This window comes from Fundulus heteroclitus, unplaced genomic scaffold (genome assembly GCF_011125445.2).
Source record: "Fundulus heteroclitus isolate FHET01 unplaced genomic scaffold, MU-UCD_Fhet_4.1 scaffold_80, whole genome shotgun sequence".
Classification (NCBI taxonomy): domain Eukaryota; kingdom Metazoa; phylum Chordata; class Actinopteri; order Cyprinodontiformes; family Fundulidae; genus Fundulus; species Fundulus heteroclitus.
The window spans coordinates 1,050,183-1,156,894 of record NW_023397252.1 but is presented as its reverse complement, the minus strand read 5'-3'; the positions used below and the strand labels follow the sequence as shown (position 1 = coordinate 1,156,894).

General features: G+C 39.1%; 3 protein-coding genes across 7 annotated transcripts; 2 read left to right on the top strand and 1 right to left on the bottom strand.

Annotated features, from left to right (window-relative positions):
• Window positions 1–17,049: 17,049 nt before the first annotated feature.
• brd2a (bromodomain containing 2a) lies at window positions 17,050–25,396 on the top strand. 2 transcript variants are annotated; one of them, XM_012855499.3, is made up of 12 exons: window positions 17,050–18,939; window positions 20,668–20,971; window positions 21,123–21,260; window positions 21,638–21,788; window positions 21,867–22,060; window positions 22,156–22,629; window positions 22,708–22,836; window positions 22,991–23,185; window positions 23,494–23,750; window positions 23,837–24,156; window positions 24,233–24,364; window positions 24,452–25,396. In XM_012855499.3, the coding sequence occupies exons 1-12, from the start codon at window positions 18,908–18,910 to the stop codon at window positions 24,577–24,579; spliced, it is 2,454 nt and encodes an 817-aa protein (XP_012710953.2). In that variant the 5' UTR covers window positions 17,050–18,907; the 3' UTR covers window positions 24,580–25,396. The 2 variants fall into 2 exon arrangements, with proteins under 2 accessions (XP_012710953.2, XP_012710954.2); XM_012855500.3 differs by having other exon boundaries at window positions 24,236–24,364; window positions 24,452–24,579.
• A 3,965-nt stretch (window positions 25,397–29,361) lies between these two features.
• hsd17b8 (hydroxysteroid (17-beta) dehydrogenase 8) lies at window positions 29,362–33,674 on the top strand. The gene is made up of 9 exons (XM_012855506.3): window positions 29,362–29,460; window positions 30,491–30,693; window positions 31,033–31,149; window positions 31,355–31,450; window positions 31,610–31,695; window positions 32,056–32,140; window positions 33,129–33,171; window positions 33,339–33,413; window positions 33,498–33,674. The coding sequence occupies exons 1-9, from the start codon at window positions 29,415–29,417 to the stop codon at window positions 33,515–33,517; spliced, it is 771 nt and encodes a 256-aa protein (XP_012710960.2). The 5' UTR covers window positions 29,362–29,414; the 3' UTR covers window positions 33,518–33,674.
• A 1,650-nt stretch (window positions 33,675–35,324) lies between these two features.
• col11a2 (collagen, type XI, alpha 2) lies at window positions 35,325–87,908 on the bottom strand. 4 transcript variants are annotated; one of them, XM_036134365.1, is made up of 65 exons: window positions 87,434–87,908; window positions 75,747–75,908; window positions 73,680–73,890; window positions 73,318–73,480; window positions 72,701–72,823; window positions 68,211–69,149; window positions 66,919–67,038; window positions 65,354–65,569; window positions 64,527–64,580; window positions 64,029–64,070; window positions 63,826–63,888; window positions 63,631–63,705; window positions 63,235–63,321; window positions 62,788–62,844; window positions 62,552–62,605; window positions 62,423–62,476; window positions 61,710–61,763; window positions 61,508–61,561; window positions 61,291–61,344; window positions 61,161–61,205; window positions 60,497–60,550; window positions 60,060–60,104; window positions 59,827–59,880; window positions 58,528–58,572; window positions 55,464–55,517; window positions 55,337–55,381; window positions 55,134–55,187; window positions 54,863–54,907; window positions 54,708–54,761; window positions 54,436–54,543; window positions 52,468–52,521; window positions 52,340–52,393; window positions 52,102–52,146; window positions 51,720–51,773; window positions 51,462–51,506; window positions 51,256–51,309; window positions 51,114–51,167; window positions 50,576–50,629; window positions 50,188–50,385; window positions 48,218–48,271; window positions 47,934–48,041; window positions 47,740–47,847; window positions 47,395–47,448; window positions 47,205–47,258; window positions 47,005–47,112; window positions 46,782–46,835; window positions 46,648–46,701; window positions 46,454–46,507; window positions 46,316–46,369; window positions 46,096–46,203; window positions 45,953–46,006; window positions 45,750–45,803; window positions 43,496–43,549; window positions 43,236–43,289; window positions 42,448–42,555; window positions 42,310–42,363; window positions 42,031–42,192; window positions 41,889–41,942; window positions 41,742–41,777; window positions 41,562–41,615; window positions 41,183–41,468; window positions 40,972–41,081; window positions 39,729–39,797; window positions 39,365–39,601; window positions 35,325–37,532 (listed from the first exon to the last, which is right to left on the bottom strand). In XM_036134365.1, the coding sequence occupies exons 1-65, from the start codon at window positions 87,549–87,551 to the stop codon at window positions 37,386–37,388; spliced, it is 6,258 nt and encodes a 2,085-aa protein (XP_035990258.1). In that variant the 5' UTR covers window positions 87,552–87,908; the 3' UTR covers window positions 35,325–37,385. The 4 variants fall into 4 exon arrangements, with proteins under 4 accessions (XP_035990258.1, XP_035990259.1, XP_035990260.1 ...); XM_036134366.1 differs by lacking the exon at window positions 66,919–67,038; XM_036134367.1 differs by lacking the exon at window positions 68,211–69,149 and having other exon boundaries at window positions 87,434–87,907.
• Between the last annotated feature and the right edge of the window lie 18,804 nt (window positions 87,909–106,712).

Genomic DNA, 106,712 nt, shown 5'->3' with positions numbered 1-106,712 from the left:
AAACTGGGAAGCTGAAATTTCATTATCTGAGAAAAGATTTCATGAAGTGTTTGTATAGCCCAATCCTATCTAAATGTTTTAAATGAAGCATAATATGTCACCTTTGACTTAGGTCGTCTATTTCTATGCCTGTGTCGCCCTGTAATATTCTGTAAGCCTTGCACTTTCCCAGGTACTAATTTGCTTCCACTTTACATGTGCATTTCTGTACAAGAAGCAAAAGCACTGTTGCCTTGTAGCAGCCTGTCCTAGGGTCAATTCCCAGTATGGGGTCTTTACATGATCTCCTGTGCATCCGTTGGTTCTCTCAGGTACTCAGGCTTCGTCCCACAGTCCAAAAACACTGAAAACAGAGACATTTAGGTTAAATAGTCACAAATTGCACATATTTCCCTCTGTGATTAATAAAGTATTTATTATTCTGATTCTGATTCTGATATGTGTGACTGTGTGTTGGTCACTGTGTTGCCCTGTGATGGACTAGCAACCTCTCCAGGGTACACTCTGTCTCTCGCCAATACCCCTGAAGGCCCCACGGGACCCTGCATGATAAACAGGAGAACAATAGATGGATTTTCATATGTGCTTTTTGAGATATTTTAGTCTACTTCATGTTGTCAGAGAGGTTATATTTAAGTGATTTCTGGATTGTACACGTTGGCAGTAATCAGGGTGGGTGCAGTAAAACAGAAGTTAGATATTTTAAATAATGTTGTTAATTACAGTTAGTTTAACAAAAAGAGGATCACAGGGGGATTTGATATGTTTCCCCTGTTTGTAATTGAAGGGAGGAAGAGAGACTGTGTTTCCTCATACATGTTGTGCATAAGCTACAGGGAAAGAGTTGGGTGTGGCAGAATGGCTCATAATGCCACAGCTGTCTCTAAAACAATCGGGTTTATATTGTCTTTTCAGTTCCTTATAAATACATCAGTTTAATAGAACAAGCGTCAGCGAGGATCTCTGAATCCTGCTGAGTAATCTTCAGACTGGAAGAAGCCTGACTGTCACTTGTTAAATTGGCTTCTGTGTTACATGATACTTGCTTCTTTGTGTCTGCCTAAATCGAAAGTAATAAAAGAACCGATGCGGCGCCAGGCACAACAAAAATGACACCAAAGTAGCACGATTTCTACACCTCAGCTACTTTTGTTTGACTAATGATTTAAACATTAGGTTTGCAGGACTAAAGAGTCGTGTGGAAAAGGGCCCACTAAAGTCCAAATAGATAATCTTGGATTGATTCTGGTAAACCAGGTGATAATACTTTGCCTGTGGTAAAATCAAACCATATTAATTGTCTTTTATATAACGTAAATGAGAGGTAAACTCCCACAGCCTCTTTGTGAATCCCCCAAAGTTCCCTGGGGAGTGTGAGAACAATGAAATTTACAGTAGCGCAACTCAATAAATTTACTTTTGGTCTAAGATTTCCTTATTTGGTACGATAAAAAAAAAACAGCCAATCAAATTGTTGAGTCATGGTGGGGCGTCCCTGTCAGCGAACAAAGCTCGTCTGATAAAGAACAACACTGTGGCAAAACAGAAAGTAATCTCTGCCTGATAGATGGAGTCACAGCGCCAGCCCTGGCTGTTCCTGTTTTTTTGTTTTTTTACCACAACCATGTGATTTCTTAGAAACCATAAGCTAGGCAGACTGGTGAAAGTTAGGGGATTCTCAAGGGGATCAGGTTGAGCATAAAATGTTGCTCTTGACTGACATCTAGTGAGAATCAAGTTTATTAGGGTATGGGTTTCCTCTAGAAGTGGGTTCTGGTTGTGCTGATATTCAGCAGTATTTTCAAACCTTTTTTAAAATCACAAGGTTGGTGTAGGAAGGTGAGTATCCACAGGAAACCAGATTCACATAAATACACAGAAGTGAGAGCAACATGTGATGCCACAAGGCCGCATGTGAGCCAACACAAACCCACTGAAACCAAGGGCCAATCAGGGCACACAGTACAACACAGTTGATCAGATACTTTTTTTATATATATAGTTCACCTCATCTCCATGCAAATGAATGGTGCTACACAAATAAATCTGCCTTGCCTTTGAGCTTGCAAGCTCTCTGAACTCTCAGTCAGTGCGTATGTAACCTGAAAAGTTAACCTTATTCAGGTCTGAATATTTCACCAAAAGGTTTAATACATAACGTTTTTTCCACTCACTATGCCGACTGAAAACAGGTCGGGTGAGGACACTGAAGCTGTCTCACTGCCAAACCACCACACTGCTCTATAAATAGCTCAGAGGCTCAGTAATGCCTGTGTAATGAGAATTGGGTGAAGGAATGACGGTTAAAACAACAGAAAGCAAAACACAACGAAGACCAACAGCAATCCAAGCGGTTATGTTTGTCTTTTCCACCATGAATCCGGGTATCCACGTGATTTCCTGTAAATGCTCAATGCTGCAAATCAGCAGGTTCTTTTCTCTCTGCAAAAGATCTGGAGGATAGATCTCGAGTGCCCCCAAGTGGGATCAAACGATAACTGAAAAGATGTAATGAGACAGAATGTGACAGGATCTTGTTTTTAACGCAGTTTTTGACGATTAGTTTGTGAAACTCATCAAAAATGTTGAACAAACTGACTGGCATTGTTCACATTAACTGCTGTTTTGAGATTCTGGCAGCCGTAGCTCATACATCTCAAATCAAACACAATGAGAAAGGCCCATGACTTTAGAGAAAGAGCAACATAATTTGACATTTGAAAATCTAAAAACATTTCTGTAGAGTTGGGTTTTTAAAAGTGTAGGTTTTCTCCACACAGTCTTGTTTCCTGCTGCTGTTGCAAAAATATACATTTTAGGTTTACTGAATCCATCCAAGGTATATGTCGCTACTAATTTCTTGCTTGCCTGGAAAATCTCCTCCCACAATATGGGAAATAGAAAATACTAATGAAAAAAAACACGTTTACCCCAAAGATTCCATTAAAATGCTCCTTTTTGTGTGTCTCTTTATGCAAACTTTTCAATACCTTTAATCTGATATGGTGTGTACACTCACAGTACACTTTATTTGTTATGTCTGTTAAATTTCTTTTTCAGTGAATAAAGGAATCATTAATCAGAAGGCAGCAACTCAGCATTAAGGCATCAAGATAAAAGACAGTTCAACGCTATGGTAGCTCAGAAGGTCCCTCATTACAAGCAGGGAAAATACCAAACTGAATAAATGTTGTCTGGTTCGATAAAACTTAATTTCTGTTGCAACATTTAAATTATGGTACAAAGTGTAACAAGTCGAATTCACTGATCTGATGGCCGAAGTGTGGGAGATATTTTCTCTGAATGCTTTGGGCCCTTTGGTCCCAATGGAGCATTATTATAACCCATTTCTATGGGCTCTACTGACAGTATTCATTGGACCCATATTCTAATTGCTGTTTCCAGCAGGATACTTTACCATGTCACAAAGTTCACATCTCAAACACGTTCCCTGAACATGACGACGGGTTCACTGTGTTCCAATGGCCTCCACAGTCTGCAGATCTCCAATCTAATAGAGCACATTTGGTTGTGATGGAACAGGAGATTTGCATTAAACAAATCAGGAGCAGCAGCAGCAGCTTGATGTTATCATGTCACTATGGATCAAACTTTTTAAAAAGACATGTTTCCAAGTCTATGGAATGAAGGAGTTTCTGAAGGCAACAGGTGGTCTAACCTATTAATAAGATGTTTTCAATAAAATGACTGATGAGTGATAACTGTCTTCAGTTGTTTGGATGCGAAGCTAAATTGTTAGCTATAGATTAATTTTAATTCAATTCAAAAATACTTTATTAATCCCAAAGGGAAATTAAATGCTTGTGTAACTCATGTTGCAGGGGTTTCTTCATGGAGTTGTTGTAGATACTGATAGCTGCAGGCAGGAAAGCTCTACTGTAGCGGTCTGTTTTACAGCAGATCTGGAGAAGCCTCTACCTGAAGACACACTGTTGTTGTCCAACAGTACAACGAAGAGGATGCTCAGAGGGGTCTATAATGTTCTTAATTTTATTAGTTCTTTACACAATCGTCTCCAGAGGTTCTAAAGGAGTCTCCAGAACAGAGCCTGCCTTCTTTATCACCAAGCGGTCCGTCAGCTATCTGTACTCAGCTTCCTGTTCCTATCTGATCTGTTCAGCGACTGCAGAATCATCTAAGTATTTCTGCAGATGACAGGAGTCTGACTCATGTTGGAAGTCTCATGTGTAAAGAGTGAAAATGACTGATACAGTACAGTACCCTGTGATGCTCCTGTGCTGCTGACCACCCAGTTAGACACACAACCCTTCAGTCACAAACTGTGGTCTGTTTGTCTGGTAGCCTCTGATCCAGCCAAATGTTGAGTCCTCTGAAGATCCTGACAAAGCAAATCAGGTTGAATTGTGTTAAATACTCTGGAGAAATCAAAGAACATGATCCTCACAGTACTGCTTGCCTTGTCTAAATGACAGTGGGTTTGTTGATGGCGTCCTCAACACCAGCTCCATGGCAATAAGCAAACTGCAGGGGGTCATGATAGCTGAGAAATGCAGACTGCCAGAGCTAATCAACATTTTATTCAACTGGAATTAACTTATTATTTTATTTTTAACAAAACAAATTCGTGGTTTTCCAATATTTTAGTGGTCTAGCTCAGTCTTAAAGCCTGGGTGAGTTGCAAACAACGTCCCACTAGGAGACCCCAGGTTTTACACAGGACTTGCTGGAGGAACTATACATCTGTTCTGACCTGGGAACTTGAGGTGAAGACTTAACTTAAAACAGCTTTGTGACTAAAAGTGCAGGAAAAAAACATTTATTTTTCAGAAAAGGAGCACGGACAGGATGATGCTCTTCAGCAAGTAAAACGATGGACAACAGAAAAAATCTGTTGTTTTCGATGATAAATCCTTTTTTCCAGGTATCAAACAAAATGTGAGAGCAATAATAAATCTTGTGTCGAGCCAAAAATAAAGCATTCTTTTTTAGATATCACCAAAGGCCTTTAGTGAAACATATCAGACAGCAAACTGGAAGAGAAAGAATGGGGGAAGACATGCAGCATAGGACCAAATGTCAGGAAGTGAACCCAGGGTGGCTGCATTAAGGACTCTTTGAATATGTGGTACCTGCTGTACCGCTACGCCATGCAACACCTCAAAATTAAGCATTTTTTAAGCGGCCTTACAGCCCATTCTCCTCAGTAACACTCCCAGGAATAGAGTGGGTTCAAACATCTTTCAAACATAACTTTCCAGCAATCTGTGCACAATCTAGCCAGCATGATGTGTTAGGAACCACTACGTTCCTCCCTAGCTACTTTACTGTGGTTACTAAATGTTCTAATATTAAACTACTATAACTATTGTGCACCCATGGACTGAGAACATTTTTGATTGTTGTATTTAAGTCACTCCAGTCCAAACATCTCCATGTGAGTGTGTCTTATGTGGTAGCCATCTTGTATTGCATGTAAAGAGGCGTCCACCTCAAATGTAGCTCTTTTAAAGGATACGAGCTAGCAAAAGCAAAATGCAATGTGATAATTTATTACACTGAGTGGTGTCTCACCAGATATTACTGGATTACTTTGAGTTTGAGGACTCCAACGCTCAATCAATCAATCAATCAATCAATCAATCAATCAATCAAAATTAAAGTTCCGGTACAACCGTCACCTGAGCACTGTTATGTAAAAATCAGTTAGGTTTATTAAAGAATCTTAAAGAAGACATATCATGCTTTTCAGTTTTTCCTTTTTCCATTGAAATCATTCAGTTTTTGGTCTATAGAAAGTTGAACTGCACGGCTCTGGTCTGAATTTCTCGTCATAGTTGCCCATCCACCCTTCTATTACTCCTGTTCAGAGGTGCGTCTGGGAGCAACTTGTTTTGGTGCTGTCTCTTTAAATCTAATCACCCTCCCCCTACAGGGCACAGAGAGTTCCACTCCACCCCATTCAGACCTTTTTGCAGGATAAAGGGGGAGGTGTAATGAGCAATCTGTGACTTTTTAACTAGTAGTGTCATCCTTCAGCTTGAACAACAAATTCCCTCAAAGAAATATAAATGGTGGTTTTGTGAGACACCTTCAGTGTTTCCCCTAGAAATGTTGTTGGGAGTGGGGGGTTGCAAAGATTTTCCTCCCACTTAACTTTATATAGGGCTTGGGATCCGCGTTGCATTGTGGGACGTGGCGGCCATGTTGATGGCAACGCAAACGTTAAAATACCTCTGACATAACGTTGTTGAACGAAGAGAGACGTAGAAGTGGAGTTGAGAAAGAATAGATAGAAAAAAGATGTTAAAATCCCGAAAAGGATCTGAAATTTACCGGGACACATTAAATAGCCAGGGACCGGTATGTTGACAAAATCAGCATTATTAATAATTTGGATCCATATGAAGTTCCAAACAATGAGTGGGGCACCGACGGCGATTTTTTTGCATATCAGACGTCTTCGGCTACCTAGTTTGTGGTGTGAGCGCTTATACTTCATAAAAGTTCCAAAGCTACAAGTCCTTGGAGTCTCATGTGCAGTTTACGAATGGATGGGTTCAGGAGCTGCAGATCATAAAGCCAGCAAACAGTGGGAACACAGCAATTCGTACAAAGGTAAGCTGTGCTCAGACGGGCTCTAGCACATGCTAACCGTTAGTGCTAACAACCACTCACGCATGTAATGTACTTTTAACTAGCTGCTATGTGTTTCAAAGGTGTAGTTAGTAACATTAACTGCCAACCCTCCCTAAATCCTCCGGGTTTCTCACGTATTTGAGCCTTTTCCCGCTGCCGTTTTAGTATTTATGTGCATGTATGTAGTGTGCGGCTGAAGGAAAGAAACAATGTAGGCTATAAAATAAAACCGTGCATCTTTAACTTACCAAAATGAAAATGCAGGGAACACACTCTCATTGACATCGGGATACTGTGGAAAGTTATGATCGGTAGTCTTAAAGCCGCGATCCAAGCAAGCCGACGACTCCGTGGTTGCGCCTCCAGGCAGGAAAGCGGTGGAAAGTTAACCTATTTTCTATGTTTTTCCCATGGCGATCATGTGTTGCGCTGTTACAGCCCACAACACAGCAACGGTTTACCATGGTTGAAATCAAGTTAAGGTCAAATTAATCAAATTAAAACACGGCTGAGAGAGGGAGTACAGTACGCGGTAGTCATAGCCAGTAGTCTGAGTAGCGGCGGCGGAGGCATTCAACAAGGCGGCCACACAAATATTACGTCATGACGCCCAAGCCCTATTGATAGCCCCGAATACAGCTTTATATGAGCATCCAGCTTCTGTCTCATCGCTGCCACGTCTCGTCTCGCTTCATTGCTTCCTGTGGTCCAGTGTGATGTGCCCTGTCTCTACCGGATCCTGAGTGCTCAGCCAGCTGGACTCTTTTGCTAAGGTTGCCTCTGTCTGCCAGCTGCACTTCTGCACATTTCTCCGTGAGTTCCAGCCATTTTCTCTGCCCGTTCTGGTGGTTATACATCGCCTGCTCTGGGTATGCAGAGTAAGGCTGGGTGGAGGAATGATAACTGGCCGCAGTACCTTTTAGACCCTGGAACAGGTTCTTTTCAAACCTATTTATTTTGTTTACTTTTGTCCAAATCAGTTGTTGAGTTTAACTTGTACCTTTTTCCAGTGCTTTGGTTTCTTTCCAGACAGAGAAAACTCTGGATGAACCAGAACCTGTTACTACAGACCAGGCTAGAACGTTCAGTCTGTTACCTGGTGAGATGTGTCTATGGAGAGATTACAAAGTTTAAATACAGGAAGCAGATACATTAAGATAGTCAAAAACATGGAGAACATAATCATATTACGTTGTTACTATTTCATGCAGAATCATATGAGTAGCAAACTTCAGGGCCGGCCTGAGCCAAAGCGAACTAAGAGGCTGCTTGGGGCCCCCTGGCCACCAATCTTTTTTTTTTTTTTTACAATTAAATAACTTAAACAAGTGATATAAATGAATGAATGATGATGAAATATTTTATTTTATTTGTTTTGTGACTGTTTGTATTCCGAAGTTTTAATAAAATAGTTTACTTTTATTTTTTGTATTTATACATGACCTCACTGTTTTCGTTTATAATATTCGCTATAACATTATAGTGTGACATTTGTGTCAATAACCTTCTAGCATATGTGATTCTGCATGGTGGGAGGCCCCCCCCCCCAAATCAAATTCTGCTTAGGGCCCCCATCAAGGCCCCCAAACTTGATGATTTTCAGAAGATGTCTTGAAAGTTCAGTGAAGCTTTACGCTACATGAAAAAGACACGTGGCCATTGTTAGTTGGTTTCTTTACCCCAACCCACAATGGTATGCAAAGCCGGCTACAGGAAGATGTTTGGCTCATAATCTGCAGCATACACTTGGTTTGCAAACTGCTGGATTATATTCACACCGTAGAAAAACAGCTCTAGAATTGGTTCGGAACCATACCGAGCAGAGCTGGCTGGTCCATTAGGCAGTATCTGCAAATGCTAAGGGAATTGTGTCCTCCAGAAGAGGGCGCCACAAAATTGACCTGAATATGACTATACTCTTAAACCAGAGGGTCTGTTTTTTAAAAAAATCCATACTTATACTTTATTCCTAAACTGCTAATCCTGTTATCCTGGAGGATAATGCAGATGTGAAAATATGAGAGGAAATTATTCTGGGCCTTAGTAAATGAGATCTAAATGCCCAAAATATAAATTACACCTAAGTAAACCCGGATGTTTACATACAAAACTTCTTACTTTTGCTGTAAAGAAGGAAAAAAACTGTTAGAATTATTTTTACTATTCCCTATATGTTTTTATTTCCCATATTCATCGTATTTATCATGTATTTACTCATTGCTATTAAAAGGGTTTTTATGTTTGAGTTTGTTCAGATATTAAAGTGTGTTTCAGATGACTGATCTTTCTCTCCTGTGTGACAGAGGAAGGTTTTGTGAGGAGAAAAAGTCTCATGATATAAAGTTGTTTTGCAGCACTATCTGCAACTGTGAGGAATTGCACCTCACCATCTGTGGCAACTCCTTTCCATGAGAGCTGAATGCTCAATTATTCTGTGTAACTGAACTGATGTTGAAGGTCATCATTGTAGTTTGCTTCCCTGGTAAAATAAAAAGTAAGGGGAGGCACAGATGCACTTCAGAGCGAGCAGGAGAATTTTAATGAACGTTTCTCCGTGCGCACTCCTTGCAAGATTTAAAACTGACTTCTCTGTTGTTTCTCTTCCTTGTGTTGTTAAATTAATGTTTTAGGTGTTTGAACCTGACATAAACGCATTCAATTGTAACTACAGCTTAGTTAAATCTGTAGGAAGCGAATTGTTGTATGATGATGTCAGAGATACATTTTTGGGAGAAAATCTAGAAAAGTAAAGCGTAGCAGTGGAGGTGAAGTTGATTAGTTACAGGTTTTCACTCTAGCTGAAGTGGTAATACATAAAAAGCACCACTAGATGTCTGTAAAATGCCTTTTTTGTACATAGTTTTGCATTTATCCGTATATAGGTATTTTATACAGCTTTTGTATATAATACAGCAAACAGGCTTAAATCTGGCAACCAAAATTTTGTTCAGTTCTTTCTGAAAAAGTTTCTGCACCTATCCAGGAGTCTTTGTCAATTCTGGTGGCTCACAGTTGAGCTTTCCCTGACACTTGAGAATTTGCACAGGCACTTTGTAAATAGAAATGTATATAACTTTTGTATATCATTATTGCATGGTACAAATGTAGCTTATGTATAGAGTTATTGTGTGCAAAATGTGTGGTTATTTAATTTGAATGTTTGACGTTGTTGCATTTATAATGTATTACCAGTATTCACTCAGTATGGTAAATAATATATTTTTTCAGATTTTTTTCATTTATTTGAAAGATTTAAGTATGCAAATTATTATCTTATAAATTGAAGACAGTAGCGTTTGTAAATCCCTGATGGAAGAAGGGCACCATTTAAAATACTAGGGTGCCACATTGGGTAGGGCTGGCTCCAGTACTGAGATCACTTGCTCCAAATGGTCTTAGTAAAGTAATTTTGCTCCACACCCTGTAGCGCAATAGTTGTGTTCACATCTACAGTGTGAAACTTGATCAAGAGCAATAAAACAGAACACGGTACACTCCAAGTGGACAAGAACACAGAACGGAGAAAGATGGAAAATAAAAGAAAAAGATGCAACTTGAGGCAGCTATTCCATAAATTAAAAAATGCCAGGAGTTTCACAATGTTCTAAAAAGCATACAATCAAAGAAGTATATTAAAATAGTTTAAAAAGATGAGACATTTTAAAGGCTTTTTTATTCTTGTTGTCCATATATTGAGAAAATATAACGCTTCATATACAAAAGTAATTTTGTGAAAATTGGTTATGATTGGATCACTTGTATTTATGACGGTATGGACATTATCAGTAACTGGTAAATGGCATAAAATAGAAAACATACGTCAATGGGTGTAACCTAAAAAGTTGTTCTTCTAACATAAGGAAAGATAGAGGAAAATGTGATCAGGAACAAATCGGGAAAGTTTGCTCCACAGACGTTTTATAAAGCACCAGAATAAATTAATCATTGTTTATCATCCTGTCTCGCAAAAAGTTATATTTACATTAACGTCATCTGAAGGTAGTGGTTAGTTTGATAGAACCTATGTAGCATTTTAGAAGAAACTTCCTTTACTCTGTTGGTCAAAATTAACCTGTGGTGAAAGCCAGACTTTTTCCCTGCAGATATTTTTTTTACAAAGCTGGACCAGTATGATGGAGAAGAAGGTGAAGAGGTTGAAATTTAAAGAGACAGGTCCTAAGTTGTCCATTTCGTCATTACAGAGGTTGATAGGAAACAAATCGTATCAATTTCTGGAGGGAATAGCATAAAAACAACAGAGAATACCTCCAGAGAAACAAGATAGTGTAAAAATTCTGCACCAGTAAACAGAAGCCCTCTTCAATAAATAGTTGGCTTCCTGTAAGAATTATAATAAAACCCATTCTGAAAAATATTTATTTGAGTTTGTAAAAAAACTGTTATGTATTCAAATAATTTATGTGGACTACAGTTATGTTTATTGAATGACCAAGCTATGAGCATATGTTTGTGAAATAAAGATAACTGTTGGGAAACTTTGTTAATTTTGTCATTTCAAAGCAGACACAAATCAAAATCATTTACCAAGGAAAATACATAATATGGAGTAAAATTTACCTTTAAATAAGTTTTCCCCAGTTAATTTTGAAAGTGTAATTTATTGTGGTAAAGTGAAGAAAATTGTGTCCACCTATACAGAAATCATTCAACTCTTCCTTTTTCAGTAAATGAGTTGTTCCGTACAAAATAAAATAAACTAGTGCAACTCAACTAATCTGACTCACCATGGATCAGTTCAGGTGTGCCTGAAAACAGGAAGAGTAAAAATAAAATTATCTAACTGTATGCGATCATTTATTTACTTACCATGCGGAACAGATGGCAAATTTCCAATGATTGATGTTCTGTCATTTGAGTCAGACGCCACAAGGTGGCGGTATAACACAACTTCTGTTAACAGACTGAACCGTATTGAACCAATGTGGTCAATAGATGGCACCACGAATTACTAATTTATCTTGGTGCTACGCTCAGTTGTTGCCTAATCATAAAATGTATATGTTTTTCTTCACATTGTCATTAATCAAAATCAGACAAAATACAATTTCTCGGGCACTTTCAGGATCAGGAGTAGAGACCAGCCACAATAGCCATCCCAAAAATAGTTTCATTACAAAATATAGCTAAAAACATATATTTTACCCCATGAAGAAGTGGCTTCTTGTACTAAACCAATCGGCAGCTAGTTCTTTAAGGTAGAGGCAGTACAGTAAAGCCAAAAAGACGTTTCATTCTGTGATTTTCATCTCTCACCGTCTGATTAAGTGCCGATCCAGACTTTCAGATTAAGTTAAACACCAGAAGCTCAAATGTGAACCTAAAGCTAAAAGATGATCATATATGTTCTGGAAATTAATCATGAGTTATCAAAAACAGCTCATAGTACAGCTCTAGGTCTTACATTTTCATCTTCATGTGCTAAATATTAGAAAACTCAATCATTTGACTAAATGGAGGATGATCATCAAATCCAAAGGTTATATTAGAGTTAGACTTGAAGACACAAAGCTCAACTGGGCAGATTTTTATGTGAAATGACGGAGAATTTACATGATAAACATTACTGAGTGATAAAGAAAAATGAAAGCAAATGAAATGTAACAGAAAGTGAATAAACCGCATTTAAGTTTCATTTTCTGGACACTGTCGACCACTTAGCATATTTTACACTTGAAACAACGTTGACCCATATCTATACACATTCAGTAAGTTTTCTTTCCAATTTTAAATTGTCCAGGTTTTATCAGGTTATAACCTCAGACTTAATTGATTTTTTAATCTATATTTTAGTCGATAAAACTAAGCAAGGTTGGATAATTCAATTCAGCAGTTAAAGGAAAATGTTACGTTAATTTCAAACATTTTTAAAACATACAGTTTTGAAAATCTGACTTTACTTTTGTATCACTAGAAAATTTTTGGGCTATAATCTTTGTTGCAAGTCTTTTTGGGCACGTTTCTGCCAGCTTTGCACAACTACAGATGGAAATGTTTGCCCATTCTTCTTTGTAAAATGCTCAAACTTAGATTGGATGGAGAGCTTCTAAACAACAGTCAGGTCTTGCTACTGATTCTCAATTGGATTTAGATCTGGATCAGGGTCTAACAGATAAATTAGCTCTGATTGAAACCAGGGGTCTGCAACCTGTGGCTCGGTAGCCTCGAGTGGCTCTTTGGACATTCAACAATGGTTCTTATTACCTTTGGACAAAAATTATACCTGGTGTTTGAAAACATACATATAATAACAAATACAAGTTCTAACAGTTTTTCTCTATTAATGGAACATTTTCATTGATTTTCTACAATATATATGTATATATAGATATATATAGATATAGAGATATATAAAAAATAGATATATAATTGTTTTGTTTGCTCCATCAATCTTTGGTCTGACCAGCGTCCCTGTGTCACAAATGAATGCCAATCTTTTCCAATTCTTATTTGCAAAAACTGAAAAGGATCATGCATAATTCTTCATCCGCTTCACAGCTCTGCTACTTTATGTTGGATTATCACATAAAATCTCAACATTGAAGGTATGGTTGTAAATTACAAAATGTGAAAAGTTCAGGGGGTTTTAATATTTTTATAAAAACTTAATAAAATCTGATTATTAAAGGTGAGGTGGTTAAAGATTCATATTTCTAACACGAGGGTGTCTTCATCCTCCTGAAGCAGCAACCCAGCCCTCCTTCTTTGGATTTTATTTCATTCACTTCAGTGTCAAATGTCTTGCAGGACCTATGGAACCATCTGGTTATCAGAAACTTCCCCATCAGAGGTTAAAAGAGGGTGGAGTAGGATAGACAAAACAGACTTCTACACAGTCTTGTGTGACTGTTATCTGACAACAGATCCCAAATGCAATCCTTGTGATTTACTGTAAGTTATTACCTTGTTTGTCTACGTCATGCAACTCAAAAAAGTAGATGACACCATAGCTAAAGCCGTCTCACAAAAGATTCAGAGACATATGCTAGAAAACAGATTTACTTTTATAGGATTAGAGCGTGTTAATCTTAATCGCATTTCTCGGCAGTGATCATCTTCCTGATTCTATCTGTGCTCAGCTTTTACTGGTCAGCTTTGTGAAGTTCCCACATGGTGTCTAAAGCAAACCCGAAATCATTCTAGTTTTAAATTAACCCAACATAGAAACTCTGATCTCTGTTTACCTCCCCCCTGATAACCTTCTGAGAGAGAAAGTCTATTCTTATTCAAATGGAAATTAAACAACTCCCAGTTTCAGTTGCATCTTTTCAGAGCTTGATTAAGTGTCCTCTCTGGGGATCACACCTTCACATGTCAATGTACATTTCTGCATAATCAAGCAGCAGTTGCCCTTATGTGAAAGTAACCTAAAAGTGTTGTAGTGTTATCGATTATCTATGGAGGAAGCAGTTTTTCTTTTGCAATGATCGCCCTGTTCAAAAGCTGCTGTTTGAAAGAAAGAAATGGAAAATGCACGCAGTTGTTTTTTAATTAAAACAGAAATGGAGTGATCTTATATTCTGAATTATTGCATATCATAACAGCACCTCGGGCCACTTTTGACATCAGAAGCAGGTCATGTTGGTACTGTAACCAGAGACAATTCTTATAAATGTTGTATCAGAAACTCTTTAGACTAAAAGCTCAAAATAGTTCAATAAGGAGCATATCTGTGCCGCACTGTTGACTTTAGGTTTAGATGGTGTAAAAGTGTGCATTAACGAGGCAGTTTTCAGACAGAATGACTCTAAAGAAACAACAGAACAAAGTGTTGAATGGGAGACTTCAGACACACACAGTGTCCTCCTGTGTCCACACGCCGGCGCTTACAGCTGCTATCAAAGGAGCTGTTGTTGGCCAGGAAGACTTCAGCAACCTTAATGAAGGAAACTGAAAGCACTGAAGCAGTCCTGTGCGACTTATGCAAACATGACCACACAAATTCACTGTGAAAATATTTACTTTTCTGAAGTCTAACAAAGAACAGCATGACAGAGTCCGTGGCGCTGGCTTCATTACTGAATCCGTTTACTGTGGATTTGTAAACAAATGAGTCAGGACTGAGGCGTTGTGAAGGAGAGAGCTTCCTTGGCAACCGTTTGTGGACCGATTGTCATCATGTGATCTGGCTATGATGCATCCAGACGCTGAGAAAAACAGAGATGGGAGAAGGGACTGGTGGTGTGAGGAAAAGAGCAGGGAGAGAGAGAGAGAGAGAAGCACTGATGAGTCAGAAGAAGAAGATTCTGATGTAATCCTGCAGCTCCTCCCTTCAGCAGCTCCTCTGCCTGCATGGCTGCTTCTCAGAACCCGACAAACTGCCAGTCACTGTTACGCGTTCTCCAAAACATACAGGAACGTTGTGGAAAACATCTCTTTTTAACTGAACCAAACACTAAACAGATATTTCATTCATAATACAAATCATTTATATATGTAAAAAAACATTATTACTGGTCAGAAGAATCCCAATAATTACAAGTACAGAAAGTGATTTATGGCTCGCCTGCATATGAGATAAAACTTTAAATGATATAAAGGTAAGCAAAGCTTTTTCAGAATGTATTTGTTTCTGTTACTTTAAATAGTCCTTCAATGTAACATTACTGTTATTTTCTCAGGAACGACTGATATCACTTTTAGTATGAATGCATTAAGTGTTTTCACTTTCAGGTATCCTCGGTTTCATTTTCAGAATGAGCCCCCTGCAAATCATAAAACAGCGAGCCTGGAGCCAACAGACTGTTCTCTGGTCAGTCAACAACGAGGAGACCTTGAATAAAAAAAAGTATATTATCTTAAAAGATTGACGCTGCTCAGTGACACTCCTGGCCTTGAAAATGGGCACATATTATATGGGATATCAAAACCTAGATATAATAACTACACTTTTCCCCAAAATATATCACAGTAGTTGAACATAGTATTTTTTTTCCTGCATGTTTCTGCTGACTGGAAAAGATTTATAGGAGTTGCTCTTCAAGATTGTTGGACTGCATCTAATAGAAAATCTATAGAGAAAGCAAAACCATTTCTACCTAAAAGACCTGAAATAAATCATCAAAATACCTGCAAACATAAACAATAAAAAGAATAAGAATAACTTTAATGCTAATAAAGACTTCTCTGAAGCGTGCAGATAATTTTGACATTCATTTTTCTTGTTAAAAAAAGATAAATACCCCCCCCCCAGATTTTAACTTCTTCTATCTTATCTTATGATATCTGTGTCCTTCTCACCTCCCATCAGAAACTAACTTCTTAAATAAATTAGATTAATTTAATTTTTAACCTCCTCCTAGGACTAATGCAAATGGTCTTTTCACTAGTAATTAATGATTATTTTATTTCAGTAAAAAAAGTTTGAATTCCAAACACATTTCTGAAATAAACAACTTGAGCAAGAGAAATACAATTTAGATGGCAATTTCAATGAGCTGCTTAATGAAGCATAGAAATCTAATTAGGGTCTTTAATGGTATTTATCAAGATTTAAGTCACTAGAGCAGGGACCACCAACCTTTTTGAAACTGAGAGCAACTTCATCAGTACTGTGTCATACAAAGGGCTACCTGTACTGACATTTGAATTACAAGAGTCCAAGATCACCTTAACTTTACGTAAGATAAAAATGTTTTCAATGCTTTTGTCATTTTTAAATCTATGTAAGTACAAGTATGATTAAAAAGGAAGAGCAACTGAATAAAATACCATTTAAATACAGCTCACAGGAGGGTTGTGCTATTTCTTTGAACAGGCTTTGAGGGCACCACAGGTGCAAGCGGGCACCATGTTGGTGACCCCTGCACTAGAGGAACTACATTTCCCTCCAGACCTGGGAACATTTGGGAATACCCCTTACTAGACCTGTTACCTCAATCCTAATCTCTGATGGGTGAGATCAATCTCAGATTTTCCTGTTATACCTCGAAAATGTGCATACACAATCTGTAGAACCTGATATGTGTGTAATTTGTTGTCATACCTGTTAATCTTTCAGTTTGGTGGTTTTACGCTTTTAGTTTCTTGTGTGTTACTGAAGTATTTATTAAAGTACGGCATAATTATCTGTTATTTATAGTCAAAACTCTCAAAGCTATTGTTGAAAAGTGCAGGTTATTTCTGTAGCATGTTGCATAAAGAAAAGCCACCCCAACCCAGGTGTAGACAGAAATCTTTAATGAAAAAAAAAACATGGCTTAAACTAAATTAAGATAAATAAACTTCATCTACAAACGCATGCGCAGAGCTTCATATTTAAAATACGTTCATATTACAGCAACAGTCTTCCGGATTTTTTTTTTTCTGACATTATTATGCTTGGATAGGTTGAGGATGGATTAATAATGACAGACAAAAGCTGAAAACGGAAATCACAAATACGCGTCTGCGTCACGTGATCAACCGCGACCAATCAGAGCGAGCCAAGTACCAACGGAAAAGTACGTTCATTGTTCGGATGTTTTGGCAACTTTACCTTTACAATCTCGGAAAAATACCATCAAAACATGGCGGGATATGGATGTAGACGTGCTTCTCTGGCGGAATAGACGTGCCGCGCAGTCGTTTATTGTGTTTTTAGGGCATTGCCACGTGTTCAGGTTTGACGAAATGTGCGGATCGGTATCGTTTCATCACATGACTCCCCTCCCCCACCCAGCCCGGGGAATGGGGGAAGAAGGCGGACATGTTTGAGGGGGAAATGTGCTGGTTAAAAAGTATCCAAGTGGAAGACAAAGAAGATTTTTGGAAGACAGGTTTCGCTCTTTTTTTGGGATTTACCACTCCACATATGTTTTTGTTTTGAACTAAAGACTTTCGAATCTATTTTTGATTTTTTTTAAATTATATATGACTTTAATTTCAGGGACTGCTCAGTTTTTTTCTTAATATTCTTGACCAAGTGTTAAAGCTACAGTAATGTTTATTTCCGGATTATTTGAAAATTATCTTTCTGTCGGTTATTTGAGTGACATTGCAGGGACTCTGTAACCTTGGTATGGGGGATGGGCGCCTATGGTTAAGTAACGTCCTGTGTGCGTTTAATTTCGATTTAATCAGTTTAGACGGATGCAGATTCGTCTCTCAGTTGTAATAACCGTTATAAATGTTTTCTTAGAGTTCGAAGCTATTTTCCAATCCATTTTTTTCAACTTGCATCTAAACCACACTAAATTTGTGGCTTAGATTAAAGTGTTCTGCTTCTACGTACACATTTAACGCCTATCTAATGATGTAACAGTTTTAGTTATTCGTTTTAGGTAGGGGTCGGTTAGACAAATTGCTGTGTCATCCTGTTGATTGTTGCTGCTGTGGCCTTGTCAGGGTAGTATATTTTTAAATGTATTCACTTTTTATTGTCTGGTCGTTTTTGAGTTATTTTGCCCGAGAGCTAAACCGTTATCAACTGAATCCGACTTGTTAAACTGTATTTACTACATTAGTGCTTCTGTGGTGAATGAAGGCCTCATTGAGGCCTTGTTTTATGGCAGTTCTTACCAACTGTTGCCTTATGCGATCACGCTTAATGGTTTCCTGAACTGATTTTTGTTTTTAAAACATAAACGAGTGTTTTTAGGGATTTTGCTTGCTGTTTAAGGGTAAATCTAGCGAGCATTATTATAAAATGCTTTGTGTTTCACTGCTCAAAGATGGCGCCCGCCTACATGTTCTAGAAGAAACTGATGAGTTCACGAGGGAGAGGCTTTCTTCGGGCGGTACGCGTGACTGAGCCGACGAACCAATAAGACTGCCGGTGTTCAGACTACAAGCCCGCGTTTTGGCCGTTTTAGCCAATCCCCATCGTCGCTGTGAACACGTTGACGTAATATAATATGATAAAGAACAGGACGTCTCCGCTGCTCTCGGTTTCCGTGAAGGATTGTTTTTCGCGAGCCAGTCACAGACGACACATCGGCAAGACGGACGGGTTGGACCAATGGTATTGGGTAATATCTATGAAGGACAGGGTAAACACGCGAAAAGGTTGGCCTTAACCGTTGCTTGCGCATCTCCAACGACCAGCGGGTGTGGCGATTTTGACAGACATCGCGAGCAGCGAATGAGAAGCCAGTGGGCGGGGAAATACAGAGGGGGTTTATCCAATGAGACGTACCGTTGGTCTATAAAGGAGCGGGTGTAGTCGCATCATCGCCATTTCAACGAAGCAGTTCGCAGGGATTTCGTCGTGGCGGGGCAGCGGAGCGAACCGACGAGCCGAGACGAATCCTGCTTTTGAGTGTTTCCCAAAGCAGAATCCGGATCCATCCTGATGGATATGGCTGTTAACCCGCCATTTGACAGGTATCTATCGGTAGAACTGACTCTCACCTTTCCAACAAAAGGATTATTTTAACAGATTTTTGTTTTCTTTTTATATCTACCGGCTCCCCGTCGGTACCGATAAACGCGCAGGGGTGAGAGATGGACACTGGACAAAGCACCGGAATTAATTGATATTTTGAAGCAAATATCAATTAATTAAAAATATACTGGAATACATATATTTTTGTCAAAAGAAGCTGCGAGTACACCGGCGCCATCTTCGGGTCTTTACGGCAGTTGGCCGCTCAGCAGTTGGTGTTAGCATAGTTAGCATTAGCTTCACAGACTAGATTCCTGTTTTATTGAGATGCGGAGGGCCAAATATAGCTACCATAGAATATAGATATGTTGGCGATATGTTTAACTGGATATAGGGTTCTGCAAGACGAGTGGGATACCAAATTAGGTATTTATTGGTTATTTCTGCATCGCTAACAGTTGTACTGTAAATGCCGTCTGATGCGCCGCTACATCCAAACAATCTGTAGGGTCGCGCCGGTTTGTTGTGGTAGCCATGCGGTCAGGTTGTTGTGATGGGCGGCGCAAGGATGTACTGTCCCACCTAAAGCCAAATGTTTTAATCTTCTAAACTAATACTATAAACTAAACAGTTTAAATCGGCCACGAGAACAACCAAATAGGGTTCCTGGTCTCGGTTAGTTACTGGCCGTTGCCCTGGTTACAGCTCAGTGTCACTCAAATCGCCATGTTAAAACTGCCATTTTTTTCCCTGTTTAGTTTCATTTAGCAATGTTTCTTGTGTGTAAATGATTCTTTTGCCCTTTTTTTTTATTAATAAAGTACACTAACTGTCAAATGAGTTTTGAGAACTTTATTTAAGGTTTGCATATTACCCCAACAGGAGAACCATATGTGTTGTTGTTGTTGTTCAGGGTGTAAACAAACACCTTGTTGAAGAAAAAGTTGCCCTGGGTAACTAAGGTAACATATTAGCCAAATGTGTCCCAGCAAATGACCAAAGTTGGTGGAGTTCCTGTTCTTCATGCGCAACAATTTTCTAATTTCCCTTCAATTTAAGAGAAATTACCTGTGAAGAGGAAGTGGAGGTCCATCTCAGTTTTTCAGTTAATGTAAATTATTTTTAGTGATATTTTATATAAATGTGCAATTTTTGTATATAGACATTTATTTTTCTAAGCAGCCTGAAAGCCTGACCAGGCAGACGCTGCAGATCTTGCATCAAGTTTTAGTCTCTGCTCTATGAACACATTAAGCAGAGCAATAAACTAAGAGTAAATTGTTAGCGTGTTCAGCTGTGGGGCTCTGAACTGCTGTAGCATGGTAATAACCCCACCCACCGCTTTCAGAGCTTTTTTTGTTCCACATGGAAGTGCGGGGGTGGAGCCAGCCAGCGTTACTGACAGGACTGGGTGTAGATGAGGAAGTGGTAATCATGACTGATCTGGTGCCGGCCGGCGTTTGTACGTTCCCAGGCTGACGGACGGCTTTTATGTTCTGTAGGCGTTCTGATCGAGGTTAGAGAACCAGAACTTTTCTTGTAGGTTCTACTGGCACACATGACCACAGGGGAATAAGAATTACAGTCAGACTAGTTGGATATTTCATGTTAACGTTGCAGGTTTTCATTAAATCGTTTTAGATTCCATTTTCTCTAATGGTTATCATTAAATTATAATTTTTTTTTTTAAATTGTGAAGTTCATCGGCTCTTAATTCCTCTTGACAGCAGTCATTCTGGGATGGACCCCGGCTTTACCAGCATGATGATGGACCAGAGCTCTGGTACGGCTGGGAAACGCATCCGGAAACCCTCACAGCTCTACGAGGGCTTTGAGTCTCCTGGGATGCCCCCCATCAGTCAGATGGTCCCTTCTGGGCCCCCGCAGCCCCCGGTGAAGGACCCCAGCAGGCAGGGCAGGATGACGAACCAACTCCAGTTCCTGCAGAAAGTCGTGCTAAAGTCGCTGTGGCGACACCACTTCGCCTGGCCTTTCCATGAACCTGTGGACGCAGTCAAGCTCAACCTACCCGTAAGTACAAGTGTAATCAGTAACGGTCTAGTTCAAGTAAATTATTCCTTAAGGGGTAGTTTTACTGGTATATGAAACGTTGTCCCATCTATTTAGTTTGACATGTTTTCTATTAAGAACTCTGATAGAAATTCATACCTGTCGTTCCCAGGACTATCATAAGATCATAAAGTATCCCATGGACATGGGCAGCATCAAGAAGAGGCTGGAGAATAATTACTACCGCAGTGCCAACGAGTGCATGCAGGACTTCAACACCATGTTTACAAACTGCTACATTTACAACAAGGTACGCACGGCTCTGTTTAGTGGTTAGAATAAATTCTGCTTCTATAGAACAGGTTTATGTTTGGAGAGAGAATACCCTGATAAAAAAATAATGTGGATTAATTTAACAGTTAATAAGCAGCAAAAGTTTGACTTCTAAATAGTAAATAAATACTGCTGTTGGGCACATTTATCTCAAATGAAGTAGTCAAGTTATTATTCCATGTAAATAATTATATTTAATTGTAAGGACTGCAGAGGTACAATCATTTATAATCAGTGCTTCATTAATTCATTCATAAATCAAATACAACTAAGAGAAATCTTTACCGTACAAATAGTGTCTACTGGTTTTCAGACATTACTGCATATTCACACTTTTTTCCTCCGTCTTTGCAGCCGACTGATGACATCGTGCTCATGGCTCAGTCTCTGGAGAAAGCCTTCCTGCAGAAAGTGGCTCAGATGCCCCAGGAGGAGATAGAGCTGGCCCCCCCACCACCCCGCAGCAAATCTGCAAAATCTTCCAAAAAAAGCAAAAACAATTCAGGTGAGGGTCGAGTCAGAGTCTGCATGGAGGAACGTTTACTGACCCTGGATCAGCGTTAACTCTTTTCTCCTTCTTCAGTTTCAGGCGGCATAACGACGGCTCACCAAGTTCCCGCCGTCTCCCAGTCTGCGTACTCTCCTCCCACTCCAGAAACTCCAGACTCTATCCTGTCCACCCCCCCACAGACTATCTTAGCTAAGAGCCACAGCTTTGCTCCTGAGCACAGCATCCCCTCTATCACGAGCATGCCCCCCACACAGCCCACTGCAAAGGTAACGCCCGCTGTATCTTTGTCTTTACTGTGTGTCGTCTGAACCGAGGGGTGGCGCTCTGACCCGACCTGTCGCCATCTTCTCTTCCACCACAGAAAAAGGGTGTGAAGAGGAAAGCCGACACGACCACCCCCACCACCATGGCCATGCCCCTCATGGGCGTGAGCGGCATCGGCCTGGGGATGGGCGGCGGGCTGGACTCGCCGCTGACGCTCACCTCTCTGGGCATGGACCAGGGCCTGGGTCAGGGCATGGTGATGAGCATGGAGCTGGCTCACGGGGGGCTGATGATGGGGAGCAAAGGGAACGCGGGGAGCCGGAGGGGAGTGAGCGGGCGGCCCATCAAGCCGCCGAAGAAGGACTTGCCGGATTCCATCCTGCCGACGCCGGTGCGCCGCAGCAAGCTGACGCCTCAGCTGCGCTACTGCAGCGGCGTGCTGAAGGAGCTGCTGTCCAAGAAGCACGCGGCGTACGCCTGGCCCTTCTACAAGCCCGTGGACGCCTCCTCGCTGGGTCTCCATGACTACCACGACATCATCAAGCAGCCCATGGACCTGAGCACCATCAAGGTACGGACGGCGCCGCCTCCCGTCTGCAGCGGCGGCCATTAGAACCCGACGCCGAGCTAAACCTGTTTGTCTCTGCAGAGGAAGATGGACAGCAGGGAGTACAGAGACGCCCAGCAGTTCTCCGCCGACGTCAGGCTGATGTTCTCCAACTGCTACAAGTACAACCCCCCCGACCACGACGTGGTCGGCATGGCCAGGAAACTGCAGGTAACCGGACTTAGTCAGGAATTTAATCATAGAAATGTCTTTAGTCCGATGGTAGATTTCTGAGGCAGAACTCTGTGATTTAGCCACAGCTAACAAGTTAAAGGATCTAAACGTTTGTTCTTAAAAGGATCTGAAATGAATCTTCTTCTTCCAGGACGTGTTTGAGTTCTGCTTTGCTAAGATGCCCGATGAGCCTCCAGCACCCCCCACCTCCTCCTCTTCATCATCATCCTCCTCGTCTTCCTCATCTGAGAGCGAGTTCAGCAGCGACAGCGAGGAGAGCGACAGCAGCCTGAGCAGCGACAGCGAGGAGGAGCGGGCCAACCGGCTGGCTGAGCTGCAGGAGCAGGTTGGTTCTGATCAGGTTCTGCTGGTCCTAAAAACCAAAACTCTTCAGTTTAGACATTAAAGGAATAAAATGTTAATTTATTTAGCTTTTGGATTGGAAGTAGCTTTTAGTTACATCTCTAAATTCATACATCAACTCAGAATTTAGAGAGAAATAGAGAAACTTGTTCTGTTTGTTTTCATTCTCTGGTGTTTTTGTGCCTATAAAACTACACGGCTTTTTTTCAGTGCAATTTAAATGTAAATATACTTAAATATACATTCTATTAGAAGCTGTTCCAGATGCTGATGTTGAATTATGTCTTTCAGCTGAAGGCCGTCCATGAGCAGCTCACTGCTCTCTCCCAGGGTCCCATCGTCAAACCCAAGAAAAAGAAAGAGAAGAAGGACAAGAAGAAGAAGAAGAAAACGGAGAAACACCGGAGGATAGAGGAGGAGATCGTCGCTGTGAGGCCGCCCAAAGCCCCCAAAGTGTCCAAGTCTTCCAAACCAAAGAGCAACAAAGGGATCAGTTGTCCCGTCATGCCAGCGAAGAAGACTCAAAGCAAGAAAAACAACAAAAATAAGTGAGTTCTGCCCCCTGCTGGACAGACTGTGAACTGAATGCTTTATTGTTCCTAATGAACCGCCGTCTGTGTTTCTGCTCCATCAGGTCCAAAAAGACCAACGTGATGTTCAACGTGTCGCAGCCGATGCACGACCCTCTGGTCAGCCATTTTGACTCCGATGAAGAGGAGGAGACGGTGCCCATGTCGTACGACGAGAAGCGCCAGCTGAGCCTGGACATCAACAAGCTGCCCGGCGAGAAGCTGGGCCGCGTCGTCTACATCATCCAGTCCAGAGAGCCGTCGCTGAGAGACACGAACCCCGAGGAGATCGAGATCGACTTCGAGACGCTGAAGCCGTCGACGCTGAGGGAGCTGGAGAGATACGTGATGACGTGTCTGAGGAAGAAGCCCCGTAAGCCGTACGGTGAGTGCAGCTCCTCACGCTCCTGCTCCTCACTGCAACTCATCAGATGTTCTGACAGAAATGTTCAATATGTCAGCAGCGAGTAAGAAGAACAGCGCTGGTAAGACCAGGGAGGAGCTGGCCATGGAGAAGCAGATGGAGCTGGAGAGGCGGCTGATGGACGTCAGCGGACAGCTGAACTCTGGGAAGAAGCCGTCAAAGACTAAAAGTTCGTCCTCCGTTCTCTAACAGAGAAATTATTTTATAACAAACAACTTTTCTTCTGAGTTTAACTTTAATCCTCTCTTTCCTCCAGATGATAAACCTCCATCAGACGTCCACACCCAGCCGTCACGCCTCAGCGCCAGCAGCTCCTCCTCTGACTCCTCCTCATCCTCCTCCTCTTCATCATCCTCCGACACCAGCGAATCAGACTCTGGCTGAATCAGTCAGACCGTTTCTACGTAAAAGGCTGAAGGAGCCCCGGCGTTCTCCTCCTCCTCCTCCCCCAGCGGACTGAAGCGTCATGGAGGACGGATCAGACGGACACACCTGGTCCAGAGGGAGGCAGGTGGGCTCTCCCTGCGCTCGGCTCCACCCGGCAGCCCTGAAACCTCCCGGCAGAAGAATGTGAGCGACTGGAGCGTCCTGCTGGAGTCGGGCGGAGCGACAGGAAGCTCGTCTAATAAAGATTGATGCAAATGTTGGAGGGATAAGGGTGCTAGAGCCAGAATCTGTGTATTTTCTGGATTTTTCCCTCCCTGACATGCTCCCTGTCTGTATGCTGTATAGATGACTTGTACAGTTGTATAAATATCTATTTTCTTTTATAAAGAAGCCTTTTATGGAGCTTATATATTCCCTCATTGTGGGGAAGCTGGCGTGTACAGAGCTGTGTTTAGTTCTGAGTCATTAGGGGAGTTAGGTTTGTATGAATGTATCGTATGTTTGCACGCGTGTGTTTGTGTGAGAGTTCCTCATAGTTTAGACGCAGATGCTGCTGGCGCTGCACGCAGAAGCACCTTTGGTTCAGTAGAAAACAGACCGCATGCATCTCTGTGTGTCCTCCTGTTAGCTGGTCGCTGTACAGAAACGTGTCATAGTTACACTTTATAATATTTCTGTTCCCATGAGGGCTGTTTGTTTTCTCCATCTATTTCAAATTCTCTGTAAACGTTGCTTTTTTTTTTTTTATTCTTTGTGACCAATCTGCTAATAAATTGTGAGGACGTGTCTTGTTCACTCACCTGTCCCCAAATAACTACCTGAGTGCTTATTGTTTATTCTCTTCTAAAAGAAATTTCATTACAAGAGGCGAGTCAAACATTTAGGTTTGTTGTCGCTGAAAGGAAAAAAAAATAACCAGCTTTTATCCTAAAATTTACTATTTTATTAAAAAAAATTTAAACTAAGGATAAAAATGAGCAGGTAAATGGGTTTAAGGAAGCAATTTATATTCATCTTTACAGTTGGAACTTTAAAAAAAAAGTTAAATAGTGCAGCCATTTAATGGATTACCCAATCCTGCTAGGCTAAATGTGAACTCTATGGTGTGCTTGTAAACATTACTTATTTTTTAGCTACGTTTTCTTTTTACCACAACAATTTAGCGTATTTGTGGTTATGGTGGATTTATTGAAGTTTGACATGTAGCTACTGTACACAGCTTCAAAATAAAAGAAGCTGCGGGCAAAAGTTTCACTTTCCACTTAATGTAATGTCAATTTGATACCACTGATAACGATATTATTAACTGAGAACGAGGAATTTAGAAATCAATTTTTATATTTCAGCTTCATATAAAACAAAAAGGAGCTGCTCTGTCTTTCTAGCGACCGAAACCCTGACAGTTCGCATAGCATTGAAAGCTAAACATAACCTTATATTCCAAAAAAGATATTAAAATGAAATAAAATACGAGTCTCAGCGGCGGAGGGATACTTGCTCTTCGAGCCGACAAACCAGAAAATGTCAAATTTACTATCAGATCATGTTTATTTTATTTTTTTATATTAGCAAGGACAAAAAGTATCAGGTAATATAAGTAGGTTTAAGGAAAATGTAGTTTATTCATCTTCATAGTTGGAACTTTAAATATATAAAAATAGTAATAAGAACAACTGCCCATAATATCATAGGAGAATGCAGCGATGTGTGCAGAGATTACCTAATCCTGCACACATTGACCACATTGATCTGGAGCGATAACAAAGAACAGAAACCGATTCTGTTAACGATTAATCAGAATCCAGACAAAATCATAGAAAATAAAATTTCATAAACTACTGGTAGGAAAAGATTACATCAACATTTTACAATTTTGAAAGTGTTGCTGTGCTAATTTAAACCAGAGTTAACTAAATGAGTTATCATCACCGGAGGGATACTTGTTCTTAGAACCGACAAACCAAAAAATGTCAAATTCACTATTATATGTTGTTTTATTTCTTAAAAATAACCAAGGACAAAAATGAGCAGGTAATATAGGTAAATAGGTTTAAGGAAAATGTCATTTATATTCATCTTTGTAGTTGGAACTTTAAAAAATGTAAAAGAGGAAGAAGTTGCCCTGCCCTCTTGTGGTCATATGGGAGAATTGCAGCTATTTAAGGGATTACCCAATACTGCACTCCCACATTGATCTGGAGCGAAACCGATTCTATTTACGATTAATCAGAATCCAGACAAAATCATAGAAAATTAAATTTCATAATATACTGCTTGTCAAAGAAGATTACATCTGCGTTTTACATTTTTTAAAGTGTTGCTGTGCTAATTTAAAGCAGAGTTAACTAAATGAGTTATCATCAACCAAAGTGTGATAGGTGCAATTAAATGAAATCAGTTTGGTGTTTGGTGCTTACTAAATATTTAGAGCTGGTATTTTTCTCGTTTAGTTTGATAAGGAAAACATATTTTGAATATGTAATATACATAATTTCATGAATTTGAACTCGGGATGTTGCTGCCCTCTGGTGGCCACAAGGCAGAGTTGCACAAATGTGTGAGGTTTGATTTTAAAACCTAGTCTTCCTGTTTCCTGTTTTTAAACTAACTAAATAAATAAATAAAATAAAATACTGGAGAGAGTACAAAAAGGTGAGGTCGTTAAACAGTATTTCCTTTATTAAAAGTCCATAAAGTCAACCTTCAGATTCAATTTATGACACTGACCGTAAATGCTGCATATTTTATGCCCCAAACACATTATAGCATCGGCAACAAAAAGGCACCTTTCAGATGTAAAAGTTGCCTTTAAAATATAGCTGATTACGACAAAAAAGAGAAAAGAAAACACAGCTTTAAACACACTTTACTCAAATGTAAAACATACAATGAAATAATCACCTAATGATCGCCCTCTAGTGGACAAACAGAAGATTACACACACAAAGAAAACCACCCTGGCGGCGGCATTAAGGCTCACATGAACTCAGAAGCTGTTATTTATGACCGGTTTATACTTGATATTTAAATTTATGCTGCAAAAGGTTAGCAATAAACGTTTTATTGTTTTATTGCTAATTTAAGACATTAAGACACTTTAAAAGCTAGACTTAACATGAACTCCCTGGGCTGATTGGAAAGATTAAAAGAAATGTAATAGATGTAAATGTAAACTTATTTTTCAGCTGCGTTTTTATTTTAGCACAACAACAAATTAGCGTATTTGTAATCAGAGGTTTCCTTGACTAGTGGTTATGGTGGATTTATTTAAGATAGACATGTACGCAACTGTAGCTCCTGTAGGCAACTTCAAAATAAAAGAATGGTTGGGCGAAAGTTTATTTTTCATCTTATTTTAATACTATTGAGGTCAATTTGACACCTTAGTAACTAATAACGATAATATTAACCGAGAGCGAGGAATTTAGAAACACATTTTTATATTTTAGCTTGATATAAAACAAAAAGGAGATGCTCTGTCTTTTTTAAATCATTTTCCGTTAACAACCGAAAAAAATGTGAAACTCTGACAGTTCGCATAGCATTGAAAGCTTAACATTACCTTATATTCTAAAAAGATATTAAATTGAAATAAAATACAAGTCTCAGCGGCGGAGGGATACTTGTTCTTAGAGCCGACAAACCAAAAAATGTCAAATTCACTATTATATGTTGTTTTATTTCTTAAAATAACCAAGGACAAAAATGAGCAGGCAATATAGGTAAATAGGTTTAAGGAAAATGTCATTTGTATTCATCTTTATAGTTGAAACTTTAAAATATGTAAAAGAGGAAGAATGTGCCCTGCCCTCTTGTGGTCATATGGGAGAATTGCAGCTATTTAAGGGATTACCCAATACTGCACTCCCACATTGATCTGGAGCGAAACCGATTCTATTTACGATTAATCAGAATCCAGACAAAATCATATAAAAATTCAATTTCATAATATACTGCTTGTCAAAGAAGATTACATCAGCGTTTTACATTTTTTAAAGTGTTGCTGTGCTAATTTAAAGCAGAGTTAACTAAATCACCAAACTTTTTGATGGGTGCAATTAAATGAAATCAGTTTGGTGTTTGGTGCTTACTAAATATTTAGAGCTGATATTGTTCGTGTTCAGTTTGATAAGGAAAACATATTTTGAATATATAATATACATAATTTCATGAATTTGAACTCGGGGTGTTGCTGCCCTCTGGTGGCCACAAGGCAGAGTTGCATAAATGTGTGAGGTTTGATTTTAAAACCTAAGTCTTCCTGTTTGCCGCTTTTAAATACCGTAATAATAATAATAATAAAAAAGGAAAACCACCCTGGCGGCGGCATTAAGGCTCACATGAACTCAGAAGCTGTTATTTATGACCGGTTTATACTTGATATATAATTGTTATACTCCTATTTTTTAGCTGCGTTTTTATTTTTAGCACAACAACAAATTAGCGTATTTGTAATCAGAAGATTTCCTGCTCCTGTGCACAACTTCAAAATAAAAGAAGATGCGGGCGAAAGTCTCACTTTCTACTTATTTTAATGCTACTAAGGTCAATTGTGAACCTTAGAAACTAATAACGATAATATCAACTGAGAACGAGGAATTTAGAATTTTTTTATGTTTTAGCTTGATATAAAACAAAAAGGAGCTGCTCTGTCTTTCCTTGAAAAATTTTCCGTTAACAACTGAAAAACAACTGTGAAACCCTGACAGTCTGACATAACCATAAACTAAAAAATATATTAAAATTAAATAAAATACAAATCATGGCGACGGAGGGATACTTGCTGCCCTCTAGTGGACGGACTAAGAAGTACAACAACACAGAAAACTGTCATGGCGGCCACCTCAAGGCTCATATCAAGGTTGACTCTGGTTACTGGTAAGTTTACAATCCAACAATTTAGCTCTTTTATTAGACAGTTAAACATAAACAGGATTAATTTATGATATTTCTTTTTAAATGTTGCGGTTATTTTTGCATTTGCTAAAAAACAAACGTGAACTGCGGACTCAGCCGGTCAAAGTTAGGATAAATCAGACATTTCCTCCTCGCTAAAATTGATTAGTCACCTGCGGTGTTTAACAGGTGGCAATTTAATTATAGATTTTCTTCTTTTCGCAAAATGCACAAGGACGATTACATTGAGGGATTTAAATTGATAAATATGCTCTTTTTCTTTTCTCCAGAACCTGTCAACTTTAAAATATTTTTCCAGCTTGCAGAAAATGCACATTATAGCCCGAATAAAAAATAATGACCCCATTTAAAGCTGTGCATTTAGAGTAGGTTTACAGAAGAATTCTATTGAATAATGCATAAAGTTGACGTTTGAATGAAAATACATTCAGTTTCGGGTTTTTATTTCTTCTTATTTAACCCCTTATTTATACACGTTATCTCAGCCCAAGATCTCATTTACAAGAAAGACCTGATTTGATAAAACACAAACCAATAAAAAAAAGTTAGTTAGTTTGTTACACTGTGTTATTTGATTTCCTTCTGTGAAATATGTTGTGGATCAGAACACTTTATTTTTCTAAAAGGAGCTTGAGTTGGAACTTCATTTATATCTGAAAAACACCTTTTTTAATGTATTTTGTAAAAAGGATTGTAAATGAGTGACTGAAAAAAGTGAACTAATCTGTGCAATGTAAATTAAATATACATATGTATAACCTTATTACACAAGACAGTAGAAAATGGCTTTAGTTTGTGTGTCTGTTTTTGTTGTGGAGTCTAATCTCTGCATGTAGGAAAGATTACCTGTGACTCTCTGTAGTGCAGAACATGTTAACTTCTTATTAAATATACACTCTTCTCTGAGGTCACTAATTGTAATATATTCAGATAATAATTCCTCCTGATTTTTTCTATTTCCATTCTTGACTTTCTGCCCCTCTGTTCCCAGGTGGAGGCAGCGGGATTGGACGCGCCGTGTCTCAGCGTTTGGCCTCTGAAGGCGCCTCAGTGGTGGTCGCTGACATCAGCGAGGATTCGGCCAATGAGACGCTGGAGCATCTGCAGAACGACCTCAGAGGTCAGAATCACATGGCGGCCGCAGTGGACGTGTCGTCAAAGGAGAGCGTGAAGAAGCTGGTGACGAGTATCCAGGTGAGACGAAGAGCTGCAGTGATGCGCCATGAAGCAGGACCAGTGGCTCATTTATCAGAACAACTTCACATTCAGATGGCTTCTTACCTGGGTCTATTACCACGGTAACCTGCTCACCTTCAGCAGTAGATATGTGTGAGAGATGTCTCAGAAGGACTGGTCTGTATGTACAGTACTGTAAAAATGTTTGCCTCTTCACAGATTAATTCTGTTTTTCTGTTTTGTTATACCTAAACCTTTCAATGCATGAACACATTTTCATGTCGGAGAAAGATAACCTGGGTAAAAAATGCAATTTTCAAATAATTTTTGATATATTGTCTCTCTCTCTCTCTGCAGACTCGTTACTTCCAGCCTCCCTCAGTGTGTGTGAACGCCGCAGGCATCACTCAGGACGACTTCCTGCTCAACATGGAGGAGGAGCACTTTGACAGAGTCATCCAGGTCAACCTGAAGGTAGCAGATCTGGCAGCGAACAAATTAAACACGAAATAAGCTGGAGCACTAAAACATACGGATGGTTTTAACAACAAGATACAGTGAGATGAATGAGATAAGACATAAAACCATGGCAAAAACATTCATTGGTTTATACTGGGTTATTGATTATACATGTAGTAATGGATCAGGAGGAATAGATTTTGTCCTCTTTTCTCCTCAGGGTTCATTCTTGGTCACTCAGGCCGTCGCTCAGGCTCTGGTGGCCTGTGGCGCTCCTAAAGGATCCATCATTACTCTGGGGAGCATCGTTGGAAAGGTGAGGCACCAGCAGGATGTCTGCGATTCCGCCTTCTGTATTTAGCAGGAATAACACAGTAACCAGCATCTAGATAAAATAGATCAGAACTAGACATAAAATCTGACCTCTCATGATCCTAAAGTCTCCATTTATAACCTGATATTCTGATGTCTGCAGGTGGGAAACCTCGGCCAGGCGAACTACGCTGCATCTAAGGCTGGAGTTGAAGGTTTGACCCGGACAGCTGCCAAAGAGCTCAGCAGGTCAGAGGAAACGGATGCTGAAGAAACTTTAGGAGACAAACAGGAACACTACAAATGCTGCCGAACTCTCAGTTTCTAAAATGAATTCTTGCACAAATGCCCTTTGCACAATCATTTCTGCACATACAAATGGTTTTTAAAAATACTCACATGTACACTGTGATTGCACACTGTCTCTTTCTCCTGCATTGTTTACATTTCAATTGTTTACTGTTAAATCACTGCTGCAGCTTTATCCTGTAATTTTCATTTTCAAGCTGTATGCAAACAAAATTTTGTTCTGTATGCACTCTGTGCATACAAAATGACAAATAAAGTTGTCTAAGTCTAAGTCACTCAGTTGTTTTTATCTCACTCCAGGTTTGGGATTCGTTGTAACTGCGTGTTGCCTGGTTTCATATCGACTCCGATGACGGAGAAAGTACCAGAGAAGGTTCTAGTCAAGGTACGGCACAGACGTGTTAAGGACTTTATGAGACAGAAATCCAGGCTTATGATGATTTTTACTATCAATAAATTATTTAATAACATTACACTCCTTGAATTTAGCATACAAAATATTCTAACCTCATTTTTTTCCCAGCAAATATGTGTATTTGTAATATTATTAAAAGAAGATTCCCCCCAGATGTTAGTAATAACCAGAATAATTCCGGTTCACAGAGAAATCAACACAAATTGATTCACAAATTAATGTTTGTGTAATAAACTGGGAATAAATATCAACATTCTACAATATATTTAAAAGTAAAGCTTTGTTGCAGGTCTAAAATGTTTCCTGTATGGAGAAACTGGTCTCTTACATTGCTGAGGTGTATTTGGTTAATTTAAACACAAATCTGGAATTAGTTAATTTTGAAAGCAGTTTGCATTAAATGTTTTGCTTTTGGACGTCTCTTCTAAGCGTCTGATCTTCAGTTCCATAGATTTTCATTTAGATTAATTTCAGATTATTAACCTGGGCCATTCTAGCAGCTTTATTTTCTTTATGTGAGAGTTTCTTTAGGTTTGTGTTTTGGATTATTGTTGTGCTGTAAAATCCAACCTTGTTTTGTCATCAGATTGTCTCAGTAAATTTCTCAATTTATTATTTCTTTAATTACATCAAACCCTCCAGCGTCAAATGATGAGAAACAGGTCCACACCCAGCTGTTCCCAGACATAAATTATTTAACATCTGTAATATGAGCTGGGAACAAATTTAAACTGGTACGACTGAATTATAAGGCTAAAAAATGCTCAGTCTTCTCCTCCTCCATTAAACTCCTCCCAAACACCCTGGTAATTAGTACCTGCCTCCCTACCAGGGCCTGGGGGATTCATTTGGTTTAATCCTGCTAAATCCAGTAAAAAACAAACAGGGGGATAAATAATTCTAAAACACTGACGACCTTTTCCACTTACAGTATTTTTTATTACGTTTTGTGTTTCAGATGAAGTCGCTGGTGCCTCTGGGGAGAATGGGTGAACCTGCAGGTCGGTCCGGACGCGTCCTTCGTTGTGTCTTTTTAATTAAAACCAGTTCAGGAGTTTATTCAAAGCACCTGGTTTCCTGCTGTTCTACTTTTAGCACCAACAACATGTTGAAATGTGACAGTTTGAGATGAATCATTGAGTCTGTTGTGACTTGGTTTTTCCCCCAGAGGTCGCCGATGTTTGCGCCTTCCTGGCTTCAGATGACTCCCGTTACGTCACCGGAGCCAGCATCGAGGTCACAGGTGGGGTGGTTCATTTAACTTAAATTAACAAAAACACCTCACTTCAGAAGGACGTGAGTTAAAACGTGTGTTTTTCTTTGTCAGGTGGACTTTTCATCGGTTAATTAAACACCAACCTGTTGATGAATCCCAGCAAGAAGCCAGTTTCCTCCTAATAACAGCTGATTAATGTAATTTTTACACAAGTATGATTGTAATAAACAATATTTGTAATTATGAAGATACTTTTTCTACCAATAAACATCTTAATGTTGAAAATTATTAATTGTTATTATTAAGAGCTTGATGGTAAGCACATGTTTCCATTTTGAAAGTCCTTCATTTGGGAACAGAAGTGATTCAAACCTGGAGGTTCACATCTATTTCCATTATTTGTTTCTCATATTTTAACACTAACAGCGCAAATTAACCTAATTAAACACCACTTTCCAGTTCCTGTATTCTCTTGGGTTTGATGAGTTCTTCCAGCAGCTGAAGCGTCGATCTCTTCATCTTCACATGTTTGTAGGTGAACCGTTAAACTAAAAATATTAGAAATTTAATGGGTTGCTTCTAAATGCAACAACCTAAAGTTATCTGCAGTTGATTCTTACGCTACCGTATAACAATGTGGAAATAAAACCTAAAATGTTAAAGGTTATACAACAGTTTAACTCCCTCAGAGCCTCTAAAGTAAGATTTTTCATTTCAGATGGATTTCTCTTCCTCAGTTTCTCATTCTGGTCCCTAAAAAGCTAATTCCAAGGTTACATGTTGTATCCATCTGAAAATAATTTACATAATGTTCTTTTATCTATTTGATACTTATTGGTTTTTAATACTTAATACAGCTCTAACTGAAGAGAAACCCAGAGAAGCAGGAGCTCTGTCTGTCCACTAGATGGAGCTCTGACACCGAGCAGCTAATGTAATGCGCAGCTTTAAGTTGGTTACATAAAGTGGGTTAGATTATAAATTATATATATATATATATATATATATATATATATATATATATATATATATATATATATATATATATATATAAAACCAGTGTCAGTGTAATTGATAGAGGACATACCCTCTATCAATTATTTTGTTTAGGGCCATCAAAATTAATCAGTTTAAATTTCAAAAATAGTGTTTAATAGATGGAGAAATTCAATGAACAAGCAGATAAATGCAATAAATAAAAATGGGAAAAGTTTAACAATTTCTTTATATTTTCCTTTAAAAAGATCAGAAATTCATGTAGTCAAATTTCCACTTGATCATTTCATCTCAGGCTTTATGATGGTTTTATAAAATCATTCTTTTGACACTTTTGCTGCTTTTTAACTAAATTTCTGCTCTCCAGGACCACATTCTGTGCAGAGGGTCCTTAAATAAAAAAAAAAAAAGTTCAGTTTATGTAGTTTATGTTAAGATCTGATTTAAAAAAATATATATTTGGGGTCATCTTTTTTGGTGCAACTGTTAGTTTTCCATAGATCCAGCTGAAGAAATGGGAATAAACTGGGTCTTTGTGACAAACTGCAGGAACAATAAATCATGGCTGCAGAGTTAGAAGTGGTTCATCTCTTGATTTTCAAACTTTTGGTGCCCCAATAAATTTGGCTCATTTAACTGCTGGAAAAGCAAACCAAAAATAAATACTAGCATAAAATGATAGACAAAGCAGCCAAAGTGCCCAGAACAATTTTGAAAAAAAAAAAAAAAAATAGAAATCTTGTAACTCAATGAAAACCACTTTTAAAACGTTTATGTCAGGAAAGAAAATCTAAAGAAACGGTGGATTACTCCTATTTAAACCTGATGATTAACGCGTTAAACGAGTCGCCTGAGTAATTGTAAAACAGCGACACCTGGTGGTCATTTGCAGCAAACGCAGCTGCCACCATGAGTTGAAAGAAAAACAAAGAGTCAAACATCTCCTTTTAAAAAGATTATATATTAACCGAACAAACTTTAAAAAAAATTACTTACAGACATTATAAAATCAAAGTTCTCAGCACCATATTTTCATGTTGAATGTCTTGAAAATGATAAAAACAAATAGTTGAGGTTGTCTTTAGGAGGGCAGATTGTTTTGGTTTGAGCTTTTTGACGTTCCCTCCCCGCTTTACCGCTATATTTAAAAAAATAAAAATAAAGACACAAAACCAGAAGTCCAGTCAGAAATCACCCCATAATTTTAGGATTTACGTCTCACTCCATCTTGAATGACCAACACTTATCCACCCCCACTCACCACCTTCCTCTCCCTCGCCATGGTCTCACACAGGAAGTTAAAATAAAAGTAAGGTTTGGGTGTTTTTGTATATTTAGAACCTCTGCTTTGATAACCGCAGGATTGGAAATGCTGCTGCTGTAGTCAAGAAACAGAAATGTGACAGAACTGGAGAGTCACCGTTTAATCTTTATAGTGGAAGCAACATCTGAAGGCACAGTACAGCTGATAACAACATTATAAACGGGATATTACAATAAGACACGGCCACAGATTCTTTGGTTGTTCAGGGTGTGGACAGAAGCACCGCAGCTCCGGCTGACTGACTTTATCACATCAATCCTCCCTCCAGCTGAGCTGCATTAAAATAAATACAACTGAAACACACGGCTGTCTGTAATAATAGTCAGTTCGTATTTTATTCTCATAGCACCCTGTCTGTTTTAAATAAATACAATAAAATATTGCTATTTCTGTACACATGTACTGTAATGCACATTTCCCTCCTAATAGGCTTCGTGAAATAGAAAAGAGACAAAAAAAAAAAAAAAAAGGGAGGACTTTTGTGTAATTAGCACCTTGCCACACAGTTTAATTCAGTAAATCATCCCTAGAAATGTGAGGAAACATCAGGGAACAGGAAGGAGCGTTTAGGTTCCCAGAGAACTGTGAGCCTCTGTAACCATTTATAGGATTTTTGTTGCAACATTCATGTTCCACAGCATGACGTTTAGCACAGCTTATAAAAATGGCTTCAACTTTACTGATGTCGGCTTCGACTCATCGAATGAACAGAAATGCTGAGTTTAAAAGCACCTTAGAAAAGATTTTAATGGTCATTTGTTTTTTAGCTGGGAATCACATGTTGGACAGTAAAAGGTGTCGGTTAAAGCAGCTTTACAGAGCAGAAAGTTCAGGATGGAAATGATCCAGAGCCAGATAAGCAGGAGGTCAGGAGCTGCTGTTTATGTCTGGGTGGAAACTGGCGCCATCGGGTCTTTGGTTCCTTCTGACGGGGAAGGACACGAGGTTACATGCAAGCAACACGATTAACATGCGAGGAGACAAGAAATAAACCGTTTAGACGAGCAACAGCTAAAGCTTTGGTTTGATTTTTGTTTCTGCCGTTCTGACTGATTCCAGATTTAATTTGAGGTAAAATGTGGCACAAGAAAAAAATCACATTTATTCAAGTTGTTGTAAAAAACCCAAAGGATTTAAAGCCGACCGATGTTAAAGCTGCGAACCAAAGGGAATAATCTATTTATAGGAAGACAGGGACATCTTTATTGTTAATCATGTTGCTTGAACATCAAACCTGGAGATAAAGGGATGGACTCGTCTTTTCAGGAGGAGGAAGGAGTCAGAGGGGTGAGATGGGGGGGCTGGAGACGAGGGAGCTGCCGCTTCTCTCTCAGGCCCTTTTGTTGCTCATAAAATCTTGTTTTATTCCAAGGAATGTTCTCTCCTGGTTTTTTCCTCCGTCTACATCGTCTTGCTTCCAGTCGCCGCTCTCCGCTTCACAAGTTTTATTTCACTTCTCTGTTTTTTTTTTTAAGTCCGTTCGCCGCTGGGGAATCGTTTCCCGAGGCACATAATGAATGTGTGGATCTGTGTGGGTTTGTGTGTTTAATATCATTTACAAGTTAATTTACAAATTACCGGCCGTGTTTGGTGATCACGTGTGTGTGTGTTTAAGTGCATGTGTGTGTGTGTATGTGTGAGTGTTTGCATGTTTTCTGTGTGTGTGTGTGTGTGTGTGTTTAGGCCTGGAAACAGACAGGTCCCACTTCAAAGCCAAACTGCTGGTTGCTCTCCCCAAAGTCTGTCACCTTGATGTCCAGCAGGGGGAGATGCTCCAGCTGCGGTGTGTTGATCTCCAGGACTGTCCTGTCGAAGCCTTTACGGTACTGTAGAGGAAGATCGAGGCACACTTTAGTAACATTATCTCAGTTAAACATGAGCTAAACATGTCAATGACACGATCTGGAATGATCTGGATCACGTGTCTAACCCAAGGCCCGCGGGCCGAATCTGGCCCATCAAGGCAATTTATCCGGAACTCAAGAGCCAATAAAGGCATATAATGTAATAAAGTAGAGGGATATATCCTGCTAAATGATATAAAGTGGCTAAAACTATGCTTCCTGTTGCGAATGTTGATTTTTTTAACTGTGTAGTAACAGCATCCTGCCACTAGATGTCAGTTTTCCAACAACCTATTAAAACAACCCAGAAATGTCCAAGAAGAGAAGAAGTGATGCAGAATGATGAGTTTAAAGTATAACTCACCCCAATATTAACTATTTTGCAGATAAACTGTTTAAACTGGGCCTATGGTGCAACTTTTATGTTACTGTGAATTTATTTTACATTTTTGACTGAACTGGAATGAAATTATAAAATCAAAATTGTCGTTTATTCAGGTGCAACCGGCCCTTTTAACGACTACATGATAGAAATAGGTTTGACATCCGTGATCTAGATGGAAGAAAATAATGCAAAATGCTTGTCTGAACACATAGAGAGGGCGGTGTGGGATGCATATTTCTACATTTGTTTTGTAAATGTGAAGAATCATCCTGCAGACCAGGTGAGACTCCACATTAACAGCAGAGTTAAGATGAGTTACAGTCGCCACCACAATCCGATTTTAGGTGGTTAAATGGTTCAGTAATCTACTCCAGTAGTGAACCTACAGTCTTCTGCTTTAAAGCAGTAGTTGCTCATGACCGTAGTTTTAAAACAGCGTTATCTTTATTAAATGATGGTTGGAGAAATAATTACCAGGAGCTAAGTTGGTCTTTATTGTAAGTTAGAGCTAAATGTGTAGCAGTGGACTTTCAGCCAGCTGACCAGCACTGCACAGCAAAAGCTTGATGGAAAATGTTTAGTGGTTTTTAAACGTAAACAATATAATCCCTTAATGTACTTTAGTTTATAGTTCACTATTTATGTTGTCTTGTGACGTGCAACGATAATTCAATCTAAAGGCTGGTGATTTATGAACTTTTGTTACTTTTGTATGTTTATTTATTAGTTTACTGAGACTCCTCTTATTGGTGACTGAATATATAGTGTGATCCAGATGATCCTTGTGTCCAAGGCAAAATTCTCCCATGGGAGACAAATAAAGACACTTTGACTTTGGCTCGGTGGAACGTCAGGACCGCTCAGACGTCAAATCAGGGAGATTCAACATGTTGGATTGACTTGCCTTGATATCTTACTTGATATCTTACCCCCCCCCCCCCCAGACAAATGACCATGCAGCATATTGAATGTGGCATGTAGCCAATCAGAAAGCGAGGTGAGGGATTCCCAGAGAGAGAGAAAAACATTTCATAGTGCAGAAAACATAGAGCCCCCAGTCACGTTGTCTCTTAACCAACCTTTCTTTTTCTTACGTTTTTTTTCTCTATTAAAATTAGACCCTGCCTCTCACCTAATGACCACTGGAGATAGACCCCCCCCCCCCCCCCCCAAGAAGGTATAGACTGTGGATGACTGGATGGAGCTCTGGTTGCTCAATGTTTCTATAGTTTTCTGGAGAAACATCAGCCTGTGTGACGTCAGCCTCGTGTTTGAAGATAGATAAATGATCATGACCAGGTGGACGGGCTTCATAATGCCAGTTCTGAATCAATACTTGGATCGATTCTCTTGGGATTAATCCGATCACCCATCTGAACGGCGCCGCAGCTACAAGGAGAACCTGGACTACAACCAGCGGTGGACTCACAGAGCAGCCGTCGATCAACGCTTTGATGTAAGGGTTGGTCTCGTAGCTCAGCTCCTCGTCGTTGGCGGCTCTCAGGTGCAGCGCCCTCTTGTGGTTGTTCTTGGCACTCCGGTCGGCCCAGGCCACTGAGCGGTGGCAGTGGTATGTTAGGTTCTGACGGGCCTGGACGCTCAGGAGACGCAGGAAGCCCAGCTGGACCACGCCCACGGGCTCGCCGTTGGAATCCACGTAGGAGAACTGAGCGACGGTCAGAGTGGACGAGGAGAGAGAGGAAGGTTGTGGTTAGGTTAGGTTAAGTTAGTGATTAGGTTAGGTTAGTGATCCGTGAGTTTGGCCTCCAGCCTTTAGGTCAAAGGTTACTAACCTTACTGCCAGTGGCAAACTGACTGTACCACGAGCCGGGTGTCTCTTTGGTCCAGGAGCTCATCTTTACCTGCCATCACAAAGGTCAGCGTTATTTAAACTATTTTTTTTATTTATTTACATTTTTTATTTCATTCATTGTGTAAAGACAAACATTTTAAAGTGCTGAATGAAAGGGAGCAGAAAGAAGAATAATCCTATTATATCTGCTTCCCTTACCTAAAGCAATATATTTACAAAGAACTTAAATTACAAAATCATCAACAACAAAACAATAAGCATCAAAATATACATAACAAAAACAAAAGATAATAAAATGAAACATCTGTCCCCCAAAACTGACATACACTTTTTACTTTAGGTTTGTTTTCTGTATATTCAGAAAACATAAAATTCGACATGATTATTAATAATCAGGCATAATGGACATATTTACTCAGCATAGCAGCTTTTATTGTCCTTTTAAATGTGAATATTTATTGTGATTTTTTGGTTGTTTTGTTCATATTGCTCCATAAACTGATTCCTTTCACAGAAATAAAGCTGCTCCATCAGTTTTGTTCTAAATTTGTTTTGTTGTTTAAAGATATCAGTTCCTTTTACATTATAATTGCTTTCTCTTTTTTATCTTTTTTGTCTGTTTATTGGTCATATGTTTTTATGTGCTTTAAACATTGTTTGTAAAATACTGTAGTCTACCAATTTGTTAAATTTTAACAATTTTAACTAAAGAAATAGTGGATTTGTTGCCTCTCTGGTTTCCAGTTATTATTACCATGGCTCTTTTTTTGTAAAATGAAAATTGATTAAATATGTATTTTAACACCCATTTCCCCAAACCTCTACACAATAGGTTAGATATGGAACAATCATAATGTTATATAAAATATTTAATAGTTTCTTATCTAGTAAATCCTTTACTTTGTGTAATATGGTAATTGCCTTAGATAGTTTTACTTTGGTATAAATCTATATGTGTATTAAACCGGTGACCTGAGAAAACAACAGTTTCACACCCAGGTAAAAAAACCTTTTATCAAAACTGCATTTCTATCTTTAAATAAACGTTACAACAAAATATTTTAAGGATTTACACTTTGAAGGCGTCAAATATTAAAAATCTCCTGGTTTAATTTTCCTCCCTGATGTTTTCACCAACAGGAACTATTTCCTGATTGCTGACCTGTGAGTCCTGAGATGATGATTTAAAATATTTAATTGTGTTTGTAGTTCTCTGAACTGACCGTATCGATGTCTTTTCTGGGGTAGAGACACGTTTCTCCGTTAGTGAAGTTACAGAAAACCTTGAAGGAGTCCCTGGAGCAGCCCTGGTTGGGGTCGATCCAGTATTCTCCTGCAGAACGAGAAGAAGACGTAAAAACTCAGGTGAGTCCAGGTGGTTCTTTCTGTCCGGCTCATTGGGAGGCAGGTTAATATTTGGACTTGGTTCTGTACCATCCTTGAGTTCTGGCTGGCTGAGGTGCAGGTCCTGGCAGGTGCGAGCCGGGCTGTCCTGGGTGCCCAGAGGGAAGCGGATGGTGTCGATCTCCTGCCGTAGAGAGTTTAGCGAGCCGAAGATCTCCTCCATGCCATCGCTGCCCATCAGGAACTCGGCGCCGGCGGCGTCAGACGCAGGCATGTCTGGGTCGAACTCAGGCAGGAGCTGGCTGGCGTCGATGGAGCGTTTGGACTTGGGGCTCCTCTGGATGGGGATGGGCTGAATGACCTCGCCTGGAGGACCCTGGGACACAAATTTACCCGTTAATCCACCGACTGAGCAGCAACCAGAGAGAATTTATATTATAGTTAAAACCAAACAGGATGTAGAACTTACCGGAGGCCCTGGAGGTCCTTGTACACCCTTTTCTCCTTTTGGACCAGATCCTCCCTGAATAAATCACCAGATATGATTTAGTTATGCTAAACTTTAATTATGCTCCATGTTTGCACATTTATCGCTCAGAAATATGCCGGCCATCGTTTTAAAATGAATTAGGGAATATGTTTAACTTACGGTTGAACCCTTTGCTCCTTTAACACCTTGGGGACCCTGAAAGTGACACAGAGCTTAAATTTTACTAAAATAACTGTGAATCTAAATTATAGGAGCAAATAAAAAAACATGAGATGTTTGTAGGATGTTGAAGTAACAGAAACTTACAGGGAGACCAGGAGGACCAGCAGGTCCCAGAGGTCCGGTGCCTCCAGACATTCCCTGTTATTAAACACAGGATGAAGTTAAAATTATTAAAGCTTTTTAATTTATTATGGAATAAGCAGCATGATGTGGATATTAAACGTACAGGCTCTCCTTTGGATCCAGAGGATCCCTGAGGCCCGGGTAGACCTCTGTCTCCCTTCTCTCCCTGCTCTCCTGGAGGTCCAATCAGACCAATCAGACCCTGGTGTCCCTTCTCTCCCTTTGCACCAGGATCTCCACGCAGACCAGGCAGACCAGGAGGTCCCTGCAGGAGGACAGGGTGGAAAAGAAGACCAGAGAAGGAAGACAAATGATAAATAACCAAAGATGAATGGGTGAGGGTTAAGTTTCTGAAGGAGCATTAATGATCTTATTGTCTCACCATCGGTCCAGGTGGTCCTTTCTGTCCAGCAGGACCTGGAGATCCTTGCTCGCCCTGAAGCACAAACAGACGATGGCCTCAAACAAACCAGAAACAAATGTATCGTTGCTGAATTTCAAAATAAAGCCCCCAACCCACCACTGATCCTGGGAGGCCTCTGAGTCCCTCGGTTCCTGGTTTTCCTGGCTGACCCTGGGGGCCCACAGGGCCCGTCTTCCCAGGAGGACCAACTGCACCTGGATCTCCCTGTGAGGAACAACGTTAATTAGTAACTTCTATTAAAGTTATACTGACCTAGAGAGGAGATTGTTACATGCCTGACATCAGAGAAAGATAGAAATTTCCTTATATAAAGAAAAAATAATAACATTTAAGTGTGAAAATAGAGAAATTTATCCTCTTCCAGTATAACTTTGTTCTTGGAGACTGTGGATTCTTGGTCTAGCAGCATATTTTAAAAGTGTTTTAGGCTTTTGAAGCATTTCATCTGAGGTTGTTGGACACATTTTTAATATATAGATGATATTGATGCCTGCTGTATTAGATTTGGTTTATGGAAAAACTTTCTTTAAAATAAACAATGTGAATATCATTATTATTGACTATCAGGAACAGGACTTTTTACATTCTTTATTCCTGCAGATTTCTTTGGTTAGAAGTTAAATCTAATTTAGCGATGGAGTTTCTCTTTGCTGTGATGAGGAGCAGAAATCTGATCGATCGTCCACGTCGGCTCCAACCAGGAGGGAAAAATTATGGAGCTGCTGGTGAGTTTGGGTTATTTATTCCGCACAGGTAGAAGAAAATATCAAGGGATTATCTAGAAGTGTAAAATGGTTGTGCTAAAATATCTGACGGGATCATATTTACATTTTTATAGTTTAAAATAAGTTTGACGACAATAAATTCAGCAGCTGTTGACTCACCTTGGTCCCTTTCTCTCCTTGTCGTCCCTCAGCTCCTCTTGTTCCAGCAGGACCCTGGCATAGAAAACACAAGAGATAATGAATACAAAATGTTTAATGTTCTAAAATTGTGAGATTTATTTATAAACGGTTATTTAAACTTAGATCTGTGATATTTTAGTTCAGTGATATTTAAACTGAATAAATCCAGGATGCAAACAGATTTCTGCCGTTTCTCTGCAGCTCATCAGAGGAACAACGAACGATGAAGGCGGTCTTACCCTCTTTCCTGGGGGGCCAGGAGGTCCGTTCTCACCAGGAGGTCCTGGGGAGCCCTGCAGCATGCGGAAACAAAGTGATAACATTAAGGAGACGAAAATATACTGGAACATAAAAAACATTACAATAACTTGAAAAAGTTCAAACATTTTCTGCTACTTATTTCAGAAAGTAAAGCTTATTTATTACTCAGAGTGAAATAATTCAAGTCTTTATTTCTTGTAATTTTGCTGATTGTTGCTTACAGGTAATTAAAACCCAAAATTCAGAATATTACATCAGATCAATAAGAAATATATTTTAAAATGTCAGGCGTTTAAAAAGGTTTATTTTTGTGCTCCCTGTATTTGATGTTAGCTCTGTTAGCATGAATTGCTGCATCAATGGAGCGTGGCATGGAGGCCATCAGCCTGTGGTTCTGCTGAGGTGTTCAGAAAGCCCAGGATGCTTTTATAATTGCCTTCAGGTCATCTGCATTGAACCTGTTTTTGGACCTTTGGCAGCGAGGGCCAATTCCAAGTCCTTCTGGAAGATTAAATGAGCATCTCCATGAAGCTCGTCTGCAGCAGGAAGTATGAAGGGCTCTGAGATTTACTGTTTAGATGGACTAAACAGTAAATTTGACTGTGGACTTCAGAAAACCCAGTGGACCAGAACCAGCAGATGACGTGTCGCCCTGATCATCGCTGACTGTGAAAAGTTCAGTCTGGACTTTAAGCAACGCGGATTCTGAGCCTCTTCGCTCTTCCTCCTGATTCTGGGACCTTGATTTCCAAATAAGATGCAGACTAAGGCTGGACGATAATTAAATAACTACATAGTCGATACATAGTCATCAGTCGATAGACGTATATCTATGATAGGAAAAAAAGGGTCAGTAAAAATGTCAACAGAATAACAGTTTTTCTTCGTTTTGCATTCTAGCCATGTAGGTTAATATTATTATAGTCATTACATCCTCCCAACCAATCAGAAACCGTTACCAAGCTCCGCCCCCTTCAAAGAGTTCAGAGAGCCATGCGTTCTTCTTTCTTTTTTAAAAACTTGCAGTTCCGGTTAAATTGTTGGTTGAATAAAGGGTTGAGTTTATTCAACCAAGCTTTTTTTCTATATGGTCCAGCCCTAATGCAAACTTTACTTTCATCTGAATGTTTTTTCTTCCTCCTCAGCCCAGGTGAGAAGCTTCTGATGTCTGCGGTCCAGGAGTGGCTTGATGCGTAGAGCTCATCTGTGCGTAGTGGCTCATGATGAACTGACTCCAGCCTCAGTCCACTCCTGGTAAAGCTCCCCTAAATTCTTGAATGGTTTTCCTCTCAAGGCTGCAGTTCTCCCTGTTGTAGACGAACCTTCCCTCCCACACTTTTTCCTTCCACTCAACTTTCTATGAATATGCTCGGCTACAACCGTCTGTGAACAACCAGCTTCTTTAGCTATGACCTCTTCAATGACCGTTTCCTGATCTGTCCAGTCAGCAGTTTTCTCTATGAATATTTAGGCTTAATATGGACATTAAATAATATTTACATTAAAAACATTAAAAAATATATTTTTTAAATCAGTGTTATGTAATATTCTAATTTTAACAAGAAACAGCATTTTGGGTTTTCATTATCTCTAAGCCACAATTAAATAAATTACAAGAAATAAAGTCACTCTATGTCAGGGGTGTCAAACTCATTTCTATATTGGGCCACTTTGGCATCATGAAGTCGCTAAAAGGGCCGTTTGCACCTGTATAAATGATACTTTGGGTTTAATAATTTCATTTCAGTTCAAATAGAAATATTGAAAAATGCACAGTAACATAAAAGTAGCACCTTATAAGCCCAGTTCATACAGTTTTCTGCAAAAAAAGGTTGATATTGGGGTGAATTACACTTTAAACTCATCATTCTTCATCACTTTCTCTTTTTGGACATTTCTGGGTTGTTTTAATGTATTGTGGGAAAACTGACATCTAGTGGCAGGATGCTGTTACTACACAGTTAAAAATAATCAACATTTGCTGCAGGAGAAACAGTTTCAGCCACTTTATACAATTTAAAAGGATATACGTCTCTACTTTATGACATGATATGCCTTTTTTGGCTCTTGACGGGCCGGATTCGGCCCCCAGGCCTTGAGTTTGACACGTGCTCTATGTGTTGAATATCTATGAGTTTTACTTTCTGAAATGTGACCCAAAATATTTTACTTTTTAATGATAATCTGATTTATCAGCAGATGAAATTGTTCCATTTCCTGTTTTTTACTGACCGACTCTCCCTGTTCACCGTCCTCTCCTCTCTCACCCTTGGCGCCATCTTGACCCTGAAAACAAAGTCAGGATTAGATGTTATTTCTGTTCAGCAGCGCATCCGAGGCAGGATCCATGGAGTCGTTGTGCTAACAGTTAACAGCTGTATATTTTGAATACAATCAGAACAAAAGATGCATTAAAAATCGTTAAGCTCACTTACTCTGGGTCCGACCTCACCAGCGGGGCCAGGATCACCAGGGAAACCAACAGGACCCTGAAGTCAGAGAAACAGACGTAGTTTTATAAGACGGCAGAGACCAGAACGTCTGAAGTCATTCATCTGGGTGAGAGTTTGTGTCCTACTGGGTTTCCTTTGGGTCCGTCGTCTCCGGGTCGGCCTCTTCCTCCTGCAGGTCCGGCGGTTCCAGGCTGTCCGGCTTCTCCTTTCTCTCCACGCTCTCCACGAGGACCCTGTCGGCAGCAGCACACGCCGCCGTTAATTTACGGCCAACCAATCAGAGAAGACGCAGGGGCTCAGCTGATTAGCACTCTCAGCGTTCTGATTGGACCCTCAGGTCCTCACCTTCTTTCCAGGCTCTCCTCCAACACCAGGAGGTCCGGCTTCACCAGGTTCTCCCTGTGGAGCAGACAGAGAACATGTAAAGTCGTCCCTTTAATGAAATCCTCACGCTTTAACTTAAATACTCTTCTGGTACCGCACCTTTTCTCCAAGAGGTCCAGGATTGCCCACACCACCAGGAGGACCTTGAGGACCCTGAAACACAGACATTGAGCTGAAGATCCGTTTATGCTGTAAAACTTAACCAGAAACAGAAACTTTACGTTTCAGTTCCAGGTTCTAACACAGAACATAGTTTTAGCATTGCGACCAAAAGAGAAACTCTAAACACTCACGTCGGCGCCGCTGGGCCCAGCAGGGCCGCGGGGTCCGGGGGGGCCCGGTGGACCCTGGAACAGGAAGAGGTTTTATTGTAAAGACGAAGTCAGCTCATCTGTTTCTACAGTAGTCATGATTCTGTGAAACTCACCAAAGGTCCAACGTCGCCTGTTTCTCCCTTCTCACCAGGTGGACCAGGAAGTCCCTGCAGAAAAGAACTTAATGTTCAATAAAAACTGTTTAGTGAAGCAGCTTCACTGAAGGACGTTATGAACATGGAGGTGGAGCTGAAATAGAGGATGAACTCTGGGATAAAGAGCTGAGAGGTTCTTCATCTCCAACAAGCAGTTTCACCTTTTAACCGTTTCATTTACCTGAAGTCCGATCGGTCCTGGAGCTCCTGGGAATCCTCGAGTTCCTTCATCTCCTTTAGCCCCAAAAGGCCCCTGCTGGCCCCTCGGTCCCAGCTCTCCATCTGCCCCCTGCAGCCCAGATAAAGACGTGGAGGTGAGAAGATGTTGGTGCCCACAAACTCAACCAGAACCACGATAAATTAAACAAATGTTGGACTCACAGCAGGACCAGGCTGACCAACAGGACCCATCGGGCCGGGTGGACCAGGAGGACCCTAAAAACACAAACATGCAAACCGATTGTTAGCAAAAGGACAATGACAGAGACAGAGAAACAAGTTTCCTGTTAAACATTTTACTCTGATAATCACCATTAACATGAAACAAGAAGGTTTTATTGAAGTCACTCACATGCTCTCCTTTTCCTCCCTTGGCGCCCTTCTGACCGTGTTCTCCAACCTCGCCCTGAAACAACAAAATCACATCCATTTATTTTAAAGACACCAAAAATCGCTGTAATTTGAGGTTAATTTACAACTAATTTCTTCAGAATAAACATAAAGGCGGCTCTTATTAATCAGTTTATCATATCTAAAGCAGGTATTAAATATTGTTCTGGTAATCTGTGTATAAAACCAGATTTAGATAAATATTTCAGAATTAGTTACTGACATAAACCAGTCCCACAACCTAACAAACATGTTTATGGAAGCCAGTGTTAAATAAATGTTTAAAGGTTTATTTAGAGTTGCTGACCTTATCTCCATCCTCTCCTGGTACTCCAGGAGATCCAGCAGGACCAGGCAGACCCACCGGTCCTTGAACTCCGTCTCGACCCGCCGGGCCAATGGGTCCTTTTTCTCCCTTAACGAGAGAAACACAAACGAAGCCGTTAGTTTGTCTTCAGCCACACGGCGTGTAAGATGAGAAAAAAAGTCCAGATCACGCACCGGGACCCCCTTCTCTCCAGCTGGTCCAGGAGGCCCCTGTGGACCTGGTCTGCCAGGAGGTCCCACAGGTCCAGCGGTTCCAGCCGGACCCCTCTCACCAGGAGAGCCCTAGAGAAGAACATCATAACGTTAAGATCACAGCAGATGCTCCTTAAAGTTTACTATCATTGCTGTGAGAGAGAAATCATGTTGCAAAATACAAATGTCCAAAAAGTTTGATGCTAAAAAACAAGATAATTAAATTAATTAATAATTTAACTGAATTAAGATGCTCAGAAACATACAGCAGGTCCAGGAGGTCCGGCAGGTCCTTCACTTCCTTTCAGTCCTCCTCCACCCTGGAAGTAATCACCAGAAGGAGGAAATCCAGCTTTAATCACACATACTATCATTTAAATAACAAGAAAAAAGCCTTAAAATCTAATGTCTTGTAAGCAAGTTATTTTTAAACAAAATTATATCCTTTAAAACTCAACCTTAGCTCAGATGCAACGATGCATTTTTCTCAGCTCAACTTCAACATTTTAAATTTGCTTCATGTTAGCAAATTGTAAAATTAGGACAATTTAATCATGTTTGAACCAGAATTGAAGAAAAACTAAAATTAATTGAGACCTTTAAAAGTTATTGCATCAGATTAGTACTTAAGATGCCTTATTGTCTTATACAGAATTCTGACTGATGATTTTTCAGCCTAAATTATTCTTTTTATAACATTGTTATCCATTTATTAGCTATGAATCAAAATTCGTCATATTTATAATTTATGCAAATACAGACAGGCCCAAAAGCAGAGGACTCTTAATAAACTAAGAATGATTCTGAAAAAAACTAAAACTAGCAACCTGATGCTTTGCTGGGTTATAAAAATCAAAAAAACAAATGTTGCTGAAAGTAAAATTCATTCTTATATTCAGTGATTTGTGCCTAAAATTATTGCAAATACATTTTCCATACAAAATATGTGATATCTTGGGATTGCTGTTTTATACATTTAGAATAAAAACTTCCTTGAGTCTCTGCTCTCTGACTCCAGCAGACAATAAACAGAGCAGAATAATAATATGCACCACTAGTCATCAGTGTTTTGCTTATTTTTAAACCAATAATCCACATCGTTGCCTTTACTGCTGAGTCAGCATTTTTCCTAGAAGGGAGCAGTTAAACTCACAGCTTCACATGTTGATTTAACTTCAGAAAAATATACCAAAAAAGGACTTTGAAAGGCAAAGAAATATAAATTTGTTGAAAGGAAAATATTTTGAAATAAAGTAAGAAAACATGTTTCAGCATGAGAATAATTATGATTAACACACTTGTTCCTGATTGGTCTCTGTCTTTTACTTTCCTTTATTCCTTGTTAGCTTTAGCATCTCAGCCATTAAAAATAGAAAACCTGACGTGGCTTTAATGGGTAGTTAGAGTCCGTCCAACTGGCCCAGTGCTGAGCGTTTTAATAAAGTACAAACTTGCATCCAGGCCATCCACTGAGATCAGGATTTTGAAAACTCTGACGCTGCCATGTCGACTGCGATTCGACCCAAAACAGAAGACTAAATACTTTTGTACATTACTGTCTGTAAAAATGAGGAACATGTTTATGTATATTATTGTGCTAAACTTGTTCACATGTGGGATGTGTTGCCTACATGGATTATACATTTGAGCCAGAATTAGGTCAAGCTGTCTATTTTAACTATTTTAACTCTAGTTTCACAATCAGCTCAGGTTCTGCTGAAAGACACGAAGCCTGTGAGAAAATACACTCAGAAAAACAGGAAACAGTTTCCCCCTAAAGTGTTTCTAATATATCTAGTTATAGAATATCAGTTTTCTGTTAGTTGTGACGTTCCCTGCAGTAAAACCAGAAGATTTCGGGTTAGTATTCAATGTATTTCTACTTTTACAGGAATAGATATAGCAGAGGAAACAATAATGACCAGAGAAACGACACTGATTACAGTATACTAGAAAAACACATTTTATATAATCTAGCTTTTAAAAACAATGCATGTGGGTTTGAGTGGCCTGAGGATCAGCTGGAGGAGTCTGTGCTCCAGTCCTGCTTTGTATTGAGAAACTCTCCAGTTCTTTTTTTATTAATGTTAAATTTACACATAAAAACATTTCAATATCTTAACAGGTAAAATATAAAAATAACTTCCCTTTGAGACCGTCTGGACATGTAATTAAAGAATTAGGAGTTCCTTAAAGCGTTTTCAACACTTCCTGTATTCCTGGTGATTAAACTTACGGGGGTTCCAGGGAGTCCTCTCTCTCCAGGGAAACCTCTCAGACCTGGGGGCCCGTCTTTTCCAGGGCCTCCTGGAGGTCCAGGGTCCCCCTTAGTGCCCTCTTTCCCTGATGGACCAGAAAGTCCCTGCTCTCCAGGTGGACCAGGTGGGCCAGGATGACCCCGCTCACCCATGGGTCCAGTTTCTCCTGATGGACCCTTAAACAATGGAGAGGGAAAGGGAGAAAGGTGTTAGTAGAGAAACAAGACATAAAGATAAGCAAAATATGGGTATAAAGTGTAGAAAGAAAAATCTACGAACAACAAAAACCAGCAGTAAAAGTTGAACAAGAGGAAATTTTTAACACAAGTAATGAAAGAAAGTTAACAGAGAGAACAATGAACTCACCTGAGGTCCGACAACTCCAGGAGGCCCAGGTGGACCCACTTTACCTTGGAAACCCTGCAGAAGAAAAACTGAATGAACAGAAATTCCGCCAAGTATCAAACATGCAACGAGCTGCAGGGAAGCTTCACGTTGTTAAAGATTCATAATATCACCATAAATATCACAGTTTAACTCTGAAGAAAGATATAGATAAAAAAATCCAGTTTTGAAATCATTTCCCTGGTTAATCTGTGTTTAATACTAGAAAACATTCATCCAGCTAAATAGACACTGAAGCATCCAGATGTGTGTGAAGCTAATTTAGGTCGCTGATTGAAGCAACATGATGTGACTTAATACAACATTATCTCAAAATTCATTTGTAATGTAAGGAAATAATTAAACATTTCTCAAATGGTTTATGATACTATAGTAGAAAACCAAATGATGAAAGTTACAGCAACTGCAAATAAAGACGGAGAACTCTCATGAGTCGTTTCCTGTTTGAAGATCTTCATCTGTAAATGCTTTAAGACAAATAAAAATAGACAAAACTTACAACTTCTCCTCTCTGTCCAGGATGTCCAGGCAGTCCATCTTTCCCCGGGGGTCCCTGTAACAGTATTTGGAATTATAAATATTGAACTAATTAGCAGATCAGACAAACTATTTTGAATTATTTTGATAAAGCATCTTCTGACCGGAGGTCCTTTGGGTCCGGGGAAGCCATTGGCTCCCTGTGGTCCAGGCAATCCCTGGTGGGAACACAGAATATGATATTTGTTAAGAAGACAGTATGAGAGAGACTGAAGGTCTTACAGATGTTTGCACTGATAAATGTGTAAAGAGTTAAAAATCAGAGGATGAGTTCCTGTAATGGTTGAAAACAGTAATTAGCACTCCTCACCCTCTCTCCAAGAGGACCTGGAGGTCCATCACTTCCAGACGTTCCCTGATTAATACAACAGATAATTAATTAATATTAATACATCACAAATAACAAAGTGTTGTTATTTTTTTGCACAAGTTTCAGTCTAGCGTTGAGCTAGGATTGTAAGCATTTACATGAATTAAATGTCAAACAAATAAAATTATAATTAACAGAACAACACATGTGGATAAAGTTCTTTTGGACAGTTTGGATCTAATCATCTTTTAGACCAACCTTTGCTCCGGGTTTCCCAGTCGCTCCCCTCGGCCCTCTCTGGCCTCTCGGGCCCTGAAGGGCAGAAGCAAAGATTGTTTGACAAGTTTTAATAAAAACAAACCAACACGCAAAACCCCCTTTTCTTTTAAATGTAAAAACTGTGCAGCAACTATAATGTTATTAAAATAAAGTAATAAAATAAGTAATAAATAATAAATGTGAATGTTGACCAAGACACCCCACATCTTTACTCTGCTGACCCCTGGTGGTTAAACGTCTAACTGCTGCACCATCAAAGCTAAAACAATAATGAAGTTATTTTCTGTCTTCTGTACTCTTTGCAGACAAAATAACAGGAATATGCAGCTTTTATAAATATGATTAAATTAATTTAAATTACCGTCGGCCCTCTTTGTCCTCTTGGTCCCAGTTTTCCAGTAACGCCCTGATTTAACAAACAAAACACAAAAAGTTATTTACACACATTGTAATTAAATACCTAAGTGTTTGTAACATTATTTGAAGTATAAGTGGTGATTTGAGCAGTTTAACAAAGTAGAGAATCACAATATTACCTTTTCAGCTAATAATATCTTCTACAGTCAGACAGTAAATGTTACACAGATCGACCAACTTACCCTTGTTCCCTTCTCTCCATTTGAGCCTGGAAATCCAGGGAATCCAAGAGATCCCTACAAAAAAATAAATATTAATGTCAGCAGTGGTGTAATAAATGATTTAATGGATCATACTGTACGTTGTTTACCTTTGGTCCTTGTCTTCCAGGATATCCAGGAAGTCCAGGTACACCAAGTTTACCCTGAAGGGACAAAATACTTGGAATAATCACATAACTAATCAATCAGTCAATCAATCCATTTACTATAGTTGCTTAAATGACATAAAAACTATTTAAAAAATGTATTACGAAAGATGGTAGTAGGCAAAATTATATATTTGAAATATACTAGACACACAAAAAGGTAACATGTAAATTAAACTGATTTACATTGTTTTAAGTGCAGGTAATGAAACAATTAGAACTAAATTTTGTGTCTGATGTAAAACAACCAAAGGAGGGCGGCATAATGCACCGTGAGTCTTTATTTGTCCTCGGACAAAAACAAAATGTACACTTTAGTGTACATTTACTCAATCCTGGCAGATTTAGATTTAAAATTCAAACAGGTTTGTTTCAGATAGAGAATGGGATGGGTATTAATAGAAAATAAAACAATATAAAAGTATCCATTAAAAAAAAGGATCTATACTTATTTACATTTTATTAAAAAAAGGCATTCCAAAAATTATGTAAACAATTCTCAGTGATCAATGAATAAATCTTTATTGGCATTACAGCGATCAAACCCTTTTTAAACTGACCAGCTATTTTTAGGCTTTCTCTGGTGTTTGGATGATCTATTTCAAGCTTCAGCTCCAAGTCTGTGAGGCTGGAAAGCCTCCATGACATCACCCTAATGTTCAGCTCCCTCCACAGAGTCTCAATCAGATTCATGTCAGGAGTCTGGTTGGGCCGCTACAAATGTTAATATTACTTCCAGTGAAAAGAAACATGTTAGTAAAATAATTTAAAACATTTTTAATCTGGGGCTGTAACAGTCTACAAAAATCAGTTTGGTTCATACTTCAGTGGTAAACTTATGTTTCTGGTACGCATTAAACAAGAGAACCGCATGCTTTTTCAACTTTAGTCAGCAGTGGCTTTTAAATGGGTGAAAATAATTAGATTTGTTTGTGTTTAAGACCTTTAAAAGCGGCAAGTAGATCTGGTTGCATGTTTTTTTCCAATAATAAAAATATTGCCTATGCCTGATTAGATTATAAAACAATAAAAGCATTTGAAAAATACTTTGTTTAGAAATATCTCCAGTGTTCATTTGATGAGAATACAGGTTGCTACTCTCCATCAGAAGGCAACAAACTCTTAACTAACGTTAACGGCAATTTGGAGAGACCAATTAACCTAACAGTCATGTTAGTCATAGGCCCGAGTACATAGGGAGAACCCCTGGAAAATATCTAAAATGGATGGGATTTTAACCCAGGACCTTGTCCCTGCAAGGCTACAGTGCTATCACCTGCCCCGCTGAGCAGCCCCCCCCCCCACCCCCGGTGTACCAGCTGTCCCTAAATGCACCATAAAGATGCGGCTGTTGATGTGCTGGTTGAGGCTGCAGGCTGCAGTATTTGGACGATAGCGGATTTTGCTCCAGTGCCACTACTACATTTATCTTGAAGTTGGTTGAAGGTGAGTAAGTAAAGTGTAGAGAAACGCTGATTTAAAGCTTTGTTTCTGTCCACCTTTTAATTTTCACTGTAGCTGAAAGCGAAACCTTGGTGTTCTCAAACAGTCAACTTCAGTGATAGTTGGCCCCCCTGGTTTGTTGTCACTTCTTTAAAGTTACGTGAATGACTAAAGAGTTGAACACATGCACATACACATTCTGAGTTTGGGTTTAAAGTAGCACTAATCATTCTGTACATGGTGAAAATCAAAAGGGATGTACTTAAACTTTTCGTGTATAGTTCTACTTTAAACCAAAATCTGCCAGGTGTAATTCTGTGTTTAACTTTAACTTGTAAATCTGTAGGTAATATCTGTACTTGAAGCATAGACATTTTTCCTGTAAAATTTCTTTTGAATCAGATTCCAAAGTAGTAAAGAGAATTAACAGCTGAACATTTTGTCTGGTCCTGATTTAAAGCTTCATACCTTCTCCCCAGCAAGACCAAGTGGTCCAAGCTCACCAGGGGGCCCGACACGACCCTTTGGCCCCTCAGGGCCGTCCTCTCCTCTGGGTCCAGGTACACCAATCTCACCCTACCACCAGGACACAAAACAAAGCCATCTGTAAACAACTGTCCATACGTATGGGAAATAACAACATGCAGTGAACCATAAAAATTATCAACATGATGGAAACTTTAGGTTTTCCATTCTGTACATGTTTAATCCAGCCATGTAGGATAATTAATTGATTTTACCCTCTCTCCCTTGACACCAAAATCTCCTTTAATTCCAGGGAAACCATCTTCTCCCTGAAAATTAAAAAACATAAAAATATAAAATGTCGTATTATGTTGTTATTATTAGTAAACCAAATTTTTTCTTTACATAATCTGTGATGTACGCAACATACCTTCTCTCCTTTGTGACCCTTCAGACCACGGATTCCTTGAGCTCCCTGCAATCAGTGGATTAAATTATCAGTGCTGATATATAAAAACAATAACAAATGGGATAAAGACAGTTTTGCATTGACTCAAGTTTATTTTATGCTGAGCCATTTTGGGCATGCAGCATAAAATACTGCAGAATTATAATTAGTTCAACATAGCAGAAATAACTTTACTGTCAGGTAAAAAAACGTCACTTAACAGGTTTATAAATTATGAATAAAATGTGCTGACCTTAATGCCACGGGGGCCAGGATAGCCTATAGCTCCCTGAGGACCGCTGGGACCCTGGAGACGAGGTGGAAGAATGAGGTGAAAGCATATTAAACATTTCAAGTAGCATATTATGAAAGAGACTTTTACCATAGCTTTATGTTTATATTTATATATTTTTTTAAAACCCTGAGTTAGAGAAACTGAAAGACTGGGACACTCACCTGATTTCCTTTAGTGCCAGATGGCCCCTCCTTTCCTGGGTGACCCTGTGAATAAATGATTTGGAGCCCTAGCTTTAGTAATGACATTTATTACAGTTGAAACCAGAATTAATCAAAACTAACTTACAGGAGGGCCATCAGCGCCTGGCATACCAGGCAAACCTGGTTTTCCGGTGGGACCCTAGAGAGAAAGTCAAAACGGTGAAGAACTAAACATATCAGTAAAAATCCACCTAACCACCAATCCGTTGTCTATAGACGCCTCATCCTGTCCAGCCTAGCTGGGGCGGCTGGTGCCTGTCTTCAGCTGCCAGTGGGTGAGGACTTAGGATGGTTGGCGATCCACTTTTAAAAATATCTCATATTTTAAATATATATTACATAAATAAGAGCTAGAATCCAATTAAATTAAATAAAAGTGACAGAATTATTCTCAATCCTCTTGAGATGAACTATAAGTAAGTAGATAAATTTAGAGATTGAATGCATTATGATGCCTTCTGTATGAACTAGAATTTGTTTTGAGAGGAAGACTTTTTCTGTGGGAATTCTTTCCAAAACTGAATTTTAAACTGAGAAAGCGTGAAAAACATCACCACACAACCCCGAGCTTCCTCCTCATCAGACTGTTGTACAACAGCAGAGCATCTCCAGTCAAAGACTTGATCTGCTGTAAGACAGACCGGTACAGGACATCCTTCCTGCCTGCAGCCTTAAGCATCTACAACTCTTTGAAGAAACTCCTGTGAGTTACTCCAGCATTTAATTTCCTTTTGGGATTAATACAGTGGTTCTGCATTTGATTTAATTGTATATCTGTCATCTACAAACAAAATAAAGAACCTCAAGCAGCCTCAACAACAACCGACCAGTTGCTCCGATACCTGTCACAGTGAGGTGACAGTCGTCACATCATGTCCTGCCTTCATCCACATTTGATCCTCTGCAGTTCGTGTACAGAGCTAAACTATCAACTGAAGACGCCGCTGTCACAACGCTTCACACCACCATCAGGAGCCGCTATGCAAGCTTACATTTTGTTGACTAACTCTGCATTTAACACCCATAGTCCCAGACAGACTGACAGCAAAGCTACTGGACATTTGTCTTCCTTCCAACACCAGGTCATCAGGCCATGTGCCGATATCAACTAGATCATCAATGCCTCTAAGACAAATGAGCCTAGATGATTGTTGGCCACAGCAGGGGGAAGTCTGACCTGCAGCCTATCAGAGGGGAGTGTGGGGACATGGTGGCACGCTTTAAGTTCCTGTGTGTGGACATGGATGCAGACCTGCAATGGAGCTCTGATACATCAGGTGATTGTGAAGAAGGTTCAGCTACGGCTCATATTCTAACAACACTCAACCAGAAACGGGAGCAGCCCACCATCATGTACTGCTACATCATTGACTGTGCTGAGTTATTGCATCTATGCATGGTTTGCATCCTCCTAGGAACACAAGAAGGCACTTCACAGCTGCCATGAGATCATCTGTCACCTTCTTCCTTTACTAAAGGACCTCTTCAGTATTTACTTTCACAACGCAGCATTCTGCAGGCCTGCACTAAACCAGGACACTGGGTGTTTGACCTGCTGGTGTTACAGACACAAAGTGCTGAGGTCACGCATTAACAGACTCAGGTACCGGTTTATCTACAGGACAATAACTCTGATCATTGCCTCGCTTCCCTAGAAGTAGTCAATATACATGTGTAATAGAAAAAGCTGCAATTTCTATTTTTCTCTGTTTTATGGCTGCACTATTTATGCACTTTGTTACTCCCTGTCTATTTTATTTTAAATTTTTTAATTAACAGAGAACAGTTTTTGTGTAAATTGTTTAAATTCGGATACACCCAGTCTAGAGTCCGGAATTTCAAATAATCAATTTTTAAGACCACTGCTATTCCAAATAGTTTTGCCAAATGTTTCAATAGCCAAACACCAATACTGTCTGCAGAAGATCAAACTCTTGTACATCAGATAATATCATTGGTTTAACATTTTATGCTACATGGTTTATAGGGAACAAATTATCATTGATTATATAAAAAAATCAGTGTTATTTTTAGTGTAAAAATAGATTCCAAAATCTATCTAAAGTTTTTAATAAATCTATAAAAATAACTCAGGTTTATTCTATAACGTTCCCGAGGATTATCATCTATGAGTATCTGACTGGAAGAAAATCAAATACCGTAAGCTAGCACAAAAAAAATAAATAAATAAACCTGCTGGTATTATAAGACAGGTTCATCATTTTGTTCCTTGAAACAGTCGTTTTACTTTGACAAGGAGGAATAAACTATAATACATAGTGTAACATTCAGTAGTCTGAAAAAGTATTTTGTCTTCATAAACCTTTAATCCACCAAAATGCAAAGATTGCTTCACACTTAAATATGATCAGGTTTTTTACTTCAGAATCTGTAGTTACTTAAAATTTAGGATTTTAATGTAACCCATTTTCATTTATACAATACATTTCCTTATAAGGAATATTCTTGAGCCTCATGACAAATTCTTCTCCATTATTATCATCTTGTATTTTCCAGGCTATATAGAGGTAAACTGTGGTTTTACAGCTTTGCTAAAAACTCTTTCTCTTGAATCTCATAAAGAGTCTTTATTCACATTGCTATGAAACATTTTCTGCACATTGTATTTTATTATAAAAAAACATATTTATACTGATATATTTATTTATTTTCAAAATTTTAATTTTCTATTGTTTAAAGTTATTTTTTTAGATTTAGTTATTCATACATTAGATGTAGAAAGCTTGGAATGACAGCTTTCCAATTTTTTTGTGTGTGTCATTACTAGTATTGATATTCTAATTAAATGAATTCTAATTTTTATTCATATAATTTTATTTGACTTTGTGGAGCCTCTTGGCGCCTTCTGTCTCTCCCCCTGCAATGTGCTAATTGTTTAAAACTGTTATTGTGTATTTCCATGTGCTGAATAAAAACAAAACATAAATAAACACATTTTGTGTTGTGAACGTGGCAAATAAAAAACCCTTAGGAGTACAGAACGGCTTCATTGTCATCTGTTATATTTGAGGCTTGGTGTATTTTTACCTTAATTATTCTATGATGACTAAAATAATGGCTAAATCTGGTTAAAGGTAGGTCAGCGCTTTTAAAAATAGATTTAAATTGCTGTGTTTCTGGGTTCTTACTTTCTCTCCTGGAGGTCCAATAGCTCCCTGAGGTCCTGGCATTCCCTGCAAGGAAAAAAATAAACAACAAAATAATTGCTAATTTTGCTGCAATTACGAAAGACTTTGTACAAAAAACTCCTCTGAGCATATTCACAAGTAACAGAAATCCAGAGATCATAATCTCAGGAGGCATCCTGATGCAGACATGAATAAATCTGCATTTAAGCACAACAAAACCGATTAACATTTTTTGTCTTTTATAATAAAATGTGCAACACGTTTGCTAACCACTGATCTTAATGGGTGCATCACACAATACAGTTACACAGTAAGGCTGCACAAAATGTTTAATAGCTGTACAGCTCAGACCAGATAATGTGTAGCATCAATGTTGTGTTAATGTTATCGGTAGGAGATATTTCCACACAGGCTGTATTTGTAGAGTGAAAAGTTAATTGTTATCCCATCCACAGAGTCTCTTAAGTTTTGGCTCTCTGCTGCTTCTCTCATCAAAGCTCTCATTCGCTGTCACTACAGGTGGATGGTCATGTCTTAGTAGGTTTGCAGTCGTCCTAATACACTTTTAATTATCAGATGATGACCTGAACAAAGCTCTGAGACGTTCAAAGCGTGGAAGATTGGTTTATTACCTAATTCTGCCTTAACGTCAACAGAGGTTTCTCCCTGATGTGTTTGCTGTGCTCCTTGAATTTCATTATGCTGTTTATTCTCTGATGTTCTGCAACCAACCTCTGGGGCCTTCGCAGAACTGCTCGATCTTTATTGAGATTAAACTAAACACAGATTGCCTCCATTTTACAACAAATTAACCCTTGAAGGCAAAGAGGTAAGGGGTCAAATATATGTGCATGCAACACTTTTTAAACTTTCACCTGAAAAAAAATCTATATAATTTTGTATTATTTTCCTTTCAAATTGCCAGTATGCACTACTTTATCTTAGTCTAGTGAAGTAAATCCATTTGTTTGAAGTTAATATCTGGCAACACGGGAAAAAGGTCAACTGTTCCTGTTTCAACAATCCCAGGTGAAGTTCTTGGTGGGATAAGTACTTAATTTCACAAATAATCTTTACACTTTAGCCTTATTTGAGTCATACTAAGGGAAAGCTTTGTTAATTAGCTGAAACAGGGGACTGCTCAAATATTTTTAGAGTGAAGACTCAGCATTAGATGCAGCTTAGTCTGAAAGGTGAATCATGTTGAAACAAAGTGTGTGGTCGAACAAAATAAATACTTCAGGTTCTAATTACTTCAGTAAGCATAACGCACAATAAAGATAGCCAATGGGTTCCCACCTGAGTTCCTGGAGTTCCCTGCTGACCAGGAGGTCCTGGCTCACCTTGGGGACCCTAAGGGAAAGAAAACGAGGAGTTTAACAATGACTCACATACATATAATGGAGAAGAGAGAATCTAACTAATACTACTGACGATTTATCTCGGATTGTTTATTTCATAACACCCAGAGGAGTCAAAACTACATACATATCTTACAAGAGAAGATTAATACAGGATATAAGGTTACTCACCAAGTTTCCTTTGGGACCATGGGGTCCATCATTTCCTCTCACACCCTAAAAAGAGACAAAAAGTAGAACTCAAACATGGACGCAAACACATATTAGGACATAAAGCTAAATATCCAGCAGAAATATTTTTGTTCTTGCTCTTTTACAGGAACGTTATTATTAAAAAAGAGAAAAAGATCATACTTTAAGTAACATAAGCAAAAAAAGAAGAAGAAACGAGTTGAGACTTCAACATGTATCGTAGTTACCTCAGAAGATGTTGTGTTTTTTGTAAGTAATGTGGGTCAATCACATGCTCCTTTAAAGATTAGAATGGTATTTTCCTTCTTAAGGATACCATATTATATTTCTGTTGTTGTTGTGGTATGGTAAGAAATGAATAACCTAATGCTGTTAAAATAATACAGAGTAGAGTAGATTAAGCTGATTTTACTCACAGGAGGTCCAGGGATTCCAGGGGGACCTTTAGGGCCAAGCAAACCACGAGGTCCCTGGAGACAGATTCAGAGGGACCAATAAGAACTTTTGTGGAAAATGTATATCAGAATCATTTATCAGATAAATAAACATTGACATGCACAACATAAAAGGTAGAGTGGACAACTTTTTCAGAAATGTAGGTAAGAGACGCTCAAGTCCCTTTTTGAATAACTGCGTATGCACAAGACCGTCTTACCTGCTCTTCTGTTATTCAGATGAATCGCATGAAAAAAAATCTCCCAAATTCACTCTGGTCTTATTTCTTTCTACTGAGGCCTTCCTCTTCTTCTCATAAAGTGTACACAGTTTGCTTCTTGTGACTCTCAGCCATTTGTAAAGTACACGGTGGGAGAAGCGGTCCTAGAATAAACGGCTAACCGCTAAGCTAACCGGATACATAAACACTAGAAGTGCGCATATGCAGCCAGCAAGCGGAAAACAAGCAAAGAACGAGCACGGGCGATATGTGAGTGCGTCAGAATTACTGGTAAGTGGGACAACCAGATAAGGTGATTCCCCCGGAACTTGAACCCGAAAAAGATTGTCCACTATACCTTTGATTACACAAAAAAAGAAAAAATAGAGATGTCAAATCTCCTTGGCTGTCATGGAAACACTCACGGGTTCACCTGGGAGACCCCTGGGCCCAATGTCTCCATCGTCTCCCTACAAACACAGAAACAACACATCAGATGATGACTAATAGATATGTAGCAAAAAAATATCTGGTTATTTTCTTTGCATTACATACCCTCTCTCCATCTTCTCCAGGAGATCCCTGTGGTCCCATTGGACCTGGGTCGCCCTAAATTAAGGATATTAAAGATGAAGAAAGACTACAGATTTGTACAGCTGCTGTACAAAATCATAATCAATGAAATCTAAAGATTTTACAGAATACAAACTGAGTCATATTAAAAAAATTGGCATTAAGTTAATTTTTTTACTGAAGTTTTTGTTTAACTCACTCTGTGTCCTTTATCACCAGGCAGACCAGGAAGACCATCAAAACCACGGTCACCCTAAAACAAAAACAAACTTCTATTTCATTTTACAATGTAGACAAACGCCAGCAAAGTTGGTCGTATTGTGCTGATCTTGTGGGTTCAGACTAATTATATAAAAAATGTAATTAGGTTAATTATTTGAACATAATGGAGAATTTTTAACCTTGGATCCCGTCTCTCCTGGCATTCCCCGAGCACCATCAGCGCCTGCACGGCCCTGTTAGTGAGGCAGAGAAAAACATTGTTTTAAAATATCTATCTAGAGTTTTACAGGATGAAACTTGGACAAAAAAGCCTACAATAGAACCAAAAACACTCATAGCATTTATATATTTATACTTAGTTATAGTTCAGTTATAGTACATTTATAACCTGTATACGCACACTCATACTTATAGTAATAGTACAGAGATAATCTATTTGTATTTATAACATTCACATTATTCACATTCATAACCTGTTCATAGTCTCTACATTCATAGCCTGCATATATTTATACTTACAGTTATAGTACATTTATGGCCTGTATTCACATATACTACAGTTAAAATACACTCATAGCTCATATATATTCATATTAATTTACATTTACGACTATAGCACAACCATAACAATGTTATTGTGCACTACTGAAACACTTCTGGATGGATGCAAACTGCATTTTGTTGCGTGTACTTGTGGCATGTGGAATGACAATAAAGTTGAATTCTATTCTATTCTATTCTATTCTATTCTATTCTATTCTAAAAAAGGAGATCCTGTATCAAGTTTTTTTTTTTTAAGAACTGTGTTGAACTTCTGGAAGTACTAAAACTTTTGTAAGGAGTTTTTTATGGATCAAAGACTTCAAATGACTTAAAAAACAGAGTTACTCACTCTTCTTCCAGATTTGCCAGGAGGACCCATCAAACCCTGGACGCCCCTGGGACCCTAGACAAAAAATGCCAGTGATGAGACTCTGTGACGTAGTCAGAACTGTTCAGTCCGGTGAAATTAGTGGTTTACCTGAGGACCCGGGTCTCCACCCTCTCCTTTCAAACCTGGACTTCCTGGACTTCCCTGAGAGAAAAAAAAGAGATTTAAAATCATCATAGCAAACTATTTTTGTCATTCCTCGTACAGTAATGATGGTACAGTTTGGCATGAAAAAAACAAACAAAAACGTATTTTTATAAACAAAGTGTCTCATAATAGAGCAGCCATAATATTATCAAATCTATGATTTGTTGCAGGGAACCCACCAGGGGTCCTGGGCGTCCTGTGAATCCCATTGGTCCAGGAGGTCCCTTCAGAGCCATCTATAGAAAGCAAAACACACAATAAAAGGAACACTTAGCTATTTATTATGATTTTCTTTACGTAAAGGGATTTATCTTTCAACTTTACAATCAGCAGCACTGATATGCAGTTATAGTATTATATTGAATTCTGTATTATTTTATTTAAAGCCCATGATGTACTGACATGCTGGATATCTTTTGCATACATCAATTTTATCTCTATAATCTAAAGATTTACTTTGTCAACTATTTAGATTAATTTAAATCAAAGCCCTCTTATGACAATAAATATGAAAGACCGAAAGAAAAAAATTAAATACCCATGCTATTATGGAGCTACATGAGTCACTGCTAAGAGTCAAACGGCTAATCTCATTGTGGAAAAGTTAAATAAGAATAAAAACTAACCCTGGCCTGGGACAAGATGGCTGCTGCCTGAGCTTCCTGTGCAGAAACAACGGGACCCTTATCTCCTCCACTCTGTCCAAAGCGGAACTGCAAAGAGAAAAGAAAACGTTTATTTAAAACTGAAAGATCTGTGTGCAGAATCATTGACAGGGACAAAATGATTAGGATGCAAAATAAAAACAGCATTGAAAATTAACTTTACCAAACACCAGGTGGTTAAATACTGTTCAAATCTAAAACACATCTAAAAGTATGATTTAATTTTTTTTAATATCAAAAAGCAAGAGTCCCAATTTATTAAAGAAGTCTAATAATGCTAAAAACACTAGATTACACCAGTTCCTGACAAAACCGCCACAATCAGCTCTAAAGGATTAATAAGTAAAGGTGCTTTACGGGCAGCATGACTGAGGTTCCAGGAGGTCCAGGAACTCCATCTGCCCCGGGCAGACCAGCCCTACCAGGAGGACCCTGCAGAACAAAACGGAGCATTAAACAAAGATAAAGGCGAATAAATACTGGAAATACTTTTTTCACTACTACCATCATCACTTATTTATCACCAGTGAAAGACTTTAAAATAAATCTCACCCTCTCACCAGGGTCACCCATTGAGCCAGGAGGTCCAGAAGGACCAGAAGGTCCTGGAAGCCCCTGAAAAAAACAGGGATAAAGTAATTTTAATGAAGTGTTACGCATAGTAAATAAATACCAACATATGGCACTAAAAACATAATAATGCAACCTAAACGATCAACTAGACATCTTAAAAAGCAAACTATTGTACAACTTACAGCTGGTCCTTCAGGCCCTGGAGGACCTTCAATCAGCATTCCCTGAAAATGTCAATAAGAATGATTAAGAGTAAGCCAACAAAAAACTAAAGACAAAAGGATGTCACAGTTTGCACAATGCAGAAATCAGTTTTCTAATAATAATAACCAAGAATATAATGTAAAGTATAAATATTTGCTGACTAAATTAACCAAACATTAAAAACATATACAGATATTTTTAGTTTAGGGCCTTAATTGCTTCAAAGGGACAATAAGTTTAAAAAAAGAACATTTAGAATTGTATAAAGCGAAAAAGTTACAATTTTCATTAAATACAATGACGATAAGTGGTTCTAAAATAGTGAATTAAGTAATTACCTTTATTGCTTAACATTAGCAACTATAATACCTTGATGACAAAATCCTAATGGCTTTTTTTAAAACCCTCCAGCTAATCTAAACCGCTGCATTCAGACGTATGAACTCAGCCTCAGAGCTCGCACAATAAGGACTCACAGGCTCCAAGACGGCCGGTTCTCCCTTCTCTCCTTTCTGGCCACTGATGCTGGCCTGAGGGAAACACACACAGGTATCCAGGAACACAACACGGTCATTACAGAGCTACTTGTTCATATCAGCCAAAAACTAAATAAACTCAACAACTTCAATTCCCACATTATTTTAAAGCACTGAAATCAAAGTAATACAATCACAATGCGTTGTACTTGTGTGAATTACTTAAGATTTTCTTCAGTTACCAATGTGTCTCCACTGTCTCGGTCCATAACTTTTCAACATTGTATTGCAGAGGAAAAGCTTCCCAGTACTATCACTACTGCTACTTTTGACATACACTGAAAAAGGAACCAAAAACTGATGACTTTTCAGTGTATGTAATACTTAAATTTACTGATAAGGCTTGACAGGATCAGCTCCAGCCACAGCATTTGATTTTACTGCTTATTTTCCACTTTATAGGGTAATTTTTAACCAACAGTGTAACTTCAGGGTCTTGAGTTGCATTCAGCCTATTTCCCTTTGGCTGACTGAGTTTTGCCTTTTGATGACATTGAAACCTTTAAATGAACTTTTATTTTAATTTAGTGGCATTACCATTCTGATTCTTTTTTTTTTTTTAGGAGGAAACAGATTTAAAACCGCACGTGTTTAAATTACCAACAGTGGATCAACTCCACAGGTTTGTGTTGGTTTGAAGTAAGTTTAAAATGTTAAAAAGACACTGGCCTTTGCCAGATGGCAAAACTCAGACAGGTCATCGAGAAGACATTGAATACAACGGATCAAAGAATCCCTGATTTGCTTTAGAAGCAAAAAATACTTACGCCTCCCTCGTCCGTCACAGCGGACAAGGCGGGCCCCATGTGGCCATCGGCCTCTCGGGTCTCTGGTACCGGCTCATTGTAGTCTTTGTAGGAATAATCATATTCCCTCATGCCCACGTCTCCAGTCACATACTCCTCAGTGAAGACTTCTTCTCCCACTTCGCCCGCCTTTGTGGCATCTACCACCTCTCCTTCCAGGGCCGGTTCTACCTGGGGCTGTGAAGGGTTTATTAGAGGCCCAAAAAAGATGGAGGGAAAAACCGAAAGGAATGAAGAGAAAATAAAGGTACAAGAGAGGGAAGGGAAATTAATAAGATGAGCAGCATGGAAAATTAAGTTTAAAAGAAAACAAGAGGGTAGAAATAAGGAGTTTTACCAGAAAAGGGAGCAGTTTAATTATAACTTACCTTGTGTAACTATATAAGTTTGGAATAAAAAAAAAACCTGATCAGTCCTTGATTCAGTCTGGGTTTTTTATGTTGAAGGACATTTATACTGTCACTTTAAATCTTCAGTTTTTCTTCCCAAAATTTACTTTCTTAGATAGGTTTTCACCAAAGCGTGTTATTACCAGCTTGTGTTTGATGATTTGTAAAATAACTAATTTATTAAAGAGTTCTGTACAAAATAAAAGGAAGATTATGTTTTTACCTTTCTGAATACAAACTGATAATAACAAACATTGTGAAAACAAGCTTCTGCTATGTGCTACTCTATGCAAAGCAGGGATTTTACTCCTGTACTTACCACACATAAGGGTTATTAATCCAGAGAGAATAATATTTGCTTGTAACTCAAATACAAATAAAACTGGTATAAAAACAGATAAAGGTCTTTATAGTTTTTCAATGAGCATTTCTTACCCTTATAACAGGTTTCTTCAAAATTGCTACAGATCTCAGCACCAAACTTAGCTAAAAATAGTCAATAAAGTCATGTAACACTGATAAGCAGATTAATAACTTTGATTTTGTTCTTGAACTCATTTCACATTCTGACAAAATAAACAAAAGTGCCATTAAGGAGCCCTCAGTAACAACTGTAATCCCGTCAAGTTAACCTTTTCTTTTAAATAAGAACACATTACATCCATGTTGTTACTACGGTTAAAACTTCATATCAAATATTATCATGTGGACCTTTTTTCACAAGATTTTTGTTCTTATTTCAAGATGACTTGGATATTAACCAGGTTTATCTTGACATGAGAACAAGATAGAAACCTTGCTGTTAGGGAAACAGAGAGCCACATAAAAATGTTTGATGATGCAGAGGATGAATGTTGTGTTTTCTTTTTTAAAAGGAATTTTCTCCCACGTGTTGCTTTGTGGCATCGGCGCCAAACAACACAGAAATGAGTTGTTAGGAAAATGTGAAGAGGAGCAAGGAGCTCTCACTATTATGTTAAACTACAAGGACTGGGCTCACCATCATACAGGTATTAAACCATTCTACCTGTGATTATTTCTTAGCTTTCTTTTTAGTTGAACGTAATCTACAATTAAATCAATCAAAACAAAAATAATACTGTAAACTCAATCTGTAGATTTGGTTTTTCTTTTTACCTGAACAGATATCTCTTCTTGTCCAATCACCTCACCGTCTGGCTGTGGAAGCATCTCCTCATAGTAATAATCGGTCTCTGTAGGGGTGTGGCCAGCCTCAGAATATTCAGTGTCTACGTCCTGATTGGTCAGGGTGACAGGAAGTTGTGAGCAGAGAGGAAGTAAGCAGAATTGATTGGGAGAGCAGGGTTAGTTCAGTCGGCTTTAGCCAGAAATGGGAATGCAACGTAATACTGTGCTCACCAGCAGCAAAGTCTCTTTTCACTGGCGACACACATTGTTCCATTTTAGAAAAGAAGTTTCAGGTAGTTTTAGAAGATCAATGACTAGAAATTTTGCAAGATGCAAGATTTGCAGGGCCATTGAGACTTTACTGAAATTTCTTTTCATGTAATTCCTGTACAGTTTTGTTTTTTTAGATACAAGTCACAGGCAAAGTTTCAAGAAATGTGAAGTTTGCTCCTTTTGGAAGCAACACTGAGAGCATCTTTCCATCCCGTAAGATGGAAACACAGCAGCTTGATGCTTCAGAGTGTCTAATTTCACCCAAGGTTAGAAAACAAAGACAAATGGACTTAACAGCCTCACAGAGCTGAACTTTACTAATTTAATATGACAATTAGCCTAATTTGAAAAATAATACAGTCAGTTTTTTCTGTTAATTTTCAAGTTGGCTTCATAATACATAAAAAAATATGCTTAAAGTTTGCCTGTAGATTCTGTGAAGCTGTTTTATTCATATTTAACACAAAGTCAACAAAAGATAAACAGATGTCAGAAGGACAGGCTCCTAAATAATTGCCAGACAGTGACAGAGCGACAGCTGGAGGTTTGTTTACAGGTTTTAAACGTGGTAATAAATGTCCGGTCCCAGTTTCTGTGCCTAGATTGTGTGCCGCAGTAACCATCGGTCATTATCAGACTGTTACTATAACTGTCTCCATGGAAAATGAGGTCTGGGGCTCAGGATCCTGTTTCAGCATGAAGTAAAGAACAGAGAAACCTTATATTTAGCCATGCCTCGATGTGCAACGCAGGATCATATCATATGGAGAGCTTGGGAATATTGGGAGGAACATATGATATTCGAAAAGACAAGAAGGCAGTGGGCTGTCCAACTTCCATTCAGACAGCTAGCTTGTACATCATTGAGGATTTTCCAACAAAATCTGCAAGGCGTGCTGTGATTTTGCTGCAGATCCCGCATGATGGAAAAGGCCGAGAAAGAGAATGGAAGAACGGAGCTTAAATCTGTGGACATTTTAAGCCAAACATGAACCCTCATGTTGTACCTGTTGATATGGGTTGGTAACTTTCTTAGTCGTCGATGTAGTTCCGCTCAGAGCAGTCTTGCCAAACGGTGGCAAAGGTCTGTGATGGGATTTGACATTTTCGTCTATCACCTTGGGTCTCGTGGGTCTAGATGGAGTGGGTCGGATGACTGGAGACGTTGGCTTGGAAACCTTTGCAGGTTTGCTGACTGTTGGTTTGACTGGAGGAACCTTGTTGACTACATTTTTAACTTGGCTCTTTGCTGCAGGAGCTTTGGTGGCAGCGGGTTTCGTCACTTTTGTAGCAGCTGGTTTTGTGGGTTTGGGTGCTTTAGTAGCTTTCAACTTGGGACTTAATGTAGCTGCAGTGTTCACAGTCTTTGTCCCGGTAGTGGCTTTATTTTTTGTGGGCCCTTTATGAGCCTCTTTATTGTTGTCATTTGCTTTAGCTGCATCGTTGACTTTATTTCCAGATTTACCGTTAACTTTGACTTCAGTAGCAGTTTTGCCATTTCCAACGGCTTTCTTCTCAGCCGAAGCTTTGCCGTTTCCATTTCCATTCACCTTAGACACAACGGAGGCTTTTCCGTTTCCTTTGCCGTTTCCATTTGTGTTGGTCTGAGCTTTGCTGTTGCCGTTGGATTTCACCAGAGATAGCTTTCCATTAGCATTACCGTTGGCTTTAGCTCCGGTAGTTGGTTTCTTCTGAGCGGTCGGTTTGCCATTTCCGTTCTTAGTTGGGGCAGGTGTGGGTTTAGGTTTACTTGCTGCAGTTGGTTTGATCTTAGACAAGAAGACCTGTGCTGCCGTTGGTTTTACTTTAGAAGATTTAGGAGCTTTGGTGGGCATAGGTGGCTTGACTACCACTTTGTACGATCCAGTCTTGGCTGACCTAGCTGGAGTGGGTTTGGCTTTTACGAGGGCTTTGGGGGGAGCTGCTTTTCCATTGACTGTTTTCTTCTAATATCCAGTACAATTGTTTGTAGAGGAGTGTTTATAACGCAGAAGTGCAAATTAACAAAGAAAGGGAGGGAGGGTAGAAGGCAAAGATACACGGTGGGGTTGGGAGGAAGATGAAATGCACAAACAAAGGATTGACAGAAAGAGACAAAAAGACAAGAGTGGGTGTTTGGACAAACAGTGACATAAAGATGGCTAAGGTCTGGAGGATTTACTGAGACTGTGCAGGCATTACTGGATACAGCTAAACTCTACATCTAAAATAACATTACTAAAAGAACAACAGTGATTTCACAAGAAATGTTACTTTGATTGAAAATCCTGTGATACATTCTTTCTTTCTTTTTCTTATGGCTGTTTTCTCCAGTAATGCCATTCCCAATATCAAGTGACAAAGCAGCATCTTTTCGCTCTAAGGAACTGGAGGTTGTGGTTTAGTAGAGGCACTGAGGGTGTGAATTGTCAGACAAAGCCAGCTATTTTAACACACACACACATTGTAGAGACAATACCACAAGCACACACAAAAACATGTCCAACACTGATGCACTAACCTGTGGCAGAGCTGCACTAAAGCACTAAGCAGTCCAGCTGGAAAACCAAGGAATTTCCAGCTATTAACGCATGCAAAGGACAACAGCTTAATGTTAAACTGGGCATGCAAAAACATGTTAGTTAAATGAAATCCCACCCAAATATATACCATATACCATACTCAGATAACTCTCTTTGTTGATTAAAAAAAAAAACATCAGGAAAATAATACATGAAAATAAAATACTTTCAAGAGGAAGATAAGATCAATAATGGCAATGTTGAATTTGTACCATTCATGCGTGGCTTATATGAATATAATGCAAACTTTAGCTGTGTTACCATGCAGTGAAATAATTTTGAGTGCTGAAATTAATAATGTTGAACATTTAAAACAAAAAGACATCAATTGCATGCAACATTCTCAACTTTTCAGAAAAAATAAGTGACCATGCAAGAAATAAAACAATAAAAAGCTCAAATAACACAGACAGTTTTGCTTCAAACTAGTGGGGTTCATCTTAAAGGAGGTCATCAAACTCAAGAATAAACCTAATTTTAAGATTTAATCGTCAGTATTTCTTTCTATGTGATCGCCAATTAAAGAATTGATCATCATATTCTACAATACTGGAGAATATATATATGAAAAATTAGAATACTTTGGCCTTTTTTCAAATCTTAATCTAAACACACGCCAATGAAAATCATGTAGTACTGTCAATTGATCTAGACGTTTTAATAGGATGTGACTAAATATGTCATCTGTTTTTGTACATGCATCTATGTTTTATGTTAAAGGTTGTTAAACAATACCCTGGAAAAATTTCAAATACACTTTCTTAACGAGAAGGTTCCAAATTAGAAAGTTTGAAACAAACATCATGTAGATGATTATATTAAAACTCACCCTAATTACTAATGTTAAATAGAGGGAAATAAGATTAAATGTGTGTATGCCAAAACAACCATACCTACACTTCCTCAGTGCCGCCACTTGGCCACATGTGAACATACATACATACATACATGACAACATGTTAATGACTTGAGGGCAAAACCTGACAGGAAACAAACATACCTCTGGATATGACAAATGACAGATATGGAGTGGATGTTTAGGTATGGTAAATCTTGATTGATAGGAAAGTGAGATGTAAAGTAAAATAAGGAGTGATAAAAGATGAGAAGTCCCTGACTTGCTAAAGATAAAACAAAACCTTCATCCATAGCTTTTAGCAATTATGTAGAATAAATTTGGATTTCATTGAAATAATTAGCAAGTTAAGCTGCAAGTCATGGATTTAATTGTTTGTATTGCTGCTTTATTTTATTCCATTCCTTTCTACCAAAACTAATTTGATTTTCCCTCTTTCTTGTTCCCACTTTACATGTTGTGTGGGGTCCCCAGGTTAGGGAGAGGGGGTGCAGAGGAGGAGAAAAATGTTCCTCACAGTAATAAGGTATTCAAGGTCATCCTGCTCCTCATCAAAGTACTGAGAAGAATGGAGGGATTGAAAGATTGGGAAAAAGGTAGAAGGGATGAGATGGAATGGGACAGGAACATACAGTACATGAAAGCAAGAGGAATCCATAAAGAAGGGAAGTAAAGGTTTTCACAGGGAAATAGGGAGTTTATGGAGGCCAAGGAAGAACAAGAACAGTAAAAAGTAAAAAATACTAAGTTGAAACACTGTAATAGAAAGCAGCGGGGCAATGACATAATGCAAAGCTTTAATTTCTCACTTCATCTGAGTATTTTAGATTGATAAAGGTACCAATGTCAAAGGTGCCAATAAATCACCAACCCCGATGAATGAGAAAGCCTTAAAAAAAAACTATTGTGGAGTTAAATGAATATGAGCAGTGAGTTATATTCATTCAAGAAGCAGTCATCCCAACAACATCAACATGACAGGGCTTCTGTGCTTGACTAAAAACTGAATAAGATCAGGCATGCAAGCTCATAACATTTTGGGTACTTTGGATGGATGCATGCAGATGAAACTTATGTGATTGACTAAATCTGTGATGCAGCTGGTGTCGACGAAATGTCATCTCACAAACACTGCAAAACAGTCAGCAAAGCCTAAAGTATATTGTGCACAACCAGTCTCAGTAAGCAAACAGGTTCCACCGTAAGCCGACCTTTAGCCACAATCCCATGTCACAATTTAACCACAAAACCAATCAGAATTTCATTTTCATGTTCTGTTGATGTTCTCTTTATTTCAATCCGTAAGAACAAAACATGGAAAGACATTGATGTTTCGCTGTATCATCCTCTTACCCCGACCTTTCTGTGTTCCGTTGCAGTGGAGCAGAAAACAGCCAGGAGTATACCATTAAGAAAATTAAGTAAAATCTTTAGAGGAAAAAATAAAAACCCCTCGGTTTTTCTAAATACCCCTGGGACACACAGATCGTGGAGGTGAGGGGGAAGTTGGATAGATACAAACGGTTGTTGATGACAAGGATGCATGAGGAAGACAGAAAGGGGGAGCAGAACTTTGATGGCAAATGACCCAATCTGAACCTGAGGACTTAAATTTTTAGACTGATGCAGCAGATTTTACTATCTATACTCTCGTATTCCTAAAACACATACACAATTATGAACTAAACGATGAAAGAATAAAGGAGATGTAAAACATCTCTTGTGAGAGAAAAATGTGTACACAAGAGGGAAAATGCCAGGTTTTGGAAAAGTCACCAAACTGTGACGCCAAAGCTGAAGAAGCTTTAGTTCAACATCAGGGTCACTAAATATTTTACTCCAAACAGCTTATGTTGGCAGAACATGTGAGAAAAAAGTCCACAGATTCTGATTGGGCCAGATTTCTTGGAGCCACAGATGTATTTTCCAATCTCTAAGTGTTATGATGCTAATTACTTTGTATCTTTCAAGTTACCATTGTTATAATATGTAAGTTTAGGAGGTGAAGGATGAGTTTTTGTGTTTAACAATGGCTAGGTCTTGTACCCTGCTATGCACCTGGTTCTGTGGTGTTACTTACGTATGTGTTGGGGTCCTGAGCTTGGGTTTTGGGCAGAGGGGAGTCACAGTCGGGGCTGTAATGTTCACAGAAGTCATATGCTGCCTGAGGGTTGGAGGCAATTAACAGCTGCTGGATGTCTCCCTGTGAAGAAACAGTAGATATAAGTAGTTGTATAGTACATTCAGATAGGGCTGGACGATATGAAAAACAAAGTATATCAATAAAATAGCAATCATAATTGATCGATATCGATAATTATCAAAAAATTCAAAACATATATTTTAAGTGCAGCCCTGGCCATTTTATGCTGTTTGCTTAGTGACCTATTTTTAAACAAAGAACATTGAATTCAAACACAACCCTTTATTCAACAAAGTTTTTAACAAAACAAAAGGAAGAAAAACTGTTTTTTATTTGAACTTTTTCCTGACCATTTTTTTTTTATTGAATCACACATCTATAGATTAATATATATTGAATTATCATCCAGCCCTACTTTCAGAAAACATCATATAAAGCCATTTCAAAGTATTTAATTTGTGTGGTGAAACATTGCAAAGACAGGCTGCATGTAGTCACAGAATGTTAAGTCTCTTGCCTAATATTAACCCAGTTTGCTGACTTAAGATCCTGACCTGGAAAACTTCCTCGTCAAGCAGACGAGCTCCAAACACTGTGATACCATTGGTGTCAACTTGAGCATTATTGCCTCTGGCCAGGGGACGGGTCATTTTCTTCTTGCAGTCCAGCAGCAGCGTCACATTTTTCTTTGAAACAGAGAAAGCGATCCGATGCCACCTACAGACAAGCAGGAGGAACAGCAAAAAAGGATAAATGTAACCAAAGCCATAAACAAATATCACACTAAAACATTCCCTAAATCATACTAATTTTACAAAGAACATCAATAACTATTGTTATACTATTTCTAATCTCCCAAATGACTAAAATCGTGTGATTTCAACCAGTCACAAACTGGTTGTTGCTGGTTACTGACTTGCCATCAGCCAGGTTGATGCCTTTGAAGAGCGGGTAATCCTCGGGGGCTGGTTTTCCGTGTTGGTCCTCGTACAGGAAGACAGGCGAGCGTCCCAGTTCAATGCCCAACTGCTGGATCCCCTGCTCACTGTAGATTGACAGGAGGAAGGCTTGGAGACCAGCCTGGGGCTTGATCAGAGTCATGATGGAGAAGTTCTCTGGGAAACGACCTGCGCGAAAAGGAGAAAAAGGACTTAAAAATAAATGAAAGTTAAATAAAAGAAGTTATTCAAAAAAAACATGTATTTATATCAATGTGAAAAAATTTGGTTGTGGAGAAAAACAATAATTGTCTGGACTGCCTTAAACCCTGGCGCCAACCATTTATTTGAATAGAGACATGCAGGAAAGAAAAAAACAGATAAATGCAAACGCAACATGTGTTTAGTATAACTGCTGACAAAGAAAAATACAAGAAAAACAGAAGCAGTACAAGCTGATATACATCTTAAAATTAAAGTGAAGGGAGAGGTACCTCAGGATCAACATAGATCAGAATGTGAAGCTGGCATCAAGAAATGGGCTCATAATAGCAGGTGAGCACAGCCAGATAAAGAATGCTGCGCAAAACCAAAGCTAAAAATTAGCTTGGGCTTTTAAGGATTTCTTCATAGCCACATAAGTGGTACTTTCTGTTTTCACACTGAACTTCATCGTGTTAAGCAAAAATCTGAAGGTAACGTGTTGAAATCCTCCCACAAAGCTGACTTAGCTCCAACACAATAACACATAATTATTCTTGAAGCAATTTTTCACCAAGGGGACAGAAAACCCTTGGTGAAAATTTAGAATGGGTTTGAGACATACTGACGCATACCAAGCTGTAATGAATGGTGGCGATGCATTTTACGCAAAATTTATGAGAAACAATAAAAGCAACAATATAGTGAAGCGTAATAAAAACATATTGTTTACTTATCTACTTTTAGGATGCAACAACCACCACATTTGAGTCTTTCTCAAGTCAAAAAAAGTATTGCGCTAGCCGTTAGCGGTTGATACAACGGTTGGTTAGCTAGAAGGAGACTTAAATAAAATAAAATAAACCGTATAACTTAAATTTGTTATATTAGTACACATTCACAAAGACTGAAAAGCGTATTCAACATAAACTTAACAAAAATGTTTCCTAAATTAATTAATTATTTTAGGTTTTAACTCTAGCAAGTTATGAGCGAGAGATAGCCTAGCCTGCCGTTGCCATGGATACGACAATGCGCATGCGTCGGAGTGAATAGAACTCATAAAAGCTAGTTTGGGTTTTTCCTATTTATAGTTTGTCCCGAGTCCCGACATAATTTTTAAAATTATTTCATCCAAAATAATAATAATAATAATAATAATAATAATAATAATAATAATAATAATAATAATAATAATAATAATAATAATAATTTACTCATGTTTTGGTATCAATTAAATTGATTTTAGATTCGACCTACTGCTATAGATGAAAAATGTAAGTATTTTTTTCAATTATTATTTTATTTTGTGTGTCTTGCTTATATTATATTTAAAAATTATTTTTCTCTTTTTTTTATTTTCAGAGTAAATGAACAGAATCGATCACTGTCTCAAAAGTCGTTTTTGACATAAAAGTGATAGAAAGATTAATGCTGGTAGAAATGTTAAATCCTCCTGAAGTTATATAAATAAAGACTTGCTCAACCATTACAATTCTTAATTGGATTTTTGTAAAAAAAAAAAAAAAAAAGAAAGATATTTTTTTATTTAATATAGTTTCTGGAAATCATCTTGATGTTTCAGAACCCACAGAGAAGTTATTGCTTTGACTTACAGGTTTATATTAAGAGGTCCTGAGAGGTGCCATGATCCTGTTGCCGTTTTATAATATATCAAGAAGATATAATATATGAAGAAGATATATGAAGAAGTATAATATAATAAATGAAGAAGATCAGTGACAAAACATAAGGATTGACTCTTGGGCCTGTGGTCAAACATTATCAGAGTGGTTTCCATAACCTGTACAGAAAATCATACACCCTGACAACCTGAAGCTTACCTGAGAAGAGCTGCTTGGTGGGGGCAGAGATCTGGGCCTTCTTGGTGATACGGTAAGCATGGTCGGGGCTGCTGGAGCGGCGGGATGTGCAGAAGCCTGGAACTTTCTTCACCCCCTCAGGAAGTGAAGGAACCTGCAGAGCCCGAAGCACGTCCACTGGATCTGATAGGGGAGAGAAACGATGAAAGACATTTGTTTTAATGTTTTAGGCTTGCTTAGCGATTTCATGAAGCAGCAGAAAATGAATAATCATGTCAGAGGCACCAGTGTGTTGCTCTTTCAAATTATACAGCATGTTGTTTATCAAGTTATTTCTTTTTTGCATCAACTACAGTAGATTGATTTTCGTAGTGCAACTGATTTAGGTCTCTAAAACTGACATTGAAAGTTATCTTATATGTTCTGTATTATGATACAGGATAAGGTAGAGATGGCCCTCCCAGCTTCTAGATATACTGTAAAAAAGGAAGCCCTGTGTTGGAGCAGATGGGCAACAGGCCAAGCCACATATATGAACCAGTGCAGGGTGGGTCGGCAAAGCTCAGTTTACATCTGAACCAGACAGGGGACTCCATTCTGCCCACATTCTTCAAGCAACTGGAACAAGTGGCCGTTGATGTGATACTGCTGAGTCGATCGAATATTCATCTGACACCATACAATCCTTTCACAGTTTTACCTGATACAGACACCTGACATCAGAGAGACCAGTGGACGATCCAGATAAATCAGGGTGCATTTTTATTTGACACATACATGGAAATATAAAAAGAAACAGTGAACACCCAGTCTAACGTCCTGTCACCACTTTCACACCTTGTGGTCAACCTGCCTGGTTCTCTACCTGAGGTCTACACTTTGATTAGATTTCTTAGATTGCTCAAAGGCACTATGCTGCTCTGGCATATTTGAGAGAAGAAAAAAATATCCTAAATGTGGATCGCAGAGACAACATTTCAATGATGCCTTAAAAGAGCCACAAAATAATTTAACTAATAATGCTAAAGCAGTATAAATAAACGTATTGCTGGTTTCATGATGTCTGAAGCACAGAAAGAGGTCCTGGGTTTGATTCCCAGCCTGAGGTTTTTCTCCACAAGTTTGCATGTTATCCTTGCATAAACTGATTCTCTCTAAGTTCTCCGGCTTCTTCCCATACTTCAAAAACATCTGTAAATTGTCCTTAGGTATGAGTTTGCAGGGTTGTATGTCTCTGTGTTGCTCTGTCTCGCCTGACTGGCGACCTGTCCACGGTGTCCTAATAACCGCTGGAGACAGGCACAAGCAACCCTGCGAGGAGAAGCAGGTACAGACAATGGATTCATGGATAAATCTATCACTAGTCTTCATGTTGGGATTTATTTAGATTTGTAAATACTGCATTTTGAAAATCATGGCTAGGTTTTTATTTCTTTATTTAAAAAAGTGTTTAATCTTTTTTCCCCTCAACCTTCGGAGCAGTCAAGGGTCCAGTTGTCTCATTCAAGATAAAATCACAAACATGAAGCCCACAAAAGTTTCCTAAGGAAATAAAACAAAACAAAAACCTAAAGCTCATCTAAACTAAAGCAATATCTTGTGTTTTGACAAGTTCTTTAGCGAGGAACCTGTGCTCACATTTTCCTGAATTTAATCATCAACCTCCCTCTGTTTGTGCTCTCTGGTGCACCCGAGAGTCTGTTTTATTTTTCACAGACAATAAAAAATAATTTACAGCCAGCCATGTGGTGCTTCCCATAATAAACCTGGATGATCAGTGATGCACGACTCCGGTAAGAAAAGTTAAAAAGCCAAAATATTTAGAGTTAAATCATGCAACAGTCCCCCTCTCAGAATGTTTGACAAGCACAACGAAGCATGTAGCAGCATGACACTAACTGATGAGATGAGGGTAAAAAGTGCACAGGAGCCACATTTATAGTGCCTTTGTGCAGTCGGTCTAATGCAAAAGCTTTTATGTCATTGTATTTAGTGAAATTAAATGAACAAATGTTCTAAACTAAAAGAGGAAAAACACAAACTTAAGCACATTCTTCTGGCAATCAAATTAAAATGTGTGATCAAACCGTGACCAGAAGCTCAGATAATTTTTGTAACTATCTCACACTGGCCTTAAATAACATGTTATTTTCATAAAAACCTCTTCTCAAAGTCTTACATCATTCACAAAAGTAGGAACTGTGATTAATGCTCATTCTAAAAGTGTTGCAATGACTTAGCGAAGCATCTAGAAAACTTTCAAATTGTGTAGTTGGCATCTAGTGTGGCACTTCCCTGTGTTTGTTCCTAGCAATAGTGACACCCACGGTTAGTGAAATAAGCCCACAGATGGTAATATTTATTCAGACAGGCCAAACCGTGCATTCACATTACCCCTGGGTGTCTAGACCACAGCCTATTAACGTCACCGTGCATCAGAGAGAAAGAGAAACGGAGGACAGTAATAGGAAGCAACAGGGAGGAGGAGCAGGTGGAGGGAGATGGGTGGGTAAGGACTACTTGTCGACAGATATCTAAATGATGGTGCGGCATCCCGTCCAGAAAACCTCTGAGAAAATCATCTTGGAGGAAGATTTTTTTTTAGAGAAGGAAGGTGCAAACGGTTAAAATAGAGATTAAATTGACGGTCTAGAGAGCAGGGAAAATAGAAAAAGGAGCTAAATTTAATTAAAATAAACTTTGGATTTCTGCTGGTAATATGACTCATAATTAAAGAATATTAAACGGAGCTTCTGAACCTGTTGAGCAACAATCTGGTTTCAAATTTATGGGATTAAGATGTTTTCATCCCCGTCATCATCAGGACTTTAGCAGATTTGCATGTCAGCGTTGTTGTGTTTGAGGAGAAAATGGTGGAGAGCGATAAGAAGAAGAGGCAGGGATGGAAAGGTTCATGCCAAGTTAGAGTGAGTGTGTGTTTGGGGGGGGGGGGGCAGTGACAGTGGACAGTGTGGTTCTGTGATGGCAGGATACTGGATCAGATTGCACCCTGAGCTCCCCCAGCATGTACAGTACAATGTGGTCCTCTGTTCCCCCGTTCCCAGCCCGGCTAAAGCCTGCAGCCGAGGCCCTTCCTGCCCGAAGGACCACAATCACGACAAAAACAAACCCTGACAAAAAAAATTAAATAACGCACAGAGCAGCAGAGGTACTCACAGCACAGACGGGGAAACGTGCACTTATATACACCTCACGACACGAGGGGTGGCACAAATGAAACTAGACAAGGTAGGAAAACAGACTGCCGAGGGGCACCAGCTCTCCTTCATCACTTTCTTTTTTCTCCCTCCTCTTGCTCCCTTAGTCTCTTTCACCATGAGCATTCGCAGATGGCTTCAGCCTTTTGATGCAAGTGTGGCCCAATTACACTGCTGTCATTAGGACAGGAAACAGGGCGCCGAGGCTCGTGAGAACAGTTAGAACCGGGACTGTATGTGAACTATACAGTAGCTGGCTGACGTATAGCTACCTAACGACTAGGGAGTTGGCTGAAGTTGAACAGAAACAACCATTTTTGTCAGGAACATTACAAAATGGTATATAAACTAACACCTGAATCACACTGTTCTAATTGAATGTGAACCCTTTGACCTCTAAAGGCACTTTTTAACTACAAAGCACTGCATTCACACAGCATTTCTTAGTTTTGCAGGGCTCTTTTTTTGTCTGGTACACACCCAGCAGTTGAAATATTAGTGTAAACATGGGCTTAAGGTTGTTTCACTAAAGACAAAATATGAAATGGAAATTCCAGGACAGACTGATTCAGTTGGAGAACAAATGCCTTTCATATAAACTGCACACATCTTTTAGTTGACTGTTAGGAGGTCTGTGGGGTTAACTTTTGACACTGGGATTTTTCATGTAGGTGGGATGTAAAATCAATTCAGAATCACCAACCTGGAGAATCGGCGTATTCGTCTCTTTTTGTCTCTACCTGCTGATCTGTCATTGTTTGAAACTAGGTCCCATACAGCAGAGCTTTGAGGAACACAGGCCACCACACTACATTGAGACAACACTCCGTAGTTATTTGTGACCATTTACTCTTTAGCGGGCTTCTAGACACTTAAAGCCTGATAAACTCAGCTTTAGAGATGCAAACAATAAAGCACTGCAATATAGGGCGGATCAGTCTTTCAGCAGGTGACCTGGACTGAAACAGTCCTGTCCCTTTAATGCTGCAAACTTCTAAGTGACAAAGAACCTGAATCAACTGAACACCAAGAGCCCCAATTAAGATCAATTATAACCCGAGGCCAAACTTAAGAAATATAGTAAAAAGAAGCGCTTATTCTGTAAAATGAGGTGCTTGAAGTTCTCAGAGCTGTAGTGGCCACAAACCGCCACTAGATGGCGCTGAAACAAACGTAATTAACGAAGTGGACAATTAAAGGACAATCTAAGCCTGTGGAAACTGAGCTTAATGCAGCAGTTACACTTATACTAATATGTCCATTTTCATACACAGTGGAAGCAGTTGATTGGAGGGAGAAATAATCAGCGCTAAACTGAAAAGATTAAAGAATATTAAAAATATAATTTTAGAACAATAGAGCTGTTCTACTTTACAAATAAAAAGCAGGTGTTGTGCAGAAATATGACCTTGTACGTATATGACGTAAAACAGTTTTGTTTCTGAAAGAAAGTTCCCCACAGTGAGAGAATTAAGATCGCCGTTGTAAAGCAAACAAAGTGATAAAAGTAATAGATACAAGGTCAATGTTTAATTTCCAGTTGTTTTGATTGACAACCCAAACTGATCTACAAGAATAAAACTTAACGTTGAAAGAAATTCTGAAGGGAAGATATCTACATCCTCTGATGGGCCTGGGATGCTCTGCTCTCAGCTTTTTATGGGCCCATTCAGGACCAGCATGTGTGAACGTGTTCCTTTTCCTTTTCTTGCACAGCTTTGACAAATACCAGACACACACTCCAGCCGACACACTGACCCCTAACCTCTCACCTTTACACAACAACCGCTTTGTCTGACGCGTCGGGAAAGTGCAACGCGCAATATTTACAACACATCAGCACGCACGCTAGCAAATACATCTTCACACTGCCTCAGTATTTCTCAGCCTCATAGAGACGCTCATTTGAAAAAAAAAAAAGACACAAAATAAACACAGATGTCTGAAAAGCAAAATAATTCACAAAGACTCTTATGCTGAAAAGTACTTTAAAGTAATACATTTGAATTTGGTTTCACTTGTTCCTCAGAAACCAGCTGTTCCTCCATCCACCCAGAAAACCACATTGTTAGGAAGCATGCAGTCAGACTTGCAGGTTATAATTTTAAACGCAAAGCTCTATGGTTATGACTTATTTATAATGTCTTGAGTACAAAGGCAGAAAACGTATAATGAGTTTCCATGCAAGACAAAGAGTTTAGAAAATTGACATTATTGCTTTAGAGCTGAGGGTTTGTCAGTGTGGCTTTTATAGGCCTTCAACAATGTTTTCTACATCGTGGGAAACTGCACCGAAAGAGAAAAACAGTCAAACACAAATGTGGGTTTTGCAATTAAAGTTGAAGGGAATCCACACAAATTTTTTTTTTTACAAATGTGTTTGGATTAGTGCAAAAACTTGATGTGGTTCTGAGTGAAAAAAGGAAGAACATAAAAGAAAACGTGAGACCCAAAAGCAGCAGATGAATGAGATCAGCTCTTATGTTCATGCTTTAAAGACCAGCAAATAAATTGAAAACAAACATAAACGGTGAAGAAGAACTTGAACTACAAGTGAAGTCAGGGTAGCCGCCTGCTTTTGTGTTTATTACATAAACAAAGAAATAGACACGGATGTATCCATATCAGCTGAAGATTACATGTCACATTTTTTCATGTTTAAGCCCAAATTAATTCTCAGCCAATATCTTTTCTGGCTCTTTATTCTCTATTTTCCCCCACCTGCCTCTCTCTAATATATTTGATGCTGAATCCGTCCCCACAGAACCAGCCCATACTGTACTACAGTTCTCTGGCTGCCTTCATGTGGTTTTTGCCAGTCTGCGTTCGCTCCACTGATGATGCCATGCTGGACTCTGGTGCGGTTTCTGGCCTGTAGGCCGCAGGCTCAGTTTGGATCAGAGGGTGGATCCTGACACCACAATGCCTGGATGGGACCGGAGAGCCCTGACCAGGGGAGAGAATGAGTGGCTCCCTGCACTGTACCATCATATGGTCCACATATTTAGACACAAATTAGAAACTACACTGATGATGATGATGAATGATGAGCACGAAAAGCTGCATTTACTGCACATACTGAGAACTCCAGCCTGAAACACTATAGAACTCCTTATAATGGACTAAAGCTGAACTATTTCCCTTTAAAAGAAGATTGAAGAAAAAGACATCAGCATTTTGCAGTTTTTTTTGTCAAATATGTTTTTACCGTTACCAAAATCTGTGTTTTTCATCTTTAAAATGAAAAAGTTGACAATTGTGATTCGAGTTACAAGACAAGTTAAAGGCAAATTAAATAACCTAGATGAGGAGAAATGAAAAGTTTACAAAGTTAGATCAAATAACATTTTCAATCCTCTTTTGCACCCATTTTTTTTTTTTTTTTTTTTTTTTTTTTTTTTTTTTTTTTTTGCATCCATCTAATTGTTTTATCCAACATAAAAAACACACTGACTGAGCAACTAATATGTAGATATAAGCTTCCAGCATAAGAGGAATCCCGTCAGACTTTCATAAAAGACAACTGGAAGATATCAAATGCTACACTTTATGCTAATCATGTTCAAAGAGAGACGTTTCAGTGTGGAAATCCCCACAACAGATATTCAGCAAGATTTCTGAGATTTTATTGATGCAACTTAGCTGCAACCATAGATCAGAGACGGAGGCTAAAGAGCGCTGGAAGAAGGAGGCAGGGCGGCTTGTGTAGTTGTGACATGTAGGGTTGTGGCTCCTAATAGCCGTACCATGATGCACTTGTTTGCTTGTGGAGCCCACATTATTTCAGAACAATTTATCTAAAATGATGACATATGGAACAAAAATGCAATGTCTAAATTGTAGATTAAAGTGAAAAACACAAGATACAGAAAGCTAAATGTTCCTTTATTTTCCATTGTAAGATTTATTTCCCCACAAAACATAACTTCACCAGTGTTTTCTTACACTTATGTCTTATTCTTCAGCTTAGAAAGAAATCACACAAGTCAGCATGAATGTAGAATCACTTTAAGTTTCATTTGAAGAAGCAAGAACCCACTGATTGGTCTACTGGCCACGTTTTTAACACGATTCCTACTGGAAATAAACCGAGGTGAACCTAAAAACCCCTTTAAACTCTATCAACTTCCAAAAGAGACTCAAAGGAATGTTGCTTCCTCAAAATGTTATTGCATAGTCAAAGGTTTGCTACCTTAAGCAGCAAACTAACTTCAAGTGCTTCCCTGCATCCCTGTGTCGAAGAGCAGCACTTTCCATTGAAGTCTGAAAGCCCAACAGACTGATGTCTGGAAAAAAAAAAAGATATACTTTAAGATTTCATGTAAAAACACAGCTGGGTTCTGTGCCCTCCTACATCGACTTCCTAGAAGCAGAAAAACAGCAGCGACTGGGAATAGCATCCTATACAGACACTCTGTCATTATAAAGTTGGCACGCTCGCCTGCCGTCGGTGTACATCTTCTGCTGAAACAGGACGTCTCGGAGGAATCCAGTCAAACAAACCGCTAAATCATCACCTATAAAACCAAGGAAAACAGAACTGCTATCTTCCGCTCTCTGTCTTCCTTCAAGGCTGCATTTCTAAAGCGGTTTTGTCTGAAAGATGCTTTTAAAAGTTTACATTTTGAGGCGATGTCACGGTTTCGAGCTGAGGCTTGAAAGACGTTAAATCATATCTTAGTTTTTATTTCTGTCTGCTTTAGTCCTACAACGACCAATTAGTTTTAACCAAATGCTGATTTATAGAGAAAAGTATGGATTGCAAAGTCACGGTTCCTGAAGCAAAAAAGATGCCTAAAGAGAGCAGAAAGTAAGAAACTTTTATTAGATCTGAAAATAAACTTTATGCGTGAGACTCATACAGGGAGAGCTTGACAAAATGCAAATAAATTCCCATAATAATTGAGCTGCGTCAGCATTCAGACATGCTATAAATTACACGTTCATCCTTCTATTTTTATAAAGTGCGTAGACTGGTTGACACTAATTGGCACGTGAACTTCCAACCACCCTGTTTTCACAGCTTTAACGCCACAACCGACATACTAACTAGCCTTATAATGAACGTGTATAAATGTAGAGTTAAGCTTTAGTGGAGGTTTGTCAGTTCTGGTGAAATCTGAAGAAAAAAAATACATTCAAGAAGCGCCTGGAAGACAGAGATGAGGGCAAAGTGCATACAAGTCCGATCTTTTTAGAAAAAGGTTTTAGAAATTGATTGTTTGTACACTTAAAACAGGCAAATTCTGATTATTTTATGATTATGTTGAATAAAAATCAAGAATACAGATGTTGGTTTATAACCTTTTAACAATCAGCTGCCCACTGTCGCCTTGTGCTTGCTCTGTATGAGGGATTTCTATCGATTCAGACTCGAAGCAATCCTCTAGGCTTTCTTAAATATTTCACTTATCATCTGGCATTGAATGATTAACAGGCATCAGTTGTACTTTACTAAAATTTTATATTATTAAAATTTCTGTAGAAAAACAATATGTGCTGTAAATATTTCCAGATTACAAACACGTGATTGGCCCGGATTACAAAAGAAAAACAACCTTTAATTCTAATTAAGCTTTTGTTACATCAGCTGCATTTCTTCGGGGTCCAACAGGTGTTTAGATTAATCCTTTGTGAATTCATGAATCACTTCTGATTGGCAGATAGCAACTACTTCTTAGATGGTGGAAGTAAGAGTGCCACAGTGGCAACGGGTCAGAAATCATGACTCAGGGCAGAAAATTAGGGCCGAGTGTCACGGCAAATTGGAACAAGTCAGCTAACAAGTTGTGGTTCAGGAAATTGAAGGATGGACAGATGTGAATCACTAAAGGAGCAGGAATCCACGGGGAAATGATGATGAGGCAATGGAAAATGAAAGGGATAAGGTTAGCAACGTCAGTTTTAGTCACATGTGGAGAAGCCTGGAGTACAGCACACTTCCACACTGTCCCAGGAATGAGCTGTCAAAGCCCGGCTCTGCCTCCATATAGTAGCTCCATTCATCAGCAGCAACACAGAATAAGTGGGAGAGGAGGGCAGTCTTATGTTGTGTTTAGCCAGACTGAGACAGGCCGCCCTTTGAGGAGCCCTGTGCTTTGAAATGAGGTTGAGGAACATCCATGTCAAGCAAATATTGCCCTCTGAATTTCTCCTCCTTGGAACAAAACCCGGCTTTCATAGCTCCCTGGTTCCGCTGCTCTCTGGATGACGGTCGCACCTTGTCCGTTCCTCCTCCTCTTTTCTTCTCGTTCCCACAGAAGAATGAACAAACGCGTGAGATTCTGACCACTTTTTCCTCTAAAAAGGGCTTTCACTGCCTGGGTGGGGCGCTGTGATAATTTACCCTCACATCTGCAGCTGCACCACCGAGAGCTCACGCAACATGTGAGCAATCGGATCAAAAATGCTCTTACAGGCAGCAGGAATACCTTAAACACTCCTTTATGCCTTCCCTCCTATAAGAAGCCTTTAAGATGACTCGAAGCTGCACACAGAGGCACATTCACTCATGAGGCATACGTATCCACGCCCTGAGCTGCGAGAAAACATCCATAGCTTACAGACGCATATGCAAAACAGAACTGTACAAAGCACACATAGACCTGTAGACACTATAAGCTTTCAGACCCAAACCCCTGCCACCGAGGTGCTCCGCAGCATAGCAAGCTATTCATAAAAAGTAAAAATGTCTCAGGCTTCTGCCTCCAAAATACACATGGGAGACCAGAAGGGCCAACTTTGCAATCTCTAAATGGAAACCTGGCCAAAGAAAGCAGATTTAAAAAAAAAAAAAAACCTGTCCGAGCTACAGCATCAGTCTGTTCCAAACCTAAACAATGAAGAAAGCATAGTTAACCCTCCAACCTGAGCTTTTTTAAAACAGTGAGAGGCGAGAAGAAAACCCACTTGGATGTTTCTGTTTAAAATCCACTTGTTATACGAGCTTGTCTACAGATCTGGCCAAAGGACCTGATGTAATGACATAAAATGAGCTTTTAGATTTGAACTGATTAAGGTCTCAGGGTAGCTAAATGGGTTCTCTGTGTAAAAAATAACTCAAAGACAACTAGTGGTGCATCAGGGAACTGCTCTGCATACAGATCATTCCAGGGCCAAATAATCTATAATCTATGGGGAGGGAAGAGACAGGAGGGGGTCTGAAATGTCAAGAGTAATTAGCTCATGATGTAAGGTCCTAACATACAACATTTCTTATTATTTCGGTCAGTTTGCCGGTTCAAGAAACTACATTATTTAAATATTGAACAAACATATGGTGATATTTTAATGTTATTACAAGCAAAATCATCTGTGCAGATGTAAATTAAATCCCTCCTCCTTAGAAAACCGGAGGCAGTGATGGAGGGACTGGTGAACAGGCTGAACCGGGAACATCCAGCCAACAGTACAGGGTCCAGTTGGCAGTATGCCTGACCCAGAATAAACATTTTTATTTGCATTACAAAAAATAATACTTCAAAAATAACAAACATGAGGTTCAGGGTGCAATTGTCATTAGAGGCAAAAAAAAACCCAGATGTTTGCGCTGCTTTCTGTAAGGAGGACAAATCTGTAAAGCGATTTTCTCCCTGTAGAAATGCTTCCTGACCATCAAGTAAGCGGCTAAAAATAGGAAAATAAATCCGAACAAAGAGTCGAAACTATTCGGAAATCTTGCAAGGGAGAGATTTGGGCAAAGTGTGTTCAGCATTTAATAACAGCTGCCAGCTGCAGACTGCAGACTCACTCTGTGAGGGAGAAATCTGAGGAAATTATGTCAGGAATTGTCAAACTAATCATATATTGAATAATAAAAATGTTTTGTATGAGATATATGATTTTCAACTAAATATACCTTAAATCCCAACAATTTTAATTGTCTTTATAGATATGATTACTAGTCAAATAGTTAAAGATGATATCTAAGATTTTAGGGGAAATATACTTTTAGTGGAAACATGCAATGTGATCAGAAAACAGCATTTGTGCCTCTATTGTATTTCAGATGTTTCAAATGTCATATAAAAAATAAACTTCAAATCTGATTAATTTGCACGACTTATTAATATTTCTATCAAACTTAACAAATGAGCAGGAGCCTGGTCCAACCATGAGCCGAGGAACAGAGCAGGAGTCACCCTGGGAGGATTTGGGAATTTGACCTATTCGTGCACAAGGCATAAACTTCAGGAGTTAAACCTGCAGGACTGTGCGCAACAAATACCAAAGAGGTTTACATATTTGGATACTGTGGGGCCCACCGTAACGGGGCATTGTTTGGCACATTCTTTAGGGAGTCTGCAGAGCAGCATGTCAGGTGCGCCACGATCCGATCATGAATGAAGCGGGTATTCATTACGCACACAGCTAATCCAGTGAGATATGACAAGAATGAAGTTTAGTGGAACAAATATGGATGCAAGCAACGTAGGAATATGGCGAAGTCTTGATACACATTACGGAGAATATCAAGAGCGGTTGTCTTACCTGCCCGAGCCACGGTAGTCTGGCACAAGGTGAGCGCCACGGTCACCAAGGCGAAGGATGGGAAGCCCATGCGCCACGGTCTCCGCTTCTTCCGGAAGGCACAGTCTCGAATATCCATAGCGTTGCAGAGGTTTGCCGGCCTGGCTGAGCTGTGAACGCCGGAGAAGGTGGATGTTATCCTCTCACAGAGAGCCAGCCGCGGATGGGGAGCCCGACTGAACCTTCTGCGGGGCAGCAGACAAAAAGGCACGCCTCCGGAGACGTCTTCACCTTTATCCCTTGATCAGTTAGCAACGTCTGAGTTAATACATAAAAAACCTGAACACCAAACGGGGTATGGGGTTAATAAATATAATTGTAACGTTTAACCCCTTGGTGCTAAAACCCCATTGAGTCAGATTGGGTACGAGTACCCAAAGTGGAGAGAGCAGCAGAGAGAGACCTGGACTCACACTCTCTCTCCCCTTCTCTCTCCTTCCCTCTCCCCTTCTTTACTTTCTCACACGGAGAGTGAAACCACGCGTGTGTGTCTGTGTGTATGTGTGTGTGTGGAGTGGAGTGGGAGAGAGAGAATGGCAAAGAGGTAGAGGAAGGTGTGAGAGGGTGTGGGTAGTTGCGCACTCGGCGCATGTGGGGAGGGAGATCTTAATGAGACAAGTACAAATATTTCACCCGACAAGCACAAAAATTCATCTTTCTCTCTTTTCTTTTTTTATGGTTTTTTTTTTTTTTTTTTTTTTTTTTTTTTTTGCTTCCGTGGTTTGATGATGATAGAAGCTACAGCGGACAGGGAATACATTTACTTGTCCGACAGTGATTCTATTAAAAATCATAATTTACATGGAATTGCTGTAAACATATAGATTAGTATCCTCTCTAGCTTAATTACCTTAATTACCCGATCAGAACAGGTCAGATAAACTGTAGTTTCAACAGCTGGAGCGACACGAGCAGAAGATTTGAGTGAGCGTTGAGCCGACCAATCAAACTTCTGTCCGCACAATTTTGCAACGCCCCTTTCATGACACCAGGGAGGTCGCTCTTGTCCGTTGTAGTTCAATATCAACTCCGGTGAAGGGGTTAGAAAAGAGGAGGAAAAACATATTCATATTCTTGATAGGCTTGTTTCACTTGAAACTAATCAATGTTGAGAAATAAAAATTTTAATATGCAAATATGGTGAAGGACTTTATTCAGATTGTAAATGAAGGCTGAAAACGGTCAGGATTTGGCTCTAATTCATATACCGTTTTAAAAAATGTTAATCCTAGGTGTTCTATTTTTGATCTAAATATTTTGATTAAAATTTATATTGTTAATTTCTTTTCTCTGATTCGTTATTATTAATAATATTTCTACTGATCTCATCTTTTGATTTGAGCACATAAATAAATGCATACTACTACTACTACTACTACTACTACTACTACTACTACTACTAATAATAATAATAATAATAATAATATTAATACAGGAGAAAGTTTGGTGTGGTTTCCCAGGACACAAAGTGAGTTTTAGCTCCCTAAATGAGCATCCATCAATGTTGCTCCACATTGTTTCCTCTCAGTACTTCTTGTGAATAGTTGAAGTTCAATTAACTTTTGCATACTGTCACCTAAAAATTAGTGCTGATTGTACCACATGACTTCTCTGATGAGAATTCAAACAACGGAGAAACAACCAAAAAACTACACATCCAAGCTTTGGTTTATTGTTTAATTAAATCAATTCATATTTGAAGCATCTCTTTTTGTTTGCCAGATATTAAAAACACTTCTGACTGCAGAAAACGACACAGGGATGAATCCCAGTAACCAACAACCGATAATACATTGCCTCATGTCTGTTAGTATATGTTGAAGCCAAATTATTATTCCTCACTGAAAACAAAACTCTTTTTTTTCTTTAACAACACCCAAACATTATTGCTTTAGGAAAATTAATCTAAAGATATTCCACTGGATACCATTAGATCACGTGCCAACAATATTCCCTCTGGTCGCTGTGCAAAAAATGTGAGCTCCAGACATGTATGGAAATAAATTAAAAGATAAATGCACACAAATAGCAAGCTGTCAAGTGACTGATTGTTACAGGTATCAGACTATTGGGCCGTAAACGTTAATCTAAAGAAACATTCCTTTTAAAGTGGCTTTTAGATCCATACCTGCTGCAAACACTTAAAAGACGCGTGTGTGTTCAAAGTCCCACTGTGTGCCCTGATGTCTGCCTTTTAAACGTTTCTGCCTCCACAAAGCCCATGGTTAGTCACTTTCTTTGACTGCAGACTTCACATCCACAAAGCCGTAATTAACCATAATTATGCCTTGATGCTCTGTACCACTCACTCTTTCTCACCACCTTCTCATTTCTTCTCTCATTTGTGTTTTATTTTCTGAGGGGCGTGTTTGCAATCTGTGGTACTTTCCAACATAACTCCCGGACTGTAATTCAGTCTGGGGGGCTTAGCAACGATCGAGCAACTGTAAAACAGAAAAAGTATAATTGGACTCAACAGAGGGAGAGTAAAGAGGGGCGTAAACAAAACCGGAGATTCTTCTTTACTGAAGCATTAAGCTGGTGGCATTACACAAAATCAAATCACATCACGTTATGCAGATGTAAGAAACTAGAATAAGTATTGGTTTATTTTAAGTGAGGGCAGCTGTACTCCGGATTCGTAGAGTTAAAGAAAATGCTTGATGCATTTAGTTTGTTTACATTGTTTACATTTCAGTTGTTTACATAAATCACTGCTGCACCTTATCCTGAAATTTACTGCAATTTACTGTGATTTTTCAAGCTGTATGCAAACGAAATTTCGTTCTGTACGCACTCTGTGCATACAAAATGACAAATAAAGTTGTCTAAGCCTAAGTCTAAGTTTGTCATAGATGGCTAAACGTCCTGATTTTGGTTCTGCTGATGGTCTCTTCCTGTTAAAAGGAAACTGCGATCTCCCAGTGGCTCCTCCATGCACAAGATGGGGGACTAATGTTGCATTTCATTTTCCTCAGAAATTGAATATAGGAGCTGGCAATGGGGTAAAGCAGAGTAAAAAGCATTCCAGTTAACACAGTCGTAGAAGTCTGGATTCCAAAATAAAAACAAAAGGTTAGGATTACAATATGGCGATGGCCAGGAAAGCTGTTTTGTTCGTAAAGCCTCTTATAAACGTCTTTTAAAGACATACTTTCCACATGCAAACACTATTTCTAACTTATTCAGTTCAGAGTTGCAGCCACTACATGTAATATTGATTTTAGATGCACCCTTACAACTGTATTGTAAAATAAACTTGTTTTCATCACAGCTTCCTGTTGTTGATGTGAGGAGCGTCCATGTTGGAGCCGACAATCGGTCTTAAAAAACATCTCCGACTTTCCATGGGGAAAGTCCGACTAAAGCTGTTTTAGATCGGGAAGCTGGGATTTCTGAGTTCCGACTGCGAATGGAATGCAAAATAAATTAAAAGGAAAAATTGGTCACTTTGCAAGAAAAAGTATCATAATTTAACATTTTGAAGATGTTGCTGCAGTGAACTGGATGGGCTGGTTTTAATTTGAACAGATGAAAATTTGGATTGAATTGCTTATATTGGAACATAAATTTATCTTATTAAGGTTTTCTGGGGGTTTTTCTGCTGCAAATCAAATATTTGTGCACTTAACACAACAAACGTGTGTGAAAATGAAAATTACACACAATGGGCTTTGTACCCTTGTTTCCAGATTTATGGGTTATTTTTCTTCTTAAAGCATCTTTAATTAGAAGCTGTTTTCTTTTTAAGAGTATTTGCATGAAATGAGAAAGACAGCGAGTCTCTCCCTCTGTGTGGCAGCTCTGTTGTTTTGGCCCTCTGGACACACTGGACCGAGTGTTTCTTTTTGGGGACAGCCTGTTTGGTTCTAGCCTCAATTTGCTCTGAAAGAAGACACCGCAAGCTGTAAAAAGAGACACCCCAGGAGACTTCTGTGGTTTATGTTTGTTCTGGATTTCGCATGTTAACTGTGTGTGCAGTTCCTTCCAGTACCTTCAGCGTCAAACCTAAACTTTACTTTAGCTGTTGCTCAACCAACAGCACGACACAAACTGTGTTTATTGACCAGACAGCTGAGAAACAATGATGATTTAATGGTGTAATTCCTTCTTTCTTTTCAGAAAGTCTGCGTCTGAAGAGCTTTAACAAATAAAAGCACCATGACGAGGTTCAGGACTATAATTATGGATCCATCTTTTCATGGTGTGACATAACTGAGAGGCTGATATGTTACATTCAGATAATTTTAGATGAAATCGTATCGTAGTTTAATGTCAATAGCTCTGGAACAATTCAGGGAGGAAGTACAAATGAGAACATAGCAGGAAATAAATCACAAAGTTTTTTTTATTACTAAATGATCCATCTGACTAAAATAATTTTGTGAATTAACTTTGTGAAAAACAATTTCTAAAGGAAATTTGTCATTAGTCAAATGCAAGGAGTGCCATATTCCATCCGCACATTGCAGGATTAAAACTTCTATATTGACACTTTACTTGATAAATTCTGGAAAATCCTACGTCTAATTTAAAATTTGGCAGTTTGTATGATACTCAAACATATGGGCCATGCAGAAGTTCTATATAGATGAATTTAGTTAATTTTCTGTATGGCCAATTCACAAAATAGGTCATCTGAAGGAACCTAATGAGACAAACTGGTCCAATTTATCTTCAGTAATCTAGAATCTAGTTTTAATTTAAATACAACTCAAATAAATACAGTTTATTACATCATAAACCAACCAACCAACCAACCAACCAACCAACCAACCAACCAACCAACCAACCATCCAGGTAAAAAAAATTAATGTAGACACTAATGAGACATTACTCGGAGGTATTAAATCTCATTCATTAGTATCATTCACCTATATGTTGAAAACAAATGTAAAATATTAAGATCAATAGATTACTTTTATTTTTCATACTATTATCATCTGCAGAACAAAAGTTCAAGTTTACACATTCTGTTTAACCTTTATGGTGTCAGCTTTCTTTCTTTTAGCTTTATCCCTGTCTACTTTTAAGACCGGGCTTAAAAACTTTCTCTTTTGATAAAGCTTTTCAATAAAACAACTTAAATTATCCCAAGCTCTCTCTGTAGCTTAAGCTGCAATAGGCTTAGGCTGCTGGAGGCCATAATGACCACCTTCCATCACTCTGCTGCATTCTCCTACTACTCTCCAATTTTGCTTTGTTGTTAGGGCAACTTTTAAATCCATGTTCTCTCTCTGTTTTTTTCTTCTCATAGTAGCTACATCTGACCTAGTGTTCTGTTTAGCTGCGACAACATCCTAGGGGGCAGACCGACTGACCTACTGCTGCCTTCAAGTTTGTGTTACAGATGATAAAGTCGGCCCTGTCTATCAGTCTAACCCTGGTTCTCTCCTGGACATAGCTTTTGGCTGAGCTTTTACTGTAACTAACAAGGGTCGAAGAGAGCAGAGACAGAGAACTGGCTCAGAACTGTCTATGTTTCTCTCCTGGACGCAGCTACCCGCAAAGCAAGGGGAGTTTTCCTCTCCACTGTCTCTTCATGCATGCTCAGTATGAGGGATTGCTGCAAAGCCATCAACAATGCAGACGACTGTCCACTGTGGCTCTACGCTCTTTCAGGAGGAGTGAATGCTGCTTGGAGAGACTTGATGCAACCTGCTGGGTTTCCTTAGAGAGGAAACTTTCTGACCAACCTGGAGGATCTGATGGAAGCTGACTTTGGAAAAAATCTTGAGATGATGTGTGGTGAATTGGCCCTATATAGATAAACTGAACTGAACTGAACAACAGGTTCTGAATGTTTTAGTTATTAACCAGGTGTCTGGTGAACCTGAGCTCAGACCTGTGAAATAAGATAAAAAGAGGCTTTTAAAGCCTTATCATTACAACCCCAGAGTTGGTTTTAAAAGCAGTGAATAATGAGGTTGAGCTCCAGACATTAACTCACCTGTAGAGTCACATGTGTGCTGCCATTTGTTACCGACTGGTTGTTGCTTCAGATTCTGGATGCTAACAATAACTACATCAAAAGTAATTTTATTGGTTGTTTTGTGTGATTATTTGCTAACACTACCTCTATTTACATCATTTCATTACTGTGGTATTATAGTTTTACAGCTGTCACAGCAAGCAGAATAAAACAATTAGCCTTAAAAAGAATTTTACTTCTGATTGAGCATTTTTTCCTCTACTGTTCCATAGTCTGCATAAACCAGGACTCCCTTCGCAACAGTAGCTACTGTATAAAAACTGCTGACCACCAACATCATGGAACTATGATAAACGTTTACCTCAACCGCTGGATGACTTCATCATCTGAAAACAGACTTGTGGCATCTTCTAAGAGCTGGATCTCCTGAAACTACCTGACATCTAGAGGCAAGTGATCTCATTGGTCAGAGTCAGAGAAAAAAATCTAGGAAGTAGATCAGAACCAAGGCCTCAGCTGTAAAATTAAGTTTCAATGTCAGCTGTGTGCTAATTAATAAAATTACCTTGTAATTAGTTAGGAGGGGATATTTAAAGGCTGGGAGAACCCAGAAACCACAAAGTTTCCTTGAAGAAAACCTGGATCATATGAAACCTCCAATTAATCTGGATTCTCACAGTCATCCAGACCGACCCCATGCTTAACAGACCGTAATATCAAAGGGTGATTATTGTGCAGCAGGGGCAACATCTGGGTCAATGGAAGCAGGAGACTCCTCAAGGATAGATGAGACCGAGATTGGAGTCTCTGCAGAGATGGCACCAGCTGGCCAAGATGGACTCAGCAAGTGCTTGTGGGCAGCTCTCTCTCTCTCTCTCTCACTGTGTGCTGTTTCCAAAAGAAGAACCTTATAATTACAATAAAGCGACCATATTATACAGCTGACTTCCTTGAAAAGTCTGTATTTTACAGGGCAGGGCCACAAACGCACACACACCCTGCTAGCCACAACACACTGAAATAGATCAGAGACCGGGGCTGGCCCGGGAGGAAACGGAGAAAAAAGGGAGTGGGCTGATACAGTCGGGGGCCAGAGAGTGTCCAAATCCACGTGTGATGAATGCACACAGCAGCCGGAGTGGTAAAGCTGCTGAAGGTGCGCTGAGAGGGAATTTAGGCAGAGAGAAAGGGTCAGTGATTTTAAGTTTGGGCCGCGCACACACCCAGCTAACCACATGCCTCGAAATAGACAGGAGGCCAGGAGGAGGGAGGAGAGGGGTGACGACTGGGCACAGCGAGGGAGAAGGAGGTACAGCGAGTGGGTGTGTTTTTCTGAGTGGGGTGAGTGTGTATGAGCTGCACAACAGAGTGTGTGTGTAGCAGTTTAAGATGGTTTGTATATATATATATATGTATGTATACATCTCTATATATACATATACACATATGAGGAGAACGTATATTTTGTTGAAGTAAAAAAAGAAGTTTGAGGATGTTTGAATGCCAGCTGTGTTCCCTCCTCATACATCTATTATTTCATCTCTCGGCTTTCAGCAAAAAAAAACAACTTTCTTCTTATGAAGTTTCCAGACAGCTTCCTTCACCTTAAATATAGCAGTAGGTGAACTCCAAGATTTGCTCAATTTAGCACAATTACCCTGCACCAGAAGGTAATTTTCCCAGATGGTTTATAATAATGGCCAGGCTAATAAAAGGCAGTCAGAAGGTATGAATATGCGGCACAGAGGTGCAAAGTCCAGCGTTTCAGCATACATGAGGACTGGGTTTCACATGAACTAAAAGACCTAAATCTAAAAATTTTAAATTGATAGATTGTCTTTTTGTCCCCTTAATATATGTAGGTTTGGGGAATTTTGTCCAAGCTTGAAGAACAGCGTATAGATCTGGATCTGAACGCTCAAATCGTTGAAATGAAACGAGGCCAGAGATGGAGGAGAGAGATAGGACTCACATGAGGAGGTGGGGTTGGGGGGGGGGGGTGGTTTCCAGGGCCGTGGAAAGGTACAGGCAGGAAAAATCACAGGAACGAATAGAGGAGGGGGGCCAGGGAGCTGGTGGTGGGGGACACGCAGGCATGCAGAGGGTGAGAGGGAATGAATGGGGGCCATTGATGAAGAAGGAGAGCTGGGACTGAAGCAAAGGGCTGAAGGGAGCTAGAAGGAAGGGGGAGGGATGATAAGGTATTTACACTTAGAGATTCCTGAATAAAACAGAGGTGTCAGGGCAAGGATGGATGGATGGATGGATGGATGGATGGATGGATGGATGGATGGATGGATGGATGGATGGATGGATGGATGGATGGATGGATGGATGGATGGATGGGTGGGTGGATGGATGGGTGGATGGATGGATGGATGGATAGATGATGGATGGGCGGATGGATGGATTGATGGATGAGTGGATGGATGGATAGATAGATGATGCATGGGTGGATGGGTTGGATGGATGGATGGATGGATGATGCATGGGTGGATGGGTTGGATGGATGGATGGATGGATGATGCATGGGTGGATGGGTTGGATGGATGGATGGATAGATGATGGATGGGCGGATGGATGGATTGATGGATGAGTGGACGGATGGATGGATGGATGTGCGGATGGATGGACATTGGTGGATGGATGGATGGATGGATGGATGGATGGATGGATGGATGGATGGATGGGTGGATGGATGCGTGAATGGATGGATGGATAGATGATGCATGGGTGGATGGGTTGGATGGATGGATGGATGGATGATGCATGGGTGGATGGGTTGGATGGATGGATGGATGGATGATGCATGGGTGGATGGGTTGGATGGATGGATGGATAGATGATGGATGGGCGGATGGATGGATTGATGGATGAGTGGACGGATGGATGGATGGATGTGCGGATGGATGGACATTGGTGGATGGATGGATGGATGGATGGATGGATGGATGGATGGATGGGTGGATGGATGCGTGGATGGATGTGTGGATGGATGGATGGATGGATGGATGGATGGATGGATGGATGGGTAGATGATGGATGGGCGGGTGGATGGATGCGTGAATGGATGGATGGATAGATGATGCATGGGTGGATGAGTTGGATGGATGGATGGATGGATGGATGCGTGAATGGATGGATGGATAGATGATGCATGGGTGGATGGGTTGGATGGATGGATGGATGGATGACAGACCTTCTGACAGACCTTCTAACTAAAGCATCAGGTGCAACCTGCCTGGCGGCCACACCCAGCATTCTGTCCGCAGCATAAAATGTTTAATCAGAAGATGAAATGACCTAAAAGGGTAAAACAAAGTATTTCATTCATTGTGGAGCGTCTCTGCTCATCATGTAATGCATTTTATTTAAATTTGACAGCTGATTGAGTCGATATAACAAGAAAGGATTACACAGATATAACTGAGCTGAACCATCAATGGCCCAACACGCCTTCAACGTCGTTAGGTATATCTTTCTTTCACTGCAAGAAGGGAACTAAGATTAAGTAATATTTTCTTGAAATGAGTGTATCTGCCCGTGATTTGAGCAGGTAAATAGCTTGATCTGAGTATTTGTACCCCTGAAATAAGATAATTAGATATATTCAAGTAAGATGACATAGATGAGTTGTTCCTATTTTAAGTACAAAAATATTAGTCCATTGGCAGATCATCTTATTTACTTTCTGAAATCAAGGATAAATACACTAACTTCAAGACAATTTAAATTTTTGCAGTACGTCTTCACCTTCACTTCACCATTCAGAGCCTTGAATACACTCAGTTGCTCCCATATGTTATGGCTATCTGAATAATTTTGCTGCATGTTCATTTACTATAACTGGCATTACTGTTCATAAAAGCACAACTGGAGCATTAACGATAACATATTATGATACAAAAACTTACAACAAGCAGGAGACCTGATCCTGACACATGTGGCTCCTGCTTTAACTTTTAAACACGAAAATACATTTTGTTGGGCAGAATTCAGGGATTTAAAAGAAACAACACCTGGATATGGCTGAATCATATTAATAGTTTACGTTAAATTACCCTTAATCCCAAAATTTATGACAGGCAGGACTGTGTTGGTGTAGCTGCCAGGGCACATCCACAGCATGATTTACATGCGGTTAAATAAATAGTTGTTAGAGAAACTACAAGTATAGGTTCTAATATTAGATTGAAGAAATAACCAGCTGTTACTAATAAACAAATAAATAAACTTTGATTTCTGGAACATGCAGCAAATGTTAAGTAGGACATTATTTTACATGCTGAGCTTTTACAAAGTCCTGAATAACAAATTTAAGTTGTTCTTCTTTGAAGAACTTTGTTCTTCTTTGCCTGCATCATTAACCGAGGAAGACTGGGTTGATAAAAAATATTTCTCAGAAGCTCAAAATAATTAACATATTCTTGTTTTTGTCAAAATGTTAAATTAAATATCTTGAGAATAACAGACCATGAGATCTTAAAGGAGACACGGAACAGTGAAAACAAATGATCATGCTTTGTTTGGTTAGTTGATTATTATTTACAGCAAAATATACTTTTTGGTTATTAGGTTTGCATTTATAGGGCAAAAGTTGTTTCCTTTCATATAAAGTAAAAGCTAAAAGTTACACTGATCCGAAAAGAAAAACGTAGTGTTAAACAAACACTATATTAAAGCAAACAGTAGTTTCCAACTGTAATCTATAATCGCTTATCTATCTCCAGCAATCATTGGGTCAGAGGCGGGTCCACAGTGGACAGGTTGGCAGCTCATCACAAGGCAACACAGAAAAAACAACCACTCACAATTAAGGGCGATTTAGAGAGGCCAATTAATCCAACAGTCATGTTTCTGAGCAGTTTGAGAAGCTCACATGCACAGAAGGACACGCAGCAAGACCCCAGACCAGGATTTGTTATTTGTAAAGGATTAATCTCATTGTGCCATGTCATAAATTCTCATTTCCAACATTATATAACATCATAAATGTTTGTTGCTCAAGTGCGACCCATCAGAATTGACAAAGACTCCTGGATAGGTGTTAAAATGTTTTCTAGAAGGTCTGGTTGCCTCCGATCTAAGCCGGTTTGCTGCTGCGATGACCCGGATAACTGAGAATTTGTAGAGGCATCATAAACGTTACGCACAGAAAAACAGTACAAATGCATATTAAAATACAGTCTAACATAATAAATAATTACAAAGCCATGGTTAAGAACAAAAGCAGGAGCCTGCAGCCAATATTTATCTAATCAGACTAGGATCTTAATCCGAGGTGCAACCAAGGTTCAGGTTGCCGTTTTTTATTGAGATGAAAATGTAGCAGAAATCATTTTAAAGGGACGCGAAAGACAATTTACTGGATTTTTTATCCACAGACGAGCTGCGGTTCCCTGTGGGAATAAAAGCGAGACAGAATCCACTTAAACACGAGAACATCAATTAAACGACTTGACTTGGAATGAGAAACAAGCTTACTTGGTGGTTTCCCTAATTGCAAGGGATGAAAACGGAGAAGAACCAAGAATGTGAAGAATCACAAGTATTTGGTTGGTTCAGCGATGAAGGCAGCGAGGGCAGCAAAGCCCGGCTGTAACCCAGACTCGTTAGCCGACGGCGTGAGGTCCAGGTGAAGGTCAGGTGAGTCGGTCTGGTGTTGAAGAGACACATCAGTGAACCTGATGGCTGTGAAAGCTTGGGGGTCAATTTTGATGCTTCAGTCTGACGTCACTTAATCAAATCAATCAATGACTTTAAATGTCACTTATCAAAATGTCAGACCATTGTTCAGATTTAATTATATGGTAACATTATGATACAGGGTACATTTTTATCATTAAATGTTTCACTGATTACAGTTGAATATTAAATATTGGGGAAACAATACATTTCGACGTGACGTCATAATCTACACCTTTAAATAAACCGTTTGGTGGGAAGCGAAATCGGTTTGGTTTTCTCTGAAGTTAATAAAAATAATGCAGTGGGATCTTCTACGATGACATTTGGAGGTTGAAAAAGACACAGAAAAGAAAACTAACTGTCAAACAGAATCACACATACTGTACCTGCTCCTTTGGATCTTTGGTTCTGACAGAATCTGGTTTTGAAAAGTATTGGACCACCAATAAACACAAGCTAATAAAACAAAGAGACCCTGACATCGATTGTACAGTTTAGTCTGATTTTACTGTGCTAAAATTGTGCTTTTAAGTTTTAGTTTCTTTTATTCATTTTGAGTTTTACCTGCTGTGCAGCACTTTGGTCAACCATGTGTTGTTTTTTTTATAAACTTTGTATTTATTTACATGTATTTCATAAAAACACGTACAGTGCCCCTGTTCATGTTAATATTACTCCATTGCTTACAGTTATGCATGTATTTAAAACCATTAGTCCATAACATTGATAGTTTAGCAATTAGTCAAACCACACAGAGGGGCAGCTGGTAGCCCTGTTGTCTTGCAGCCAGAAGGTTCTAGGGTCTTTCTGCAGGGAGTTCCTATGTTCTCCCTGTGCATGCATGGGTTCTCGCTGGGTACTCCGGCTTCCTCACACTGTCTAGAAACATGACTGTTGGGTTAATCTGACTCTAAATTGCCCTTAGGAGTGAGAAGGCATGGTTGTTTGGCCTTTGTAGCTCAGTGCTGTCCTGTGATTGGCCACCTGTGCAGGTGCACCCTAACTCTCGCCCAATGACCAATGGAGATAGCCAGGGACCAGCCGCCATGCGACCCTTCATAAATAAATGGACAGTTCCTCCAACATAAGTGAGAGGTTTGACCAAATTTGTGATGTGATTGTGATGGATGGTGTGTTAAAATAACAAATCTTCCCAAGGGCGTTTTTTTTTTTTTTTTTTTTACCATGACATAAATAAAAATGTTATAGTAGCTAATCTTAAACACCAACACCAAGTTCTATAACAAAAACTTAGCGTCAGCCGGAAATAATGAAACGGCTCAAATGTTTCATTTTGTGTTTAATTTCTTGATGAATTTCAGGATTTAGGGGAAAAAAAGCTGAAATGAAAATTTGAAAAACACTGTTGGGTGGTCGCTGCCTTCACTGACTGTTAATTTACACGTCTGTGAACGCACCGCTGGTTATGAACCGTTCCTACAGGTGTTTAGGCAACACATGCTGCCTCCCAGCCAGATAACATCTCTTCAACAAAGAACTTGCATATTTCAGAAACAAAAAGCCTCACCCTGCCTGCGTGAAAAGGGAAAAAGATGGAGACCTACCTGAAGGACCACACCTGGAACCCCAATGAAATGATCTGGAGCATTAAAGTAAAACATGAGCGAAGGACGTCTAAACTGCTAAATCTTACTACAGATTAAGAATATACCAGCACAGCAGGAAAAAAAAGTTGTGGCAAACATTGTTCAAGCATCTTTTATGTAAAAACACAAAGATTTATCTATTTCAACATTAGAGTTTTTTGTTTTACTTTAAAAACCGAAATAAACTGCAGACCACTGCCCAGTGATTGGTAAACTGTAATAAAAATAATTACTCCTGAAATTTGGACAATCGGGTAGATAAAATACCACAAAGGGGTCAAATAATTAAAGTTGTAAATAAAAATGCATTCATTTTAAATTCTTATAAACAAATTAACATGAAACCTGTAAAAAATAATAATTAATACAGACACATATCAGTTCAGTTTAACTAAATCAGAAACTTCTTGCTTTTGCTTAATTTGCAACAAATGGCTTCAATATCATCCTCACCTTCCTCCCATCAGTTTTTATTAAAGGATAATTATTCTAAGATTAACATTAATTTATGAACCATGCTTTAAATTAAACCTTCAAGATGGTACAAACTTGCTTTTTAATAAGTTTGGGAGTGTAAGAATAAACATAAAACAACGAATATGCCATGGAATAATTTCTTACTTTTATTCATCTAACAAGTAAATGTTTTTATCAGCACTTTTTGTCAATGTGATCCTCACGGCCATCTAACGATAAACCTCCAAGTCAAACTAAAACAGAGCAGAACCCCAATCCACTGATTCTCCAGGTTCACCAGAGGCTCAGCTCCAAAGTCACGGAGGGACTCCTGACGAGGATGAAGCCGGTGAGGAATGCATCGGTGGAGAGGGAGGGAATGTACCACAGGGGTGTTGAGGAAGGGGGTGGGTGGCAGCAGAGGAAACACGGAGGGGGGGAAACAGTGGAGCCTTTTGTGAGACAGGAAGCCGCTGAGAGCAGGGTCCTGTCTCTGGGTCCGCTGGTGGAGAGGACAGAAATCTGTGAACTGAGAGCGACGGCGATTAAAAAAAGATGGGACTGTTAGACTGATGTGAGGAGGGAGGAGAGGTTCAAGAGCAAACAATGAGAAAGAAATAACAATGGACGCAAGGTTGCATAAAAGTCATCCACCAATCAACCGGCAGGGGATAGAAATCTGTAAATTTGCTGAAACCATTTTTGAGTCTTTGGTGCACCTTGCTTTTAGTTAAGCCAAAACAGATAAAGATTAAATTAATAAACTTTATGCATAAATGGGGTAACCCAGTCAACCTACAACCTGCTGCACATTTTATGATTTATGATCAATGTTTCCTACATTTAATGCTCACATTAAAGAAAAATGAAACTAAAACCAGAAATACGTTTCAGTCTGTAAATGTTTTCTTCATCTTTAGCAGAAAGAAAACCGAACGATGAATAGAATACTTTATTGGGCGTATTGCAGAGCTCAGTTCCCCCTGGAAGTCTCAAACTTCAGTCCTTGAGCCTTTGTCCTGCAACTTCCAGACGTGTCACTGCTTGAACACGCCTGACCTAATGATCCTCGGCATTCATTAATGACGGTAGGGTAGAGAGGGACATTGATTGGGGTCATCTGCAGACGTTTGAAGACAGACCTGAGCCAGAAAAAAAACAACTAAGCTCTCCATTCACTGGCTGATCGTTGTTACAAATGATAGATGTGGCCATAATTTATGGGATATGACCAAAAGAACAAGATCCTGGATGTGAGCAGCTGAAATTAGCTTCCTCTTTAGGGCTTTCCTAGCAAATCCTATTGGGAGTAGACCCAAAACATGCAGGTGGGACTTTATTTTGCTTCAGGCTTGAGAACGCCTTTGGGATCCCATTGAATGAGCAGCAAAATGTCACTGGGTAGCAGAATGTCTGGGATTCCCTTCTGGACCTTTGATCCCTGCGACTCAGTATTAGAAAAGCAAAAATAGATAGATATACGCAGCTCCCTGGTCACATATCTGCACATAACACATGAGAATATTACAGTGACATAATGAAAGCACTTAACAGTTTTTAGTTTTAGAATTCAAATATGCGTCAAAAAAACAACTAAAGAGGATGAAGCCAGAATCAGGAGCTTGTGTGGAGCTTGTTGTCTCACGTTGGGATGTATTAAAGTTCAAGGAAAGAAAAACAAATTGCTAATAATTTCCAGAAGGAAGAGACAGAACACAGACAAATTATTTGTACACAGCAGCCGCTTAACGAGGTCAGGGAAAACCGGCACTAAAAACAATCCAACTGTTATGGTTTGGAGCTATTTCCAGTCTGTCAGACCTTTGAAGTAAAGAGAGCTTTTCATCTCTGCCTTAAGTTCGGTTCATCCGGGCTCTTGCTGTACGAACAAAACATGCACGGGGCAAGGCGGCATCATTAATACGCGTGGCGTTGCAGGATGGAAATACTACCCTCCCTCTTCCTTCTTGTTTCTTCTCCTTTTCATCACTTTCTTCCTCTCTGATTTTCCCTCTGCACGCTCCCTGTAAACCGGCAAAAGCTCATTAACCAAAGTCTCAAGTTCAACCATTACTCTCTTGTTTCTTTTAAGACTGGAAGGTATACATCTGTCTGGCCTGCATGATTTCAAGAAAATATTTAACAGCAACACCTTTGCTGAACATATCCTGATTATATTGATTATGATTCCCTCTTCATTCTTTACCACCACTCTCTCAGAGCTTTAGGAGGTCAGCTACTGAAGAAATACTCCTGGTGTTAGGATAGAGGGAAGTCCATTCAACAAGCATGACTCTTAAACTATTATGCCCCACAAAATATTTTATTCAAGTAGTCCCTTGGAATTGCAATCTTGCATGCACTGATATTTAAATTTTAATTGTGATTCGATATATTGTGCAACTCTAGCATGAAACCTGCCTCACAGTATTAGTTTCAGTCTGGACATCTTTAGTTTTTGGTATTTGTTGAATACTTCAACCTGTTTCCTAGTATTTGGTAGATCTGTAATTAAGGCGTTGTGATTCATTAATTGCTATCAGGCAAAGTCTTATGGATTAATTTCTAAATGATTGTACAAGTTATTTAGATGTGGAAAGACTTTATTGAAGATAGGAAAATGATACAAACTGCCAGGTTCAGATAAAATAAAACTATGTGGACTCCTTGTTACCACCTGTCCTGTGAAACTGTCCACATCAACATGAACTCCGCTCTAAAATTCGACCCATCCATGTTTGACTGAAACCTGCAGCTGCCCACATGGACAGGCCAAATGCTTCTCAGTAAAAGGTTTTAAGGTCAGAATAAATTTCGAGCTATTTGTCTGAAATGTCAAGAAACGTGCCTGTAAGAGCATGATGGTGGTGGCATCATGCTGTGGAGCTGTTGTGCTGCCTGATTGTTGCATGAAGTTGAATCAGAATCAGCTTTTAATCACCAAGTTTGTGCACACAAACAAGGAATTTGACTTTGGTTCCACTTTGCCGTTAAAGCCCCAGTGTGTAAGACTTACTCCCATCTGGTGGTGTGCTAAATGCATTTCAAACGACTGAAAAGTGCGCTCTGGTGCAAGGATCACCAACCTTTTAGAAGTAGAGAGCTACTTCATTGGTACTCTGTGAAGGCTTACCTGTACTGACATTTGAACTAAAAGAGTCAAAACTCACCTTAACTTTGTTATATAAATAAGTTTTTAATACATTTATCATTGTAAATAGAAGTATGATTGAAAAGGATGAGCAACTAAATAAAAATAACATTTTAGATGCAGCTCACTGGAGGGTTGTGCTGGTTTTAGAACAGGCTTGAGGGCACCATATGTGGTCCTTGGGGGCTACCTGGTGCCAGCAGGCACCAAGTTGGTGACCCCTGCTCTGGTGCCTCACTGTTAAGTGTGTAATATCTACTACTGAAGCTGTGAAGTGTCATAAATGTGACAGTATCAACATCCTGCATGAGTTCGAGTGTCCCGTCAGGCGATGATGTACAGAAAGATAACTGATGGAACGGAGCTCGTCCAGGCTACCAAACAAACTAGCCATCTCTGCAGGGAGGACACAATAACTGCTGGACTACACTGCCCTGTTTCCAACATAACAGCAACATAAGATTTAATGTTATATTGAATTAACGTACCTGTCAATCAGAAAGCCTGCAGCCGCCGCATCCATTTTTAATCCCCGCTCCATCATGAATTATCTTCACCTGGTAATAATAGCTGTGCCGATATAGCCCCTCATTTTGTCCTGGTTGTTACTTATTTTTTTCTTTATTACTTTCTCTTCCCTCTCGCTCGGCAAAAAGTATGGCTGGTCCTCCATTTTAACAGAAAACAGCAAATAGAATGATCAACAGTTGTCTTTGCTTGTTTATACTCCTCCACCACCATCAGCGCGTCTTCATATAGAAGACAGGCTGATAAGTTTGTCCCTTTTCAGCTGCTGTAATCAGAAATAGTCAAGCAACATGGTGTCTCCCAGTGGGCGCACCAACACCTTTGTATTTATAAACAACTAATTCTAAGTTATGAGAACGCTTTCATTTTTGATGTGAGGTTATCAGACTTTGCCTGAATATGTGTTTATAAAAGCAATACTTGATTTTCGCTAATTAAAAGCCAAATTAGTTACACACATTCTTTTAAGAATAAATAACGGAAAAATATTTTGTTAATGTGTTTATAATGTGTTTTTACAAACGAGGAAGACATGGTGGTGTTGGTGCAAATGAGCACAGCGTTGATCTCTGACTGTTAAGTGTCCATCAGCCTGAGGAGAGAAACTCTCTGTAGCGGCCGGTTATAGCGAACAGCGCTCTGTAGGCTATACCTGAAGGTAAAATTATTAAACAGTTTGTTCTCATGATGTTTGGGGTCTGCAGAGATGTTAGCTGCCTTTTTCCTGACAATGAAATAATAAAGAATGAGGACAACACTTAAATCCTTGAACTTACCTTAAATATACGGTCGTTACCCAGAATAATGTTAGAAAGTTGTTGATGGCTACGAAAAGTGAATGGCCTAGATACATCATGGTAGGGGTGGAGAGCTACTGTATGTTTATCAGTGAGTCTGTCGTGAGTGTATTTCTGTCTTATGAGGAATATAGAAGACCTGTACATTATATGACATTTTTTTAAAGCATCCTTGACCTTTTAAGAGATATAATCAATTATCCTGGAAAAAGATTGGTTTTAATGCACCAATAAAAGCCCTGAATTAATTAGATATTCATGTCCATGACTGTTTCAAGCTAATTGATGACTTTAACCTTAAATCATAATTGTAAATACTAAAATTCACATTAGAAAGAGCAGTCCTAGGCAGTTACAAATAAACTAACTTCAAATCGTGATTATACTTTTGAATTCTCTACAACATATAGTTTGCAGTAAAACCCTTCTATTTAACATTTTTATGAGTAAACACTTGTAGTTGAAAGCAGAACAGCCTCCCTCAAATCCTGAACTTTTCTTCCACGGCTTTTAAGACTCTAACTATCTCAGTCTGTCTGTTTCCTTGATTACAAAGACCAACTGGCCCCAAATGTTAAATTATTATATTTTGTTGCATTTCGCCCACATTTAGCTCTCTTCAGGAGGAGCTCTCAGTCATCTAAGTGTACCTTGGCTCTGATTTAGTCTGTTTATGCCCAGAAAAAAAAACATAGCATATGATTACAGCTGAAAGAACATGGGGACAGTGGCTGACCAGCAATTTGGTTTTGCTAAATACTCTCACTAGTCATTCAAAAAGGATTTCAACCCCCTTGATCGTCTGGATCTTCAAGATACAAAAAACTAACATTTGGTTTAAGAATTAGACGTTCTTCAAAATCAAAAATAAACGTGAACCTGTTACAATTATCTTGCACACACAAAACCTTTAGGAAACAGTAAAACATTATATTCTTGTCCTCATTTTAACACTTTGGCCCTGTCAGACAGTTTTGATAAGAAACAAAAAGCTAAATTGGCTAAATATTTGAAGGCAATTGCAGATAGGAAAAATTTTGGTTAATTTTAACTTAATTCATGAATATTAACTTATACTAAA

What these genes read in the sequence shown, in the direction of transcription:
- brd2a (XM_012855499.3), top strand. Translation starts at nt 18,908, where the DNA reads ATGGATATGGCTGTTAACCCGCCATTTGACAG. An exon ending in CAGTCAAGCTCAACCTACCC is followed by an intron (nt 20,972 to 21,122) that starts GTAAGTACAAGT and finishes TGTCGTTCCCAG; the next exon opens with GACTATCATAAGATCATAAA. An exon ending in CCACACAGCCCACTGCAAAG is followed by an intron (nt 22,061 to 22,155) that starts GTAACGCCCGCT and finishes CTTCCACCACAG; the next exon opens with AAAAAGGGTGTGAAGAGGAA.
- hsd17b8 (XM_012855506.3), top strand. Translation starts at nt 29,415, where the DNA reads ATGGCGGCCACCTCAAGGCTCATATCAAGGTTGACTCTGGTTACTG. An exon ending in GCTGCCAAAGAGCTCAGCAG is followed by an intron (nt 31,696 to 32,055) that starts GTCAGAGGAAAC and finishes ATCTCACTCCAG; the next exon opens with GTTTGGGATTCGTTGTAACT. An exon ending in AGCCAGCATCGAGGTCACAG is followed by an intron (nt 33,414 to 33,497) that starts GTGGGGTGGTTC and finishes TTTCTTTGTCAG; the next exon opens with GTGGACTTTTCATCGGTTAA.
- col11a2 (XM_036134365.1), bottom strand. Translation starts at nt 87,551, where the DNA reads ATGGATATTCGAGACTGTGCCTTCCGGAAGAAGCGGAGACCGTGGCGC. An exon ending in TTACCAACCCATATCAACAG is followed by an intron (nt 67,039 to 68,210) that starts GTACAACATGAG and finishes CTGACCAATCAG; the next exon opens with GACGTAGACACTGAATATTC. An exon ending in CAGGCGACGTTGGACCTTTG is followed by an intron (nt 46,702 to 46,781) that starts GTGAGTTTCACA and finishes TTCCTGTTCCAG; the next exon opens with GGTCCACCGGGCCCCCCCGG.